General features: G+C 40.9%; 1 protein-coding gene across 2 annotated transcripts; it reads right to left on the bottom strand.

Moving 5' to 3' along the window:
• Nucleotides 1-20,546: 20,546 nt before the first annotated feature.
• Nucleotides 20,547-96,222, bottom strand: NEDD9 (neural precursor cell expressed, developmentally down-regulated 9). 2 transcript variants are annotated; one of them, XM_060774811.2, is made up of 8 exons: nucleotides 96,026-96,222; nucleotides 61,163-61,360; nucleotides 59,169-59,615; nucleotides 33,269-33,370; nucleotides 28,706-28,807; nucleotides 25,178-26,404; nucleotides 23,079-23,168; nucleotides 20,547-21,621 (listed from the first exon to the last, which is right to left on the bottom strand). In XM_060774811.2, the coding sequence occupies exons 2-8, from the start codon at nucleotides 61,181-61,183 to the stop codon at nucleotides 21,115-21,117; spliced, it is 2,496 nt and encodes an 831-aa protein (XP_060630794.2). In that variant the 5' UTR covers nucleotides 61,184-61,360; nucleotides 96,026-96,222; the 3' UTR covers nucleotides 20,547-21,114. The 2 variants fall into 2 exon arrangements, with proteins under 2 accessions (XP_060630794.2, XP_060630795.2); XM_060774812.2 differs by lacking the exon at nucleotides 61,163-61,360.
• Nucleotides 96,223-142,002: the final 45,780 nt, after the last annotated feature.

The following is a 142,002-nucleotide window of genomic DNA, read 5'->3' as shown; positions in this document are numbered from 1 at the left end:
TGTATTGTTTTGAAGTGTTTTTGCACTACAAATAAGATGTTTTTTTTCAAATTATAATCCGGCTCCCCAACAGTTTGAGGGACTGTGACCTGGCCCTCTGTTTAAAAAGTTTGTGGACCCCTGGTTTAGAGCATGTCATGAAAGTCTCCAGTCACAGAATCCTTTGTATTATGATATTAAAATTTCCTCTCTTCCTGGGTTGCATCTACATTGTAGAATTAAAACTGAAAGAATTGTTCTATGGAACTTAAGCTTAAGTGTTGATTCACCAAGTTCTTGATTTAGTAGGTCTGAGCAAGCCTAAATCCAAGTGATCCTCCCACTTTGGCTGTGACCAACTCCTCCTCTTACGTATGACTACATTTCTACATTTCTATTCAGTCCAATGAAATATAGCCTTTGCCTCTGGGAGATGTGCTGAATTAGTTTATGTTGCTTGCTTTTTGCCTGCTGATGTGCTGCACAACTTGAATTTATTTTGTGCTGAATGGAGATGTGTTGTGGAGAATGCTACCCTATTTACTTAGACAGCCCTGTGATAATATTGCCTTAGAAACAACTTGAATGTACACAACAACTATAATACCTTAATTAGTACAGTAAGACCCCTATTTCTGTGGGGGATACATTCCTAGCCAGACCGCAGTTATACGAAATCACCAATGTAACTCAGTGCTATTAAATTATCTGACTTCTGGTCAAAGCAGACTATAGAGCAGCACTGGAAGATCTAGAGCAATGGTTCCCAACCAGTGGTTCGCAAGAACAAAATTATGGTCTGGCCTCACCATTACTGCATCACTGCCTCAAAACCACGTAGCGACAAGAGCATCTAGTCTCGTGAAATCCTCTTATAGTGCTGAGGCAATGGGATGTCGGGAGGGGAGAGGCTGATCACCTACAAAAGATTACTAGTACCATATCAGCTGTAGATGATGAAATATGGTTTTCTGTAGCTGAGTAGATGGCAACCATTGGGTGGCATATATTCTCTATCAGAAAATAGAACTGATATGGTCTACCCAATTCAATTTTCTGAATCATCACTCCAAATAACCAAACTGAATCTAAAGTTGACCAAAAACTGATTGTTAGTACCCTTTTGGTACTAACTTTGGAGAGAGGTCCCTGGTCAAAAAAAGGTTGGGAACCACTGATCTAGAGATTATTAGAAAAGTACCCTCTTTTTAAATTTGCTAGATTCTCCAATGGGACTCTATGGTAACTTCTAAGGAAAATATACCATATAATTGTACTAGAAGACCTAACAAATTCCTAAAAAGTCAATTTTCCCTTTAGTGCAGATAAGTGAAAAGGCAGATATGGATTCTGCAGTTACGCAGGCCATATTGTATTTTGATTGTTCACTGTCATTATAACAACGATGTTGCAAGGAGAAAAAAGAGAAAGCATGGAGCCCTATAGTATGGGATGCATATCTCACATTTTTAATGAATTAAGAGCATATGTGAAACAAGATATACATGTACAAAATAACAGTATTGCTGACAATTAAAAACAATATGCTAATTAGACCTAGAGGAGGAGAATGTCTAGGTAATGTTCTGCATAAAATCACACCTGTCCATGTATAGTTCTTGGAAGAAAATGTGGATTTCAATGCTCCCCTGATATATGATTTCTGAGCCAAAGACAAAGATGGTCCACTAAGACGCCAAGACCATCATTTTTACAGCAGGACTTTAAAGAGATTTGGCACAAACCCAAGGTTAAATTGGGCCCAGGTATATCCCCATTATAACCAGTTGCCTGTCTTTTTGGGACAATTACAAAGAAAATTCAACTGGCAATTGATATGTATATATATATAAAGTAAAAATTTTTTAAGGGGGTGTATATAATCCTTCTTAACCAGCTCTGCTTTGTATTTGATGGTTCACCACAAGGTGGCATCTTTTAACCAGGTTTAGAGGGGGTTTTTTTATAGCAGCTCTACACATTTTTTGACTTTTTGCTGAGCCTATTTATTTAAACAGAATGATATGGATAATATGTGTACTATACTTCAGTTCTGCCCAGCAAACTAAGGTAGAGAACATTATGCAGAGACCCAAAGTTTGAACTTGCTTGTCTACTTGTTTAAGTACTTTTGAAAGTACTTCTGAAAGTACTTTTTAAAGTTATTTAAGTAACCACCCTGAGTCCCCATGGGGAGCTAGAGCGGGATATAAATAAAGTTGTTGTTGTTATTATTATTATTATTATTATTATTATTATTATTATTATTATTCTCTAGTCTATGAGAGCAAGTGGTGTGTGATAGGTTGGGTCTTGGGATAGGGCTCCGGGAAACTAAGATTTCAACCCTTGGGCCATGAAACCCACTGAGTGAGTCACATTCTCTCAGCTGTAGATGACAGCAGTGGTAACTCACCCCTTCCCCTTAACTTAGCATGGCATGAAAATCTTGTGATAGGGTCATCTTGTTACTGTGTTCCTTCAAGTTGTTTCTAACCTACGGTGACACCAAGGTGACTCTGCTTCAGGATTTTCTTGGCGATGTGTCCAGAAGACACGGCATATTATTTGAGAACACAGAAATGCTGGACCACTCGAACAACCACCATGTCAGACTACACAGAGAACCCATTGAAATCCACAAGCATGTGGACAATTTCAACAGAAAGGAGGACACCATGAAAATGAACAAAACCTGGCTACCAATATTTAAAAAACTCTAAAATCAGGACAGTAAATGAAGAGGAACACTCAAAAAACAAGGAGATTGCAGACAAGAATCAATCAGGGCCAGCTAACACCTCCCAACAAAGGACCCCCCCAGTCAGCAACCAGCCAGACTTTGAAGCTACAAGGCCATTCAATGCTAATCAAGGTGGCCAGTTGCAACATTCACACTTGCCTCAAGCAGACAAGAGTTCTTTCTCCCATCCTGGACATTCCACAGATATATAAGCCTCACTTGCCTAGTTTCCAACTGACCTCACAACCTCTTAGGATGCCTGCCATAGATATGGGCGAAACATCAGGAGAGAATGCTTCTGGAACATGGCCATACAGCCAAGAAAACTCACAGCAACCCATTCAGAAGAGGTTTGCCTTCCTCTGAGGCTGAAAGTGTGTGACTTGCTCAAGGTCAGCCTGACAGTTTGATGGCTGAGTGTGGATTCCAACTCTGACCTATTACTACCTTGTAGGTCATAGTTGCACCACATGGGCCCTGAGATTCATCCTAAGAAATGACTTGAAGACACACAACAATAACAAATCTGGTTTACATCACTTCCAAGGCCTTTAGTTATTTAGGACGATTCTTCTCAAATTTGTGGTCTATGCACCGGTGCCATTCCACACGCCATCAGGAGAGTTTCCAGGAAAAAAAGAAACAATTGTAGCCGAAAAGGACAAATATAGAAATGGTCCCTGGCACACTGGTAGGAAAAGTGCCAGTTCACTTAAGAAGCAATGATTTAGAGCACAATCTTCCTAAAAACTAGGTGCTGCAAGGAAAAAAGGGGGGCCAGGTACAAAATGGAGACTGGAAATGTGGTTTGAAGTCTCAGTCTCAAATACTTTTGCTTGTAGTCAGAATCAAAGAGCTATGCTTCTTTGCCATTTCCTAATATAATTTCCTAAATCCCATGTCCTTTCACCCATCCATTTTCTCCCAGCGAGGGTAATCCACAACTCTTAGTTGGTTCAGGCAAATGGCAAAGATCTGAATCCAATGGCTAACCCCAGCTAAAGTTAACCTTAATATAAATTTATGAATGCTAACATGTGCAGTTGACTTGATTGATCTACCCAAGTTGAGATTAGCAATTTGATTTATACAACCTACAGCCCTTCAAGATTTGTTTACCTATAGCTGCCACAGTTGTGTGGGAGTTGGAGTCATCTGGAGGGCCACAGCTTGCCTGCTTTGTGCTCTGATTTCACACCAGCCCCCATGACAACATCTGGTATTTTCATAGTCTGATATTTTCTCTGACTGAGAATTTTAAGTACTCCTCTCTGAACTGCGAGTCCCTGGATTCCATCTGGTGTTGCTATGGCAGTTGAAGTGGAGTCATAGTGCTTTAATTGGGTAGTGTGAAAGGACCCTTGGAACAAGATGACCCTTCTCTCTCATCTATGTAGAGGGGTTTATTATTACTTTAGTACTAGTGGAAGTAATAGTTCTGCTGTTGCTAAGCATAGCATGCATGCAGGGAGAGGAGGCCACATTGCAAATACAGATTTGACTACTCCTCCAGACCCCACCATCAGTGTCCTTCCTCTTCCTTCCTTCCTTCCTTCCTTCCCCTTCTTCTCCCCTTCTCCTTTTTCCTTCCCCTTCTTCTCCTCCTCCTTCCTCTTCTCCTTCCTCTTCCTCTTCTTCCTCCTCCTCCTCTTCTTCTTCTTGTTCTTCTTCTTCCTCCTCCTTCCTTATCTTCTTCTTCCTCCTCTTCCATATCTTCTTCTTCCTCCTCCTCTTCCTCCTCCTCTTCTTCTTCCTCCTTTTCCTCCTGTTCTTCCTCTTCTTCCTCTTCTTCCTCTTCCTAGGGCAGCTGCTTCCCTCAGTTTGACAGCAGGGCTGATTTTGTGACATAAGCACCAATACAAGGCAAAGGGTGGAATGACCCATGCCACAATAAGCAGAACTCTGCTCACAGAAGGTAAGAGCATGCTAGAAAAATCAATATGCACCTCATCCTCCTTATGCATGGTTTGAATATCCATGATTTCACTCCACACTCTGAAAAATATTCCCTCCGGCATTGTTTGTGGCCCTGGCCTATATAAGTTTGTGGCCCTGGCCTATATAAGTTTTCCTGTGCAATTCTATGTTTCTGGTCCAAATATACTGAAAACATACAATTCACTATTATTCACAGAATATGGTAAAATGGGGTCTTAGGGCCCTTTCACACAACTATATAACCCAGAATATCAAGGCAGAAAATCCCACAGTATCTGCTTTGAACTGGATTATCTGAGTCCACACTGCCATATAGCCCAGATCAAAACAGAAAATGTGGGATTTTATTCAGCTGTGTGGAAGGAGCCCCAGACTGTATCCCTCATGTCAGTGGTTCTCAACCTGTGGGTCCCCAAGTGCTTTTAGCCTACAACTCCCAGAAATCCCAGCCAGTTTACCAGCTGTTAGGATTTCTGGGAGTTGAAAACCAAAACATCTGGGGATGCACAGGTTGAGACCACTGCCCTATGGGTATGCTGTATACCAGTGGTTCTCAACCTGGGGTCCCCAGATGTTTTTGGCCTACAATTCCCAGAAATCTTAACAGCTGGTAAACTGGCTGGGATTTCTGGAAGTTGTAGGTCAAAAACATCTGGGGACCCAAGGTTGAGAAGCACTGCTGTATACAATTAATTTAGAATGGAATGAGTTGTGACATTAAGTCCTTTTCTTATATTCCAAATCATATGAAAATACAGCCAATCCTCCACACTTGCTGGGGTTAGGGGCATAGTACCCCCCCCCCCCAGTGAAAATCTTCAATATGGAAATTGCTTTTTTTTTAATCTGAGAAAACATCACTCTCAATTTTCTAGGTCTTCCAGCATGACTTTATGGTTGACATCCAGCAAAAATGACTTTGAGTCTCCCTATGGAGAGAAAAAGTGGAGTATAAATCTTCATCATAGAAATTCCTCAAGATGTGTTCTCCCTAGAAATTGCTTGATCCTCCAGCATGACTGGAGTAAATTGACCACAGAAGCATACTGGAGATGCTAGATCCTAGCCAATGGCAACAACAATCATCAATGGTCATCAACAATGGGATGCTACTGGAGGGGTCTAGGAGTAACATTTCAATCTAATCAGCAAATAATCAAAACCACAAAAGTCAAAACCTAAATGTGGAAGGAGTCTATATCATGCCTTTCAGTATTTGACATTTGTGTGGCCAAATAATAGCAGTTATTTATGATGAACAAGTGAGCTAAGAGAGGCTGAAGTGAAAAACTGCAAATAGAAATGGCTATTTTGTACCTGAAAGAACATCTTTCTAGGAATCTCTTGACCTCAACATGACTCTATGTTCAGCTTCTAGTGGAGTCACACTGGAAGACATAGAGATTCCTAGAGGGAAATCCATGAAGAATCGGAATTCAAATCTGCAAATGTGGAAAGACGATTGTAGTTGCAATGACGATACAAGATTCCAGCCCTTTTGTCTAATACCTTTAAAACAATATTTTAGAACAGGTGTGGAGACCTTGAACTTTGAAAGTGCCATCCTAGCCAATGGCAACAACAATAATCAATGGTCATCAACAATGGGAGGGCCTTGGAAGATTTCCACTTACTTTGATATGACTTTCTATTGACAAACAATGGAGGTAGGGTTCCTCTCACGACTAGCAACCCACATATGGTCCATCAGAGTACCCGGATTAGTCACTGTTCAAACAAAATCTTTCAAAGGCTTCTAAAGAGTCACTGTGGTGAAGTGGGGAAAATTGTTTTTTTTTTAATGGTGATCTAAAGAAATACTATTTTTAGTATGATCTGAGAAGTAAGTCATCCCACAGCTCTGGATCATGTGAAGTGGTTTACATTGTAATAAAAGAAGCATGTGTTTGGAAATGACTTCAATGGAGAAACTTCTAGAGGGGAACATTTAAATCCACAAAACATGGGCAGCCCAGCTGTTTTTCTTGGGCTTGTCCACCAGTATTGTCCCGTAATGATCTTATTATCATGGACAAAGGGAGCTAGCTATGCTCACACAAAACCACAGATAACTTAGGGAACATATCACACCACATTGTAACAGTGCAGTGTGATATGTCCTGTGGAATTCTGCGGATTTGTAGTTTAATGAGGCCCAAGAGCTCTATAGCTGAAAACTGAAAAACGCCCTTCCCAAAACTGCAAATCTCAGGATTCCTTAGGGTTTTGCCATGGTAATTAAAGTGGGATAATAGCCCTATAGCAGTGTAAAGTGATGGTGCTCTTAAATGTATTTATATGAGATTGAATGTTAAAACAGTGGATGTGGCTCTTAATGAGACATGCCGCATTATCACAGGATGTCTATGCCCCACATCACTCGAGAAATTATATTGTTTAGCTGGTATTGCACCACCAGACATCTGTCGAGAAGTAGCAACCAATAATGAAAGGACCAAAGCAGTGACATATCTGGCCCATCCCTGTTCAGATATTAGCCAGCAAGCCAATACCTTAAATGAAGAAATAGATTTCTAAGATCTACAGAGATACTTGCAGTTTTTAAACTTTGTTTGTGTTTTTAAATACATTACAACTGTACCCTCAATTTGCTTCTGACATAATAAATAAATAAGAGATTCAACTACTTTTGCATTTAGGACTGAGTCAGTAGCAACAAAAATAATATGTGGACAAAGGAGAAAGTGGGGAGAAGAGGGACAAGTTGGGACATTTTAAAAGCTTCTAAAAAGTGGAATGATATGAGATTAATTAGGACTACCCATGTCAAACAGGGCTGTTAGAGTGTATGTAAGCTGTTAGGTTTTCTCTCTGGTTCCCCAATGGGCATTTGCTGGGCTAGCAAGGAAAGCCTTGTACTTGAATATTTGCAGGGCTTCTCCTTAATAATAAAAAATCTAGCAAGTTCTACCATTTATAGAGCAGATTGGAAAAGGAAAAAAACCCATCATGCTCTCTTTTTATAAACCTCCACACATTTGGTATAAAAATTGCTTCTTATGACCAGTCTCTTCCAAGTGCAACTGGCTAAAATTGCCAAGAATTTGTCAGAAAGTCTGCAATGTCTTTACAGTTTTGGGCATCTTTTTTATCCCCTGGTTTGCTAGTGTTATTATTGTCTGCCTTCAAGTTATTTCCAACTGATGTTGCCTCTAAAACACACTGCTTGGTATCTGCTGAAGTTTAATTCCAGTTCTTCCCATGGATACCAAAATCTATGGATGCTCGAGTCCCATAATATAGGATGGTATAGTAAAATGGTTTGGCTTTTGTATTATTTTTTTTTTGTGGGGAGATTCTTAAGTTGTGTATGCAGAACCCATGGACACAGGTGACTGATTTGTTTGTTTCCGTGTGTTTTGTGCGTGTCAGCCTGTGCTTAGCAAGCCTGAAAGAAACCACACTGGAATGTAACTAGATCTTTTTGTCTTAATGAGAATGGTATGACCAACTAACAGCCCTGCATAGTGTTTTGAAAATGTGATGACTCCTCCTGCTCCCCCTCCCCACAATTGTATCTAGCATTGAATACCACAGCAAATTTAAAAAAGCAAACCACTTCAGTGGACCTATTATTGACCTAACGGGATCTTCTGCTTAAGGATACTCTGAATCAATCCGTCTGCCTAGCTCATCACTCAGTTGCTGGCAGCTGCAAAGCATAAGCCAATGTAAAGGTTGCCATTTTTCCTTTGGGCCAGGGCTTTGATGTCTCTTTAAAAAATTAGAAGCAGAACAGCATTCAGTAAATTATTCTCCACTTACAGACACACACACACACACACACACCACTGGTGCAATCCAGGGCAAGGAAAACCCCTGACCATCTCATCTCAGAAACTTGAAAAGCAAATGTTTTGCCCACCTGTTAGTGTTCAAATAATCCACTTTCTAGAAAGCCCGGAAATAATTTGTTTACTGTATGTATTTTTGCAGTACAAAGAAAGTACAGGCAGTCTCCATATTATGAACACTCAACTTACAAACAGCTCATAATTAAGAATGGGGGGAGACGACAGGAAAGGACAGAAATCTATCCCTCGGAAGGGAAATTCACTCCTGAAAGAGTTATTATGTGGAAAATGTGCCTCAACTGAAGCTTTATCACCAATCCTTGTTTCTACAACAAGCCAAATTTTTCAAAATCCAATCACAGAAAGTGAGATGAAATCTTCTGGACAGAGGCACAGGCAGCAAAACAAACCCTTCCCTATGCTATCCAAAGCTTATATACATATGTTTGGCTGGAGTTACACTTAATAATGTACCTGTTTGAACTTACATACACATTCAACTTAAGAACAAACCTCCAGAACCTATCTTGTTTGTAACTTGCTGCATATGGCAGCCACCTTGCGCTGTGCAGTCCACTGCTGAAATCATTTAGGAGATGACTTGGTGGCAGCTTCTCCTGCACAGCTTTCTAAGATCTGTTGATATTTCCCTAATGCTCTTCATGTTGTTAGCACTCTAGGACATAAATCCTATTGTTAGTTCCAACTAGAGTAAACCGATTGATTCAAAGGGATATCCCAATGGGATGTTAACTCACCATTCAATAACTGACACATTGTAGAGTTTACTCTGCTATGGATTAGCTAATAGCTTTCAGACCTAGATATATATACCCTCCAAATGATCCGGTTTTATAGGGATGGTTCCAGTTAATTCTCTGCAATCCTGCATTTTGAACAGCTTTTAAAATGTTCCAGGTTCTATCGCCTCCCACCTTCCACTTTCAATTTTAATTTATTTCAGTTGCTATAAAATGAGTTTAAAATGCAAAAGTAGTCTGCACTCAACAGGTGGGATAGGATGTGGAGGAGTCTTGTCCTTCTCTCTAAACTTGGGACCTCTTCACATGGCAATCATGGCAATCACCAGTAAAAGGGAAGGTGGGGATGGGTGCTTTGGCACTCTTTCCCTTCCTCCATCAGATGGCAGAAAGGGAGGACATGAGCATTTCCCCGCTGCCCTTTCTGCCATCACAAAGCAAAAAGAGGAGGAAAGTGAGGGTAGCTTAATCGGCGCTACCCAAACTACACTTTCCTCCCCATAGTGAAGGAGAAAGCACATTTGGGAAGAACATTAGCAGGGCCTGCCATGTGTCGTGTGCAGAGGCGGCCCTAGGTAATTTTCAACGGTAAGCAAACAGTATTTTGGCACACCCCCCCCTCCCCCCAACCAATCACTGATATATATTTTCTGTTCGTCATGGGAGTTCTGTGTGCCATATTTGGTTCAATTCCATCATTGGTGGAGTTCAGAATGCTCTTTGATTGTAGGTGAACTATACATCCCAGTAACTACAACTCGCATATGTCAAGGTCTATTTTTCCCCAAGAGCGCCTCAAGAGTGCCCCTGGGCAAAATCAACTATACTGCAAATGCTTACTTTGCGTAATGGGTTGAACCGCCCCTGGTCGTGTGATGGCACATGGCAGGCCCTGTCATTGGCACACATAAAAACAGCAAATCGGGGCAAAAATACCTCATGTGAAGAGGTGGTTGGGCAAAGACAAACTGATGAAGTCTCTCTTAGTATGTCAATTCTTTCTATTAATAACTTTGGCCATCTTGACCACACTCTGATGTTGGTTGGCTGAACATCTCCTAGTTTTCAGCCGTGAGAAGCTGAAGAATTTGAATGTGTATCTCAGAACAGACTGGGCAAAGGGATACTGATGAATATCATGAACACAGAAATTGTATTGGAGACTCTTTCAGCTCTCCCATGCCAGTTTTGAAGAACATTTTATGCATATCCAGGCAGTAAGAAATATCAACGCCTTGGTGGTTAGAACAGAGTCTGGTCAACATAGTGCAGTAAAATGTCTATGAAAGATGATCAGCTCCACATCCTTGTTCTTGTGTTTAAGGGTCTTCAAGTCAACTATGTATTATTGCAGATCTATAATTTGGTTTTCTTAGCAAAATGTATTCAGATGATGTTTGCCATTGCCTTTTTTATAAGGCTGAAAGTGTATGACTTGCCCAAGATCAGCAGTGGGTTCACTTAACTGAATGGAGATTCAGATCTTGGCACCACAGAATTTAACACTTAAACCACTTTACCATGCTGCATTTCTACCACATCCTCAAGCAGGATGTAAATATGCACTCATGGCAGGGTTTAATATTAATAGATTGGCTGGAGCTTTTCCTTTTTCTTTTGGCTTATAGAATCAAATATAAAAATGAGGATCCTTTTAAAATTTGTGTGCAACCTCCACTTTTGGAGGGGTTCCGCACTCCTAGCTTCAGTTAATGTGGAGGGTCTACTGCATACATAAAGTTATGTAATATAGGTAGAGGACACTGATCAAATAACTAAAAAGCTGGTCATGTCCTGGAATTGTTACTTTGCAGATCTAGCTTGTGGCCTTGTTCTCTATGGGTGCTGCCAAAAAGATGGGTCTGTGCCAGTGGTTAACATTAGAAGGAGAGGTAGGCTGAAGTGTACTGATTAGTTTCTCTGAAGTGTATTGATTAGTTAGACCCACTGAAGCTAGTGCTGAGTGGTGAGTCAACATGTAGGTAAACTGTATGGATTCCATATCTCCACTCCAATATACTGGGACTAATCCAATAGTTCCGAGGTCCATAATCCATAGGTATGAGCAGCAACACTGCAGAAAAATAGGACAAGAACTATATGTGGCCACTAGCCAACCTATTTTGTTTTCATAAAAGTTGTCTTGTTTCCTTAAAAAGCAAGTGCAAAACAAAACACAGTGGGTTATTTTTTAATTCCCATTTGAAGGCACATTATTTACAGCTATTGATGGCCAGTTCAATTCTGCCTAAAAGATAAAAGCCTTCATGTAGACTGCACTTAGGAATTTTATCGTCTTTCAAAAAGAAACAAAGTCTTGCAGGATGAAAAGGCACTGAAAATCCATCTCTCCCTTTCATGTCCCGAAACACTCATCCTCCCGGGTTTTTCCATTTCCAGATAGCTGGAGGCAGAGATTTCAGCTTTCCCTCAGAAAAGAGCCCAGAATAGATTACCCTGAACCCGCAACATGCAACAACACCATTCCTGAATTCTGACCCTTCTTCAAAGAGCGCAGAATGCAAGTTGTTTTTTCCAGACTTTCTCAAGGCTTGCTCTGTCAATGATTGATTTATGTTTGCGATGCTTTGCTTAGTAAAGGTTAAACAGAAAGTGTTGATATGAGTATTCTCTTTTAACTGGACTCAACACTTGATATTTTACGTTTTCAGGCAAAAGAATTTCCTGAAGTAGTAAAAAAGCATGAAACAAATGTACATGCTTTGAAAAATATGTGAAGCTCATGGCTTAAATCAGTGGTTCTCAACCTGTGGGTCCCCAGGTGTTTTGGCCTACAACTGTCAGAAATCCCAGCCAGTTTACCAGCTGTTAGGATTTCTGGGAGTTGAAGGCCAAAACATCTGGGGACCCACAGATTGAGAACCATTGGCTTAAATGCTTATGAATTTGATTTTTGGGACTCTTTACACCAGAGAATAGTATGTGTGGCCTTCCAGATATTGGGGACTCAGTTCTCATAATCCCCATGTGGCCAAGGGTCAGGCATGATGGGGGTGATAGCTCAACATATCTTTTCCATTCTGACTTTTGCACATTCCCAATGCTGACTGTCCTACAGGAAAAATGTAAAGCATATCCCTATGCAGACTGAGGAGTCAGGCTAACTTAATGTCTTGTAGACTTTGGATCTCATCCTCACAGAAAAATGCACACAATTTGTGCTTCTTTATGCTCAAGGGTGCATCGATATTGTAGAATTAATATACTTTGGCATCACTTTAACTGCCAGTGCTCAGTGCTGTGGAGTCCGGGGAGGTGTAGTTTGGTGAGACACTTGGACTCTGGGTCAGAAAGGTCTAAAAATCTTGTAAAACTACTAATTCCATAATTGTGTCTCGTTTAACCATGGCAGTTAAAGGGGTGTCAAATTGCATTAATTCTACCATGTAGACGAGTTGTTCCCAAGCTGTGGTCTGTGGAACACCAGTGATCCACAAGAACTAAAATATGGTCTACGACCTCATCGTTACTACACCGTTGCAATGAGAGTGACTAATCTCTTGAAATCCCCTTATAGTGCCGAGGCTTATTAAATATGGTTTTCTGTGGGCGAGCAGATGATGACTACTGGATGGCATATGATCTGTATCAGAAACTAGAGCTGTTGTGGTCTATCCAATGCAATTTTCTAAATCCGCACCACAAATAACCAAACTAAATCTAAAGTTGACCAAAAAGTGATTTGTAACCCTTTTTGTACTAATGTTGGAGAGTGGTCCCTGTTCAAGTGGTCCCTGGTCAAAAAAAGGTTGTGAACCACTGGTGTAGACAGTGACACATCCTAAATCAGGGCAAGGCTGGATTGATCACTGGATGCATAAATGTATCTTGGATGCATAAATGTTCAAAGGTATGTTTGTTGCATTCATTGTAAATTGCTGCCAGGTTGACAAATTGTTTAAAAATGTAAACAATGACAAGACATCTGCTTCTAAATGTAGCAAATTTAGTAAATTGATAAATGTAGCAAATTACAGAGTGCAAATTTCCAACTGTCCCAGTTTTACAGGGACACTCACGCGTAATTTTCTGTTGTTCCACATTTTTAGATTTCTTTTAAAATGCCTGTTCCTCTCACCTCTTTCCACTTTCACCCTTTGTCCCCAACTTGCTTCAGTTGCTGTAAACAAAGTGCAAAATGTAAAAAAATAGTTTGCACTAATTAACTCAGTCGGGGAGGAAGTTCAGTTAATGTCATGCTGCACATCCAGCCCTCATGTGAGCTGTGGATTCACATGGTGAATAAAAATATAGATATGCAGAGTTACATTTTTCTTCCAATAGGAAAAAAAAAGAATCACATAGGATTTCTAGAGGTTCAGTCCTTTTCATCCTGCAAGACATTGAACATTTCTAGGGGTTCTTCAATTGCAGGCACCCAAGGGAGCTAGAATCTAATGAAACTGAAATGGAAATGCACCCAAACACTTAAACCTTCTTGATATCAGTAGAACTCTGGCGTCTTCCAGAGCTAAATAAAATCCCATATTATCTGCTTTGAACTGGAAAATATATGGCAGTGTGGACTCAAATAACCCAGTTCAAAGCCGATATTGTGGGATTTTTTTGCCTTGATATTCTGGGTTATATGACTGTGTGAAAGGGGACTTCACTTTGTAATTACATTACAATCCCTCTTTCTGAAGGACAAAGACATTACAGTTCCATTTTGTGCATCTGACAAAATATGTCCTTTCTACGTATTTTCTAATTCCTCCATGCAATTCTATGGTTTGCTTCTGCTGGAAGTTGGTCACATGATGATTCTGGAAGCTCTAGCAATGCCTAAAGATGTGTCTTCTCTAAACGTTTCCTTGGTTCTCCAGCATGACTCTATGGTATGCTTTGACCAAAAGTCATTGATTCAACAGGGTTCATTGTTACCCCCAGTTTTGTGCATTCATGTGAAATACCCCCCCCCCACCCCAGGCATCCCCTGGCCAACGTCCTTGCAGATGGCCAATTCTCTCACATCAGAAGCAACTTGCAGTCTCTCAGTTGTACTTGTTGGGTCAGATCCTTCATTTACATAAGACATCAATGTTCAAGGTTTTTACATAAAACATCAGTGATACCAGGAGCCCCCGGTGGCGCAGTGGGTTAAACCCCTGGTACAGTATGACTGAAGACCGGCAGGTCGCAGGTTCGAATCCGAGGAGAGAGTGGATGAGCTCCCTCTATCAGCTCCAGCTCCCCATTGTGGGTACATGAGAGAAGCTTCCCACAAGGATGGTAAAACATCAAAAAACATCCAGGCATCCCCTGGGCAACGTCCTTGCAGATGGCCAATTCTCTCACATCACAAGCAACTTGCAGTCTCTCAAGTCGCTCCTGACACACACAAAAAAAAAACCAACAACCAAAAAACAATGATACTGAAGATCAAATTAGTCCTCTCCCTCTGGGCCTTTAGAAAGAGTGAAAATGTGGCTTTGGGATCAAACCTTTGGAAAAGTGCCATAGAAGGATATGGAATATGTGCAATGACTATTGGCATGGCCCCAGATTATGATTGTGGATGGTGAATTTTTAATAATGGATGTAATGTTTTAAACAGTTTTAATGTGAATTTAATTTTAATCTTAATTTAAATGTGTTTTAAATATAGTAAAGGTAAGGTTTTCCCCTGACATTAAATCCAGTCGTGTCTGACTCTGGAGGTTGGTGCTCATCTCCGTTTCTAAGCCGAAGAGTTGGCGTTGTCCATAGACACCTCCAAGGTCATGTGGCCAGCATGACTGCATGGAGCGCCATTACCTTCCTGCTGGAGCGGTATCTATTGATCTACTCACATTTGCATGTTATCGAACTGCTAGGTTGGCAGAAGCTTGGGGTTGAAAAGGCAAGGTATAAATATGGTAAATAAATAAATAAATAAATAAATAAATAAAATGTTACGAACAAAGGACAAACATTTGTAAAATACACCTTCAGCCTTCTTTTTTTCTGAGGGAAGCGTAGCTTCTTTTTTGCAAAATGTTTTTTTACTGGTAATAGGAGATGAGCCTGTCTCCCTTTTTATTGAGCTTATGCCAGATACAACTGTAGGGCTTGGAGCAATTCTTGGGGGACTGAGGCTCCCTCAACTTCAGTGCAAAGTTGTCACCCTGCTAGAGCCTCATCTTTAACAAGTGAACAGAGATCACATTACTCTTACGTTCCAACACTTTTTGCTTTTTAAGCTGTTTCCAAAAGATGCAATCTGTTTTAGTAATGCCTTATATAAAAGTTTGTAATCTGATACTGAAGACCTTTAGCCTCTTAGGCATGGAAGGTAGCAATCCTAAACACATATACCTGGGAACAAATTTCTAGTAAAATCAGTGGGACTTTCTTCTGTAGAGGATTGTTGGGTAAGCTCTGAAATGTTTAGCACTAGTAAGCATGAAAGAGACACTGCAAACGATGAAATTAAGCATGCTGTGCTGTGCAGAACAAGAAGGCATTATTTGAGTCAATATCATAGGGTTGGAGCCGTTAACCTTTAGTTAGCAGCAAGGTGCTGCTTAAGCAGACATGGCAAGAGTACCTCAGACGCATAAAAGATCTTTGTCCAAATGATCACAAAGCACAGAAGACAGAAAACCACTGAGTCTTCCATCTTGTAATGACTGAACACTGCAGGCATACCTATTGTTTAATCCACAAAACAACTGACTCTGCAGTTACTGTGGTCATATAAAAGCAGGAGAAGAATCAAAAGTCTGAAACTCCATTGATGCTTTTAGTCCCACCTTTCCCTTCTGATAGAAACCCAATGGGAGACTTAGTATATCTAAATGTTCTGTGTGTAATGAGTACCTTAAAAACAAAAGAACCAATGAACAAAATCACACCAAATTTGGCAGCAAAACGTCTCACAACACAAGGAGTGACCATCACTCAAAAAATTATGATTTTGTCATTTGGGAGTGGTAGTTGCTGGGATTTATAGTTCACCTACAATCAAAGAGCATTCTGAACTCCATCAACGATGGAATTGGACCAAACTTGGCGCACAGAACTCCCATGACCAACAGAAAATACTGGAAGGGTTTGGTGGGCATTGACCTTGGGTTTGGGAGTTGTAGTTCACCTACATCCAGAGAGCACTGTGGACTCAAACAATGATGGATCTGGACCAAATTTGGCACGGATATTCCATATGTCCAAATATGAATACAGATGGAGTTTGGGGGAAATGGACCCTGACTTTTGGGGGTTGTAGTTACTGGGATTTATAGTTCACCTACAATCAAAGACCATTGTGAACCACACCAACGAGAAAACAGAGAACTCCCATGATCAACAGAAATGCTGCCTTAAGGCCATCCAGTCCCTTCTCCAGGGCAAGAAAACGTAATCAAAGCCCTCCTGACAAAGAGCCATCCAGCCATAGATATAGATAGATATATATTATTCACATACAGAGAGAGATATAGTATCATAGATTTGAAAGAGACTCCTAAAGAAGGACAATTATATGTTGCATGTTCCAGAAACCACATCAACAATGACAAAGAAACAAGAAGAAACACTGCTTACCCACAACCATAAATAAATTACATATATTAGAAACCAACACTTTCTCATTACTTTATTTTCCAGATAACCAGACAGGGCCACAGCAATGCGTGGCAGCAGACATCTAGTAGCATTATAGATGCCTCAGATAAAGTGCAAATATTTAAAAAGACACGCTGAATTTGCATCTCAGGCAGCGGTTATAGCTACCTTGTCCAAAATAGAAACAATGGCCTGAATCCAATTGCCAGGCCATTGCTAGAAGTAGAGGAGCGTACCCGTGACCACTTCATGGATAATAATGAGATACGGTTGATGTTACCAAGCAACATCAAAGAGATGTGTCAAAATTTAAAATAAGAAAGAATTCACTAGCTAGGAATTCATTCCTTGCTTCATTCTTACGCAAGGAGGAAAACTAGAGATGTAGCAAATGCCATGATCCTCCTCCCCCAATCTTTGGGCTGTCCTTTCAGCATTATGCCAGGAGGAAGGTGAGACACGCAGTGATTGCGAGTGCTCCAGAGGCCTCTCAGTTGCTGCATGCCTTCCTTCTGCCCTTTCTGCATAAGGATGTGGTGGGCCACCGCATCCTTATGCTGAGAGGACAGGGAAAATGAAGAGGGCCTGAGGTAAGAGCCCAGGGGGCTGCATCCGGACCTTGGGCGTTAGTTTGCCCATGCCTGGTCTAGATTCAGGGAAGTCATGCTACCCCTTGATTCCGCCTTGGTCAGACCACATCTGGAATATTGTGTCCAATTCTGGGCATGCAATTGAAGGGAGACCTTGGAAAGCTGGAATGTGTCCAGAGGAGGGCGACTAAAATGATCAAGGGTATGGCGAACAAACTCTATGAGGAGTGACTTAAGAGCTGGCCATTTTTAGCCTGCAGAAGAGAAAGCTGAGAGGAGACATGATGGCCATGTATAAACATGGGGGAGGGGGGAATCATAGGGAGGAGGGAGCAAGCTTGTTTTCCGCTGCCCTAGAGACTAGGATGCAGAACAATGGCTTCAAACTGCAAGAAAGCAGATTTCATTAGGAAGAACTTCCTAACTGTAAGAGCTGTTCAGCAGTGGAACTCTCTGCCCCGGAGTGTGGTGGAGGCTCCTTCTTCAGGGGCTTTTAAACAGAGGCTAGATGGCAATCTGTTGGGTGCTCTGAATGCAATTTTCCTGCTTCTTGGCAAGGGTTAGACTGGATGGTCCACCAGGTCTCTCCCAACTCTATCATTCTATATAGTACTAGCTGTGCCCTGCCACGCGTTGCTGTGGCCTATAGTAAAACTTATCAAAGTTGAGGTAGATATCTGGACTATTATGAAAGAGTGGTCCCTACCTATTCCTTCCCCCTTTTCCTCCCCCTTTCTCTCCTTTCTTCCTTCTCTACCTCTTTCTTTCTTTCCTTCTTTCACTACTTGGTTTCATCCTTCTCTCTTTCCTTCATTCCCTCCCCCTTTCTTCCTTTGCCTTTCTTCCCTCCCTGTTTGCTTCCTTCTTTCACTTTTTATTTCCTTTTATTTCACCACCATCATAACAATAACAATAATGCAATGCATTGCCTCTGGGACTTGACACCTCTCCCATTCCCCCTAAAAGGGTCTCATAGGAACAATAGCATAATAACAATAATAGAAATAACAACCTTTACCCGCCACGTGTTGCTGTGGCCAATCTTCCCTCTTTCTCTCCTTCTTTCCCTCCCTCCCTCCCTCCTTCCTTCCTTCCTTCCTTCCTTCCTTCCTTCCTTCCTTCCTTCCTTCCTTCCTTCCTTCCTTCCTTCCTTCCTTCCTTCCCACCTTTCCTTCTCCTCTTCTTTCTCTATCTCTTTCCTTCCTTCCCTCTTTTTCTTTCTCTTCTGCTGTCTCTCTTTTCTTTCCTTCCATCTTTCCTTTTCTTCTTCCTCTAACTTTCCTTCCTTCCCCCTTTTTCTTTATCTCCCTTTCTCTTTCTTCCTTCTTTCCTTCCTTCCTGTCTTTCCTAGATTTTGACAGGGCGGGAAGGGGCGGGGTGGGGTTTGGAGGTGGCCTGAAGTAAAAGGAGGTAAGATTGGGGCAGGGGAGTGATGGAGCGTGGGGTTGCGTGTGTGTGTGCGGCAGCGGGGGGAGTGATGGAGCCTGGGGTTGCGTGTGTGTGTGCGGCGGCGGGGGGAGTGGGGTTGCGTGTGTGTGCGGCGGTGGGGGGAGTGATGGAGCGTGGGGTTGCGTGTGTGTGTGCGGCGGCGGGGGGAGTGATGGAGCGTGGGGTTGCGTGTGTGCGTGCGGCAGGGGGTGTGTGTGTGCGGGAAGCGGCGCGGCGGGGCTTGGAGTGGGCATGGTTTCCGCAGTGGGAACGTTGGCCGGAAGGCCATGTGCGCACGCGATGGAACTTGCGGCTGGGCGCCAATGCGCATGCTCAGTTGTTTTGCCGTTTTGTGAGTGTGTTGTGTTGTTTTTCATTTTGAGTAGATATGTTTGTACCTTGTGGGTTGTGTTATGGGCATGGGAATTTTGGTTAAGTTTCGTTGGGGTTTTTTTGAGTTTTGTTCTTTTGCCGTTTTGTGAGTGTGTTGCTGTGTTGTTTTTCATTTTGAGTAGATATGTTTGTACCTTGTGGGTTGTGTTATGGGCACGGGGATTTTGGTTAAGTTTCGTTGGGGGATTTTTGAGTTTTGTTGTTTTGCCGTTTTGTGAGTGTGTTGCTGTGTTGTTTTTCATTTTGAGTAGGTATGTTTGTACCTTGTGGGTTATGTTATGGGCACGGGGATTTTAGTTAAGTTTCGTTGGGGGATTTTTGAGTTTTGTTGTTTTGCCGTTTTGTGAGTGTGTTGTTGTGTTGTTTTTCATTTTGAGTAGGTATGTTTGTACCTTGTGGGTTGTGTTATGGGCACGGGGATTTTGGTTAAGTTTCGTTGGGGGATTTTTGAGTTTTGTTGTTTTGCCGTTTTGTGAGTGTGTTGTTGTGTTGTTTTTCATTTTGAGTAGATATGTTTGTACCTTGTGGGTTGTGTTATGGGCACGGGGATTTTAGTTAAGTTTCGTTGGGGGATTTTTGAGTTTTGTTGTTTTGCCGTTTTGTGAGTGTGTTGTTGTGTTGTTTTTCATTTTGAGTAGATATGTTTGTACCTTGTGGGTTGTGTTATGGGCACAGGGATTTTGGTTAAGTTTCGTTGGGGGATTTTTGAGTTTTGTTGTTTTGCCGTTTTGTGAGTGTGTTGTTGTGTTGTTTTTCATTTTGAGTAGATATGTTTGTACCTTGTGGGTTGTGTTATGGGCATGGGAATTTTGGTTAAGTTTCGTTGGGGGGTTTTTGAGTTTTGTTTCCTCATTGGATGCCCCTAACAAATTTATATATATAGATGAGCTCCGTATCCACATCCCAGAGGATACATTCCTGTATTTCATGTAGATATTCCAAACAGTAGGTAATATTGAATCCTGTTGAATGAACAACTTCTGGTGAAAGCATAGCACAGAGTTATTCTGGAGGACCTAGGAATGCATAGAGGAGACATACCATGTCAGCTATGAGCAAATGAAACCATGGATACTGGTCCCACAGATATGGGGGTCATACTATACATATCTCCCATATAGATTGTGAAACGGAATTGGGACAAGGTGACATGTTCATCAGTACAATTCAGCTGTCATTCCAGTGATTAATTCTTGTCCCAAAAAGGCAGTTTATACAATCCAAAATTGCAGAACACAAAGCAGAATGAAAAACTGCTGTTTTGTGTGGCTCATTTTGAAGTGAATTCTGTAGAAATAAATGTGCTTTGATTCAAAAAAAGATGAGCAGTACATTAGCATAAGTCAGTACAGTTTTATTTAATAGCAACCTATGCCAAGTAGGATTTGTTTTGGGAAGGCAACTGGGACTAAAATAATATTTAAAAACTGCCACAGCTTTTACAACATTGTTTGGATAATTAAACTAAAATAATATATATATTGTATATATATATATATGTACATACTATAAACCCCTCCCCCGATGCAATAGTAGTATTCGGTTAATGGATTTTCTGAAAACTCCAGGCCACATTTACACCACAAAACTGATGGGATATTTTCGTTAAGGTGCTTACTAAAGGAACTTTATGGAATGTCACAAAATATACATATGTGCAGAATATCATTTCATATTTATATATGCATATTTTAACTTGATAAAGACATGACAGAGATTGCTAGAAAATTTTATAATTTCTAATCCATAAAATGAATTTAAAATATTTGATATAAAACATCTAGGAAAAAAAATGATCAAGTTTAATTTTTTAAAAACACAATATAGAAAACATTTCCAGTTCTTTTCTTAAGCATTAGTTTTTTTTTTCCTTAGGGTTGGAGTCCATTTTGCACACCTCACTAAGAGGCCATGTGTGCCAAGGAACATTTAAACAACTGTGCATAGTGGGAAAGTTCAGTCACGCGGTCTACCATGTCTTGTAGGGACGATGTGCTTGGATAATTCAAGGCTGCCACCTTGGTGGACATGACAATGCTTTTAAGCAGTTCACAAAGCTGGTTGCTGGAGTTCATGATGCTATTGCGTATTTCCTGAGCTGTTAACTGCCGGCTCAGAGTGTCCCCAATGAATACCAGTTTATGGGCACTCAAGATGACAAACTTGCTATGGGCAACAAAGATCCTTGGTGGCTGAGCGGCACTAATGCAGCTGAAGAAGGCATCAATGGCGTTTAAGAGGGAAATGAAATGAGTCTCACATTGGTCCGAATAAAATAACAGTAACTGCCTTTCTTGGGAGGCTACCAGGCTGTTCACAGGGTGAAGGCTTTGAGGTGGCTTCCACTTTGAGATGTCGTTTTCCACAGGTTTTGTGATTTCTTGTTCCAGCCACTGGAACTGATTCAACTGAAAGGCAAGCAAGAGAATCAATGCCAGTGCAATACTAGCAATATTTGACACAGCAGCATTCCCTTGAATCTCAAACTCAGGCATTATGAATGCTCACAGGACTAGGGTCCCTGACAGATTAAAACATGTCTGAATGAACCTTGTGGTGTTCAGAAACACAATGTATTTAACAACTAGCTGAGATCCTTCATCACGTGACATAGCTCTGAGAGAAAGAGGGCTGAGTTCATTATCGCCCACTCTGTCATTCTCCAGCAACTCAGAAATGACCATTTAGGAGTATGCAACTTAAAAGGTAAGTTTTGGTATCTTGCTATTACATCTTTTGGACACTACAATTGCACAACTATGAAATGCAATAGTTGCAAATCAGACTTAAAAGGTTTAGGTTTCCCCTTGAGATTAAGTCTCGTGTCTGACTGGGGGAGAGGTGCTTGTCTCAGTTTCTAAGCTGAAGAGCCCCTGTTGTCCGTAGAAGCTGCCACGGTCATGTGGCAGGTATGACTGCATGGTGCACCATTACCTTCCCTCCAAAGAGGTACCTATTGATCTACTCACATTTGCATGTTTTCAAACTGGTAGGTTGACAGAAATTGGAGCTTACAGTGGGAGCTCACCCTGCTCCCCGGATTTGAACCGCCGAGCTTTTCATCGGCAAGTTCAACAGCTCAGCGGTTTAACCTGCTGCACCAGCAGGGGCTCCAAATCAGACTTATGACATCACAATTGCGAATACAGTGTGAGCTGTTTGTTTGTTTGTTTAAAAAAAGATTGTCTCTTTTGGATTGTAAGCCTGTGAGCAGGGATTATTATCTCTACATCCACATATACATCTTGCTTAATACATTTTGACTGCAATTCCTGAACAAGAGGTTCCTGTTCAGGGATGAGCTACTCTGTCGCATTTCATGACAGCTCTCACTTGCTCCAACTACAGTTTACACACCTGTCATGCTTTGCAAAACCATGTAACCATTTGACATTCCAGCTTATAACTTCCTCTGGGCAAAAAGTGATACACATGAAAGTTGCAACTATATCTGAGGGAATAAAAAAGTATGCCCCAAAAATTTGTGCTGCCAGGAAAACTTTAAAAGTTGTTGTTATTGGTATGTTTATTTATAACCCACTTTTTTCCACAAAGGAGACTCAAAGCGGGCCAAAATGACCAATAGATGCTTCTAATTTTATTTCAGGCCAGGTTTGGGGCACTTCTGGATGTTGATGTACAGCAACTCTCGGCATTTCTCAGGTTTCGGTGAGTTGCCGTCCAGAATACCTAAAGTCTGACATAGTCTAGGCCAGTGAATCTATTCATTATTTCAACAGTATTTTGCTGTGGTCCTTTTTTTTTTTATCAAAAGAGACAGTCCTGTGAATATTCTGCACAGCTTTAATTTTGCCTCTCCCTTTCCTTTCCAGTCCTTTTTGGTGCTGCCTCTTTGATCTCTTACCTGATGATGCTCCAGTTGCATCTTGTTCTGTTTGATGATATTTTCCTTTTCTAGCAGCTCTTTCTGTTGCCTTTCAAATTCTTCCTTCCCCTGGATAGATATCATTTTAGAAAAAGAAGCTACGTCATATGAGTAAGATAACGACCAATCTATTAGCTTCGTTCTTTATTGCACAGCTAGATAATTTGTGTTCTCAAACTACTTTTTAAATGAACATGGAGAAGAAAATATACGAGAACAGTAAGAACTCATGGTTAGTACTGAACCTAATAAACAAAACTGTACAGAACAAAAAATGCTTGTCAGTAACAAGGAAAGCAGGGAACTCTGTGTTTAGGTTTCTTGCCTTATGCTATTATTGCTGTTGTTGTGGTATAATTGCTAGAAGACTGCATCCAGTTTGGGTAATGCCCCCCAAACCCAAACCACATGATTTGGGGAAGCGGGTTGGGAAATTTGCATCAGAAGATACGCAGGGTACTGAAATGGCCAGGGAGTTGAAATAGGATATGGGCATGTTCTTGCGCAGTCTACCATGGGCTGAGACACGATGGCTTGACCCTATTTCCACATTCCACTGCTTTTTCATTTGTTATCAGATATACTAAGTCTGCACCGCTAGTGGTTATGGTATGTTGAGAGCTGTGAAATAGTTTTTCTACGCTTTTGCCAAGCAGTGACAAGACAGTTCCACTCAAGCAATCCTGCTTGCTGGGGAAGCTATTATGCTTCCAGATGTTGTTGGACTGCAATCCTCAGCAGCCCTAGTCAGCATAGCCAATTGTGAGGAATGATGGAAACTAAATATTAACTTTAATATAAACTTTAATATAAATATAAATTAAATATAATCTAAAAATTAACTTCACTGCAGGGATATTAGATTGTCCCCCTCCCTTTATTCCAAGTGTTGAAGATACTCAAATTTCTAAAGATCGGTAGGGATTGAAAAAGAAATAACATTTTTGGCAATATGTTCATTTTAATAACTGATATCCTGCCTAATAGGGATAATTTCAGGTATTTCCAATTATCTAGATCTTGCTTTATTTCTTTCAATTTCTGTTCATAATTTTCTGTTCATAATTGTGAATTTTTAGCTGTCAATGTGAGTCCCAAATATTGTATTTTCTCCACCACTTGTATTTCCGCTATTCTATTGAGTTCATCTTTTCCCTTTTGTGTCATATTTTAGTTAATATCATTGTCTTTGTTTATTTATTTTCAAACCAGCCACTTTACCATAGCCCTTGATTTTGCTCAGCCAATTAGAAATAATAATACAAATTAGATCATCTTATTTTGTAATTTTCCTTATTAATTTTTATTTCTATTTTATTTCTATTTTATTTCTATTAAGTTCTGGTAATGTCATACTGTTTAGCAAGATTTCTAAAGCCATAATAAACAGCAGTGGTGATAATGGGCATCCTTGTCTTGTCCCTTTACAAATTTTGAAAGTTTTAGATTCTTGTGAATTTATAGTTACTGGATACACTTTTAACAAGATGACACCGATGATTAGATGTTTTAATTGTTTTATATTTGTTTTTATATTGTTATGTTGATGGTTTTAATTGCACGTTTATGGATGTGTGCCATCGAATTGTGCCAACCTGTAACCCACCTTGAGTCACCATAAGGCTGAGAAAGGCAGGCTATAAATATCGTAAATAAATAAATAAATAGTTCTAGAATATCTGGTGGGCCATAAGTTGCTTATTTCATAAGAGAGAGGTGAACCCCAACAACTTGACTCGCATGAAGACATACTAGTTACTTATTTGGAGCTGCTGTCCAAATAAGTAACTTTTCTAAGGTATGGGATTTACTAAAGCTAAAGCTGAATGAAAAAGAATAAGAGTTAGTAGATAGGAAGAGAAGAACCCTGCTTATAAGCATCTAAGACAGTGGTTCCCAACCTTTTGTCTTCCAGGTGTTTTGGGACTTCAACTCCCAGAAATCCCAGCCGGTTTACCAGCTGTTAGGAATTGTGGGAGCTGAAGTCCAAAACAGCTACAGGACCAAAGGTTGGGAACCACTGATCTAAGAGAAATAAAAAGAAAGGAGTAGGCTTGATGTAGCCAGATAGAACTCACCTGCAAGTGCACATAATCATAATCGTCCATCCAGCTCTTTTCTGAACCATCGCTGCTGTTGCATTGGTAATGTTGGCCTTTAGAAAGAAGTGGAGGCAAAGAAGTGCAGTTGTCCTGGCTCTTGTTTCCAGAATGAGACATCAGGGCTTGAGGATTGTCATATACATAATCCACAGCTGGCCCCATGCTTTCGGAAGCATTCTTTGTGTAGGAGCTGCTAGGCCCTTCCTTGAAGAGCACCTCAGCATTGATACCGATGCTGGTGGTCACTTGTTTAGCATCATCCGGTATTGTCCGTGCCACCATCACAAATCGATCCAGATCATCACATTTGTTCTGGGGCTTGTTGCGGGCCAGGACGTTCAAGGACCAGCTGCAGTTATTGAGGTCTTGGCTAGTCTGGTTCAAAATCTGATAGGAATCTTCCAGTCTCTGCAGTTCCCTCCTCAGCTTACTGTGGAGGCTGAGTTCTGAAAGGAAGGAAGCATTGGCTGTTGCCCCTTTTGCAAAATGAAGATAATCAACTAGTGATTGCTCCACCTTGTCAATAGCAGTGTGGATCTTGTTGATGTGCTTTTCCATGTACTCGTAAGACCGCCATTCAGGAGTGACAAGGGCCATTAAACTGGAGACAGTGGTCTCCACTGTGTTCTGGTGCCAGTAAAGTCTTTCTATGGCTGTGTCAGGATCCAGTGCTAATCGTTTGTCTTGAGAAGGAGTGGATGAAAATGATGATTCCTTTGAGGTGGTGGAAGATGTGGACATATTGCTCCTTGTGCTCCCCGTACTAGAAAAAGACAACCTGTTCATCCCATCAGTCACATCCTGCATTTTTTTAGTGTCCTGGCTGACCTGTGGAGGTACATCATATACACCTTCTTTTGATTCAGGATTTAGACTGTCTCCAAATTCCAAGGGCTGCACAGGGAACGGGACTCCTCTGGGAGTGTCATAGACATCACTCTGGGGAGCAATCAGCTGTCCCACAAACTGAGTTTGGTGGCTCACAGGGACATCATAGACATCTTGGGGATGTGGTGATAGGCTGGAAGAGATGGGTGGATTGCAACAACATTTTTGCCCGGGTTCTTTTGTAGCTGCTTTGGGTGTGGGGGGAGGGACATCGTACACACCCTCCGGTCTTTTTTCATGCTTTATGCAAGCTCCTGAATCTGGTGAGCATTCTCTGGAATCATCTTTACATGCCGAAGGGGGAATGGCATAGGTCTGGAACATAAAATGCAATGCTGTGAGTGATATGAGCAAAGCTGCCATCATAAGGAGAAACAGGTGTCATTCAAAGTCATTTCTCAAGGATGACATTTGCCAAAGAAGACAAAAGAGATGGGTTGGATCAAGACAACAGCCAAGAAAGCATACTATTTGCACAGACACCAACCAGATGTGTATGGGAAGTTCATCACTAGGGCATGACTGCAAAAATACCTGCCAGCGCCTGTATATCAGTCAATGTATATAGGCAAGCTTATCTCTGATGTATGAGAGAATGTATTTCCATCATGCCTAGTTGTCACTTATGATGATAGATATTCCCTCCATATACAGAACATATTTACAGTAAAAACAAATGGACATTTTGTTACTGTGACATGATCTCTGGCCAAGTATTGCCCTGTTGCACACTCCCTCTAGGACAACCTATCTATAAAAATCACACAAGCTGGGATATCATTATGAGGCAGTATCCCAGTAGCAGGAAGACCAACACTGACATGGGATGGAAGATCATAGTCCACCTGATCTTGACAATTCCCCTGTAACAAGTTATGTCTTGTATGCTGACTATATAAAAGCGAAGTTTGTTGAGGTGCAGTACTATCAAGGTCAGGTACACCATACTACGCACCATTTTTATCCGATAGAGCATTGTTTCTCAACCTGGGGGTCAGGACCTCTAAGGGGTCATGAGGGGATGTCAGAGGGATCACTAAAGGTCATCAGAAAACACAGTATTTTCTGTTGGTCATGAAGGTTCAGGGTGGAAACTTTGGCCCAATTCTATCATTGGTGGGGTTCAGAATGCTCTTTGATTGTAGGTGAACTATAAATCTCCGCAACTATAACTCCAAATGTCAAAGTCTATTTCCCCCCAAACTCCACCAGTGTTCACATTTGGACATATTGAGTATTTGTGCCAAGGATTGGTGAGAAAACTTCAGTGGAGACACCTTTCCCCCATGATAACTCTTTCAGGAGTGAATTTCCCTTCCAAGGAATAGATTTCTCTCGCTTCCTGTTGTCACCCACGTTCTTAACTGTGAGTCATTTGTAAGTCGGATGTTTGTAACTCAGGGACTGCTTGTATTCATTTTATGTACATGCGGCTTGCTCACTGTCATTATGTTTGGTTTACTGTTTTTTTATGTTTTGTGTATATTGTTTATATGCTTATATGTTTTATACTTTATTGCTATGTAGTTTATTTTATTGCAACTTGTATCTTATTTTATTGTAACCTGTTGTTTGGGTTTGGCCTCATGTAAGCCGCCCCGAATCCCCACTGGGGGAGATGGTGGCGGGGTATAAATAAAGATTATTACTATTATTATTATTACAATATAATGGTATACAATATAGTAATATTTAATACTGATACTGTACTATGCTCTTTTTTTGTCGTGTCAGGAGCGACTTGAGAAACTGCATGTCTCTTCTAGCGTGAGAGAATTGGCCGTCTGCAAGGATGTTGCCTGGATGATTTGATGTGGGAGGCTTCTCTCATGTCCCCGCATGAGGAGCTGGAGCTGATAGAGGGAGCTCATCCGCCCCTCCCCAGATTCGAACCTGTGACCTGTCGGTCTTCAGTCCTGCCGGCACTGAAGTCCTGCCGGTTTAACCCACTGCGCCACTGGGGGGGGGGGCTCCATACTATGCTAATAATATAGTATATTGTATGTATATATCTTGTAAGCTGCTCTGAGTCCCCTTCAGGGTGAGAAGGGCTGCATGTCGTAAGTAAATAAATAATAAATAAATAATAATTCACAGGGTCCAACCAGATTTGTTGAAATATGGCTCGAAACAGCATCTGTCATACAATTCACAGCATAAGAAGCAGGCTGTAGTTAACAAAAATCAATGGCTTATTGTACCATGTAAATATACCAACTGACTCTAATGATCTTTTTGATTTATGCTCATGTGGTCAAAGCTTCAACTATAATTACTTCTTGATAGAGGGCCAAAGTTGACAAACTCTTCTCAGATGAGGCAGAAAGATACCATCAGCTAACTGCATATGTGTTGCTTTTAACTCTAATTACAAGACTATACTTTACATAAGACTAGTAATTATGCTCCAAAGTTTATCTCTGTTACTGTTTTTTTTAATAAAATAAAATAAATGAACTAAAAGCTTGAGGGTGATGTTTAAAGGGCTGGAGTTCAAAGCACTCCCTGCTCTTTCTCCCGCCTCCTTTCTGAGCAAAATTTCCTTTTTGTTTCAACATGCCTTCACCCTGGTATGAAATTACATGTTGGCTCTAAAAGGCAGAGTACTAGGCTTACCCCTTTCAGAGGTGGAACATCGTAGACCCCTTGAGATTTCACATCACTCGTTTGAGCTGCTTGCCCGGCACCTTTAAAGGACACAGGGGGGACATCATAGATCTAAAAGTGAAGCAAAAGAGAAGCATCATGAAAATGGGCTCTTCAAATTCATCCATCCCACCTCCTTTCTCTCAGCAACTGGCATGTATTCTCTCAGTTATTTCTGTAACAAACAGGATGAGGTTTGGGTTTTGCTTTGTGCTGCTTAGCTTTTTAAACTACACACACATATTAAAGACATTTTCCACAGAAAAATGGTAGGACCAGATTATTAATTCCTCTCTTTTTGGACTTTGCTGAAAGACATAGTGCTTTGCCAAATGACCAGAAGCAGAGCTAAGAAAAGTTACTATTCCCAAAATCCCCTAGACATCATGGCCAACAGTTAACGGGCCTGTCCAGACAGTATCTTTATCCAAGGAGTTTCTGCAGCAAACAGGAGGGTGGCCAGATGCTGTTCCCTCTAAACGTGGAAGCAATAACTACAAAAGGCAAAAAACGTGAGATTTCCAAGGGCAGGAATATCGTGTTTTGAGCTGAATATCCACATGTTTGAATGTCTGTATGTCCCTGCAATTGGAAATCACAGGTTTTTTTAAATCTAGGTTTGTTCCTGGATTTTCGATGTTTGTTCCTGATTGGCTGGTTTCTCAAAAGAAGGTGACACTTGAGTAGAACACGAAAAAATTCTTTGTGTGCCAGAAACTTTATGAAACGTGTTGAGGGCACATGTTCTCTGGCCAGGACACAGTTGTGGCCCCCTAGTCAATGTTGTACATTTTTTCACAAGAAGAGCAATCAGAATCAGCCATGTATAACCCAGGAAGAGCACCATGTTTTTTGATGCCACAAGTACACAACCAAATCTGCCTGGAAAGATGGCCAGGCAGCCAGGAAAACTCTGTTCCTGGCTTGAAAGTGTTTGTTCCTGCTTGATTGTGTAGTGCTGACTTGGACAGAAGTGTTCCTACCCCATAAACTTCAGAGCCGAGGGGTCACCACTGAGAAAGCCCTGGCCAGGACAAAGTTCAGAACTTATGCAGTGATTCACTACAGTGATTCTTCGCATATCCTCATATCCGCATCTTGAAGTTAAAAAAAAAATGCCAAAGTTTCCAGCAGAAGTCCCATGGTGGCCATCTTGGGAGCTTCTAAATTTCGCAACAAAGCATCAAGTCTGGACAATGAAAGCAAAAATCCCGGAACCAACCAATAGGTCTGTATGCGGACCTCTTCTAAAGTGCCGGGATTGTTTGCCCCTGTGTAAAACCCGTGATTTAATGTTGTCTAGAAGTGCCCAAAGAAACAACAATATCTGTGAACTAGTCCAAATGTAAGCACTGATCTGGAGCACATTAACTATGTCCCAATGCAATAAACGCCACTGGGCTTGTCAGGGAGGATAAAAATAGAACGGGATATATTTTACTCCATCCGTGCCTTGGCCTGGGAGAGTTCACAAAATTAAATCTAAACAATGAGACCTCTGACACGGAGCTCCATCCTTTGTAGGCTTTGACGTTTGTAATTTATTTTCACAGAGCAGAGTGGACTCCCCTCCTCTCTCCCTCTCCAGTGAAGTATGAGCACAGCTGCTGATGGTAATTGATGCCTAATCCCTAACCATTTTCATGAGGTGTGAATTAACTCCCCCACCCCACGGTCGCATCCTCACTCTGTTCCACTGAGATCAGCATTTATGTGCTCCGTTTCCCCTGCCTGGCATCTTAAGAGTTCTACTAGCACTTTGCTTTGAGTCCCAGCAGTTGGAGAAAGAAGCTGATTTCAAGATAACCTCCTTTGGAGGCATAATGGATGTGGCTGAACCAAGGGGAAAGGAGAAGCAGAAGAATTAGAGAAGGAATTGGACCCTTCTGATGTTTTGGTCATCTGTTTCTATTAAATGGTGCTGGTAATGAGCAATTGTAAGGGATTGTGGGGATTATCATAGAAAACAACTGGAATGCCAAAAAGTTCTTTTTCTTAGGGGTGGATCTACATTGTCCAAATAGTGTAGTCTGACAACACTTTAACTGCAGGACTCAATACTATGGAATCCAGGGATTTGTTATGTGGTGAGTCACCAGCAGTCTTTGGCAGAGAAGAATAGAGGACACATAAAATGACAGTCCCCATGATTCCATACCATTGAGTCACAGAAGTAAAAGTAGTGCTAAATTGCATTAAATGTACGGTGTAGGTGTATCCTTAGGCCCCTTTCATACAGCTGAATAACATTCCACATTTTCTGCTTTGAACTAGAATAAATGGCGGTGTGGACTCAGATAACCCAGTTCAAAGCAGATATTGTGGGATTTTCTGCCTTGATATTCTGGGTTATATGACTGTGTGGAGGGGCCCTTAGGATAGTGTTTTCCAAACTTTGGGGCTCCAGATATTTTGAACTTCTGCTCCCAGAATTCCTAACTATTGGACAAGCTGGCCAGGGTTTCTGAAAGTTGAACTCCAAAAGACCTGGAGGACCATAGTTTGGGAACCACTGTCTTAAGATATTTCATGAGTTAGCAAACACTCACACATGTAACCTGCAAAGCCATTGTTTCTTTCGGTTCCAATTCCTATGGAATATGGTGATATGACCTAAACAAAGGAGGAGCCGTGGTATTCACAGATGTCTACAAGAAATAGCATGGATATATAAAGAACATTGGAAGGAATTGCTAGATGTATTGTGTAACTGGATTGCTGCGAAGGAGTCAATTTAGTCCAGGGGGAAATCTAACATATATGTTCAGTGCTACAACTGATATGTTTATCCCTGTGTACACATTCTTCTTAGAACTCTTTCAAGGACAGGGATGGGAATTGCGAGACCCTCCAGATGCTGTTGAATTGCAATTTACAGAAACCCTATCCAGAATACTGATGATGAGGGATGCTGAGAGATACAGTTCAAGGATATCAGGAGCACGATACCCTTTCCTCCCCAGTGGACACAGGAATGAACATTTTGTTTTTGGTAAAGTTGTCTTTGTCCTGCTCCAATTGATGGAAAAATGCTACATCAGCCCTACATGGCAAATGTTACCTAAGGGACATTTTCCTCAGCCGCCCCCAGACTGTGGAATGACCTGCTGGAACTGATTCAAGAGCTGGATATGCTGTCTGAGTTTAAAACAGCACTAAGGACAAGTATCGTCTGGCAGGCCTGTCCAGATGATTTTTAAATTATGTTTTGATTTTAATATGCACTGGTTTTATATGTTCTTTTAACCGTGTAATGGGTGTAATTTGTTGTTCCCAGCCTCAGTCCACAGGAATAAGTGGCTAAACAACAACAATATACACACAAATACTAGACCCTGGAAAAGTCATTTTTTGGACTATAACTACAAAAATTCTCCCAGCCAGCAAGGACATTGAAGGGAGCTTCCCCAAGTTCTGACAAGTATACTCTTTTTCCATAAAGAAGGATAATGGCTATCTGGATGTTGGATTACAACTCCTATCATCCAGATAAGTGAAGCACTAGGAGGACAAAAGTTTCAATTGCATGAACATTACCCTAAAGAAAGGCTATTCCCAGGATCACTTTGCTTGTTATGTGAGAAAACAGCGTTCCTGAGTAATAGAGTTGCTGGGCATAAAAATATTTAGACTAGGGGCAGATATAAGTATAAAGCCCTAAACGGTTCTGGCCCATGACTGCTAGGAATGAGAGACAGGGCCTTCTCAGTGGGGGCCCCTTGGCTCTGAAACTCCCTCCCCAGTGAAATTAGATCAGCGCCCTCCCTCTTAGCCTTCAGGAAAAAATATAAAGAAATGGCTATGGGACCAAGCCTTTGGGCAGTAAAGTAACGCAGGAATGAATAGGACATAAGTGCAATTGATAATAGGAACAGCTTCAGATTATGATTCTGGATTTTGTGTTTTTAATGCTATATTAAGATGTTTTTAATTCTATATATTAATTTTCAATGTCTGTTTATGTTCCATGTTTAATATGATTTAAAGGTTTAATTTATAGTTACATGTTATCATTTTAGTTATTATTCTTTGATTTGTATATATGTTGGCATTGAATTTTGCAATTGCTTGTTATACACTGCTTTGAGTCCCCCTCCCCCCAAGGGGTGGGAAAAGTGGTATATAAATCCAGTAAATTAATAAATATCATGTAACCTACCAATTATATTGGGATACTATTCCCAGCATAGTTCACATCTATCTTGGCTGCGAGGAGTTGCATCTGCAAGCCTGCATGATTCGCATTCCCAGTTTGGAGGCTTGAGGTATTCTGTGTGATTGATTGAAAGGATTGTGTCCCTTAGAAAGAAGATGTGAGTTTTCTATTCTGGGGCACCTAAATACCCAAAGTGTTTGTAAAACCATCCCTCTCTTATTATCTCCAAACTGTGAGTGATTGCCATGTCAAAGAATATTAATATATTTCTGAGTTGGAATGAAACAACTTGATCTCCTGCTTAGGAAATAGACAAAATGCCAGAACCTCGGCTGCAGATTAATTTCAGTCCCGCTGACATTTTTATAGGTACCTACCCCTTGGAGAGGACGAGCTGGTGGGATATCATAGGTATCCTTCTGGTATTTGGTAGGGAACTCATAAACATAACCTTGTCCTGACCTGACTGGAGTTATTACCTAAGGGTTGAAAGAGAAAGACATAAGTATTCAATCACTTACACAGTTGTAGCCTGGACATATAAAGAGTCCTTTTGCACACATTTATTTTCCTGACTGATGTACTACAGTATGGCAGTTTTACAAATAAAATACCCAAAGCAACCATCATTTTTATAGTAAAAATATATCCAACTTAATTGATAATCAAGTACATTGCCATCCATTTAAACCTTTTTTTCCCCCAATTCAACTTCTCTACCACAACTTACCTCCACTGTTTAATTTATATGCCTGGGCAGTGATTGTTGGTGGGCCAGATGTAAATGATCTTACCTCCTAAACTTCATGCATCCATGGATTTTTCCCCCTGACTTATAGATGTCTTAGACTAGAGATTGGGAACTAAACACAACACTAATGTTTGGCCAGGATTGTTTCTGATGGCTGCATAACTATTAGCAACTTCGTGCATTAGTTTCCAGGAGAATTGCAGCAAAAACAATGACCTTAAAGACTTAACACATTTTAATTGGCATGGGTTTCGCTACAGATAAAGTGGGCTGAAGCCTGCAAAGGCTTGTGCTGAATTAAATATTCTACACCCCCCCCCCAAGCACCCCCCCCATTGACTTTTCTTTTTCATTGGCATATTAATGATTTGAAGAATAGATTTGATCACATACATTCTTGTTTTTTGTAACATACTGCCCCCAAGGCCAATCTTGCTTAACAAAACAAATGCTTTCAGACTGGAATTAACATCTGCATGGCAAGCTTTCAGTTCAGTTATAAAACCGTCTCTAAACGGAGTTTATAGCAGAAACTGATATTCCCCAAACAATAAATGTTACTCAGTTTCACAATTTTTGAAGTGTAGGCATAGCACGCACAGATGCCTAAGAGGTGTAGTTTAGCAAAGAGGTGGCTTTATAGGAATATTGCTTTATTTTGTAGGTAAGGGCCAGCAAAAAATCTGGGCTTCAATAGGTGGCCACCATTCTGAGGAGTTATGGGGAATTTAGTTACAAAGAGTGCTGTCTTATGGTGGTTCTATTAGGGATAATGAAAGATCAGGCGATTGGGAGGATCCTGTTCTTCCATTTAAACCAACATCCTTCAAGTCTCCCGAAGGTGCATCCAGACAGCCACTTTATTGTGGAAACTCCTGTCCAGATGACGTCCTGGACAAACCCAAATTAATCCGCCACAAACCAGCACAAGTTGGCACACAGACCCTCCATGACCCACTTTATGTCCTGTTGCAGTTTGGAGGAGGATGGACCATGGATGATGGGACTTGCAGTACTCATTTCCTGAGACCACTGCAACCCACACCAATGACTGATCAAGAGCAAACTTGGCACACAGAGCCCCCATAACCCACTCTACGTCTGGGTGGGGTTTGTGGGCCAATGGACCTGGGATGATGGAACTTGCAGTAGTTTCACTCACTTCCTAAGACCATTGCGACCCACACCTATGACTGATCAAGACTTAACTTGGCACCCAGCCCCCATGACCCATTCTACATTTTGGTGTGGTTTGGTGGAGGAAGGACCATGGATCTATGCTTTACCTCTTCACCTGTACCCACTGAACCCAGCCAACATTGGATCTAGACTAAACTTGGAGCACAGACAAACAATGCCTTTGTCAAATAACCTGGGCAGCACTGAGTCCCCAAGCGCGTGTATACACACACACACACACACCTTACTAAGGATTCTGTATGATCTGTTAGAGGAGGAGTTCCATGGAGGATGACACTATGAGTTACTGTACCGGGTGCCCTCAATGCTAGTGATGTCAAAGTGCCACAGTTTGTGCTTGACCAGAAGTTGACTTGAGAATCATACTGGAGGACCAACAAATGCCTAGAAGAGTGTTTTCTTTAGGAACCTCTCGATCCTCCAGTGCTACTCCAAAGTCAAATTTGACCAGAGATTGGTTGGAGGACCTAGAGAGATCATATTACTTGAATCCATTTAAACCAGGAAATGCAAAATCCACCAATATGAAGGGCCAACTGTATTCCCTAGATCTTTTTGTCATATCTTTCAAATGGGAAATATCAGGAAGTGAGCTGGGATCTTTTTACGTGCCAATATGTGTTCTAACCTCACCTAGCTCCATCCAAACAGATTCATCAAATATACCTATAGCCAACCACTCAGGGCCTTTCCATACAGCCATATAACCCAGAATATTAAAGCAGAAAACCCCACAATATCTGCTTTGAACTGTGTTATCTGAGTTCACACTGCCATATATCCCAGTTCAAAACAGATAATGTGGGATTTTATTCAGCTCTATGGAAGGGGCCCTAGATAAAAATTGCAGAATGGATTCTATATTCTGTCTTTGGGTAATAGGTAGTAGAGATAAGAGGCATTTCATATCTTTATGGCCCTATGTATATTGGCCAATGAGAACTGCTTATAGCAATACCAAAGTTGTCCCTCACACATAAAACCGAATGCTACATCTCTTTCTCTTCTCCCTGAAGTACAGAAATGATTTTTGGAGCTGTGTTTTTCCAAAACCCCACAAATCAACTTCAGATCTTTCAGTGACAAGTTTATTATTGGTCTGACCTACTAATTCCGAATACTAAGCATACTTGCAGAAATGCTTTGGAACATAAATGACTTCTTGAAAGAAAAAAGTAAGCACATTTTATTTCTTCTCCCCTGGGGACTTATGGTTTGCAGCGATTCTGCTTTACGTAAATAACAAGTCCCTAAGGTGTTACAAACCATCCTCCAGGAGAACAGATAGGGCAAATTAGAAACAAAAGCCTCTTCCCAAGGCAGCCTTAAATGTTAATCCCTGCTTTAATGTATGGCGTCAGGCTGCATATACGAAGTATGTAGAAAAATGCTCAATCATGGCAATGTTGAAATATACTGTCCCTGAACTTAGCCAAAGGCACAAGTAACCAGATACATACATAAAAAATCCCGTTTAGGATTCCTTGCCCTCCTACTACTCCATGATTATTTTTATAGGGATGGATGCATATGCCATTTTTTTTTTGCTTACTATTGCAACTCAGTTTTTTTAAAAAAAATCTGAAGTTTTTTGTAACATACTTGTGAAGAATTTCTGAAATTTGGAAATAAACTAAACAACATTCTCAGTCATTAATTGCAATCAAACACATAAGGAGGAGGGAGCAAGCTTGTTTTCTGCTGCCCTGGAGATTAGGACATGGAACAATGGTTTCAAACTACAGAAAAGGAGATTCCACCTGAACATGAGGAAGAACTTCCTAACTGTGAGAGCTGTTCAGCAGTGGAACTCTCTGCCCCGGAGTGTCATGAAGGCTCCTTCTTTGGAGGTTTTTAAGCAGAGGCTGGATGGCCATTTGTCGGGGGTGTTTTGAATGCGATTTCCCTGCTTCTTGGTAGTTGGACTGGATGGCCCATGAGGTCTCTTCCAACTCTTATGATTCTATGGCATAGGTATTGCACCACCTGACATCCGCCGGGAAGTAGCAGCCAATAGTGAAAGGACCAAGGCAGAGACATCTCCAGCTCATCCCCTGTTTGGGTATCAGCCAGCACGCCAACGACTTAAATCTAGACATAGTTTTCTAAGATCTACAGAGACACTCGCTGGAACACCTCAGCAAGCGAGAGTCCAAAAGTGGCAGGCTCAAACCCAGCACCTCAACCAATGGCTGATACCAAATGAGAGACTCCCTCCTGGGCACACAGAAGACTGGGCGACTTGGAAGGCATTGAACAGACTGCGCTCTGGCACCACGAGATGCAGAGCCAACCTTCAGAAATGGGGCTACAAAGTAGAATCCTCGACATGCGAGTGTGGAGAAGAGCAAACCACTGACCACCTGCTGCAATGCAGTCCGAGCCCTGCCACATGCACAATGGAGGACCTTCTTGCAGCAACACCGGAAGCACTCCAAGTGGCCAGATACTGGTCAAAGGACATTTAATCAGCTACCAAACTCACAAGTTGTGTATTTTTCTGTTTGTTTGCTTTGTTCTGTTAGAAATGTAATATAATGGACTGGTTGCTCTGACACGACAAATAAATAATAAAATGGCATAGGTACAACTATTTGCCAAATGGATTTGACAATGTTGCACTTGTCTGAAATGTAGCCCTTCATTTTGAAGAGCCTACCACAATGAAGAGGCAATGAACCTATTTCAGCACCACAAACTCAATAAACAGTGATTCAAACATTTTAAAAATTGTCACTTGGATGAATGAATAATTTTCTTTTCTTCCATTTTAAGAAGAAAGTTGCAAAGGAATGTGCATATTTTGAGAAAAAATACCCCAAATCAAAATAAATGAAATCCTTTGCTCTTTTTGTACTGCAAAGCAGTAGAGGACAATGCACATCACAGTTTACATTGGCCGATGTTTTTCATTCTTTCCCAAGTCAGAACTAGGCAAGGGCATAGTTTATTTTATGTATATCACAACTTCCTCCTTACATAGAAGTCAAGGCAGCATTTATTTATTCGATAAAGTGACTTCTCTGGACTATAGTTCAGCATCCCCCAGCAAGTATGACAATTATATCTCTCAATGATGGCCTAGATTATTTTTATGGCCATTTCTGAAGCTGTTCACATGGATCAGAGTTTATTTACATTTTGCTCAAAGATAACTGCATAAGCATGCTACTGTCGTACTTATTCGCTGCCAAGACAAGACTTTCCTACTTTATTTATGGAATTTTACCATAGATCTAGACATGGTTGTGATTTATTTCTAACTCTCTTGGCTTCTCCCATTCCCTCCCTTCATATTTTTCTTATCACAAAAAATAAATAAATAGTTGAGCCCAGAACACACAAAAAAGTTGTGCAATACATCAATCCAGAAACACCCTGTGCTTTTAGTTTTGTAGTTTTCCTTTGTTGCTGCTGTTGTTGATAATGATGTCAGTGGCAATTTTTTAAAAAACAAATCATGTGGTTCAGGCCCGTACCCAGGATTTTGATTCGGGGGGGGGGGGGGGGGGCTTGGCTGAGTCTGAGTGAAAGAGGGTCTGCCCTAGCAAACCTTTTCTATTGTTACTCCAATACCCCCATGCATATGGGATATGTTGTGTATGGTGATCAGATCATGATATGAATAAACATAATAGTTTAAATAATGCACCAGTAAGGCCTTCTCGTGGACCAACATGAAAATTTCTACATGCCTGATGTGGTTGAAGAAAAGAAATACTCAGTTGCAGCAAACCATATGAGAATCCTGGTTACTCAATACTGTAAATTAATTTTTTAAAATATTTACATAAAACTGTAATTTAAGATAAGAGTGTCCAACTCTGATTAAACCATGATTCTAACCTTCTTCAATGTAAATGTGCTTACATATCTTTCCAATAATAATAAAGAGAGTAGAATAACAAATGTAATAAAAATAGAGTAAAATAATGGAAATGTAATAACAGTAATGAAAAAGTAAAATAATAAATGTAATAATAATAATAAATAGAGTAAAATAATGTAAATGTAATAATAATAATAATAATAATAATAATAATAATAGAGTTAAAATAATAAATAACCTTGTCTCAAGTATAAGCTGGGGGGGGGGCTTTTTCAACCTAAAAAGCGCTGGAAAGCATGGCTTATAGTCGAGTATATACGGTACTTTAGTTGACATTGATACTATCTTTAAATATCTTTTGATGCAAAGGAAAGTGCAACAAGACTATATGAATCAAATTACCAGTCAGCCTTCCTATAGTTGCTGGTAATCTGTATTTCTGCTCTTTCTAGATCCATAGAGCAGGTTTTTTTTTTTCTGTCTGCTGTATATTTTGGCTCTAGCTCCTTATTTTAGGGACCCAGAGCAGGAGAAACATTCTAACCAGCGGGCGAGATTGCAATTTCAAGTAAACTAACAAGGGAGGAAGTCTTATGTAACTCAGTAGGAGTTTCTCAGTTGATATGCCTATTACTGAATGGTAAGATACTGTAAAGCTGGAATCAGAGAGTTTCTTCATGGCAGAACTTAGAAAAGCTTTTTTGGGAGGGATTACAACTTCCAGAATCACACAGCCAGCCTGGTTACAGGAGGATATCTTTTGAAAGCTCACATATAACAAATGCATTTTCATAGTCACTTCAGCAATCAACCCTATGCATTCCTTATAGATGAACCCTTCCAGTAAAGTATGACAGAGCCATACTTTACTGGAAGGGAATGGACTGCTGGCTCATGACATTCTATTCCATTTTATCCTCCTATTTGTTAAATATTTATATATTGTCCACAATTGATTCCAGAGCAGGTCACACTATATAAAATCCAATCTGATAAGTATCAAGGATCCCTCAGTGATGTAATGGGTTAAACTCTTGTATTGGCAGGACTGCTGATCAAAAAGTTGGCGATTCAAATCTAGGGAGCAGTGTGAGCTGCCGTTTGTCAGCTCCAGCTTCCCATGCAGGGGCATGAGAGAAGCCACCCTCAGGATGGTAAAACATCCAGCCGTCCCCTGGGCAATGTCCTTGCATACAGCCAATTCTCTCACACCAGAAACAACTTGAAGTTTCTCAAGTTGCTCCTGACAAGGAAAGAAGACAAGCAGAAAAACAATGCAAAGTAACAGCTAAAAACAGGCACAGTTCAGGGGAGGTGGAATGACTTAAATGATTTTAAAGACTTGCAGGAAGAAACTGTGTGGGTTGGGCAACCATGCCAATGTTGTCCCTCCCTGCTGGGTTTTGGCGAACATAACAATGTGGAAAAGATCCACATTCTTCAGTCAACCCCTAGTTCCTTCCTACCAGATCCTGCCAGGACATTGTGGGTTCCAGCCACGTGAAAGCAGTTCTGGTAACATATGAATTGGTCAGGAATCTGAGCTGAACTTTCAGAAATACTCTGGATTTGCTTGGGATTAGTTGGACTCCAGACAGGACTTTTGCATATTCCTTTGGCCTGGGGTTCAGTAATGTTGCCCTCTCTAGGAGAATGAGATATGCATTAAATGGTGCAAAATCCAATAGGCATATTTTATAGTTTGCCATTTTATATTAATGAGATCCCAAAGGAAGAAAACAATAGACAGGGAAAGAAAATATATATATATTTCTCTCCCCATCCCCTATTTTGTCTCCTCTTCTTCTGACCTTCTGGTATGCAGCAATTTGTTTCCTGAGAAATGTCAACGAACTGTAGGCTGTCATTTCCCCCTCTCTCTTTCTTGTAGAAGGATGCCTGTGGTCATCTGGCTCTTGAAAATTTGACATTGCAAACCAGAATTTTTTACTTGTTTACGAATTAACAGAACCAGATGGTTTACCCACAATCTCTCTCTTTCTCATTCCCTCTAACAGTTGGCCAAAGAGGTAACAAGACTTGGCTCTGGTGGTAAAAGAAAGGAGCATATGTCAAGCCTGTAATATAAAGCAATGCATAATAATAATTTTTTTAAAGAACAAAGCCGAAAGCCTGTCAAAGCTCTCCGTTCTCCAACGGTGGTGACTTGGGCCTTTTCTATGCCAACTTTGTGTTCTTTTAGCAAGAAAAATGCTGAGCCTGCATGTTCTCTGTCAACCATCCAGCTCTGGGGCTCATTAAATCCCTTTTCCTTACACAAAAGTGTATGTGTTGGGGGGTGGGAGCGGGAGGGAAAATCCTTCCTATTAATTACCTAACATAGAAAACAGAGCATTGAAGAATGTATTAAGAATGACCTTGCTAGGAGAATGCTTCAAATGGTCCAGCATTATTTCAGCAATGAATAACAACATGAGTGACTATATTTGCTCTTATATAAGTTTAGAAATCTTAACAAAGAAGTCAGCCCCAAAAACCTGGACCAACTTATCCAAAGATCAATGTAAGTACGGTATTTTAACTCTTATCAAAGAAGGAACTTAGCCAATACATGGAAAACATGAGAAAAGCACCGACCTCCTCTGTTCTTTCTGCTCTGGCACTGCTTCTGGGTTGTTTGAATATCTGGGTAGGAAAATGTCAGTGGCAACTCTCTAGTGCTTCTACTCAAAAGTGTAATGACAGAGCAGATGGGGGTCAGTGCTTTTTGGGGGTTCTCCCAGAATGAACTAAGTTCTCCACTACCCAATGGTTCTCAACCTGTGGGTCACCAGATGTTTTGGCCTTCAACTCCCAGAAATCCTAACAGCTGGTAAACTGGCTGGGATTTCTGGGAGTTGTAAGCTAAAACACCTGGGGACGCACACGTTGAGAACCACTGGGTTAAACACTTGTGCCAGCAGGACTGCTGATTGAAAGGTCAGCAATTCAAATCCACAGAGCTCCCGTCTGTCAGCTCCAGTTTCACATGCAGGGGCATGAGAGAAGCCTCCCACAAGATGGTAAAACATCTGGGTATCCCCTGGGCAGCGTCCTTGCAGATGGCCAATTCTCTCACACCAGAAGCGACTTGTAGTTTCTCAAGTCACTCCTGACGTGCAAAAAACCCTCCTAAGTTAGTTTTAGTGCCTCCAGGAAACACAAATGTATTGATTGTTCAGCTGCAGTCTCTATAGCCCTTGAACACGGCATAGGAGGAGTCCCATGTTTTTCCGTAAAATGCCTTGAATAGGTCCCAGTATAACAGGGAGTGACAGCCAATCTTACTGAACAACTAACCTCTCCCCCTTTTCAAACACTCTATAAAACTCTCATATGGTACATTCTCAGGCACACATTTAAGGATTTTTTAAAAAGCAATGAACATGAGGAAAATCGTATTTCGATTTAGAATGCTCCCTCTTATTGTGCCAGTCACAGAATTGACGACTCAGTACTCTGGCTTGTTTAATGCATTTTAAGCTGAAAAGTAGGAATTTGTTTCAAATGAATGTGGTAACACTCAAGGAGACAATGTTCCAATTCATATAGAGAACCAGAAATAAGGTCAAGTGAAATCACGTGCTCAGATAAGCCGAAGCAATTGAAACGTGTGAAAGATAACTTTCCACATTTAACTACAGTTTGTCCCTTGAGTTGGTGTTAAAGAGCAATTGCCTTAACCAGACCCAACCAGTCTGTGGAGCTGTGAAACAGCATCTGATGCAAACAAAGGTTGATTCACTACTATCTGTGAATAAACAATACCTCTCTGTTCATCTTCTTGTCTTCTTGGATCAGTGAAGTAGTAACATACCTGCACTTACATTTTACATTAATACAAACTACTCTTCTTATTTTCCCTCTTGGTATGTGAAGAAAAACAATTTTTAAGTGCCAAAACCACAGAACCAAACATTTCAAATCAGAATGAAATACAAGCTTGGTCAACAAAGGGATTTCAGTCCCAGCTTTAGCTGCTTAGGTAAAAGCAAAGATTTCCCCTCGACATCAAGTCTAGTTGTCTCCGACTCTGGGGGGTGGTGCTCATCTCCATTTTTAAGCCGAAGAGCCAGCATTGTCTGTAGACACCTCCAAGGTCATGTGGACTGCATGGAACACCGTTACCTTCCCACACGAGTGGTACCTATTGATCTACTCACATTTGCATGTTTTCAAACTGCTAGGTTGGCAGAAGCTGGGGCTAACAGAGGTCGCTCATCTGTCTCCCTGGATTCGAACTGCCAACCTTTTGGTCAGCAAGTTCAGCAGCTCAGTGGTTTAACCCACTGTGCCAAATAAAATCGGAATCAAGTAATAAAGGAACCAGAAGAACCTGTGACACTAATATGGGGGGTGGGTGGGTATACAGGTGCTTAGGTGTAGAATACACACTTTGAATATGTATGGTCTCAGATTCAAGACTCCTACAAATTTCTAGTTCATATTAGAAACAATCTTGGAACCTAATACTCAAGTAGTATTTCTGCTCATCATCAATATGGGAATGATTCTGGAAGTTATAGTCCCAAAAAATATTTTCCCCAAATAATATCACTCTACTTCAGGAATAAACAAAATACAGTATGTCAAACTGCATTTACCAGCATGCCTTCCCATTAACTATTCTGGTCAAGGCTGCCTGAACGGTATTCCAATAACATTTGGAGGGATGCATAACCACTGTCTTCGGGTCTTTCTTTCTTTAACTTCTACAAACCTTGAGGCTCCTACACTTATTCATAGATTTAATTAATATGATCTCTCTAGGAATTTCTAGGTCTTGCAATGTGACTCTATTGTCAACTTCTAGAAGAAGTTGACCATGAAGCCACAACTGGAGAACCTAATTTGTTGTTGTTGTTGTTGTTGTTGTTGTTGTTGTTGTTAGATACACAACAAGATTAGTACACAGCAAACCAGATCACTATGCTGGCTTTTGTATTTGATCAAACATCGGACACTTTCCCAAGTGTCTAGGACTGTGTGATGTATTGGCAAATAATGTGTGCAGATCCTAGTACGAGTGGCCTTTTGAAACTGACAGATGGTAATTTTGTCAGCACAGATTGCTTTTAAGTGCAGGCCAAGGTCTTTAGGCACTGCACCCAGTGTGCCATTCACCTTTACTGGATTGTGCCAGAGCCTTTGCAATTCAATCTTTAAATCCTTGTATTGTTATCATTATCATTATTATTGTTATTATTATAGATTCCTAGAGAGGTATTCTCATAGGTAAAAATAGTATTTATATTCACTGTTTTCCTAATTTAGTGATGGCTCCACATCCCAAATCTTGGTGAATGTAATCAATAAATTGATCAGCAATCAGTTTTAGACTTTAAAAAAAATCCTAGCAGTAGCAGCCTAGACTTGAAAACAGCCTTCATCAAAAGCTGAAAACTATTCTGAAAACAGTTGGATTGGCTGTCAACAGCTGGTCAAATTTACCTCAAGACATGCCTGGACAACATTTCCCTCACATGATTTCAACTACTGTTTAGTTGCAATGTTCATAAGTAACCCTGCAACAAGGAGAGCTGAATCCACCCTTAGTTTTGACCACCTTTTAGTATATTTTGTGATATATGACACTGTTGTGAGCTGATAGATGGGACCCCAAATGGCTTACTTATCTTAAAATCATTGAGTTAATCACAGAGGCCAAAGATAATGTCTGAAAACTGCATTTTGCAACACAGTTTGTGTAGGTGGCATGAGGAGTTTCCCAGAAAAGTCAACTCACACAACAACCCACGAGGGGGATTTTATTACCTCCTTCCATGAAAGTGACTCAGTGAGAGAGAACACACATTTTCAACCTATTTATAGGGCATAACATAGAAGTGAATAAAAAGCTACTTGAGTTCTGATAAGGTAGTAGTTTATTAGGGAAGGTGTTACTGCTACTACATGATTATTTATGGCAAGTCAATAAATCTTAAAGGAGTGCTACCCAAAGTGGACTGATGTCCATGTATGAGCTTCTGGCCTTTGAACAATTTTCAAGTAACAGACAAATACAGCACATGTTTCTATTATACTTGGATACAAATTGCCAGTCTTCCACATCAGATACTGCGAGAAGATTGCCTTAAACCGGTAGTTCCCAATATTTGAGCCTCCAAGCGTTTTGGACTTCAGCTCCTACAGTTCCTAACAGCTGGTAAACTGGTTGGGATTTCTGGGAGCTGAAGTCCAAAACACTTGGAGGCCCACTGCCTTAAAGAATATACATCTTTGATTGTAGTTGGAAGAGTTCAGCACATTAGATGATGCCAATAAAGTTCATACTAAACTCAGGTGCGGATTTATTGCCTTGGTGAAAGGGGAATCAACAACTACAACTACAGCGATGAAGAGCAGTCCATAAATTAAGCACTTACAACTGCTCAGGGGACTATATAAAGAATTGCAGCATATGATTCTAGTTTTGTTAACTTGATTTATCTCCCAGTGAACTTATCATCTTCTCAACCGAGCTTCATAAACACAATCCAACAATCTAATCAAAATCCACGCAACTCTTTCAAGCCTTTGAAACAGATTTATGCACCATGAAGATCAAAAGCAATTAATGTTCAGTTGGCAGCTTGGGAGTCAAAATGAATGTGCCCACTTACTCCTACAGAAACGTCTAAAACCTCTCAACTAAATCTGAATAATCTGTGTAAAGCTCATCAGTCACCCAGTTTCTTACTACTGCAATATTCATGGCTGAAGGACTCTTCAGCTAGTGGTTTTCTGAGAAAGCCCAAACACAGATTAATAATCACAGATCGTTAACTGTGGAATCATAGAGTTGGAAGAGACCTCGTGGGCCATCCTGTCCAACCTCCTGCCAAGAAGCAGGAAAATTGCATTCAAAGCAACCCCGACAGATGACCATCCAGCTTCTGCTTAAAAGCCTCCGAAGAAGGAGCCTCCACTACACTCCGGGGCAGAGAGTTCCACTGCCGAACAGCTCTCACAGTTGGGAAGTTCTTCCTAATGTTCAGGTGGAGTCTCTTTTCCTGTAAGTTTTAAGCTATTGTTCCACACTCTAGTCTCCAGGGCAGCAGAAAACAAGTTTTCTCCCTCCTCCTTATGTCTTCCCCTCACATATTTATACATGGCCATCAGCTTAACCTCCAAGCTTTCTCTTCTGCATTAGGTTTGTGCCTACAGCAAATCTTATACGCGTACATTGAATCAGGCAGTTAAAATCCTATATGGCTAGAATCATCAGATGAGAACTTGATGAATGAAAGAGTCACTTCAAATGCCAACAGACTGGATTTTCATTTTGCTTCTAGCAAGATGCTTTTCAATGCAAACAGATCACATCCAAGTCTCAGCCATCAAGTGGTAATGGAAGTTGTGAGTTTGCGTGGAACGGTTCTCAGTGTCAAGTAACCTTATGGTAAGGACTGGTTTTGTGGGGAACACAGCCTGCTACTGGTAACTGAGCATTTTACCATTCAATCCACTCATCCCAAGTCCTTGAGGAAAACTGACTTGAATATAAAAAAGGTGAAAGACCAACAATGGCAACATACTCTGCTGCACAGGATTGTCATGAAATAGGAAAACTTGTTTGATCGCCTTGGAAAAGTGGAAGGATATAAATATAATAAATAATATTTTAAGATAGAGATGGGCAAAATGTAGACACATGTGGCCCTTAGGGACCACAAAATGCAGAGTCTAGAGCCCCGAATTTCTCCCCTCCCATATCTCAATTCTTTAAAATAAAATTTTACACCAATATTTTTGGCAACTTTTCCACCTGAAAATTGGCCCAAACCATATCAGATCTTCAAGCAATTAGGCATTTTACTTTCCTCTCCCCAGCCTCCCAACAAAACACCTCACAATTGAAAACGGGCTCAAATGGTTGCTGGAAGTGAAGTTACAGACCCTTCCTTCACAGGTGTCCTCTCTTTCTGTAAGTCCGTGGACCACCAGTGTCTCTAAGAACTAAAATATGGTCCATGGTCTCACCATTACTACAGTGTTGCAATGAGAGCGACTGGTCTCGTGAAACCCTCTTGATATGATTTAATGATTGTTTTAATATATATGTTTATTTTATTATATGTATATGTTTACATGGCATTGAATCACTGCCTATGTATGTAAGCTGCCTTGAGTCCCTTGCGGGGTTGAGAAAGGCAGGATATAAATAGGGCAAATAAATAAACAGTTCTGAAGCTTATTAAATATGGTTTTCTCTGGGTGAGCAGATGGCAACTACTGGATGGCATATGTTCTGTATCAGAAACTAGAGTTGATGTGGTCTATTCAATACAATTTTCTGAATCAGCACCCCAAACAACTAAGCCGAATTTAAAGTTGACAAAAACTGATTTGTAACCTTTTTGGTACTAATGTTGGAGAGTGGTCTCTGGTCAAACAAAGGTTGGGAACTACAGCTTTAAATTAAAGGATAGTTCATTGTATCTTAGTACTGACAGTCAAGAGAGATGTATTGTCGAAGGCTTTCATGGCCGGAATCACTCAGTTCTTGTGGGTTTTTTCGGGCTATATGGCCATGTTCTAGAGGCATTTCTCCTGACGTTTCACCTGCATCTATGGCAGGCTTCCTCAGAGGTCTGCTGGAGCTGGGAAAAAAGGGGGTTTATATATCTGTGGAATGACCAGGGTGAGACAAAAGGCTTTTGTAAGTTGGGCTGGGTGTGAATCTTTTCAACTGACCACCTTGATTAGCATACAATGGGCTGACTGTGCCTGGAGCAAACTCTTCTTGAAAGGTGATTAGATGTCCCTGCCTGTTTTTCTCTCTGCTGTTTTAATTTTAGAATTTTTTAAAACTGGTAGCCAGATTTTGTTCATTTTCATGGAAAAAGAAAAGGAAGGAAGACTGCCTTTTCTAGATGTCCTGGTCATCCGCAAACCAGATCAACAATTGGGTCACACCGTTTACAGAAAACCCACACACACAGATAGATATCTACATAAAAACTCCAACCATCACCCAAGTCAAAAAAGAAGCACCATTAAAGCCTTGGCAGACCGTGCAAAAAGAATCTGTGAACCCCACCTCCTCCAAGATGAACTGAACCACCTCAACTGGGCTCTACAGGCCAATGGATATTCCACCTCAGACATCAGAAGAGCTGCAAGACCAAGAACAAGCCACAAGAGTAAAGATGAAGATCCACCCAGAGGAAAAGTGTTCCTGCCATACATCAAGGGAACCACTGACCGCATAGGAAAGCTGATGAGAAAACACAACATACAAACAATCTACAAACCCACCAAGAAAATCCAACAAATGCTACGTTCAGCAAAGGACAAGAGGGATCCTCTCACCTCTGCCGGAGTCTACCGTATACCATGCAGCTGTGGACAAGTCTACATAGGGACCACCAAACGCAGCGCCCAAACAAGAATCCAGGAACATGAAAGGCACTGCAGACTACTCCAACCAGAGAAATCAGCCATAGCAGAGCACCTGATGAACCAACCTGGACACAGCATTTTATTTGAGAACACAAAAATGCTGGACCACTCTCACAACCACCATGTCAGACTACACAGAGAAGCCACTGAAATCCACAAACATGTGGACAATTTCAACAGAAAGGAAGAAACCATGAAAATGAACAAAATCTGGCTACCAGTTTTAAAAAATTCTAAAATTAAAACAGCAGAGAGAAAAACAGGCAGGGACATCTAATCACCTTTCAAGAAGAGTTTGCTCCAGGCACAGTCAGCCCATTGTATGCTAATCAAGGTGGTCAGTTGAAAAGATTCACACCCAGCCCAACTTACAAAAGCCTTTTGTCTCACCCTGGTCATTCCACAGATATATAAACCCCCTTTTTTCCCAGCTCCAGCAGACCTCTGAGGAAGCCTACCATAGATGCAGGCGAAACGTCAGGAGAAATGCCTCTAGAACATGGCCATATAGCCCGAAAAAACCCCACAAGAACTGAGTCAAGAGAGATATTCATGAAAATTGGGTTACATTTTTATTATGGGAAGAGTATAGCAATAATATGCATTTTTAGTAGTAGTTTTGAGTTATATTATTTCTTTATACCTATTATAATGAAGTCTGGGCTCTGTTCCACAAAAGTCAAGAAAATATCTACAGTAGGTTCTCAGTATTAATAGGGGATTGGTTCCAGGACTCCACCCCATGGATACCAAAAAGAATTAATATTAAAAATGATGTATGTAGGACAGCAACAGAGAGAATGGCAGACCACAGTTGCCAGGCACACAGCATTCTTTGTGTTTCCTGGTGGTATTGGAAAGCATTGCAAGGGCTCTCCAGAAGGACTACAAAGCTTTACGAAGTTTGTAGAGTAAGTCCATATTAAAAATGGAGGAGGTTGCAGCAGAGATGGTGACAAGCCTGGCCAGTTGCCTGCTTCTACTTGTGGAAAAATAAACCCTGCCATATCAAAGGTTGGAACAGTTAGCTGGCATGCTCTTCACCACAGATTTGCTTGAACCCACAGCAAATTGAATCTGTGGATTGTGAACCCATAGACAAGGCAGGAACACCATACATCTTAATGAAGGAATTATTTGATGCATTAACAACACTATTGGGGAAGGGAGTGGGGTGAGGAATTATTTTCTACAGAGCATTTCCCATATTGAGCTAAAGTGAACCAGCTTTCAAGAGAAGCTTGAACAATTTCAGACTGAATCAAGCAGCCTCCTTCCTAGAGCCTTGCTTTGTGACAACTGTACAATTGGAACCATAACTGTACAGTTGTTTAGGTTTGCTTTTCTAAAACAAACCATGGATTGAAAAACAACTAGGGCATCATAAAACATCAAGGGTAAAATGAGGGCTTTTCAAAAAGAAGGCAGAGGAGGAGAAGGAGGGGAAGAAAGTGTCCTGCAAATGGAAAACATTTTTCACAACCAAACTTCAAAATATTGCAGATGTTTTTCTCCTTTGATGATACAATGTCTTGTGCCTAAAGAATGAAGACACCCAAGTAACTTTCACCATAACTAAAGCTTCTGGCTTTTTAAAAAAGCTGGTGAACAAAGAGCAGCAAAACAGTAATGGACAAGGGAGAGTATTTCTGGAACAGATCCTCTTGGTCATTGTTTTTCCTCTCAATTTGCACTGTAATTGTAGCTTAATTGGAAGGAAAGACATGGGAACATGGGTGACATGGTGAATAGATTCATGAATAGACTCATGAGCTTTTGCCAGCCCTGCCTGGGAGGGCTGTAAGTCCTTTATTTCTTTATTCTAAGCATTTTAAGGTGATGGATGCTGTGCAGTTATTGCAACGATGAAATATTTCCTCTGTAAGTTTTACAAAAACTGTGCCTATATGATCTTTTAAATACATATTACATTACAGTTTTCCACTTGCTTTATGGTGCTACAGAAAGCCAATAGAGTGCCATGGTTTGAGCAATGGATGATGACTCTTGGAGACCAGGGCTCAAATCTCTGCTCAACCGTGGTCACTTCCTGAGTGACACAAAGTGGGTCACACTCTCTCAGCCTCATAGGAAGGTAAAGACAAACTCACTCTGAATAAATCTTGCCAAGAAAATCCCATGATAGGGTTGCAATAAGTCACAAGTGACCTGGCAGCATGCAACAACAGTGAGGCTTTCAATACTTGGAAAACCAGATTGGGGGAGGGGGGGGGATAAACAAATTCTAATAAAAGAAAGCTCTCATTGCTCTGGATATTGTCCCTCCAGGCATCAAATAACAAACAGCGCTATGTTCTTGCTCAGTGGCACCACAAACAGCAAATCCCTATATAGAGCATCCCATGCACTATGGTCAGTGGACGAGTCTCTCTGCTCTCAGTCCCACCCCCCGTCTCAAGCACGGCTGGTGGGAAAGAGAGAGGGGGCCTTCTTCATGATCGCTCCCTGTCTCTGGAACTCCCTCCCTAAAGAAATAAAAACAATCCCTACCCCCCTCTCCTTTACAAAACTTTTGAAGATGCTCTTATGTACTTTATCATATTGAGAGAAGGAAGACTAAGATACTATTCCATCAGAACACTGGCAAACCCATTTACACTATATGATAGCTATGATACATTTTAATAAACACCTGTGTTAGCCATTCATATGCAACTCATGTCTTAACTGTTCATAATGATATATGTTCAATGTTTACACGTCCTGGTTTATTGTCCAATTAGTTTATCCCCCGTTCCAACGTTTTCCCCCTCCATTATAAGTTTATTGTGTATTATTTTGTATTATTCCTGATGTTGTTTGTTACTTTGTAAGGCATTGAATGTTTCCTGTTTTTGTGCTGTAAACTGCCCTGGGAGACAGGTGCAGGTGTCTTTTTGCTAAAACTCCAATCATTTGACTCCAGTGGATGGCCACTGGGAGATTCTGGGAGTTAAACTTTTTCCGGGGGTCTGGCAAGAACTACGTAACACAATAGGACTCTGTTAAGAAAGAGCCATTGCACAAACCAACTCATGGACTCGATTCTTGCATCACGAGCCACTCTTGATGCAAAACTTCATTTCTAGTGAGCGTTTCAGAAAGCTAGGATCATTCAAGCATTCCGTAATGTATTTCAGCCAACCTGAGATCCTTTTCTTTTCAAAAGTACCAGAAGAGAAGCTGACACAGCATAGCATTTTCTGGTTGTGACATCATTTAATCACCTGCCTTGAGATGTTTTTCTGACCTGTCTTGCCATGTCTGCCAGCAGTAACTGCTGAGCTCGCATGGTTTTACGATACTTGGTGCTTATTCAATGGAAATGGCGAGGCAGCAAAACACCACAGTCTTTGACAGAGCATTATGCGAATATGTGCGCACACCTTTTCAAAAGTGTCCTTGAACCACTGGACTCTATGGATATCAGCTGTTCTGCAGCATAACACATATGCTAAATGTTGCTTAATCTGGAATGAGGATTAGAGAAGTGGTTTATGGATTAGTTCTGAATAAATGGAATTAAATTTCTGAAACCTTCACTGCTCAAGGGTGTTTTTTTTTTTTGCCAGGGGGGTGGGGGGGGGGAGGACTCCCACCACAATTCAGGAGATGATACTGACAAGTGGAAATTTTATCAAAGAAGTGGAATGAATGAAGAGTGGAGAAAGGAAATTGAGTGTTTAAGAGCTCTTGAGATGAGTTGGTACGACCTTGAAAAACATCTGCTTCTCAAAATGAATCAGAGTGATAAAAATATAAGACAAGATATCATTTGCTATTTAATGAACTTTGAAAATGGATTCTCAGGCCGGTTCCACACAGTCCTTTAATCCATGGCCAATGCTTTAAACTGGATTATAGGAGTCCGCACTGCCAGATAATCTGGGATAAACAAAAAGCCTAGAATCAGATCCTAGGATATAGGACCTGTCTGGAAGCATTACCTTCCAAAAATACCTTTTCCAAGTGTTAATCCTTGTTACTTTCTCTCTTCAAAATATTATCTCCCACTGCTTGTTAAAATGTAGGTATCATTACAGTGGGTACAAGGTTGTACAGTTCTCCCCCTCCCCTTACATTCATTTATACACCTTAAAGATCTGCTCCAGAGAGATGCAAGATCCCATAAAGCAGGTTTTTAAGCAACCCAGGACTTCCACACAGCCCTATATCCAAAAATATCAAGGCAGAAAATCCCACAATATCTGCTTTGAATTGGGTTATCTGAGTCCACATTTTCTGCCTTTATATTCTGGGATATAAGGCTGTGTGGAAGGGCGCCCAGAAGGCTGCAGCATAGATGGGAGAGAAAAAGTGCTCCATTGTCCAAACAGCTGCTAGTTTTTACATCGGATTTCAGCCAATTATATCCTGGGCAAGCCTTTGATATTGTCTCATGGAATGGGGGAGAATATTGTTTTGTACAACAATTCCCTCAATTAGCTCGGACATCCCACTCCTCATGTTTGGTAAAAGGTAAAGGTTTCCCCCTGACATTAAGTCCAGTCATGTTCGACTCTGGGATGGGGTGCTCATCTCCTTTTCTAAGCCAAAGAGCCGGCGTTGTACGTAGACACCTCCAAGGTCATGTGGCCGGCATGACTGCATGGAGCGATGTTACCTTCCCACAGGAGCAGTACCTATTGATCTACTCACATTTGCATGTTTTCGAACTGCTAGGTTGGCAGAAGCTGGGGCTGACAACGGAAGCTCACATCGCTCCCTGGATTCGAGCCTGCGACCTTTTGGTCAACAAGCTCAGCAGCTCAGCGCTTTAACCTACTGCACCACCGGGGGCTCCTCTCCTCATGTTAGCTGGGATATTATGGGAATTTTAATTCAAAACTTTTTTTTAACTCTGGCCAACTTTAGGTAAGTACTTTTTTCCCCTGGTTACAAAATATAATCCATTCTACTGCTAAATATGAGTCTCTTGAAGAAGGAGAAACTATACTATTTTCAACCAATCAATATAACACATGAAAAAAACAAATGTCCAGTTGTGCTACAAGATGATTGTATGGAGCAGTCTGGCTGGAAAGAAGAAGTCGGCCCTCTACAGCCTGGTAGATATTTTGACCCCCTGCTATTAATAAGGCTCTATACTTGATGGAATATTTTTAACTCCTGAGGCTTGCCAAGACACACAGAATACTTGCAAGCGTAGCCTGTATTAGACGAAGCAGGCACAGCAGTTCACTTAATCTGTTGGGGACAGGTGTTGCCAGCTGAAGGAGAGATATTCATCTTTTCAGACGTCAAGGCAAGAAACCTTGAGCTCAACTGTTCCCAGTGCCAAGCGCCCTTAAATACTTAAAGATTGTTTTACTGATCTCCTGAGGATGAGGGATTTAGGATGAGAGACAGTCTTGTTTAGATGAGAAGAGAAGCCAAAGCAGATTTAAAAATCTCTTTTTAATTAGGGTTTGTTTTGGTTTTTAAAAATGAAACTATCCAGGATCTCCAAGTTGAAAATGAGGGTAAGTTCCCAGAGGGAAAAACCTAGTCAAATAGTACTCTAATAATAACTGTAACGATATCAGGAAGGGGAGGAGAAAGGAGAAGAGTTTACTTTTCCTTCCTCTCGGTATTGCAGTCCGTTTGCTGCTCCTACCCTGATTTGAGCAACATGACAAGATTATCAAAGGTAGAGTTGGAGGAAATGCTCCAATTCATCTATAAATCACTTTATTTATATCCATGTTCTCCCCAAAGTGGAACTCAAGGTAGCTTACAGAATAAAATGAAACTCAAATTTAAACACAGTCAGCCCTCCGTGTCCACTGATTCACAGGGATGAGGAAGCAAGTTTGTTTTCTGCTTCCTTGGAGACTAGGGACACGAAACAATGGCTTCAAACTACAAGAGAGGAGATTCCATCTGAACATGAGGAAGAACTTCCTGACTGTGAGAGCTGTTCAGCAGTGGAACTCTCTGCCCCAGAGTGTGGTGGAGGCTCCTTCTTTGGAGGCTTTTAAACAGAGGCAGGATGGCCATCTGTCAGGGGTGCTTTGGATGCAATATTCCTGCTTCTTGACAGGGGGTTGGACTGGATAGCCCATGAGATCTCTTCCAACTCTATGATTCTATGATTCAACCATTCATGGCTTGAATAGATAGATGATAGATGGATAGATAAATAGATAGATACAGAGATACAAGTACACATACAATTCTAAAAGCAAATCTATATAAGGGGTACAATTTTGCTACACCATTGGACATAATGGGATTTAAACAGCCACGGATTTTGATATCAATGGAAGATCCTGGAATCCAAACTCAGCAGATACCAAGGCCCTACTAGAGCTAAAAGCAGAAATTTAAGATTAAATGATCTATATAGAATTAAAACCATATAGATCAGTAAGTTAAAGATGTAAACGGTAAAGATGTAAACGATCAGTAAGTTAAAGATGTAAACGGTAGATCAGTAAGTTAAAGATTAAAACAGTACGGCACTAAATTAGAAAACCCAACATATAAAACAATAGATTTCCAAATGGCTCCTGGAATAAAAAGTCTCCATTTGATAGCAAAAATATAGCCAAGCCTTTACTTGTTAATGGAAAGACAGTCACTTTAGGTACCAGTTTCTGAGACACAAGCGCATACATACTTCTTGTACAGCGATAACACCAAGAGAGAAATGCTCCTGCCGAAGAGATGTGGATGGCTGCCTCTTATTGCACATTCTCCACAGTCTAGGAGTTATTTAGCATTTACTCTTGAATTTAGTAAATTCAATTAAAGCTGGACTGACTTAACTGTCTCTAGGATTATAGCCTCGGTCCACCCAGCTAAAGATGGAAAAATATTGGAAAATATTTTCCCCAAATGGAATAACTGCCCTGAGTCCCCCTGGGAAGATAGGGTGGGTTACATATAAAGTTTATTATTAATAATATGTTTTTCAAGTTTTGGGAAACTAGTGAGAAGAATCTTGGACTGATGAGTATCTTTGGAGACTGGGAGTTCTTCTGGGCCATATTTGCATGTGGTTAATTTGTACCGAAGCAATTTTTTCTTTGCAGAATATACTTTTATGCAGACATTTTATTTTCTCTGCAGAAAATGTTGGGGATTTACTCTGCACTAAAATGGGCTGTTCTTGATTAGCATAGAAAGCAACATTTTTCTGTGCAGAAAAGTCTTTTTTTCTGTGCAAAACAACCACACAAGTATTTTGTACAGAATAAGTCCTACCGCATGAATAGCATTTGAAAACTATGCTGTTTCCAAAGACTTGCTTGCAACAGGAAGAAAATCACTAAAATTACTAATTGATTCCTTTGAGGAGAAAATTATTGAAGAATTACATTCTTGATGAAAGCTGGGAAACTGGGAGAAACGGGCACATGACCAGAGGCCGCCTACCTCTCTTCGGCCTGAAAAGATCTGAGCTTAAACTAAGCAAGAGTATACCTTGGCACTACCAACCCTAATCTGTGGGTACAGAAAGTGTTTACCCCAGTAGTGTTACCTGCTCACCTCCATAATAGTGTTTTCAATTGTTCCAACATATCCACCTTAACCCAGACAGGTAAACATTCTTCATTTCAGCACCTCTTTCATTGTCCAGGCAGCCTCTGCCACGCACCCATCCTCCACTCCTCCTATGCAATTTGTCATATAACACCCCTTTCATCAGCCCCCAACTGAATGGTGAATATTAACCCAAGGCTACTAGTGGGTCAGCAGGGCCAGCATTACACAGAATGAGGAAGAATCCTTATATTTGAGATGGCATAAAAGGGGAGCAGATTATTAACTATCTATGCTTGTAGGGTTGTTTTTAATTTACCTTATGTGCCTGGCTTTTGGTAAATCAAAACTTACTTGGGAGACACTTCCCTGCCCACCCTCATGTGCTGAAGTACTCATGCAGGAGTCTAAGGCTTTTAGTAAAAAATTAACAGAAAAAGCCTGGGACATCTTTTCTACATGTAAAGTAAATACTGTGCCCTAACTCTTATCAAAAGAAAGAGGACGAGGAGAGGCAAAGAAAAAAGAGCCATCCCTTACAATGAACAGAATGGTGAAAGCTGAGAGCTCAGTACATCCCAGAAGAACCTGAAAGAAGCACTGAGCCACTCTACATTCTCCATCATGGTACTGTTCCAAATATTTTTTAGCACCTGAGGGGGAGAAATGGTGGTGGTGGCCAGGGTCAGTTGCCCTCTGGTGCTTTCTAGTCTCTGCAGAATGAGCCTCAACATATCAATGGGTCCTATCAAAATCCATAATGTTGGACCCCAAACCTGCCCTCGACTTATACATGTGGTTGACTTGTGCATGAGTACACCTGGTAAAATTGCCTAATTATGTGAGCTGTAAACTTAGTGGCAACACGGAGTTAAAATGCTCACCTGGAATTCATTTCAGGGGCCTATAAAGCAGCAAGACAATCCACCTGGCTAGTGCACAATATTTGGTATGGAGTATTACAGACTATGCAGGTCTGAATTCCCAAGTTTTTAAAACATTGTAGGCAGTGTTTCACTCGCTTGTGTGATCTTACCAATGTGACCTTTCTTCCACAGTGAAAGATTCCAAAATGTAAGAAACAGAATTTTCCAGAGCAAGCCTGTAAAGTATCACTAATCTGCCTCCTGTGGCATATAAGAAGTTGCTTCCTAACAACTGACTACAGAAACTATATAAGCATGTGGACTATCACACATAACTGTGGGCAGGGGCACCAAGAATACTTTTTCAAGGCAGAATGTGAGCAAATGGATTTATTATCCCTTCTCTGCCTGTAGAAAATCTGCTCATTAGCACTGGAAATGAGAAAAACAAAACAAACAGTCAGGATACCAGGAAATAATTCTTAAAAGATCTTGAATGGAAAATAATGGTTCTCAGAAAACTGGAGTGTCTAGTCTGAGATACCTTGAAGCAAATGCCATGAATCAAGGACAAATTGGAAGGATTTGCAGTCGTGGTTTAAAAAGGAAAGAGTCAGAATGAATTCCTGCCAACATCAACGGCAATGAAAGATTAGACCATGGCACCTTCCAGACATGCACTTCCTGGTGGAGTATCCCTGTCTGCAATACGTCACTGAGACACATTTATAAGGGCTAAGTAACCAGCTCTAAATATTCCAGAGGATTTATTGATAGCCCTACCTTCCAGCTGCTCCATATCTGATGAAATTGCAAAGGATTTTAAAACACAACAACAGCAGGGTACTTCCACTGACATTCAAGAGGCCTTGGCTCAAGCGATGGGCACATATTAGTGGAGGTGAATGGCAAAAGTATCGCTCTATTTGCTCTAGGTTTTATATTTCACTCAGCCTTTTAAATCAAGTTTATCTAAGACTTCCTGTCCTTCCCAATAGGTCACTACTGGCAGATCTTGTTTTTTAAAATGTGTGTGTGTGTGTGTGTGCAATATATGCAAATCTTCAAAACAAAAGTGCCTTTACTGCTGGTTTGATTGGCAGTTTATTTGTTTTTTAAGAATAATAAATAAACAAATAGTATTACAGACCTCTCAGGCATCTACCGAAACCTCAGTATCAGATTTTCTGTTCTCAAGAATCTAAGCCAGTGGTGGACAGATGGCAGCTTAAAATCTACTAATTTGCTATAGAACAGCAAGAATTTCTGAGTCCCAGTTATTTATTGATGTCATCTTAAAAATAATCCTCGTCAACTTCCCCAAATGGCCCTAAATTATGTATTACATTGACAGCCAATATGGCATTGTAGTTTCAGCATTGGATTACAACTCTGGAGACCAGGGCTCGATTCTCTGTTGGGTCATGGAACCCCACTGAGTGATCTTGGGTGAGTCACACACTCTTAACCCCAGGTCCCCATGCATTGACATGAGAGAAGCTTCCCACAAGGCTGGTAAAACATCAAACATCTGGTTGTCCCCTGGGCAACGTCTTTGCAGACGCCCAATTCTCTCACACCAGAAATAATGTGCAGTTTCTCAAGTTGTTCCTGATTGGGGGGGGGACGACGACGGGAAATCCCATGGCAGGTTTCCTTAGGGTTGCAAGCACACAAGAACAAATGAAGAACTTTTAGGATAATCAGGAGGGGATTTTTGTGAAGAAATATTCCAAGATCTAGTTATAAGAACTGGCAAGACTATTCATTCTGACCTAGGATGTTAATACTATATGGAAAATTCACATGGTTTCATATCAGTGAGGTCATGAATCCATTCTGAGTTTTAGTCTGAACTTTAAGGAATCCATCTTAGCTGTTGAATCCTATCTTCAAACTAGAATCAGCACTCCAGATAGCAACTTTAAATTTCAAAGTAAAACCCATAATGGACTATTTGCTAGCTACCACAGATGGGAACCCAAAGCTTTACATATTTCTTCCTCTTCTGATTAATCATCTAAAATTTCAATCAAAACATTCAACAATTTAAAGATTTCAGCACCAAAAACACAGTACTTTTTTGGATTCTCGCTGGATTCTTTATTCACATAACAGTATATGTATTCCTTCCTGTAGCATGCCTGGGATTATTCAAGACCATGTGAAGAGCTCAAGTTAATGAGATGCTAGCCCACCTACTGCCTGAATAAACAGGAGGTAGAAGATGCAATACCTGATCATGCAATACCTGATCACCTCTCTGGGATTGCTGTTGTTGTGTGTCTCCAACATTTCTGATAAAACTAAGGTGCACTTATCACAGTTCAGAGTGGAGTCCTCCTTGCTTCCTTCTGAGGCTGAGAGAATGTGAGTTTCCCAAGCTCACCCAGTAGGTTTCCATGGCCTGGGGAGGGGGGGGGGTTCAAACCCTGGGCTACCAGTGTCGTAGTTTAACCTTCAGACCTCTTATCTACATTGGATCCTCAAATCCAGTTGACTCTGACATGACTCAAATTTCAGCCTTTTCTGGAGTCAGACATGCTACTAGGTTACTAAGATTCTGAGTAGGATGTTCAGAAAATACTAATGATCAGCTAACAGTGCTTGAAAGGACAAATATTACACAGACACATCTATCCCATTGGTAGTAGGAAAGAAATGGGTGATCTGAGACTTTAACATTCTTATAGATAGCTAAATTTGGAAACTAAACCCTCAAGACAATTTGTACACACCTTGTTGCTTGTTGGAGAGCCTTCTACTGCACCAAAACCCCTCTGCCCAGATGGAGGCACTTGGTAAACGTCATGCCCCTGAAGACCATGGCCCGTGGGGACCTGGTAGATTCCCTGATTCGTGCAGGAAGGAGGCACTTGATAGACGGGATCCCGAGGTGAAGAATGCGCACTTGGCACTTGGTAAACCTTTTGCTGGTTAAAGGGCTGGTGAACGGATCCTGAATTTGACAAGTCTTGGCTGGGTGGGCTCTCTGGCACAGGGCCTATCAGAAGCTTGACACGGTTTCCCGGAACAATACCTTGCCGTCCATGTAAAGAACATAGCCACCATCCTTCCAGTCCTTCAGTGTTCTGTTCAATCACTGTCAAAATATCACCTTTGCGGAAGGCAAGCTCTTCTGCACATTCTGGGACATTATCATACAGGGCTCTTGCCATAAGATTCTGTAGGAAAAACAAAAGATACAGAAGAACTTAGAAAAGCATTTTCAAGTAAGAGCTATGCATCCAAATGGACTATGACCCCTGGTTTTTGCATACCCAATGGAAACATGTAATTTAACTAGCGAACCCCATGTGTCCCACCCTATTTCAATGCCTTTTTGCCAATTACTGCAAACCAAGGATAAAAATAGTGACCCGATATATATTTTCTGCAATTCCAGATCACTTGAGGTTTCAAACCCATTTTGATTATAGTTCTAGGAATTTTTTTCTTTTTAGTTCACATATATTCTGGTTTTAAGCAATATAATAAATATTGCTAGGATATTGAGGGATGTAAACACATTTGCGGCTCTGTACTGACTTCCTACTTTTTCAAAAATCTCTAAACAATTTGAATATTAGGATTGTATCCTGTAGTGGAGAAGCTTCTACTCATGAAACTTTCAAGTAATCATTCCTTTTATTTATCCCGGAACCTAGACATAAAAACTTCAATCTTGGAAGCATCTGAATTCTTTAAAGAAGAAGAATATGTGTGAATGGGGAAGTTACTACAGAGATGAAGCATCAGTCTAACAGCAGTAGTCTTATTCATATCCATCTGTCTGAAGAAAACAGTTTTTAAAATTGTACCCTCTCCACAACCTCAATCTTTTATATTGCATATCATCGTCATCCCCCACCTCCACCTGCACTACTATTACTGTTATCATCTACAAAGCTAAAGATAGCGGTAGAATATAGCAAAAACCATACAAATTCTCTGAAACCAGTACCTAAAGCAATTCCTTCATGTTGCTGAATAGGAGTCATTTATAATGTCAGAAACATAATCTATTTTGTTGTATCCAGGGGAAGAAGCCCAGGAGTCAAGATTCAAGGATTATCATCATGAAACACAGTACAAATATTTCTAGTCAACACAATAAGATAGAAGAAACCATAGTTTGCATTTCACTGCATGCGTTAAGAGCTCAAAATCTGAACTCATTAAGTTATTCTCTCAGTTTGACCCATAGTTTAAAAATCTTTTCAGAAAGAGACTTCAACACACTGTTTTCTAGAAAGCAATAGTACTTTTAATTAACATTTGAAAAGGATAATGGATTGAAAATGTCCTGTTTCTCATATGGCAAATTTATATAAATACTGTAAATATTTGTGTAATACTGTGAGATGGAGCTGCCCTACAAATCCCAGTAGCTGTAGCCAGCATTGCCAATGCTGAGGAATATTGGGAGTTGCAGTCCTATAACATTCAGAGAATCACATGACTTCTGCCCTGGCTTAACCAATGCAAAAATGTAAGTGCTGGGTGGAGGGAAATTGTGAAAGAATGAATACAGTATGGAAAAAGTTATGAATTTTCAAGTAAAGAGGACACAATAGTTTGAAACATGACACAAACAAAGGATGGGAATGCAGATGAAAAGGTTTGCTGATATGCAGTAATAGTTTTTATCACTTCTACTTTCAGGCGCAAGAACAAATAGTTTCTTTTGCAATTCATTGTTCATTGACATATAAAAAAGAAAGTGTCTAACCCTTCTGGATGTAGAAAACATGTTTTAAATATGTGAGCAGTCGTCTGTTAAGGATTTTAGTGGAGTTTTCAATGATCACACAGTTGGTTTTTCATCGCTCTCATTCGCATGCGCTTTCTCCCCCAGTTGCTGTCCACTTGCCAATGTCCTCCACCACACATCTTGGCCCCCACTTTTGAAAAGCATCCATCCAAATAACTGCAAAGACACAATTCAAATACTGCTATCAGAATCAGAATATGATGGGTTATGTCTACATCTAGAATCAAATATAGCAGGAGAAGTCAACTGCCGTATGTTTCAAGTCAACAACAAAAGAAAATGCATCATTTAATTCAAATGTACTATTCAGACTGCTTCCTAAAAAGTGATCGTTTTCACATCACAAACCATGAAGTGCCTTCTGGATTCATATTCAAAGCTGCCTCTGCTGACAACCATTATCCATTAACCAACCAGAACATGAACTTATGGTTTGCTGTTTGGTTATGATGACTGCCCTATTCAAACCAAAGCATGTCTACTGTATTTGGCTATGTGAGAGAAGAACATTACTATATTCTCATTTTAAGCATATAATAATGGTGTATTCAAATGGATAAACCTTGTGGAGACAAAAGGTGACATACAATCGAATCAGTGAACTGCATGATTGCAAATTATTGCAAAATAAAAATAGAAATGATGAATTCATATGTGTATATGTGTGTATGTAATAGTTTTTAAAATTGTACCCTCTCCACAACCTCAATCTTTTATATTGCATATCATCGCCAACCCCCACCTCCACTCAACTCAAAAACCATTGGATTAATTGACATCAAATTTGGACACAATACATCTATCAGGCCAACAAATGACCATCACTCATAAAAACACTGAAAAACACAGCAGAAAAGACATTAAAAATTAAAATTAAAAATAAAAATACATTACAACACATGCTCAAAACTACATATATATATATATATATATATATATATATATACACACACACACACACACACACACACACACACACACACATATAAACATACTGGGCCACAGCAACGTGTGGCAGGGGACAGCTAGTATATATATATATATAGAGAGAGAGAGAGAGAGAGAGAGAGAGCAAACATTTTTTCCAGCCTTGATATGTCTTTATAAGGAATTTTCATCTCCTTAATTAAGGTATTTTCCAGTGCTAGGATACTGAGTGATGCAAATACATTTGCAACTTTGTGTTGTATTTCTCCTTTTTCTAAAAAATTCCAATTCTGTACATTCAAACCCATGCAAATGTCAGATTGTACGTAGTGGAGAAGATTCCACTCATAAACTCTTTGAGTGGGAGAATTGCCACCCAGTAAAAATGCCCTGTCCCATATGACCAGAGTCATATACACATCAGGCTCTAAGTCCATCATAGAAGGGTGGGGAATGTTTGAGTTTCCAGATGTTTTGGACCAGACCTACACCTCTCACATCCTTTGCCATTAGTCATGCTGGTGGGGCTAATGGGAATTGCAGGCCAAGCCATATGGCAGGCCAAAGATTCCCCTCCCTTGCTTTATATAGCACCCTGGTCCTCCACCTTGTTATATAACATAAACCTAACTCACACCTATCTAAAAATATGCTTTCTCTGTTTACAGACAAAACATGTTTTCCCTGTCTCTCTCACATTCACTCTCACTTTTCTTTTCTGCACACAAGTCTGTCTGGCAGGAACAGTCTGCCAGCTAGACATTCAGAGGAAAGCAGACACAAACTGCATAGGCTGTCATTCTTGGAAACCTTCACAAAGGCCGGGAACACTTCATTTTCTTGGCTGGATGAGTTATATCAAAGCACACTGGCAGATTTTAGCCTATCTACTCCTGCACTCCAGAAAAAAGCAGACAGCTGGAGATGAATGGCAAGCTACAAAACTGAATGTATCAGAAGCACTAAAAACTGCACCAACATGGCAGATACAAAAGATCTCATGCTAACCAAGTCAAAGACTAGCAACTTCTGTGAACACTTTCAACAAGACACAAGTTATCTCAAATTGTTATTACAATAGCCTGACATCCTGTAATCATTTATTTAGGTATAAGCCCCATTAAACTAAGGGCCCTTCCAGACATGCCCTATATACCAGAATATCAAGGCAGAAAATCCCACAATATCTGCTTTGAACTGGGTTATCTAAGTCCACACTGCCATATATTCCAGTTCAAATCAGAAAATGTGGGATTTTATTCAGCTGTGTGGAAGGGACCTAAGGGCCCTTCCAGTCAGGCCCTATATTCCAGGATCTAATCTCAGGTTTCCTGTTTATCCCAGATTAGCTGGCAGTGCGGACCCACATAATCCAGGTCAAAGCAGAAAACCTGGGACCAGGTCCTGGGACATAGGGCCTGTCTGGAAGGACCCTAAGGGTGTATCTACACTGTAGAATTAATGTTGTTTGATACCACTTTTAACTATCATGGCTCAATGCTATGGAATCATGGGAGTTGTTTAGTCTTCTCTGATGGCACCTTAATAAAGGACAAACACCTCCCAACAAAGCATCCCCCCAGGTAGGAAGCTGCCAGGCTTCGAAGCTGCAAGGCCATTAAATGCTAACCAAGGTGGCCAATTGCAACATTCACACTTGCCCCAAACAGCCAATAGCTCTTTCTTCCACCCTGGACATTCCACAAATATATAAACCCTGCTTGCCAAGTTTCCAACAGATCTCACAACCTCTAAAAATGGCTGTCATAGATGTGGCTGAAATGTCAGGAGAGAATGCTTCTGGAACATGGCCATACAGCTTGGAAAACTCACAACAACCCACCAAAAATCCCATTTACTTTATTTGTAAAGTAAACATTATGTATAATATATATTCTGAAGTTATGTATAGTATCAAAGAATTGGAAGGATTTCCAAAGGGTATCTAGTCTAACCACTTGCCATTGTAAGAATACACAGCTAACATATCCCTAAGAACCTGACTATTCAACGTCTCTTTAGGGACTTCCAGTAAGGAAAGTCCCTCATCTGTGTATCTCCATGCTGAATAATTCTAACCATTAGATTATTCAGGGAAAATTGTTGGGGAAATTACACTACACCGATAAAGCAAGAGAGAAAAATAAGCTTTGGAGATGGTGCTCAAATGAGAGAATGCATTTTAAGTAAATAATTAAACTAATTAGAAAAGTTTTGACAGATTATTCCTCTTTTGACTGATTAAGGAGCTGTATTTAAATGCATTTGCATGCTACAAAGCATCAACACAGGTGTCTTTCTCGGTACTTCAAACGTCATTTCACTGGAAATCTGTTAAATCAACATCTTCTTTCTTTGCAGAACTCTGTTCATTGCTCTTGGGACAGATCTGGATAAGACACACCTGTTTCTGTAGTTTCTGTTTCTAGGAAGCCAGTCAGTACCGACTACAACTACCTTTGACTTCTCCCAGCTCAATTTGTCAGGCCTCCCTTTTTACGGCTGGATGGGCAGAAGGAAGGCATTTAGTTTGAGCAGTCAAGCAGAGACAGTCTGATTTCCAGTATTTAATTAGAACAAATACATTCGGTCCAGCAGGAAAGAAATTAAAATGACAAAACGTCAGTAATCACTTTGGGTGCCAGCCACAAGAAATGTGAATACTAATGCAAGGGAATTACCTCTCTGCTCAAAAATCAGGTGGACTGCACAAGGCCTTAGCTAGAAGTCCAAAACAGGTTCAACTCACTGGTCTGATATCATATGGAGAGCAAATTTAGAAATATCGGTCATATGAATGTTTTAAAAGGTCCAGATAAATCCCCCCAAATACAGTTGGCCCTCTTTATCCATGGATTATGCTTCCATGGATTCAACTATCCATGGCACCAAAATATCACCCCATCCTAATCCAAAAATCAAATCTTTATTTTGCCATTTTATAAGTCACAACATTTCACAATGCCATTGTATATAATAGGATTTGCTCATCCTCAGATGTTGATAGCCACAAAGGGTCCTGGAACCAAACTTGGTGGATATTGAGGATCTTTTCTATACACTTAAAGGTAAAGGTTTCCCCTTGACATTAAGTCTAGTCGAGTCCAACTTAGGGAAGCTGGTGCTCATCTCCATTTCTAAGCCGAAGAGCTGGCATTGTCCATAGACGCCTCCATGTGGCCTGCATGACTGCATGGAGTGCCATTACCTTCCCACCAAAGTGGTATCTATTGATCTACACCCATTTGCATGTTTTCAAACTGCTAGGTTGGCAGAAGCTGGGGCTAACAACGGGAGCTCACCCCATCCCATGGATTCAAACCAAGTTCAGCATCTTAGCAGTTTAACCCGCTGCACCACTGCAGCTCCTTTCTAAACACTTACAAACAACAACAAATAATTTATTTTAATAAATCAATATATTAATAAATTATGTTATGTTTTAAATAAATGTTAAATAGTTCCTTTTTATTTGTTTCCTTGATTGTGACTTGCCGATATACTGTACATGCCGATTTTTCAACATTGCGTCATTTTCTGTTATCCAAGATGTACAATCTTTCAACTTTTAGACAAACCTTAAGAGCTAAAATTAAGGGGTAAAAAATAATTCCTGAAATGGTACAATGTGAGCAAAAATCCAGTGATAAAGAAAGAATACTCTTGAATTATTTGTTGTTTTCACACACAAATGTTCTGGATAGATACAAACTAACAGCTTTAAAACAGCAAAAGATGAAAAAGGCCAGTCGGATTCAGGGTGGGAGCGCTGGGAGTATCCATCCTGCCTAATAAAAGTAAACAGGGAGGGAATGACGTAGATGGCAAGGCAGTGGAAAGTGCGTGGCAGCCTTGAAACAAACACACAGCGAGGTGATAATACATGGCGAGATTATGTACAATGCCTTCTTTAAAGGCTAACAGCCTCTGGAACAAAATACCAGAGAACAGCCTCTGTTCAGATTGCAATAATTAATACAGAAAACAGTTTAACAATCTATTCTTCACCAGACTCGCTTGCTACAGATGGAGGAGGAGGAACTGTCTGCAAGCACGTAGCCTTGTCTATCCTGAGCCATGTTCCAGAATGATTAACCTTTTTTTCTCCCTCCTTCTCACTTCTGCCACCTACGCAGAGTTTGTTATTATAGTTTCCTTGGTAGTTATCACCTTTGCTGAGCAAATGAGAAATGCCTCCCCTTTTCCATTACGAGCTGTTGGAAACTATCAAAAGGTCCCTCCCTTCTTCTTCTATAGACAGCAAGGGGGAAAGGGAGAGGTTAGGAAGTGGGTGGGGTGGGAAGGATCTAAAGGCAAAAAAGAATGATGTAAGGCAGGCATGGACAAACTTCGGCTCTCCAGGTGTTTTGGACTACAACTCCCACAATTCCTAACAGCCTACTGGCTGTTAGGAATTGTGGGAGTTGTAGTCCAAAACACCTGGAGAGCCAAAGTTTGCCCATGCCTGGTATAAGGGGTTTTGAACAAGGGAATACAATTTGCCAGGACTTAAAAAACCTCAAACATACATAAAATACTATTTCACACTATTTATTTTTGTCTATCAAGATAAGTGACTGTGAATTATTATTATTATTATTGGTGGTACTACAAATTGTTTGACTTTAGTCAGTTCCTAGAACTATCTTTATTTATTATCCATTTCACTCTTCTCCTGTTGTGAGAAAGTTGAAAATAGCTGTCATTCTTTCTTTTATCCTTACAGCAACCCAGTGCGGCATGTCAGGTTGAGAGGCCATGACTGCCATAGGTATAGACAGGGCTATGGCGCGGCTAGGCCAGGCTGTGGCACAGCTAGTTAGTAACCATCAGGGTCTCTCCTGATGATCTCAAGGCTTATGAGGGTTGGTAGTGTGAGATGTGGTCCCTCAAGTAGGCTGGACCCAAAATGTTTAGGGCTTTATAGGCTAAAGCCAGCACCTTGAATTCAATATGTTCCCCTTCAGTGTACCCCTAAAGGACTAAGCAGAGCTCGGAAATGATACTTTTATACTACAATTTACAAAATCCCCAACAGCACTGTCAGTAGTTTAAAATCATACTTCACCATGAGCAATCGCCCATGATAACGCTGCGGGCCAGTTGCCAGTTCAGATGTCAGTTCTCACACAGAGCAGAATACGAAAAAGTGCTGTGTCCTAGAATTAATAATAAGAAACATCACAAACAGGGTCAGGAAACGAACAGAGTGAAGTTAGTTTCATGTTGTCCTTGCAGACAATGAAGTATCTCTAGTCTGGAAGCTGGCAGATAGTTTTGTGACAGATTTCACTTCAAACCCCTCTTTGATTTCCCTCATTTCTCACCCGTGGGATAAAGTGCCTATTGTACTATGCCCATAAGGAGGAAAACTACTGGAGCATTGAGTATTGCACATCCATCTGGACAAAACAGGAGCTTCTGTGAGAACTAGGACTCTGCATTCAGATAACAACTTTTATGGCTTTACAATCTCCATCTAATTTACTATCTTTGGAAGCTGCTTTGGATGCATCCCACTCTGAGAGAAAGGGCAGATATAACATAAATAACATTAAACAATAAAATATGCTCTGTTTCTGGGGATGTAGATGACCATCATGTTCTAGTTATAGGCAAACCGCTTCTTGTCCCTATAGAATGTATAGATATCACTTAGGCCAGTGGTTCTCAACCTGTGGGTCCCCAGATGTTTTGGTCTTCAACTCCTAGAAATCATAATAACTGGTAAACTCGCTGAGATTTTTGGGAGTTGTAGAACAAAACATCTGAGGACCCACAGGTTGACAACCTAAGGCTAATGGCTGAATTTGACAACAATTAAACAAGACAGCTTTGAACTGCCTTGTTTGCCATTGACTTCATGTAAGCCACTTTGGGAGACTTTTCAAGTAAAGATCAATGCCAGTAATGCTTTAAATAAACAAAACAAAACAAATGAATATAATATTAGAAAGATCTGGAACTACTTTCAGAGAAAAATCACTCCTTTTCACATCTGACATGGTTTGCGTTTATTTGTAGCCAAGAACAATTTGCAAGAAACAAATAATTCAATAAGTGACCAGGTACATTATTTGTACCCTAAAGGCACCATGTTTTTGTTGTTGTTGTTGTTTATTCTTTCAGTCGCTTCTGACTCTTCGTGATCTCATGGACCAGCACACGCCAGAGTTCCGTATTGGCCGTCACCACCCCCAGTTCCTTCAGAGTCAATCCATTCACTTCAAGGATACCATCCATCCATCTTGCCCTTGGTCAGCCCCTCTTCCTTTTTCCTTCCATTTTCTTCCATTTCCTTCCATTTTCTCTAAGCTTTCCTGTCTCCTTATGATGTGGCCAAAGTACTTCATCTTTGCCTCTACTATTCTCCCCGCCAATGAGCAGTTGGGCTTTATTTCCTGAAGTATGGACTGGTTGGAAACTCTGGCGGTCAAAGGCACTCTCAGATCTTTCCTCCAACACCACAGTTCAAAAGCATCTATCTTCCTTCGCTCAGCCCTCCCTATGGTCCAGCTCTCACATCCGTAGGTGGCTATGGGGAATACCATTGCTTTAACTATGCGGATCTTCGTTGCCAGTGTGATGTCTCTACTCTTCACTATTTTATCAAGATTGGACATTGTTCTCCTCCCAAGAAATAAACGTCTTCTGATTTCTTGGATGCAATCTGCATCTGCACTAATCTTTGCACCTAGAAATATAAAGTCGGTCACTGCCTCTACGTTTTCTCCCTCTATTTGCCAGTTATAAATCAGTCTGGTTGTCACAACCTTGGGGTTTTTTATGTTTAGCTGCAACCCAGCTTTTGTGCTTTCTTCTTTCACCTTGATTAGAAGGTTCCTCAGCTCCTCCTCGCTTTCAGCCATCAAAGTGGTGTCATCTGCATATCTAAGGTTGTTAATGTTTCTTCCAGCAATTTTCACCCCAGCCTTGCATTTGTCAAGCCCTGCACATCGCATGATGTGTTCTGCATACAAGTTGAATAGGTTGGGTGAGAGTAGACAATACCAATCTTGAACCAGTCTGCTGTTCCATGGTCAGTTCTTACTGTTGCTACTTGGTCATTAAAGGCACCATATCCTATTTGATTAAGGAAATGAAGTAAGATCAGCCCTGGTTAGTTTCCAGATGAGAGACCACCAAGGAAAATCAAGCGCTGTAGGCTATATTTCAGAGAAGAACTAGCAAGACCACCTCTAACTATTCCTTTCCCAAGGCACCCCTATGAAATTCATGGGATCACACATACTTGCAAGCAATTTCCAGACACAGACAGACATATACTTGCAGTAATAGATCCAACAAGTATTTTGTGATTGTAGGATTTCTTCACAGAGCACACTAGCCAAAGACAATGGCAGCTGTGCATTTGATTTGGCAAAAAAGGTATCTCACCCACTGCCAACTGTCTCACTCCACCTCCTCTCTATATGATGTGTTTTTAATGCAAATAAAGAGTGAAGGTTTCCAAGAGCTTGGCAGGAACCATGAGAAGGCGCTGAGTCCTGAATACTCTGCCATTTCATTCTTGTGCATCCCCAGGAATGGGAATGCCAAGATGTCTGGAATCAACAGAGTGTGGAAAGATTTTGGCGCATACCAAAGAAAAGCCAGGATTTCAATTCATAGCTCCATTGCACTATTTCAGACATCCTTGTCTCCACTTTGTATTGGAAAATACTGACGAATGTCAATATTGTGTGGTCAACAACGACTTAAAATATACTGTTATCTGTGAGGGTGTTTTTAATGGTAATTAAGGGCCTCACTTCAGGGGAAAGAATTAATGCCTTGCATTTTCTCTCCCGGCATAATGACCTAAATTCACTTCCAAAACATACCAAGTGGTGCCAGTCATATTTTCAAGGTGTTCCAGGCATACATCCAACAAAATAATTAGGTTTCAGAGGTTTCATTCTAATGGAGTTGAGGAATGATTTAGACTTTAGGACTAATCCTGTAAAAGCATGTTGCTCAGTGTCTTCTAAGACCAAAATGAGCAGACTTTAAACTTGAAGGATCCATTTTTATTTTTATAATTGACATCCAAGAACCCACCGATTCAGAAGGAAAACACATATACATAGAATTCCATATTTCTGAGTTAAGATATTTGTTTTTAGCACAAGGACAGAATAGACTTTATAGTCCTTTTACACCCTAGTTATCCCAGGCTAATGGACTATGGGAAAGCCATGTAGTATTTGTCCCAATTTAATTTTATTTCATCCTGTTTACTTTATCTTCTTGATTCTCATCTTTGAAGGCAAACCTTTTCCAAGACGCTGTGCAGAAGAGTGAAAAGGTGGCACCTGAACCTGGCACATCACAGATTCCTTTCTGCTTATGGAAGCAGCACTCAATCATGGCTCAGAGTGACGCATGAATACAGTTACTGCAGTTCTAGCATTAGGGGGCCATTTCAGAGGCACATCTTTTCAGAAACAGCTTAGTCAACACAAATAGATTCTGAAGAAGCATACCACATGTAGGAGTTGGTCCTTTTTGTCTGTGAGAGCATTCCAGGTTTTATGGCAATCCACGTTTGCAAGCAGACCATATAAATGTTCATGACTTTGCATGGTTGTCAGGAAGCCTCATTAATGAATAGCAGATTTAAACTGGTGCTTGTCTGGGTAAAAGCTGGATTTTGGCCTGTTTGTTTGCTTACATGATTGTTATTCATCTAAAATGCCTGTGAACAAGCATTTCAAAACTCAAAACAGATTTTAAGGCAGTGATTTTACTGTTGTTTTGAATCTTTCTTTCTCACACTGCAGTCTCATACCTAAGCGGTACATTATGCCCTTGTCCTCATCATACATTGCACTAACCACTCCCATGTCTGAAAGTATACATACTAAGAGATCCCAGATGTCCTCAAGAATATGTCCATATGGTGTAGTGTGAGGAAAACAAAGCCATAGGAGAATTAAAATGGTGGCTTTATCTGTGATATCATCTGATGCTTGCTGGGTCAGTGTGTCATAAGGCTGATGAGCAAAAGACACGGCAATGTCAGGGCGATGTGCAGTATTTTGGATGTTGTCAGTCTGTAGCTCATATAAACTCAAATGAGCATGAACAATGAAGGATAAGAGTTGTAGTTTTAGAGGACCATGGTTGCCCAATTCTGCCCTACAAGGAGAACACAATTCAAATATACATAATAAAGTTTTAGGTGTAGATATAAAAGAGTCTAGAAAACAAAGTACACCAGCTGGGAAATTCTGGGGTTTTTGTTATTGATATGTGCCTTTAACATGTTTCTGACTTACGGTGATCCTAAGGCAGTGATTCCCAACCTGTGGCCCATGTACCACCGGTCCCCAAGAACTAAAATATGGTTGGTGGCCTCACCGTTACTACACCATTACAACGAGAGCGCCTGGTCTCACGAAACTCTTTTATAATGCCAAAGCAAGGGAGATGCCAGGAGGGGAGAGGGTGACTACCCACAAAAGGCACAACAACAAGCCTCCTGCCTGGGTTGTTGTAGGTTTTTCCGGGCTATATGGCCATGTTCTGGAGGCAATTTTTCTCCTGACGTTTCGCCTGCATCTATGGCAAGCATCCTCAGAGGTAGTGAGGTCTGTTGGAAGTAGGAAAAATGGGTTTATATATCTGTGGAATGACCACAGATATATAAATGGTTTTCTGTGGGTGAGCAAATGGGGACTACTGATGACATATGTTCTGTATCAGCAACTAGAACTGATGTGGTCTATCCAATGTAATTTTCTGAATCAGCATCCCAAATAATCAAACTGAATCTAAAGTTGACCAAAAATTGATTCGTAACCCTTTCGGTACTAATGTTGGAGAGAGGTCTCTGGTCAAGTGGTTCCTGGTCAAAGTGGTCCCTGGTCAAGTGGTCGCCGATCAAGTGGTCCATGGTCAAAAAAAGGGTTGGGAACTATTGCCCTAAGGCTTACCTCAGACCAGTCTGCTATCCAAATGGGTTAGTAAACTCTGGAATATTACCCAACTTTGCCCAAAATGGGGCAAAGCTTATTTAACCCTAGAAACCCCATAATACTCATCAGAAGCAATTGTACCTCATGGGGATAACCAAAAGTCAATTTAGGCTGAGTCTGGTTTTCTTGCCCATGTAGACTCAGCCTTCTACTATGGACTTAAGGAACTTGGAATCCACACTATATAGCAGGCATGGGACAAACTACTGGCTGTTAGGAATTGTGGGAGTTGAAGTCCAAAACACCTGGAGGGTAGAAGTTTGACCATGCCTGCTATAGACCTTTTTTATGCATTTGGAATAAGCCCAGAAAGATTAAGATCCTGCAAGATCTGAGAGACATAAAAATGAGTACAACTCTTAGAAGAAGACAGTGTAGCATGCAAGGAGGGATCACACTTCCAGAACTCCATGGGTATTTCCAGTGGAACATTACCAGTGCTGCAATGATGTATTCTTACATATTTTTGTAAAGAGGCAAACCCCACCCTCTCCCTCCCAGATCACACTAGTCAAAGCTTTGGGCAGTCCACAGATGCAAAAAAAAAAAAGTCCATATATCTCTAACCCTCTTCAAAAGATACTTTCCCCAATTTTATTTAAAATAAAAAGTTGTGGGGTCTTTCTTTTATTATACCAGCAATAATGTGCCTTCCATACCATGATCAAAAGAAAGAACAAAACCAAAAGTCAGGCAGTTGAAGGTGTGGCACTAAGGAAAGCAAGTATGATCTCACTTATGATTTTCAAATACTGCCACACCAAAAAAACAGAATTGTTTGGTGGAAAAAACCACACAATTCCCCTAGGCCATCAACCAAGTTCCTGGTGAAAGGCGACTGGCAGTTGAGTGCTATGGAGAAAAAACTAACAAAACAATATGTGGAAGAAAGAAAGAAAGAAAGAAAGAAAGAAAGAAAGAAAGCAATACAACATTACAGCTGCAACTCTCATAAAATGTGAAGGAATCCACTTAAAACAAGACTGAAGTCATGACATTCACATAATATTGGCACATTTGAGAAAAAGGGATGCAAACCCTTCCTGGTTTTATTCTCAAAGATGTTGGGTGAAATTGCATTTAATTATACTTGAGGTGAAATTATACTGTTGGGTGAAATTGCATTTTCAATTATACTTGAGGTCTTTTAGACCTAAAAAATCATGTGAAAAAAAATGCCAAAAGCAACAAATTTGCATAAAACACTGGCCCGAGTTGTGTTGGTTTGCCACAACTACAACAGCTTGCTGAACCAATTACAGAATGCTGAATCGACACATTCTATGATTCAATTGATCTACTCTAGTTGGAATAAAGACAAGATATTGCTTATTTTGTGCTTTTTCATATTATTTCTGCAAAAAAAAAATCCCCTGGATATAAAATAAAATGGCAGCAGTTGACCATTATTTTAGTAGGTGCTAAATTTCAATAATGCTACTGCTAGTAAAGGATAAGAAAATATATAGTTTTACAAACCTCTATTGAATGATGTCTTTCAAGACTGATTAATTGAATTCGTTCTCAAAGTCATTCCACAGATATATAAACCTCACTTGCCTAGTTTCCAACAAACCTCACAACCTCTGAGGTCATGTGGCCGGCATGACTGCATGGAGCACCCTTACCTTCCCACCGGAGTGGTACCTTTTGATCTACTCACATTTGCATGTTTTCAAACTGCTACGGTTGGCAGAAGTTGGAGCTAACAGCGGGAGCTCACACTGCTCCCCAGATTCGAGCCTGCAAACTTTTGGTCAGCAAGTTCAGTAGCTCAGCGCTTTAACCCACTGCGCCAATGGGAGCTCCATGTGGGTTATATTTGTATTTAAATGTGGATTTTGCATTTTATTTTATTTGTGTTTTAAGTTGGATTGCAAACCATCTCAAAAACCTTATCCTGGAAAGTCAGCACATCAATGTTTTCAATAAATAATATGCTAATATTTCCTGCGGGGTGGAAGAATCATGGCTGACTATGCTTATGACCTACATCTTCACACAGTGTGTTCCTTTGAAGGCTAGAACTGTTTGTGTGAAGAAAGGACATACTGTGTGACCGGTCACTATAATAAATGTCACCTTGTATCCAAAAATGGAAATATCATTTATCTGAGATATAAAGGATTGTCTGAAATATGTCCCAGTGCGGAAGAGAACGGAGGCAACATTTGGGTCTGAACTTTCCATAAGTAAGCATTTTGTCCAACAGAATGCTACAAAACGCTCTTATCTCATTGACATTCAGGCAGAAAGATCAGTTCCGTTAGATGTCTAAAATGTCACAATTTAATAAGAACAGTCTAAATATCAGTTATCACCATGCAATTTTATAATTAAAAATAACATTTAGGAGTTACATTTATCATAATCTCTTTTTTCAGCGGTTTCTAGGAGCATAAATGATTCTCTTCCATTCTGTACCCAGTGAATTTTGAGTCTGAATATTTGGAATTTTTCTGCATAAAGAGTTTACTTGAACCTATGGATTAAGCATTATTTCCATCAATTCTCCATGGCCTTTCACCCTCCCCCTCTTTTTTTTTTTACATGAGCTAGATTTCCATTCTTTGAGAAGGAAGGTTTTATTCCCACGATGTTAAAGCATTCCTCAAAGGCTATTGTCCCTCTCTCTCTGAGTCACCGGGTTTCCTCCACTGAAATTTCAACTTCCCAGTCAATGGGGCACATCTTAAGAAAGGCTTCTGAATACGCTGCCTACATTCATGTAGGCTAAATCCATTCTTAGTTCTTCCCTTCTTCAGAGAATACTAATCCAGACTGGTTGTATCAATGAATGAATGAAGGGGTGTAAAACACAAACTTCAAACAGCATGACTTGGCCTCCCTTCCTCTAAAAAAAAAGTTAGACTGTTTTTATCATCCTACACAGTGCTTCCCAACTGAAATTTTAACAGTCTTAGTTCTTTCATTTGTCGGTGCTATTCAGATACAAAACGGGGCTGGAGAATTACATTACACAAGCATTTTCAGGGCTGTTCAAACTTGGAAGAACTGAAGGAAAACCATCATTTTAAAAGAACAGGTTGAGCTTGGCAGATTCCTCTAAAATACAAATTGTCACAAGAAAATGGACTTTGGAACTTAGCCTGTGTGTGTGTTCAAGTTGCTTGTCAACTTATTACAACCTCATGATACTATTAGGGGCAAGGTGATTTTTCCAGTTCCTCCTTTTCATAGGATCATAGAGTTGGAAGCGACCTCATGGGCCATGTAACCCAAGAAGCAAGAAAAATGCATTCAAAGCACCCCCAACAGATGGCCATCCAGCCTCTGTTTAAAAGCCTCAGAAGAAGGAGCCTCCACAACACTCCGGGGCAGAGTTCCACCACTGAGCAGCTCTCACTGTTAGAAAGTTCTTCCTAATGTTCAGATGGAATCTCCTTTCCTGTAGTTTGAAGCCATTGTTCTGTGTCTTATTTCTCTAGGCTTGCTCCCTCTCCCCTATGACTTTCCCTCACATGGCTATCATGTCTTCTCTCAGCCTTCTCTTCTGCAGGCTAAACATGCCCAGTTCTTGAAGCTGCTCCTCATAGGACTTCTTCTCCAGACCCTTCATAATTTTAGTCACCCTCCTCTGAACACAATCTAGCTTGTCAACATTTCCCTTCAATTGCGGTGCCCAGAATTGGACATAGTATTTCAGGTGTGGTCTGACCAAGGCAGAATAGACTTGGATCTAGACCAGTGATTCTTAACCTGTGGACCATGAGGACAAAAATCTGGCCCATGAGCCTCCTTCCTCTTTATCTTTGTATTTATCTATTTTAATTTATTTTATTTCTGCTCCTTTCGCGCCGCCTGCCACTCCTTCCCTGTCACTGACCATGGCATATGTTCTGTATCAGAAACTAGAACCGTGCAATTTTCTGAATCAGCACCCCAAACTGAATCTAAAGTTGACCATAAACTGATTCTTAACCTTTTTGGAACTAATGTTAGAAAGTGGTCTCTGGCCAAAGTGGTGCCTGGTCAAGTAATCTCTGGTCAAGTGGTCCCTGGTCAAAAAAAAGTTTGGAAGCCACTGATCTAGACAGTATGCTCCTCCTATTTATGTAGGCCAAAATCCCATTGGCTTTTTAAGCTGCAGCATCACATTGTTGATTCATGTTTAACATGTCCATGGAGACTCTAAGATCTTTTTCACATGTGCTGCTGTCGAGCCAGGCATCCCCCACTCTGTATCTTTGCAAATACAGCTTATTTTGTTGGTAGTTTCCCATCCAACTACTAACTTGGGCTGACCCTGCTTTGATTTAAACCCTCAGAACTTGGTCTAGTTTGCATAAATCTAACTTTTATGACCAGCAACAAATGATGTCCTGAAGAAGCACCATGTTCTCACTCATGGTGGATAGATCACATCCTTTGCAGTATATCTCCCTGGCAGACATAATATACAAAATGTGTACCAATTTACAATCACTTCATACATTTTATTTTATGCTAACTGGCCATACTGGCTGGGGAACTTGGGGACTACTTGCCTAAAGGTAACCTTTCCAAGCTTAGGTGCAGAAACCTATTCAAATAAATATAGCCAAATAGCAAACTTCCTCTAGAAAAAGCTGTTCCCAACAGCTATATAAGTTAAGAAACTAATGAACATTTTGAATACATACATACATGCATGCATACACATCCCATTGAACTGCTTGCTATTTGCTTTTATCCAGTAACTTTCCAGTCATGCAATTCAATGACTGTCTGTCTCAGAATCATTCTCACTGAATTCAATGGAACTTACTGCGTACAGACTTGTGACCTAAATGTAAACATAATTCAAGGTCACATCTCATTACCAGGGCAGCAGAAACCCAATGCACACACAGTCCCTTCTGTAACTTTATCTTCCTAAAACCACAGCTCCCATATTTAGCCAAGCTCTCTTCATGTTCTCCAGGGCATCCAGATCAGTAAGGATGTGCTTTAATTCTAATTTAAAATGCTCTTCAAACTCTCTTCACTTTGCATTTGTCCTCTTCACTCATGCTAAAATTGACTCCATATGATGTATGGGACATTGATCTTGCACCCACTTCATCAGGATGCAAGATTGTAACAGGAGAAGAACTGCGTGCCATACTTATGCTAACACCACATGACAGAGGACAAAATGTGTCCAAGTGCTTCATTGATTCGTTTTCCTTTCTATGCATGACACACAGCTTTTAAAATATCAAATGTCTATAGGACTATAAAAATTGCTAGTTACCATATCTTAGATCACAGAGCTGAAAGGGTCTAAAGGACCATCTAGTCCAGTGGTTCTCAACCTTCCTAATGCCGCGATCCTTTAATATAGTTCCTCATGTTGTGGTGACCCCTAACCATAAAATTATTTTTGTTGCTACTTCATAACTGGAATTTTGCTACTGTTATGAACTGTAATGAGTTTAAACCGGCGTGATTTTAATCAAACTTTTCTTAATGTAATGTATTTTATTGAACTGCTTTTAAATGTGTTTTATGATTGTGGTTAGTACTCAAATGAGTGCTTGTTGTGAAGCCTAGCCCCCCCCCCCCAGCCCCAAGGTGAGAAGGACGGGGTACAAATGTACAAAATAAATAAATAAATAAATAAATAAATAAATAAATAATGTAAATATCTGATATGCAGGAGGTATTTTCATTCACTGGACCAAATTTTGCACAAATACACAATGTGCTCCAGTTTGAATACTGGTGGGGTTGGGGAGGGGGGATTGATTTTGTCATTTGGGACTTGTAGTTGCTGGAATTTATAGTTCACCTACAATTAAAGAGCATTCTGAACTTCACCAATGATGGAAATGAACCAAACTTGGCACACAGAACTCCCACGACCAACAGAAAATACTGGAAGGGTTTGGTGGGCATTGACTTTGCGTTTTGGAGTTGTAGTTCACCTACATCCAGAGAGCACTGTAGACTCAAACAATGATGGATCTGGACCAAACTTGGCACAAATACTCAATATGCCCAAATGGGAGCACTGGTGGAGTTTGATGAAAATAGACATTGAAATTTTGGGAGTTATAGTTGCTGGGATTTATAGTTCACCTACAATCAAAGAACATCCTGAACCCCACCAACAACTGAATTGGGCTGAACTTCCTACACAGAAGTCGCATGACCAACAGAACTATGTTTTTTGATGGTCTTTGGCACCCCTCACAACCCCTTCCCCAGGATCCCAACCCCCCAGGTTGAGAAACAGTGATCTAGTCCAACCAAACCCCCTCCCATGCAGGAATACATAACTAAAGCACTTCTGAAATTGTCATATGAGAATAAGGTACACAAATGGGCAAATACATTTTGTTCGTGTCTTCATCCTTGATCCTAGTACTTCATCCTAGATCTAGTACTAGCTGTTGAGAAACTCTTAGGTGTCACCTAAAAGCATCAAGTAAGGAATGTTTGGTCCTCCAGATGTTCAGGACTTCAGCTCCCAGAAATCCCAGCCAGCATGGTCAATAGTAGAAGACTGCAGGAACTGTAGTCCAAAACCTGCAGAGGACATCTGAATGTTCCCCATACAAATCTATTCTGTGCCCACCTCCTCCTCCACTCTGAGACTGTCTACTAATTGCCTGACAAGGAGTTCTGGAGGACTTGCAAGTATACACACTTATTTTAAGACCTTTCAGCTGGTCTAATAAATGTATTATCCCATTATGGATTTCAGAACATTGTGGTTATAATGCCATTGGTGATTAAGATTTCACTGATCTCATTGGCCACACTTTGTACCTTGACAGTCAGTGTATAATGTCAGGAATGTTAGGAATAAACACTACCTCCAGAGTTTTGGTCAGCAAAGTACATGCCATTCTTTCCCCTCTACATAGTTAAACGCTTCAAGTCATTCATTGCCTTGGTTACCGACAGCTTTTCGCAAGCACTTATGGTTAGAAAATACAGTAATTCTTCCCAGTGACACGATTTTGTTTGCCTTGGCAAGCCAACTTCATATTTAAAGACCGTGGCACCGTCCAAAAGGCAGGCATTACAAACCAATTTGCTTAGGTCCCTTCCTTTCCTACAAATTAACTAAAAATAGATAATCAATACCTCATACTGTTTTTCTGTGGGAGTAAGTAACACAACATGTCTTGTACATCATGAACAACCCACTCCCTCCTTAGTGAGTTTGGTTTCTGGCCTTAATTCACTAGCAAACCTTTATGGACAGAGAACAGCTAGTCTGCTTTATTCTATTTTAAGGTAAATGTCATTTTGACAGACAGTAATTGTGAAGTTATATGAAAACATCAGGACTCCTACGACTTGGAAAAGTGCCATTTGGGGAATTACAACTCACAAATTGCTCCAGCCATCACAATCATTCTGGGATCTATAATCCTCAAAATAATTTTCCCAGGCTCAGGTGGTTCCATTTGCACATTCAAGCCCCTTCCACACAGCAGTATAAAATCCACATTGAACTGGATTATACAGCAGTGTGGACTCAGATAACCCAGTTCAAAGCAGATATTGAGGATTACCTGCCTTGATATTCTGGATTATATGGCTGTGTGGAAGGGCCCTCATACTGCAATTCTTTGGCCCCTGCAAAAATATCCCAGGGGCACAATTTGTGAGATTTTTTTTTGTCGTGTCAGGAGTGACTCCTGGTGTGAGATCTCTTCCTAAGACAGCAGTGAAGAGGAAGGTAGTTCTTTTACAAAGTCAGAACTCTGATACGTTGAAAAAGCTGAGTATGTCAATGGTGGGCTTCACATGGTAGAGGAAGAGGCTGTGGACCTTGGCCCAGCATATGGAAGAACAGTACTTAGAATTGCAGAATTGGAAGAGACACCAAGAACTATCTAGTCCAACCATTTGACAGTGCAAGAATCTACAGCTAAAGGAAATACTTCTTCACTTAATGCATACCAAAACTGTGAAAAAAATACCATAAAAAGATCAAAGGTTGCAACCTTGGACATCTTCCAAAGGGATTGGACTAATTCGCGGAGGATGGCTACTAATCATTTATGAGACTCTTAGGGCTTTACAATCTGAAGGGGCCCTTCTCTTTTTCCCACCAATGTTCTCTGTCTTGTTTGGTGGAAACAAAGAAGAGGGTCTTCTTGGTGGCTATTCCCAGACTTCGAAACTTTCTCCTCATATGCTACTTAGAAGATTCCTGTGGACCACTGGTTCGTAAACTGAATGCAGTATAGTGGGCACTTGGTATATAACGGGACCTGTTGATGAATACCAAAATCTGTGGCTATTCAAGTCCCATGACATATAATAGCATAGTAAAATACCATCCCTTTATATACAATGGCAAACAACTCAAACAAGTGCTGGAAAGAACCCGAAAAGCTGTGAAATGGAGGGAGGGAGGATATGCTTACAGATTAGAATACTGCTTGGTGTACAGCATAATCAAAGTTTGTTTTTTGGATGTCCCCCCCCCCCCCCCCCCAAATATTTGCAAGCTGTGATTGAATCTCTGGATGCTGAATCTGTGGATACCTGGATTCTTATAACATGACCAGCCTGCCATTTCCAACCAACACAAGGCCTAGGAAGGGGGTGAAGAATAAAAACGCCACTCATTCCTCACCTCTATCACGCTTGGCTCAAAGTAGCAGGGCTTCAGATATGTCACAGCTTTTCAAAAATGGAAGCAGAACCATTCTATTGATCTTCCATTCTCGTACCTGTGCAAGGAGGGGTCCGGGTGCGATCCCCCCCCCCCCCGGTTCTCCTTGCACATCATTGCTATGTGCCAGGAGAGGTCTGGCAGCAGTTTAATGGTGGCCTGGAAAGTAACTTTATTTTTAAAACCCTTTTGGGGGGTTTGGGGGAGGAGGTTAGAACCCTCTCAGGTATTCTGGGCTGATCCAACCCAGAAAACTTGAAAAGACTGTGTGGACTGCCCCCATTGAAGTACCAGAACTTCCGAGAGGGTGGTCCAGACAGTGATCATTGTTGGCTAGACCCGGGTCTTTCAAGAAGACCCAGATCTAATCCACTATCAAATTACTTCAAGACAAAATAGGATTTTCCTGCTTTGTCCCAAATTGATTTGTTTTTAGGTGGGGCGCCTTTTGGACGCCCCACGTAAAAATGCAGGAGCTCACACATTTTAGGCATTGTCTGGATGCGCCCTCAAAAGAAAGATGGCAGCTGCAAACAACAGGTCTTTTAGCTGAATTGGCGAAAATATGTTTTCGACATTGACATTGTCAGATTCATTCCCTGGCACTGCCACTTAAAAGGATACCAAGGTGCCACATTAGAAAGATTTCAGTAAGATCTTCAGTGGTCTCTGCCACTCACAACAGGGTAGTACCAGGCTAAAGGAACAAACCCACAGACTTTGCCTAAGGCAGCTTCACAGATTGTGAAGCTGCCTTAGCACTTTCTTATCTATAGGCAAATATTAGTCTTACCAAGTATGAACACACAGTTAAAGTCAGCGTGAAGTACTTAATTGCAAACTGAAGCAAAAAAAAGTCCTGAGATGAAGACCCACTATATGGTTCTGATATCATACCAAGTCTCTTTCCAGTTCATGTTGCTATATAAGCATATGTCAACATATTTTAAAATATATATCTTGGAATACTTTGCTGAAAGTTACAGAATAAAAACGTTATCTGTATGGTCAAAGGCTTTCATGGCCGGAATCACTGGGTTGTTGAAGGTTTTTCAGGCTATATGGCCATGTTCTAGAAACATTCTCTCCTGACATTTCGCCTGTATCTATGGCGGGCATCCTCAGAGGTTGTTAAGGTCTGTTGGAAACTAGGGTTTCTATATCTGTGGAACAGACAAGAGTTCTTTCTCCCACTCTGGACATTCCACAGATATATAAACACATTTTTTCTAGTTTCCAACAGACCTCACAACCTCTGAGGATGCCTACAATAGATGCAGGTGAAATGTCAGGAGAGAATGCTTCTAGAACATGGCCATATAGCCCGAAAAACCTACAACAAGCCAAAAAAGTTCTCAATTTCTTAGGTTATCATCTAACATTGTTTTAGATATGCCACTTGTATGGAACAGCAAACAAAGCTAAGCCAATTCTCCTCTACCTTTGAAGCAGAGAAACAAGGTTTTGAGCCAGCTATACCTTTCAGCTCTGTTCATGAGAAACTATATCTGTCAAAACGAATCCTCCTTTACATAATCATTAAAAGACACGGGGCCTGTTCAAGTTTGCTTGGGAGTCATCCTAACAAAAGAGTAGAGAACCTTTGGGGGTTTATGGTGCTTTGGGCTAGAACTTGGCTCTGCTTAGGTTTCAAGACCAGACAGGACCTGGTGCCTCCAAGGAATTTAGGCTTTTCTCAGATTTTGTTTTAATCTATAAAACACCTGTCAAATTTAAGCTAATTTCTCTCCCCCCCCCCTCCTTTTCCTGGAAGAGGCATAAAAGAAAAAGAAATATTTACATATCTTATAAATGAAAGGCTAATATATTATTGTTTTTTTTAATTTGGCAATTATTAGTTGCTCTTAGTGATCTGATTTCAATAATCAGACTTCATGTCTACAACAAGGTTAATTGAAATCTGTTATAAAAAGGTGAATCATGCTTTTTGCATTTCTATGCCCTGAAGCATCCCTAAGTGCAGGTATATATGGTTGCTTATACTCCAAACTGAGCAAACGTGTATCGAACTTTCAAAGCAAAAGGGATGTTGGTTTTTTTGAGCTTATAAAATTTACTTTTAAGACTACAGCAACTCATAGACCTGCCCCCACCAACCTATTCTGGCCAGTGGATATGCCAACTGAGATCTTCTGGGCTCAAAAAAAGTACAATTTACAAGCTCTGGTTTGTTTTTGTTTTTTTTAATGACATCCTTCTAGAAGAAATAAGATCTCCCTGGGAAACTGGTCTTATGGTCACTTTATTTAAACTAGCTCTGGTTAGAACTGTGGAAGGCACACCCAAAACTAGAGCCCAAAGTTTATCTTCTCAAGTTTGCCATTTCCCTGAATTTACTGATTCAAGTTATTCCAGTATACTGTCATTTTCTCTGACCAGTTACCTTCAGTTCCTCTCCAGTCTGGTGACTGCTGGTGCTCTTAGGATTCAGAGCTTAGAACTAGGACCTTGATAGGAAACTCTCCCAATCATTCATCATTGACTAGCCTGACAAGGGTTAAGTGAACTAACCAAACTGCAGTACAACATCATTTGGGGGGCCACACATTCCCCACAACACTGGCTTACAGCCACTCCCTAAGCTACAATTTTCCGCCTTGAGACTGCTCCCACAAGTCACTCCCATAAGAAAAAATTATAGAGTAGGGGACAGATTTATGTAACCATGTCCCACACATCAGATTATTTTGGCATATAGAGAACACAAAGAAAAACTTGGAAAAACATATCAGTATAAATCTTTCCTTATGTTTCTGACTCCAGACTGAAAAAGCTTATGCCACTATAAATCTGTTTGATGAGTCAATGGGCTAACAGACAAACATCAATGGACTATATCTCCCAGAATCCAACAATTCAACAAAAAACAGGAATGCTAGCTAGAAGTGTCTGGCACTGGAGTATGGTAGAGGCTCCTTCCTTGGAGGCTTTTAAACAGAGCCTGGGTGGCCATCTGTCAGGGGTACTTTGATTGTGTTTTTCCTGCATGACAGGGGATTGGTCTAAATGGCCCATGCGGTCTCTTTCAACTCTATTATTCTATGGTAGCCAACACAACAAATTCACAATTTCCACACTTTCTGAGCGAACCATCTTTGGGACCTCCAATTACAGTGGAGTCTTGCTTATCCAACATAAATGGGCCAGCAGAACATTAGAAAAAAGCAATGCAATGCAATACACAGTAACGTTATGTAGTAGTTACTGTATTTATGAATTTAGCACCAAAAATCGCAATGTATTGAAACTGTGTCGATCCGGGCAGGAGGCAGACTGCATTGGATAATACAGAACGTTGGATGAGCGAAGGTTGGATAAGCGAGACTCCACTGTAATGTTATGCCTTATGATCATTCCATACCCTGCCAGCCATTGTGGTCACTCAACCCCTTTCTGCTCAATTGTTTTCTTTACTTCCCTTTCTCTCTTTTTAACTCTCTTGCACTTTTTCTCTCTGTGTAATTGCGTGGGCTTTCTCATGCACAGCCCAAAAATAGGGTGCATTTTGGAAAAGAGAACACAACACTTCCTGATGGCCTTTTTATATGCACCTATCAGTGAGTCTAACCAGAGGTTGAAAAATCCAAGCAGTCTACAAAATAATGGCTTCTTTTCCTCTTTTACAAACTGTAAAATGACTGGATATTTGACCTAGAGAGACCAAGATTTGATAAAGGCCATTCTACTGAGCTTCATACTTGAGCCAGTTTGCATTATTAAATCCAAACCAAAACCATAGTTAAACCACCATAACTTTGGGTGATTGTGTTGTGCAAACAAAACAAAACGAGAGAATGTAAAATATGGGATGCATTTCAAGTTGATGGGTTGCCTTGTTTCTGATAAAGGCAGCAGAAGTGTTTCCAACTGGATCAAAAATTGTTATCGGCCCAAACAACTAACTTTCTAACAGAGTCCCTAAAATCAATAGAATTACTCCAGAGCCAATGAGTTGAGGACTTCAGCTTAAGAATGTTAGCCTTAGGTAAATAGATTAAATAAATATTTCAGACGTCTGAAGAAATGTAAACACACTACTCTGGCAGAGAGGTTTTATGGTTCCTTCATTGTTTCTTTCCCTTTGCCTAGCCTCTTCCATCTACAATTACATCATGGCTTTCTGAACTGAAGGTTCTAATTTTAACAAAATACAGAGAAAGTGCATTAAGCAACACAGAAGATTTTTGCTGACTGAAATAATTCATTTAGTATTTTGAGAAGAGAGACTACACGAAACAAGATCCTTTCTTCTAGCTGTGTGGGAGGACAGCCAGAAATGTCCAGGTGCAACCAAGGCAAAGGACCTCAGACACAACTAAGGGCCCTTCCACACAGCCCTATATCCCAGAATATTAAGGCAGAAAATCCCACAACATCTGCTTTGAACTGGGTTATCTGAGTCCACACTGCCATATATTCCAGTTCAAAACAGACAATGTGGGATTTTATTCAGCTGCGTGGAAGGGGCCTCAAACAAATGGCAAAATATCAATGGTTTCTGACAGTGAAAGAGATAAGAGTGGCTCATACATCAGCTCAAAAACAGGCATGATTTCCAAGGATGTGTTCTGAATTGCAATCCTTGAACTATTCCAATCAATACACATTCTTAAAAAGTCCCTCACTTATTGCCAGAATGTTTACAGCCAATGTTAATAATGTAATTGTCATTTTCTGCATTCAATGTCATTCTGCTGCCAACCCCAACTCTGTGTGTATCTGAAGCTCTAAGATAAAACTCCATCAAGCGGTGCGTATGTGTGTGTATGTGATGGTATTGCTACCCCAATAAGAATTCTCTCCCCCCAAAATGTTCTTTCAGTCCTCAGATTTCTAGCATTGCAGTAACTTAAAACTTCTGTTGAACATTTAGCAATAGAATTGAGACAGCCAAAGAAAAGGGGCAGGCAAAGTTACCAAGGGAATGCAAACACAGCAAATATAAGAATTCTAGGTATTAATAATGTTCAGCATCTCACTCTTCTTGTGATACAATGGCTATGGAAGAAGAGCACATTAATCGATGTGAGGGCCAAGACAATAGGAAAGAAGAAAAGGAGGGAGTCTATTGTAGACCAGTGATGTGTAATATAGGGTGTGGGGGGCTTTTTAGTTATTATTCAGGGATTAATTTGATTACTTTTAGGAAATGGGGAAAGTGAAACAATGGGGTTTTGTTGCATATTGTGCCTGTAACAGTAGCAAACTATGTTGGAGGCTTGAACTTATTTATTTAATTATTTCATGTCAAAAGCATTTAATAAATAAGTATAATACTGATACAATAGAGGGAGCACAATTATTATTTATTTATTTCAAACATGTATGTCCTGTCCTTTGCAACCCCCGAATGGGGACTCAAGGAGGCTTACAACTGGCAATCATTAGATGCCAACAAACACACAATTGTAGTACAGACAATTAACATTAAGTAAACCAACAATATTATAAAAATACATTAAAACATTGACCATTAAGTATTAAAACACAACTGAGCCTAAATCCCCAAATTCAAATTGTAATCCAGAGTTCCAGTCTAAGGCCTATTCATTGACCGTTCTCATAAGTCATTGCAGTTGCACAAGTGACTAAATAATTTTAGACCAAAAACAAACAACAGCAACTATATTGTCTGTAGCTTGAAATAGTTCTTCCTCTGTGCATGAGACAGGACATTATGGACAAGCACACAGATGCGGAGTTGTTTGTTCTGTTCCACTGTTGCACATGGTGGAGGATTCTTCTAGGTAGTGCCATTTAGCTAGGTTGTCTTTTGATCTGCCCACTCCACTTCTGAGTCTGTTCAGAAACCTCCAAGTTGTAGGTTTTTCGGGCTGTTGTAGGTTTTTCGTTGCCCATTCTTGGTTTGCCCCTAGAACAGACCATCATGGGGGGTCAACCATTTGAGATTTCCTGGTTTAGCTGCCCAGAGGGATACTCTTGCTGTTGCCGGAGGAACATTAAGAGGAGTGGTGGTCCTCATGAAGCTTCTCCTTGATTTGAGTCTACTGGGAGGAGGCTGATAGCCATGCAATGGATGGCTTTCACAGTATTCAACCTTATTTCTCTCCCAGTTAGCATCAACTTCCCGTTACACATCAGGGGGATCCATTCCAGCTAGCTTATAGAGTTTAGCAACAGGTGTAGGTCTGAAACATCCTCTGACTATTCTGCATGTTTTGTTCAGTGCTATATTCACCTGCTTCATGTGGACAGACTTGTGACAAACAGGGCAGGCATACTCAGTACTTGGGTAAGATAAGGCGAGGGTTGATGTTCTTATTAATTTTGCATCTGCACCCCATGTGCTGCCAGTAAGCTTCCACAGGATGTTATTGCGTGCAACTACTTTGTGCTTTGTGTTCATACAGTGTTTCCTAAATGTTAGTGTTCAATCTAAGGTGACACCGAGATATTTAGGATGGAAAGAATGGGAACTTAAATGAACTGTGTTGATTTTAGCAAGGTTTGTGTCTATTGTGGATGTACAACATCAACACATAAGCCACAAGAGCAAAAAGTCTGAAATTTAGTTGAATGTGTGACTATTATAAGTCTAGTAATAACATTTTGTGATCAGATTAGTAAATACATTTTGGGTTGTTGGAATAAGAGTCAGCAGAAAAGGAAAGGGTGTGTTTTCCACCTCCTGATGAAGGTCAATGTGAAACTGAAAGAGCTTTTAAAATCCTTTCCTTGACTTGTTTTCTCAACAGAAACCCCCCCATATGAGATATAGCACAGCCCATTTCTTCAGAAAGGTAAAAAATATATGCTGAAATTGGTCAGTCTTAAAGAGACTACAATACTCTTTTTTTCCTTCCCTCTTCATATGTTGATGTTTGTTATGCCTTCTCACACTGTGAATAATATTTGGTCACAAAGCATCTTTTTATTATATGTTTTGTATGTTGCTGTAGCCACAATTTGTGATTACAACATCTGGAAATGGGAAGGCAAACAGAAAACCTATAGATCATTATAATGATAATTCATGCTTCAAGGCTGATTCCTTCTTAATTATAATATCAGACACAAAACTTGCCAGAATTTTCAAACGCCTGCAGGCTAGGGGAATTTGGATCCAACAATAAGTAATTATGAGCTATAACAAAGAGCACAGACATGTGGCAGAAGAATATGATTAACATCTAGAAATATTCATGGGCAGGCAACTACTGGCTTTCCAGCAGTTTCTGAACTGGAACTCCCATAATGCATGAAGCTGATAGAAGCAAGTGTAACAACATATGGAGGGTCAAAAATTGTTCACCCTGAGTTGGAATACATGCAACCTGTGTATTCTTGAGCCTGGAGCTTTTTCTGGAGACATCAAGCCATCACCCAAACACGAATGTAGGGGACACATTTTCAGACTGTGAGTGAATATGTAATCCCATGGATCCCATGAAGGACTTCTGGCCCAAGAATACCATAGAAAAGGCCTTGAGATGACATATTTTGTCAAGCATGGGTAAATGAAACCACAGATACTGGTCTTTCAGATATGGGGGTCATACCGTAATATTTACATTGGCTCTTTTGCTTGAAATGTAGCCAAGATACGTTCAGATTTTAGGGGAGGTGGGTTCAAATAACATGGACTCAGATAATTTTGTTCCTACTTCACCGCTATCAGCTACTTGCTCATCTGTTGTCTGGAATCAACCCCAGATCAGTAGGGCTTGATCTATGTTTTGTTCCTGAGTTTTGGAGACCTGAGTGCCTAGATCATTGGTTCTCAACCTGTGAGTCCCCAGGTGTTTTGGCCTACAACTCCCAGAAATCCCAGCCAGTTTACCAGCTGATAGGATTTCTGGGAGTTGAAAGCCAAAACATCTGGGAACCCACAGGTTGAGAACCACTGGCCTAGATCATTATGTTACCCTGTGTTTGCGTGATGGCTTGATGTCTCCAAAAAAAAGCTCCAGGCTCAAGAGAGAGGGTAAAGGCTAGTCTTTGAATGAAAGGGCTCTTTCCCCACAGTTGTGTAAAATCCACATTTAACTGGATTATATGGATTATATGGCAATGTGGACTCAGAACTAGGGTTCAAAGCAGATATTGTGGATTATCTGCCTTGATTACTGTGTTATATGACTGTGTGGAAAGGCCCAATGAATCAATGAAATACCCACTTAGCAGAGCAAAATGAGTCAATGAGATCAGCAAGTGTCTTGATGGACTCTTGAGGCAAAGCTAGTGCAATTAGGACAATGTTCTGGAAGGATTCACTGGATGAATTGTATGTGTTGGGGGGATGGAAGGAAAAGGAACCTTTATTGACCAGGATGGCTGGAGGATTCTGGGAGGTGTAATCCACAGAAGTAACTTCTCCCATCTTTGTAATAGATATTGTAGAAGTCTCACATGGCTTAGTTCCATGTTGGGAAAACCTTTGTGTTGTTTTAAGAGACAAACAAGAGCTCTCCTTGGGAGCAGGTGCACAAGTAAAGATTGTGCTGGCTTGTTTGTTTTTGGCTACCAGGCTGCAAAGAGAAGAATGCAAGAATAACTGGGGAGAAGGAAAGACAATTTTTTCTTCCTTTTTCTAGAAAAGATCTGGGTTATCTGAACATGCTCTACAAAAGGGGTTGCACAATTTGCTGCACCCCAAACTGGCATTGTCTTTCTATTTCAGTGGTTTTGGACTTCAGCATCTAGAAACCCTGCCTATTGGACATGCTGGCTGGGACTTCTAGCAATGAAGCCTAAAAACATCTGCCATGCTAAAGGCTGAAACCACAATCTTGATAACCCTGAAGACTATTTTTTTTCTTAAATGCTTAATGTTTTATTGTGATACAACACAAAATGAAAATTATCCATAAAACCATTGGAAATAGCAAACTTCTCAAGCTTCCACTAGTTATTTGTTATGCATATAACTGCTTACTGTATTGCATATGTGTGTGCTGGTATGAAATTTGACCTTAACTCTTTATTGTGGGAAGGGGCTGCAGATTATGTGATCAGAACTGGGCTTGTTCAGGACTCAGACTCCATTTTAGAAAAGTTTTTGCTTCAGACTCCAGTAGGAACTATTTGTTTTGGATTTCAGTAGAAACAGTATGTTATACAGAAGCCATTAGACTCCACTGGACTTTTATTAGACTAAGCAGAGACTCTATTAGACTCTCAGAAGAGAAATGCTTTAGATTAGGGACTGTTGATTATGTGAAAGATGCCCTGTGTTACCAACACAGAGAAATTACTTCAAATCTATTTGTAATTGGATTGATATGCTGAATACATGAAGTTTGTGAGAAAACCAACTATGTTACTTTTAATGAAGTCTGCTTATTTTGTCACTTGAGAGCATTATTTAAAGGCAAATATATTTAAAGGATGAGTAGATGGTTTTTGGGCAACTAAAAGGAACACTTCTGAAACTCTGCTGAATACGTATGTGTGTGTGTGTGTGTGTTATGCATTAACATATCTTTGTCCCTAACAGTTCAAAGATATACCTAGGTATATTAGTTTAACAGCTGAGAAACCTAGTTGCCTTCCATGAATGCTATTGAATGCCATTTTCCCAAAAGGTTATGCCTCTTAACAGGTCATGTTTTTTACCAAGAGGTTATGGCATCATTTTTCAAAGGTTGTGACTTCTAACAGGGTCATGCCTTTCCAAAGATCATAAAATCTCCAAAAAGGTCATGGAGATTTCCATTTCCCTAAATGAAAATTATCCATAAAACTAGACTACCAGTTGTTGCTTTGCGCATTGAAGCCATTTCTGATTTATGGTGACCCTAGCGCAGAATTTACTTGACTTTGCCTTATTCTGAGGGTGAAAGAGTGTGACTTGTCTAAGATTACTCAATAGGTTTCCATGGCTGAGCAGGGATTCAAACCTGATCTTCAGAATTGTAGTCCAACACTCAAACTCCACTGGCTCTTATCAGTTGTCCCTAAAGGAATACAGCATACACTATTTGTATTTTTTCCAATTTGTTACTCATTTTTCCTCCAAAGAGTTGAGTACAGAGTCCACAATGACCAACCTTTCTTTGTGTGTGTATGTATGTGCCTTCAATGTCTCTGCTGACTTATGTTGTTCATTCGTTCAGTCGTCTCTGACTCTTCGTGACCTCATGGACCAGCCCACGCCAGAGCTCCCTGTCGGCCGTCACCACCCCCAGTTCCTTCAAGGTCAGTCCAGTCACTTCAAGGATGCCATCCATCCATCTTGCCCTTGCCTGTTGACTTATAGCACCTCATAAATATCTTAGGATTTTCTTAAATAAGGAATACTCCAATGAAGTTTTGCCAGTTTCTTCCTCTGAAATACAGCCCAAAGCACCTGCTATTCATAGGTGGTCTCTCATCAAAGTTCTAAAGGGGGTTGATGCTGCTTGCTTCCAAGATCAGGTGGTTTCCTTTCTTATCCTCACCCAAACAGTGGAAAGAAATTAGATAAAACAGGAAGATTAAGTGACTAACCTCCCAGTCATCCATTAAGTCATAAGGCGGAAGGGGGGGGGGGAGGACTTTGAACCCAACTCTCCTCAAGGCCTGTTTCTACTCACGTTAGCACTGCTGCCCTTTAAAACTATTATCTGTAAAAAAAAAAAAAAAAGAACCAACCCAGTTTATAAGTACAAAAAGGTGTGTGAGGGATACTCTGTGTAGATATATATGCAAAATGGAGTGGAGGGGGATCCTAGATGCACTCAAGTGAACAGTTCACACTCCTAACATCTCACAGAACTGATCCTGAATTTGTCAATTATCCCTTCTGAAGAACGGGACTTTAGAGTGACACCAAAAGCAATATTTGGTGCTTATTTATTTACCATATTCTCAGCCCGGAGGCAACTCAAGGCGGTTAATAGTTGGCAACAATTTGATGCCTCAACAATTATAAAACAATCATAAAATACTGTTAAAAACATTTAGCATAAAATATAAAAAACCATACAAAGTCATAAAACATTGTCATGAGCGTCTCCTTGTCAAAGTCATTATTCAATTGCATTGTCAAGTCGTTCAATGACTTCATATAATTATGCTGCATTAGCGAAGGCCTGCTCAAAAAGCCAGGTTTTAATCTTTCTTTGGAAAGTCAGAAGGGAGGGGGCCAATCTTATATCCCTAGGGAGGGTGTTCCACAGTCGAGGGGCCACCACTGAGGAGGCCCTGTCTCTCGACCCTGACAAACACATCTGTGAAGAAGGCAGGACCGAGAGCAGGGCCTCCCCTGAACGTCTTAATGTTCCTATGCTGGACATATTATACATAAAGGATTCGACTTGGAGGAAGTCGTGTGACACTTGAGGAAAGAACATCAACAATTTTAAGATACGCAGATGACTTCATAATACTAGAACAGAATAGAAAAGACTTGGATAATGAAGAACACAAAAATAATGGTCAGAGATATAATGTACATAACTTTAAAGTGGGCAATGACAACATTGAGATAGTTCAATATCTTCCATAGCTCGGCTCAGTCATAAATTAGAATAGATACTGCAGTCAAGAAATCAGAAGACAGCTTTGAAGGAACTAAAGAAAGCTCTGAAGCTTCAAGATATATCACTTAGTGCTAAAGTTAGAATGGTCCATTGCATTTCCTTTCTCTATATATGGCTATGGAAGCTGGGAAGTGAAGAAAGCTGGTAGGAAGAACATTAATGCATCTGAGATGTGCTGGAGAAGATCAATAAACAGCAGATTAAGCTTGAACTCTCCTTAGAAGCCAAGATGAGTAAACTTAGACTATCTATTTCTAACATACCATAAGAAGAGAACAGTTAGGTTGCTGTGAGTATTCTGGACTATATGGCCATGTTCCAGAAGCATTCTCTCCTGATGTTTCACCCACATCTTTAGCAAGCATCCTCAGAGGTTGTGAGGTTTGTTGAAAACAAGGCAAGTGGGGTTTATATATCTGTGGAATGTCCAGGGTGGGAGAAAGAACTCTTGTCTGCTTGAGGTAGGTGTGAATATTGTGACTGGCTACCTTGATTTGCTTTTAATGGCCTTGTAGCTTCAAAGCCTGGCTGGTTTCTGCCTGAGGGATCCTTTAACAGGTGTTAGCTGGCCCTGATTGATTTTTGTCTGGAATTCTCCTGTTTTTTTAGTGTTGCTCTTTATTTATTGTCCTGATTTTAGAGTTTTTTTATACTGGTAGCCAGATTTTGTTCATTTTCATGGTTTCCTCCTTTCTCTTGAAATTGTCCAGATGCTTATGGATTTCAGTGGCTTCTCTGTGTAGTCTGACACAGAGTCTGACAACTGACCTCACAACTTTTGAGGATGGGCAAAACATCAGGAGAGAACGCTTCATACAGCCTGGAAAACTCACAGCAACCCTGTGATTCCCTTGACAACACATTCAAGACAATAGTGCTTGGTAAGACAGAAGGCAGAGCCAACAGACTCATGGTTGGCTGTTGTTTCTCAATCTGAGTTTTCAATCAGCTTCAGTTTAATCATTTTGACTTCTAGGGAGAGTTGAGACTTCATTTGCTGTAGGGTCCATGTTCAGCAAATCTCCGAGTTACAAACGTCCAACGTACATTCTACTCATAGTTAAAAATGGGCGTAGGAAAACAGGACGTCAGAGAAAACTGCCCCTAAAATGGGAAATTTGCTCCTGAAAGAGTTATCATGCGGGAAAAGATGTCTTCACTGAAGCTTTCTCACCAGTCCTTGTTTCCACAACAAGCTATTTTTTCAAAATCAAAGTATCCCAGGGTTGGAAAATGAGGCGAAATCTTCTGAACAGGGGCACAGGCAGCAAAACAAACCCCACAGGGGTATTAACCCTTACCGATGCGATCCAAAGCTTTGGAAAAAAAATAGTTTTGGCTGGAGTTACACTTTAAACATGTCCTTGTTTCAACTTACATACAAATCCAACTGAAGAACAAGCCTACAGAGCCAATCTTGTTCGAAACTTGGGGACTGCCTGTGTTGATCTTTGGAGTAGTTCTCAATCCGAGAAGCCACAACCCTGGGTCTGCAAGACCTTGAGGACAGGCTGACTTGGAGGTCTTTCAACTTTAACTCAAAGGCAGCAGAGAACAAGAAGAAAAATTCACAAAACATTCTTGCAATGTCTGAATCTCACCTTCCCTAAGCCATGTATTTAAGGATGTTTGAGTCAGTCTTCCGAGAAAAGATCTCAACTTGTATTGTCAATGGCTTTCATTGCCGGAATCACTAGGGTGTTGTGTGTTTTCCGGGCTGTAAGGCCATGTTCCAGAAGCATTCTCTCCTGACATTTCACCTGCATCTATGGTAGACATCCTCGGAGGTTGTGAGGTCTGTTGGAAACTACTTTACTTAGGCGATCCCTCATAGGATGATGGTGTTCTGTCGGTGGGTCCGTAGGTGACTGTGGGGCCCTGTTCTTGATCTGCATCTTCTCCCGCAGTGAGGGCATTGGTTTCCAGGTGGAAGGCAGTCCTGGTCAGGGTTGGCTTGACATGCCTTCCTCTTGGCACGTTTCTCTCTTTTGCCCTCCATTCGTGCCTCTTCAAACTCCACAGCACTGCTGGTCACAGCTGACCTCCAGCTGGAGCACTCAAGGGCCAGGGCTGGTGGAAACTAGGCAAGTTGGGTTTATGTATCTGTGGAATGACCAGGGTGGCCAATTGCTACATTCGCACTTGCCTCAATCAGACAAGAGTTCTTTCTCCCACCCTGGACATTCCACAGGTATATAAACCCAACTTGCCTAAGTTTCCAACAGACCTTACAACTTTTGAGGATGCCTGCCATATATGTGGGCAAAAAGTCGGGGGAGAATGCTTCTGGAACATGGCCAGACAACCCCGAAAATCACAGGTCCAGGGTGGGTGAAAGAACCAGGCAGCAACCTGCCAGGCTTTGAAGGTGCAAGGCCATTAAATGTAAATCAAGCTGGCCAATTACAACATTCACGCTTGCCTCAATCAAAAAAAAGTTCTTTCTCCCACCCTAGACATTCCACAGGTATATAAACCCAACTTGCCTAAGTTTCCAACAGACCTCAAAACCTCTGAGAATGCCTGCCATAGATGTGGGCAAAAAGTCAGGGAAGAATGCTTCTGGAACATGGCCAGACAGCTTGGTAAACTCACAGGTCCAGGGTGGAAGACAGAACCAGGCAGCAACCAGCCAGGCTTTGAAGCTGCAAGGCCATTATATGTGAATCAAGCTAGCTAATTGCAACATTCACACTTGCCTCAAGCAAACAAGAGTTCTTTCTCCCAACCTGGACATTCCACAGACATATAAACCCCACTTGCCTGGTTTCCAACAGACCTCACAACCTCTGAAGACGCCTGCCACAGATGTGGGTGAAACGTCAGGAGAGAATGCTTCTGGAGCATGGCCAGACTGCCCGGAATCATAGAATCATAGAATCAGAGTTGGAAGAGACCTCATGGGCCATCCAGTCCAACCCCCTGCCAAGAAGCAGGAACATTGCACTCAAATCACCCCTGACAGATGGCCATCCAGCCCCTGTTTAAAGAAAATACACAACAACCCAGATCTCAGCTTGCCCTCCCTCCCAACATACACACACACAAGGGGAAGAATTTCTGATAAAAGCTTTGAACAAAAAAAAATGTTGTTTGCTCAGAAATAAGGACTTGAGCAAAGCATTCCTAGACTGTCAAGTCCCCTTGAGCCCCACAGGGCTTCTTTCCTCGCAGGTAAGGAGTGGAGAAAGTGCCTGAGCTCCGATCACATCAGCTTGGGTCTTGAGAGCGACCTTAAATCCGGAGTAACCGAACGGAAGCGACTGGAGGAAGCGCGCCTGCTGTGCTGCAAAGGTCGCCCGCGCTAGAAACTTCACGCTCACTCCTCATCACACTAGACAAAAAAATCCACTTAAAATCCGGTTTCTACCTCCTGCAGAATACTGAGGTTTGTAGTTTAGTGAGGCTGTTAAAATCTCCTCCCTAAACTAGAAAGCCTAGAATGCTGTAGGAGGCAGAAAACGGATTTTAAGTGGATTTTTTCTCCAGTGTGATGAAGCAACATGTCGAATGAAGAAGGTTATTGATGGAAGCTGACTCTGGAGACAGCCCTTTCCCTTCCCTGTGAGGGCATCTGTAGAATCAAAACAGCTTGACACCACTTTCCCTGCCATGGCTCAAAGCTTTGGAATCAATCCTTTGGAGGGAGACCAGGCTCAACCTATCATCTCTCTCCTTCCTTCGCCTTTCCTTTTCCATTGAAGGAAGCCGGGCAATCCTTCCAAGCCCCAGCGCGCTTTTTTCCAACTTAGACAAAAAGCCAAAACTTTCCTTCCCGTTTTCTTACCTTGTACTTCATCCTCGCAAGCTTAATGAGGGGCGTCTTTGGGGGGAAATCCGGCCGCTTTACAGCGAGATCCCCTCGCCCACCATAGCCTTTGCCCGCTTAGAAGCGAAGCGCGTCCCCGTGTGTGGAGTGAGGCGCGTTCCCGCCGGAGGTCGAGCACCCTTCGGAGTCTCCGCCGCTCTCCGCGCATTGTTTGCCTGGCGGAGGGGGCAAAGCGATGGCTCATTTGCATACCTCTCCGCCATTGGCCAGCGCGCCAGACGTTCCTGAGCTGGGGGCGAATGCCTCCTGGTGACCCCGCCTCCCCTTTAGAACGGGTCATTCATTAGCGCTCTGCGTTGGCACGAAAGGGAGGGGGAGGGGGAGCAGGAGCAGGGGGAGGAGCCCAGGAAAGTTTTCCAAACCCAGAGCCCTTCCACACAGCCATATAACCCTGCATGGTTCACGATTGAACTATATCGGTGTTTCTCACCCTTAATACAGTTCCTCATGTTGTGGTGATCCCCAACTCTAAAATTATTTTGGTTGCTGTTTCACAACTGTAATTTTGCTACTGTTATGAATTATAATGTGAATATCCCATATGCAAGACGTATTTTCATTCACTGGACCAAGTTGGACACAAATACTCGACACGCCCAAATTTGAATACTGGTGGGGTTGGGGAGAGGGATTGATTTTGTCATTTGGGAGTTGTAATTGCTGGGATTTCTAGTTCACCTACAATCAAAGAGCATTCTGAACTTCACCAGCAATGGAATTGAACCAAACTTGGCACGCAGAACTCCCCTGACCAAGAGAAAATACTGGATGGGTTTGTTGGGCATTGACCTTGAGTTTTAGAGTTGTAGTTCACCTGCATCCAGAGACTCAAACAATGATAGATCTGGACCAAATTTGGCACCAAACCTCAATATACCCAAATGTGAACACTGGTGGAGTTTGGGGAAAACAGACCTTGTCACTTGGAAGTTGGAGTTGCTGGGATTTCTAGTTCACCTACAATCAAAGAGCATTCTCAACTTCACCAACGATGGAATTGAACCAAACTTGGCGCACAGAACTCCCCTGACCAACAGAAAATACTGGATGGGTTTGGTGGGCACTGACCTTGAGTTTTGGAGTTGTAGTTCACCTACAACCAGAGAGCACTGTGGACGCAAACAATGATGGAGCTGGACCAAATTTGGCATGAATACTCAATATGCCCAAATATGAACACTGATGGAGTTTGGGGGAAACAGACCTTGTCACTTGGGAGTTGTAGTTGCTGGGATGTATAGCTCACCTACAATCTAAGAGCATTCTGAACTCCACCAACGATGGAATTGAACCAAATGTGGCACACCGAACTCAACGGAAAATACTGGAAGGGTTTGATAGGCATTGACCTTGAGTTCTGGAGTTGTAGTTCAAAAAGATCCAAAAGAGGGAGAGAATAACAGGAAAATGGGGAAATGGTTTAACTCTTCAACCCTCCTCCCAATAAAATGGACAATCCTTTGTCTAGTGCCTCCTTTTGGCCTCCACTCAGAAAATGGAGCAGTCCTGTAATATAATAATATATAATCTAGGTGCAAAGATTACTACAGATGCAGACTGCAATCAGGAAATCAGGAGGTGCTTACTTCTTGGGAGAAGAGCAATGACCAATCTCGATAAAACATAGAAGAGTAGAGACATCACACTGGCAACGAAGATCCGCATAGTTAAAGCAATGGTATTCCCCATAGTCACGTATGGATGTGAGAGCTGGACCATAAGGAAGGCTGAGCGAAGAAAGATAGATGCTTTTGAACTGTGGTGCTGGAGGAAGGTTCTGAGAGTGCCTTGGACTGCCAGAAGATCCAATCAGTCCATACTTCAGGAAATAAAGCCTGACTGCTCATAGGAGGGAAGGATAGTAGAGGCCAAGATGAAGTACTTTGGCCACATTATGAGAAGAAAGGAAAACTTAGATAAGACCATGATGCTGGGGAAAATGGAAGGAAAAAGGAAGAGGGGCCGACCAAGGGCAAGATGGATGGATGGCATCCTTGAAGTGACTGGCTTGACTCTGAAGGAGCTAGGGGAGGTGACGGCCGACAGGGAGCTCTTGCGTGGACTGGTCCATGAGATCACAAAGAGTCAGAAATGACTGAATGAATGAACAACCGCAATGCTGTTTGGGTTTTTCCTATGTACAATAAGTAAATAAAATTCATGATAAGTAATTTACTTGTTGAAAGCTTTCAGGGCAGAAATCAGATGTTGTGCACCTTTGAAGATGCCAGCCACAGATACAGGCAAAACGTCAGGATTGAATGCTGCTGGGACATGGCCATACAACCAAAAAAACTCAGCAACCGACTTTTGCATCTTAAATTTTCCTGGTTAATAGTATAGTCTCTGCACAACACACCTTAATTATTTCCTTCTGTCCTTTCCTCCCTAACACTCATAATATAACATTAAAAGTCAAATGTTTCTTTTGGCATGGGGACAAGTTCTTTATTTACGAGTTGATTAGATGCTGGAGGGCAAGGTGGTTTCAAACAATATAGATGCCCCCTCCCCCTTGTTGGCAATTTTTAAAATGATGTGCCAGTTTAAGACAAGGTGCTTCAGTTCACTCAAAGGCAAGCAGAGATGAATCAAATACGACCTGCTATGTCCATACTTTATAAGTGGGCCTCTTTATTAGGTTGAAATGATTCCTGGCCAGACATTCACTATCTCAGCTGGGAGAAACTCCAACCAGACAAAATGATTTGGACTGAAAAAAATCTCCAGTCTGAGTCTCAAAGCATTCCGCTGCTGAGAGCTCAACGTTTTGTTTCTTTTATTCTGACCAAGTTGGACCTGCCCCAGTGTTTCTAAGTCACAGATGGACTCGGATGGCTTCCAACGGCCTAAAAACGAACAGTAGGCTGTATTCTGTTACCAGATTACTGTACAAGGATTCTGTTGCAGAGCAGATAGGCTTGGTGGAGGGAACCTGGCTTTTTTATTATTATATAATTTATTTGTAAAGATCATTTTTTGAAACTAATAAAAGTCAGCTTACAAAATACAAAAGAACAGCAACATACCCATTCAAATTATGCTTATTTTATTGTTTATCTGTTTATTTACCGTATTTATATACCACTTTTCTCAACCGGGGGGGATGGGGACGGGGGACTCAAAGCGGTTTACAAAAAATAAGGGCAAAATTCAATACCTTACATACATAAACCAAATCATAAATCACTAAATCATAAATTATAGCAGTTTTTACTTACTTACTTTCTTACTTACTTAGGTGATCCCTCGTAGTCCAAGGATGATGGTCCTCCAAGGTCAGTGTTCTGGCAGTGGGTCCGTAGGTGGTTGTGGAGCCACCTACATCTTCTCCCACAGTGTGACGGCACAAGTGGCGCCACCTGTGTGTAGAACTTTAATTTGCAAAGGTTTAAACTGTGTAACATGCCCCAACTTATCTGTTTTCTCTGTAAATGTATAGTGGGATTGATTGGTTATTTATAGCTGTCAATCAATGTTGTTTGCACCAGATGAATTGCTCCTCCTGCTCAATTGTTTTGACCCCACCTCTTCCTAGAGAGCAGGGCAGTGTTTCTTTCTTCATTCTACCATCAGACATCTCAGCAGATGGACATGAGAAAGACTTGGCTCTAAAGCCTTTAATTAAGTTACCTCTAATCACCAATTCTAAGGTTTTTACCCTTGGGACTCATACTTCATGCCCAGATCTCCCTGGACAGCGTTGAGGAGACCCAAGTGCCTTCAAACCGATCCTGTGGCACCAGAGGAAGGCTTCGTGTCTTCAAATATAGGCCATTTGGATTTGGAGCTGTGAATGTTCAGGCATTTGCAGCCATTGAGAAAGAGGGAACAGGAAAAGCTTCTCAGCTGCGAAGTCTCCTTGGACCCAAGACAACCAGAGACTGCAATGTATATTTCTTTTATCCCTTTGAAACTTCCAGCTTATTGCCTTAAAGGGATAACTCTTTGTGAACAATAAAACCTATTTTGAGTTAGATCCAGTGTTTTGGTCCTTGGGAGTTCCAGTTTCCTAAAGGAGGGCAAGAAGCAATCCCCTGGGGAGAGATATCACGTCCATGTATCTTTCACTAAGATCTATAGACCCCAGGCGTAACAGCATACACAGTGAGGACATTGGTTTCCAGGTGGAAGGCGGTCCCGGTCAGATTGGCTTGACACGCCTTCCTCTTGGCACATTTCTCTTTCGCCCTCCATTCGTGCCCCTTCAAATTCTACAGTATTCAAAATATACAAAATTCAATACCTTACATACATAAACCAAATCAAAAATCACTAAATCATAAATTATAGCAATTTTTAAAAATGCATTATAAGGAAAAGGAGTAAATCAGAGTGTGGGTTCGCTGCCCACCTGAAGTCATGAGTGTTGGGGTCTTCTTGGGAATTTCATATCTGGAACCTCTTCTCTCATTGAGTTTACAAAGATCACAGTTTGTGGGCAAATTAATAAGAGAGAAAGTAACCTTTTGGGTCTCTTGGTCTTCATCCATGTCTGCCCCAAGATTGGAAGTACAATTCGATTCCAATATCTATGGTGGATACACTCCCAGATTTCACATGGACACACAAAATCATGGATAATAGTGAACTTTATTGAAACATAAGACTTCTGGCCCAAGAATACCATAGAATCACATTGTAGGACCCAGAAAATGCCTGGAGAAGACATACAATATTTTGTCAAAAATTGATAAGTGGAATCCTATACTGGTGTTGCAGATATGGGGGTCATATTGTAATACGTTGTGAGCAAAATAGTCAGTTACATTCAAAGGAGTCAATCTGCTAAGAGTAAGAAGTGGAAATTTCCACTTCATGTCACCCTACTGGAAGGCTGGCAGCTGTCCCTTATTATAGGGATTGTCCCTTTCTTTGGAGTTTGGGAAGCTTGTAGGCAGAGGCGGCCCTAGGTAATTTTCAACGGTAAGCAAACAGTATTTTGGTGCCCCCCTCCAACCAATCATTGATATATATATATTTTCTGTTTGTCGTGGGAGTTCTGTGTGCCATATTTGGTTCAATTCCATCATTGGTGGAGTTCAGAATGCTCTTTGATTGTAGGTGAACTATACATCCCAGTAACTACACTTGCCGCACTTGCTCCCTTGCCTGGCCCGCTTTGGGTCCGGAGGCGTGCCTGAAGACCCCGGCGTGTGCACCACAAGTCACCTCTTCTCCTGACTTTCTCCTCAGCCATTGGGACCAAGAGAGAGAGAGAGAGAGAGAGAGAGGTGGAGATGCCCACCTTTCCTGAAGGTAGGCGCAAAAACAAAGGAGGGAGCGGAGGTGGGAGATACCTCCAGCCGGAGGGGCTCTCTCTCTCTCTCTTGGTCCCAGTGGCTGAAGAGAAAGTCAGGAGAAGAGGTGACTTTTGGTGCACATGCTGGGGTCTTCAGACACGCCTCCGGACCCGAAGTGGGGCAGGTGTGGCGGCTCTGCCCCTTGGCCCACCCGCGGATTGGGGAGAGGAGAGGAGGCGGGTGGAGCACCGGGGGATCGGGAAAGGGAGCTGGTCATGGGGAAGGGATCTAACACAGAGAACGATTGAGCGCCAGCTCTGCTCACGCACCCAGTGGCCGGGTGGAGCAGGAACGAGAGGGGCTAGGCGAGACTCAAGGGCCCGGCCCCTTTGGGAAGAGGATCGCCCCGCAGCGAGGCAAGAAAGCCGAGGCTCCCCCCGGACTGCTAGGGCTGTTGTGAGCTGAGGGGGTGCTCCTCAAGTGGCAGTCGAGGGGCATTTACAGAGGCGCCCCTGGCAAAAAAAAGTGTTCTGCGACCGCTTACTTCGCGTAATGGACGAGCCGCCCCTGCTTGTAGGACTGAAATGTATCCTTTTAAATAAAGGAAACCCCTTCAGTGAGACTTAGGCTGGATCAAAAAGGCCCTATATCCCAGGATCGGATCCCAGATTATTTGCTTTGAGCTGGATTATGTTAGTCTACACTGCCAGATAATCTGTGATAAGCAGATAATCTGGGATCCAATTGTGGGTTATAGAGAAGCACAGATCTGAAAAAACCTGAGAAAAAATCTGAGAAAACCTTTCCTTTTTAATAAACAAGATACCAGAGACTGCATGGAGCTGAGCAACATCAGAGTGTGGTGAATATGGCAAAAAATGCTAATAAAGAAGACTATTTATGCCAAGAGAGGCTGCAGCAGTTTGCTCTTCCCTTAGCTTACTGCAAACTGAAAGATTAAACCCACACCATTTCTTGTTGAACTCATTTTATAGCAATTACTTACTTAGGCAATCCCTCATTGTCTAAGTATGATGGCCGTCCAAGCATAGGGTCTTGGTGGTGCGTTCGTAGGTGATTGTGGAGCCCTATTCTTGAACCACATGCTCTTTCACAGTGGGGACATTGGTTTCCAGGTGGAAGGCGGTCCCAGTCAGGGTTGGCTTCACTCACCGTCCCCTTGGCACATTTCTCCCTTTCACCCTCCATCCGTATCTCTTAGAATTCTGCAGCACTGCTGGTCATAGCTGATCTCCAGTTAGAGCACTCAAGAGCCGGGGCTTCCCAGTTCTTGGTGTCTATGCCACAGTTTTTAAGGTTGGCTTTAAGCCTATCTTGAAATCTCTTTTCCTGTCCACCAACATTTCCTTTTTCATTCTTGAGTTGAAAGTATAGTAACTTTGGGAGACTGTGATCGAACATTCGGACTTTATTTCTGGCATTGCAGAAGGATTGGCTGTTGCCAAAGAGCACTGGTTTTGTCGAAGCAAAGGAGAATAAGAGAAATGTGTAGAAGGGAGAAGCTGGGACACTTTAAAAGCAACTGAAAAATGGAGATGATAGACAATTCATTGGAACTACCCCTGCTAAATTGCGACAGGCGGGAGAGTGGTAATCAAGCCTTTGCTGAGGATTGCAAATTTCAGCCAGAATCATATGGAATAATAACAACAACAATTTTATTTTTATACCCTGCCAGCATCTCCCTGAAGGGACTCGGGGCGGCTCACAAGGGGACAAGTCCGAAAATACAAAGTAGAACATACACAATAAAATAAAATGAAAACAGATTTAAAACAACAACAACATCAGAAAAAAACAGTTACAGACACAAGTGCACAATTTTAAAAACAGTATAATGGCTGAAAGATTAGGTACTGAGTGCGGAAGGATCGGGCAATGTACAAACGTTACTAGATAGGGCCCAGGGAAAGTGCAAAATACGATCACAGATGGGAGGGTAACATCCTTAGGTATTTATTTACGGTAACAGGATTACAAGGGGAGGGCCAACGATGCAAAGGACTATGGCTATGGAAGGAGGCATTCTTTGAGATACCTGTCTTTTTTGGCATATAAGGGTCATTAGAGCTCCTGCCATCACTATAACCCTTATTATCCCTGTATCCATGGCAGATACTGATGCAAAAAAGTTTTATTTCAAAATGAACATAACAAGTTGGGCAGAAGTCACTCTTAATGGTGCAGTGTTTTAGTTACTTTTTCATTTTATTTTTTAAAGGGCAATTTAAAGGTGTCCTATTTCTAGAGCTTCTTACTTGATTTCAACCAGTCTTTAGTAAAGAAAAATATATACCACCTCTGAACAAAAAAAAAAAAAAAAAAAGCCATGCTCGAAACTTGGGAGTCCACAGCACTTAGAGGTCAATATGTCAAGCCCCCCCCCCCCCCATATTAAAGGATCAATCTGTTTGCAGGTTTTCTTTAAAATTTATTTTCCTCTGTAATGAAAAGCTTTGGTTTAATATGATCATTTTTACACACTCTGTAATGTGTCTATGTTTCTTGAGACTATTAAAAAGTCAGAAATTGGATACCATTTGAAAGGGACATTAGAGAAATGCACTCCAATCCTTACACATTAAATGACAAAGTAAAACAAGCTCCCTTAACTGCATATTTGTGGCTAATATGACTACTTACTTTTTTGAAAGTATATGTTAATGCTTTTACAGCATGATATTAAGTTTCAAGTCTCTTTCGGGAAACTTAGCCTTTCTGATTTAACTGTTCAATAAAAGTGTACTGAAAATGCAGTATGAATTAGAGGTGTATAGTCACACCTGAGGGTCCTTTTGCAGATCTGTGAAGTGAAAATCTCTGATAAATAGTATTTGAAATTTCCGAGGCCTTTAATTTAATGTAATTATTTGCTCTGTGGTCCTAGCATTCTGCTAGTAAAATACTTGCAGCAGGGGTGGAACTCCAGATGTTTTTGTACTGCAACTCCCAATAAGTGTAGCTGCAGTACAGCAATATTTGGAGGCCTGTATTTCCCCAACCCATGATGAAGGGTTCCAGGATTCCATCAGCGCCACCTATGAAAAATCCTGCAAATCTCTTGGGAAGGCAGGCGGACAAATGTCAGTGTGCTGGAAGAAGCAAAGACCATCAGTATTTAAGCGATGCTCCTCCGCCATCAACTCTGCTGGACTGGCCACGTTGTCCAAATGCCCGATCACCATCTCCCAAAGCAGCTGATCTACTCCGAACTCAAGAATGGGAAATGGAATGTTGGTGGACAGGAAAAGAGATTTAAAGAGATTTAAAGATGAGCTTAAAGCAGACACCAAGAACTGGGAAGCCCTGGCCTTTGAGCGCTCTAACTGGAGGTCAGCTGTGACCAGCAGCGCTGCGGAATTCGAAGAGGCACGAATGGAGGGTGAAAGAGAGGAACATGCCATGAGGAAGGTGCATCAAGCCAACCCTGACCAGGACCACCTTCCACCTGGAAACTGATGCCCTCACTGCGGGAAAATATGCCGATCAAGAATAGGGCTCCACAGCCACCTACAGACCCACTGCCAAGACACCACATCTGGAAGACAATCATCCTTGAGCTATGAGGGATGTAAGTAAGTAAGATGAAGGGTGCATTTACACTAGAATTAATGCAGTTTCTGTTGGAAATAGCAACCTTCCAAGCCTCCACTAACTGTTTGTAAATGTGTATAATTATTTACCTATATTGTACTGTATGTACATTTTGGTTTGCCAGTTTGACTGTATCTCTTTGGTGTGGGAGGGACTTCAGACACAGGACTTCATTTTGTATTCAGTTTGCATCACACCTCAGTGGAGGTGGATGCATGTTGCTGTTTGGACTCTAATACTGTATGCTTTTAGACCTCAATGGAGGTAGATTGCAGTTTGTCTCCTTTCAGACTTCAGTGAGTACAGCTATTCGTAAAGACTATGGACAATTGATTAAGTATCATACCTTGTGTACTCAACACAGAGAAGAAATTACATCTTACCTAACCAAACTCTAATAGGAAATGTGCTGTATGGTGAATATATACAAGAAGTTTGTTAGTAAACCTGAGATGTTATTTTTAAATAAGACTACTTTGTTTTTGTCTCTCGAGTGCATATTTTAACTTTTTTTTTTTGTCGTGTCGGGAGCAACTGCTCCTGTTGTGAGAGAATTGGCCGTCTGCAAGGACGTTGCCCAGGGGACGCCTGGATGATTTTTGATGTTTTATCATCCTTGTGGGAGGCTTCTCTCATGTCCCTGCATGAAGAGCTGGAGCTAATAGAGGGAGCTCATCCGCCTCTCCCCGGATTCGAACCTGTGACCTGTCGGTCTTCAGTCCTGCCGGCACAGTGCTTTAACCCACTGCGCCACTGGGGGCTCCATATTTGAACTAAGAGATTTTGAGGGAGAGTAGATGGGCAATTGCAAATTCTACTTCAAAGAAACAACATTCTCTGCTAACCAAATTTTTTTTGTAGTGACGTGTCTTTATCCTTGGCAGTTTAAGGAAATGGTTCTTCAGTTTAACAGCTGAGTTACCTGTGTGCCATTACATGAATGCTTATGAATATCATTTGTTCAAAGGGTTGTCTTCTAAAAAAGATCATGCTTTTCATGACTAGTGGTTTTCAAAAGGTGGTCTCTATGTTTGTGGAGATTCACATTTGCCAAACATGTGACATCATTTTTACCTTTATGGTGCACTTATTTCCAATAGGTTATGGAATTCCCAATAGTTTCAAACCATGTTAACTGCCTCAGTTCAATGCTATGGAATATTGAGCTATATATTTTGGTGAGGTAACATTCTATGGCCGAGAAGGCTAACCATCTTGTAAAACTACCATGACTCCATAGCATTGAGCCACGGCACTTATATTGGTATCAAACTGCACCAATACTGCAATGTAGATGCACCATTGTTAGGATCAAAACATCCCAAAGCAATCTACAAAAGAAAAATCAAACTACAAAGCAAAATTTGAAATACAACTTAAATAATAATGATTGAAGCCCAGTTTGCAACACTTTCCAGTGAGTTTTTAAGGTTCATTTAAAAGCCACTGACAATGTAGCCATACACTTTTGCTTTGTGTATCCAGTTTGTTGACTAGGAGATTCCTCTGCCATTCCTCTTCCAAAAGAGTCCAAAGATAACAAATGAGCCAGTTCACATCTACTTAACATGATACTCATGCATTTAGCATGCCTTTGTTAGTCATTTGGCTGACTGTGTGTGTAAAACTGTGGGAGAACTTTGATGGGGTGTTGATTTAGTGCATTTGGTTTCGGACTGGGTCAATGAAAATTTAACTGTCTTCGCCTTCTGGTGGCTTTTGTCTTGTATTTGGCACTGTTTGTGTCACTGCAATTCTAAAAACCCTTGTAGAACTATCATGTAGGTCTATTTGACACAAACCCCTATTGAATTTGAACCAAGTAACTCAGTATAAGATTGTGATGCCAACGGTTTTCTTATTGTTCCATGGGTATATGTCATGCACCGAGTTTATGGACTCTGTGCATAATATATATTTAAGGTGAATCAATTACACCAATTTTCATGCATCTTTTAGATTTAACTGAGGGTTTTCTTCTTCTTAAAAATATTTGGCACTCACTGTGAAAAAAATGTTTCCTGGTTCATCTAACTTCCCTTTATTTACTCTCATTCTCTAGTACTCTCACTAATGGCATGAATGGAAAATGAGTCATATTTGCAGAAGAGGAAGAATAGAACAGGCATTTAGTTTGGCAGTCTAGGCAGATGAAATTGGATCTGCCCCTTTGTTTATTTCCATATCTGGTACTCAGAGAAACATACAGCCTCTAAACAGGGCGGTCTGAGACCATTAAAACTGACTGAATATGTGTTGGGCTAATCCTAAGCCTTTTCCAGATGCTGTTGACTAAAATCACCATCCTATCAATATATCAGCAAGTGTGGATGGTAGGATTTGAAATCCAGAAAACTCTGGAGATTTAACCCAAGCAAAGGCTAGTGTACACTATCAGTAAATAAAGTGTGTGTGTGTGTGCGCACGCGCCTAAGAAAGAATTTTCTTAGGCAAGAAATACAAAGATGACTTTGACCATTAATGTAACTATTCAAACTTTAAAATGGAATTAGACATATCCATACAAGGCAAGGTTATGGCTAATGTTCCTGATGTCTACATTTTGCTTCCAGTGTCACAGGAACCAGACTAGGTGTCAATACCCATTGCTGCCGACTATGAGTCCCCAAATATTTGTACATCCAACCGACAATGTTTTGCTGTAGGAAAAAAAAAATCCCATCTCAAGGAGTCTGTTTCGAACTAGCTGGTCACTGTGTCACTGTCTCCCTGAACTGACGCCATTTCCACAATAAACCTTGGTCTTACCAGAACTAAACTTCAGTTTATCATCCCTCCTCCAGCCCACATGGCATATGGATGTGTTACTTGACTGCAAACATCATCCTAGCAGATAACTCAATGGATGTAGATAATGCGGTTTGTACTTGAACAAAGTCTGAGAGTTCAAAGTGAGTAAAGGCTGGTTTTACTAATAGTAACTGTTGAAAATAGCAACCTTCTACAAGCCTCCTATACTAGATATTTGTTATGTATATAAATCAGATTGCTTACTATATTGTATATGTGTGCATTGGTCTACAGTTTTCCTTAACTCTATGTTGTGGGAGGGACTTCAGACCAGATGATCAGATCTGGGACTGCTCAAAGCTCAGACTCTATTTTTAGGCTTCAGACTCCATTAGAGCACAGACTCCATGAAAGATGCTTTAGGCTTTGGACTGTTAAGATTATAAATAAGATGCCCTGTGTTAGCTGAACTGAAAAACTACTTCAAACCTATCTGTAACTGGATTGATAAGCAATGCACCTGTATGCTGAACACATGAAATTTGTGAGTAAATCAGATATCTCAATTTTAACGAAGACTACTTATTTTTGGGCAAGATGGATGGATGGTATCCTTGAAATGACTGGATTGACCTTGAAGGAGCTGGGGGTGGTGACGACCGACAGGGAGCTCTGGCATGGACTGGTCCATGAAGTCATGAAGAGTCGGAAACGACTGAACGAATGAACAACAACACTTATTTTTGTCTCTTGATAGCATGATTTAAAAGTAATATATTTTACGAGAGAGTAGATTTTTTGGGGCAATGAAAATAACACTTTTGAAACTCTGTTGTTCTGTGCATTGGCATAATCTTTGTTCCTGACAGTTCAAAGAGATAACCGGGTGTATCAGTCTAATAGCTGAGAAACCTAATTTGCCTTGCCTGAATATAGTGGATGTTGTTTATTCGTTCAGTCATTTCTGACGCTTTGTGACCTCATGGACCCACCTAAACCAGAGCTCCCTGTTGGCCGTCACCACCCCCAGCTCCTTTAAGGTCAATCCAGTCACTTCAAGAATGCCATCCATCCATCTTGCCCTTGGTCGGCCCCTCTTCCTTTTTCCTTCCTTTCCCCCCAGCATCATTGTCTCCTCTAAGCTTTCTTTCTTCTTATTATGTATCCAAAGTACTTCATCTTTGCCTCTACTTTCCTCCCCTCCAATGAGCAGTCGGACTTTATTTCCTGAAGTATGGACTGGTTGGATCTTCTGGCGGTCCAAGGCACTCTCAGATCTTTCCTCCAGCACCACAGTTCAAAAACATCTCTTCCTTTGCTCAGCCTTCCCTATGGTCCAGCTCTCACATCCATAGGTGACTATGGGGAATACCATTACTTTAACTTTGCGGCTGTTTGTTGCCAGTGTGATGTCTCTACTCTTCACTGTTTTATCGAGATTGGTCATTGCTCTCCTCCCAAGAAGTAAGCGTCTCCTGATTTCCTAGCTGCAGTAATCTTTGCACCTAGAAATACAAAGTCTGTCACTGGAATATAGTTGATATATACCACTAAAGAGAAGATTCGGTCAAATGAGTTTTTAGTTCTTCTCAGCAATATCACACCTTACAAAAAGTTATGATTATTCCAAATAGTGTGAATGCCAATTACCAATATCTCCAAAAGCTTTGGAGATTCTGGTTTTTCAAAAGGTTACAACCCCTAAAAAGGAATGCCTTTCCAAAAGTAACTAAGGCACACCACTTTACACCAAAACTTGGGACTTGTCAATTTGGAATTATATTTCACATAACATACAAGTTGGCCTTCTTTTCCACTCCTGACAGCCCTGTGTGTTGAGCTTGAAAATGTAACTATGCAGAGTTGCCTTAAGCCGGAAATGGCTTGAAGGTCTACTACCCCAAGTATGCTACTGCAAAATCTTGGTTTTGTTTGTGATTTTTCATTATTATTTCATTGGGTACTGTATGAATGCAATAAATATTGCCTACTCCACCATGAGTCTTTATATTCCCCACATTATTTGCATATGTGAGCTCTAATAAAGCTTGTTCATTCAGTTCAGAAAGTTGGGGGCCAGGGGCAGGGAGATCCTTTTATGGACATGAGAGAGATGTTGAGAGTTGGTAGTCTAAAAGGGAATTTTATAACTTCTTGTTTGAGTTAAAAAATTATATAGCCTCAGTATAGGATGAATCTGTACTAACAAAGTTACATTAAACTTGCTCTGCTAGTGGAATTACATTATACTAGATACCAAAACAACTTGGACTTGGAGGCTTACAGCAGCAAAAAATATGGAGCCATTGACGTGCATACTGCAATGATAACTAACACACCAATGCTTCTTATCTCAAGAAAACCTGTGAAAAACAATGTTCACAATGCTGCTTTTCTAACAGACTAACTTCAGTTGGAACATAATTCACAACTTTGAATTTGGCACTTCTTTTGGCCTGCACTGCTCACTGTCTTATATAATACTCATATGAAAATGCCCGACATAATAAGGCAGTGTCCTTGCACTGAGATGTGCCTGAACACAAGGGAAGAACTCGTCCCAAAGATCTGACAAATATCATATGGTACTTACTCACTAATGCCCCAGATATTATACTGCTGATGGCACACTATAGGCATCATAGCCCTGATGTCATCTTGATGATAATTCCTGACATTAATATGGCATGAAATTGTATGTGAAATTAGGAACCATTGAGTCCAGCTCCCTGCTGGAAAGCAGACAGAACCATCCGTCCTCCAGATGTTCACAAATCAACCTAGGCAATTCTAACTGCCCAGTGGAACAAAGAAAGCATGGGCAGCCCTGAGAAATATGCTATTCAGAGCCTGCCAACAATACGCTGAGCATCCGAACACTTTCAACAATAAATGGGGAGAGAGCACATTTGAGAAGGACAGAAATAGGATGAGAACAGGGTCCTTTGTTGTTCTGTTGATTTAAGGACTATGAATCTCTTCCCGCAGACTTTCTCTGGGTTGTTACACATGTGACCTGTATATATATCCTTAATGTGAGACCCAGGCCCCATCTATATTGCCATATAGTGCAATTCCATTATGCATCTTACTTTCATTGAACTGTATTATATGAGTCTATGCTGCCATATCATTCAGTTTAATGTAGTTAAATTGCATTACGAAACTGCATTATGTGACAGTGTAGATGGCCCCCCAGAAATCAGCTCTGGTTCTAGATGCTGGTTGGTTCACTCAGTGTTGTTGTTCAACCCAGACCATATACTGCCATATAATCCAGATTATCAGAGCAGACAATCCACATTGTATGTTTTGAACTGGATTATATGAGTATACCCAGCCATATAATACAATTCAAAACAGATAATTTGGATTTTTTATGGAAGTTGAAAAGACTCCACTTTTGTGGGTATCAAAGGAAGAATCTGCGCTATGAAGGGAAAAGAGCAGAAGGAAAGGAATGTAAAGTGGCCTGTTCTAGTTTGCAGCTTTAAGTGACACTGTAAAAAGATTCTTTCATTTCTGAAACAAAGCCGACAAGCAGCCTCCCTCTGCACTGAATGTTCATTTCTTGTCTTGCTCCAGCCATTTCCCCCCAAACCAAATTGGCAGTGTCCACATTAATGCACAGACACACTGCAGTATGTTAAGTGAAATACCAAAACTCCTACTTCTGCTAAATGCGAAAAACTCCCACCAAAACAATTGTTGAAATTCAAAGAGTTGAGCCATCTTTCAGTGCTAATGCAATGCTTGCATTTGCACACATTTGTGGCCTTGCCTCACACCTATGCTTCACCCGAAAAATGCAATAATCTCGTCCCCTCTTTAATATCAGTCCTGTACCTCTCAAGATAACTTCTTGATTTCCTCCCTGCCACACCCAGATAACTGGGGACTCTGACATTTTTAAGGACAGACAATAGTGTTACTGTGTAACATGAAGTCCATAGTGAACAATACAGAGAACAACTCAATAGTGTATTCAGGTTTTATTTGACTGCTTTTCTGTTCTACAATTGCATTTCCACAATTTCAGATGCTGTGAATGCACCCACTACAGTGGAATAATTTATAATTAGAAATAAATTAGGAGTGAATTTATGTACTGAATTATGCTGGTTAGTTGCTGTGTAAAATACAGATATATTGGACAACACCCCCCCCCCCCCCAAATATAAATCAGTATTTGCTTCAAAATGTCAAATAACATTTGAAAAAAGCTGAAACTGGCTCATTAAAGATACAAGACAATCAAGCACGGGTGTATCTACATTGTAGAAATAATGCTGTTTGACACCACTTTAATTGCCATTGCTCACTTCTATTGAATCTTGAGAGCTGTAGGTTTGGGAGACACCAAACCATTTTAGTGGAGAAGGCTAAAGGCCTTGCAAAACTACGACACCCAGCATATCAACAATGGCATCTTATTGATTAGTCCTAACTAACATAGATCTATTTAATCTGTTTTTAAACATTGAGTCAACACATAGGCAGGCATTATGGCAATGTGATCCTCTGAGAGTTCTGAAGGACTTCTTCCATCCAAAAAAAACACTGGAGGTCCTTGATGAGTCTATCATTGTCAAGTATCTTACTACAGGGACATAGCACAATTTTATTGGTCACCCAAGTTCTCCATTGGCTGGGGGGGGGGGGGGGGGATGATAAAGGTGGGTTTTGAGCAAATGGAGTTGTTCCACCAAAAAATTGCATAGCTCAGAATGACCCTGCTCCAAACAACAGCCTTCTCCAACTTGCTGCTATCCTGATGTGTCAGATTACAACTCCACAAATCTACTGAACAGCATGGCCACTGGGATTATAGCTCTGGCCTGCTTGTAACACCATGTCATCTGTACATGGATGATGTTCAGCTCCATCACTCCTTCCCACCTGATACTAAGGAGGCTGCGCAGGTCCTGAACCGGTGCTTGGCTGCTGTGTCGGGCTGGATGAGTGTGAACAAATTGAAACTGAATCCAGACAAGACAGGGGTACTCTTGGTCATTCGAAAGGCTGAACAGGGCATAGAGTTATAGCCTGTGTTGGATGGGGTTACACTCCCCCTGAAGATGCAGGTTTGCAGCTTAGAAGTGACCATGGATTCATCGCTGAGCCTGGAACCCCAGATCTTGGCGTTGGCCGGGAGAGCTTTTGCACCAGCTGCACCCGTACCTAGGGAGGTCTGACTTGGCCATGGTGTTAAAGCTCTTGCTACATCTACTACAATGCACTCTACATGGGGCTGCTTCTGAAGACTGCCTGGAAGCTTCAATTAGTCCAATGGTCAGCAGCCAGGTTGCTCACCGGAGTGGCGTACAGGGAGCATACAACTCCTCTGTTACAACAGCTCCACTAGTTGCCGATCAGCTTCTGAGCACAATTCAAAGTGCTAGTTTGTTCATTCGTTCAGTCGTCTCCGACTCGGAGCAAAGTGCTAGTTTTAACCTTTAAAGCCCTAAACAGTTCTGGCCCAGACTACCTGTCCGAATGTATCTCCTGCTATGAACCATCACGAAATTTAAGATCATCTGGAGAGGCCCTGCTCTCAATCCCACCGCCATCGCAAACGCGACTGGTGGGGACGAGGGACAGGGCCTTCTCTGCAGTGGCCCCCCGTCTGTGGAATTCCCTCCCCAGGGACATCAGATTGGCCAGCTCCCTCCTATCTTTCAGAAGGAAACTTAAATCCTGACTATGGGACCAAGTGTTCGATCAGTAATAATAGCAAATGAAAGAAGACTTAAGACAGTGAATTGACCCAGACTGGACTCTGGATTCTGGATTCTGATTTTAATAGGTGTGTTTTAATTAATGGTTTAATTACTGTTTTTAATATTTTTAATGTATTGCTGATTGTTTTTATGATGCCGGCATTCAATGATGCTTTCGTGAGGCCACCCTGAATCCCCCCTCGGGGATGAGAAGGGCGGGGTAAAAATATAAGAAATAAATAAATAATAAAAATGTTGAGGAAGTCTGCCCTTAGAAGTCACCATTGCCCACTTGAACAGGGAATTGTCAGAGGCAAGACAGGGTGTATCTTTACTAAGATCAGCTTTATGAAAACTGTAACATTTCCTCTAAAAGTCAGAGCAATCTCGATTATCTCTCTCAATCTGGTTGACAGATACTGGCTGTGTTGGAGAGGAAATGGGGGTTAGTCTATTTCTTACAAGAACCAATCAAGTTTCAGTTCTGACTTGGTTGTATCCATGAAACTGGAAGGAGAAAACAGCATCATTTCAAACAAAGCAGAGTCCAGACTTCAAATATATAGCTCAGTAGCTAAGATCAGCCTCTCACTACTGAAAATGACAGGACAGTAATAAACATTCAACTTGTCCTTCAATTATTCTGATTGAGCGGGGACAGTTCCGATTAATGCTCCATCATCCCACTTTTTGAGCGACGTTTAAAATGTCCCAGTTTCTTCCTACACTTCCTACCTTCTCCTTTGTCCTCAGCTTATTTCAATAAATGCAAACTGAGTTCAAAATGCAAGCAAAATGCAAGCATCAACTTAATGGAGGAGGAGAAGCAAACTGCAACAGGTTCTCCTAGCTCGACTGTTCAATAACATTTGCCATCTTGAGCACACTGATGTTTCTTGACCACTATGTCCCGGTTGTGAACAAGTCTACATAGGGACCACAAGGGCCGTAGCCAGAAAAATTTTTCGGGGGGGGGGGGGTTGAAATTTTCGCAGGGAGGGATTGAAACCTGCCTCCTAGCTCACGCTGAAGCAAAGAGCGTAGCAGGGGGCAGAGCAGCCTTCAGTAGCCTGCAGCTCCGCCCCTGTCAACCACCTCCACCAAGTCTGGCCTCCTTAATGAGAGCATTCAACACACACACAACCAACTTGGTTGCTTCACTACATCAGCTATTGCTGCAAGTAATGACAGTGTGAATAAATTATCAATATTTGCTTGAGATAGTGCTTACAGTTCTGGAGGGACACTTAATTTATTGCATCTCATAGACTTAGCATGGGGATTTGGTTAACCAGTCAAAATTCATGAGTAAAAAGGGTTTTTTAAAAAAATCTGAAACATTTCCGGGGGGGGGGGGGTTGAACCCCTAACCCCCCCCCCCCTCGCTACAGGCCTGGGGACCACCAAACACAGCATAGCCCAGACACGAATCAAGGAACATGAAAGGCACTGAAGACTACTTCAGCCAGAGAAGTCAGCCATAGCAAAGCACCTGATGAACCAACTTGGACACGGCATATTATTTGAGAACACAGAAATGCTGGACCACTCTAACAACTACCATGTCAGGTTATACAGAGAAGCCATTGAAATCCACAAGCATGTGGATAATTTCAACAGAAAGGAAGAAACCATGAAAATGTACAAAATGTGGCTACCAGTATTTTAAAAAACTCTAAAATCGTAACAGTAAATAAAGAACAACTTTCAAAAACAGGGAAACTCCAGACAAGAAATAACCAGGGACAGCTAAACACCTCTCAACAAAAGATTCCCCCAGGCAATGAGAAGTAACACCTTGAAAACTGCTAGGCCATTAAATTCTAATCAAGGTGGCCAATTGAAAGATTTACACCTAGCTCCAACAGACAGGAGTTCTTTCTCCCACTCTAGACCTTCCACAGATATATAAACCCAATTTTCCAGTTTCTAACAAACCTCACAACCTCTGAGAATGCTTGCCACAGATGCAGGTGAAACGTCAGGAGAGAATGCTTCTGGGAAATGGTCATACAACCGAAAAAACTTACAGCAACCCTATGTCCTGGTTTCCATTTGAAAAATGTTGGCGGGTATAATTCAAACAGAAGAAAGGATGGCTAGTGCATTCCTTATTTAGTTAGAAAATAATGTAATTTTGTATGTTTAAACAATGTGAGAAGAGTATGTTTTTCCTACTACACCTAACAATATTTTATGAGAATTATTTAAGTCTATCTATGTTTACAAATCTCCACCAGTATCAAATTGCACCCAGACAGTTACCACAATATTTTTGTAAAAGTTATATCTGATTAATTCTAAGCACACATACTTATCCAAGTACACACATACACACTCACAAATTATAAAAATGTATCTCTGCAAAAAAGTTATGTAAGTTTCTATTTTAAACTCATCTGGTCCTAATTTTCTAAATTTACTGCCTCAGAGCTATTGCCAAAGTGCTACATTGGATTTATGGAAATACTTTAGCACATTTTTCCATCATGGTATTGTAGAAATGCATTTTCAGCTCTTTTGTTGTTGTTAGGATAAGCAAAAAAAATTAAGAGTACTTCATTATGAAATACCATATGACATGCAGTTAACGAGAAATCTAGTAAACAATGCAATGTATTTTAAGAGCATTCCACAGTTTACTAACTTTTTTCTGTTGTATTGAACAAATCCATCCATCTGGTAAAGGAATACTGAAAAATGTATCATTGGTGCCAAATCATTTTTTTTTCAGACACAGGCTACATTTTTGGAGGCAAATGTTTAAGTGGCAGCTTTGCTATGATGCGTGCTAACATTAGAAAAGAAGATACACAAATATTCTCAAAAACATAGAGATCATGCGGAAGAAGACACTGAGACTATATCCTATCCAGACACAAAAGTATTGGAATCCTATACTTTTGCATTCATTTTGTAATGGAGCTGGAAGAAAAGATCTGAAGCCCAGAGTCTTACTTTCCAACCCAGAAAGCATTTCAGGACTGGCAGTATGCAGTTCTTGTGTTGTTGGAATTTCTTTCCCACTTTCGGTGAATGGAGCTGGGCAAAAAGAGATTAAGTTTCCTAAACTGAATAAGCAAAAATTATAGCATTCTCCTAAAGGTGATGGCTGGCATTCTGTATTGCAGTGACAGATTTGTAACCTAGAGCTACAGATTGGCAACTGCTCTATTCTGATGAAGCAGACTCAGGACCTCATCACGTTGATGTGGGGCAGCAGAGGGATTCACCATGCAGTGTGGCAAATCTGTGGGGCAGCAGGGGGAAGCCTCCTAGCATGCAGCCAGAGTGCTACCTCTACAGATCCGTGCTGAAAGTAATCTTACATCATGAGATGGTGTCCAACAGGCTCTGTTGAGGAAGCGTGCTGGCAGTGTGCTAGGAGGCTCATTTTCCCCCATGTGATGAGGTCATCAATCTATGAAAACTTATGCTACAAACATATTTCTCTCAGTCTCAAAGGTGCTACTATATTGCTTTGCATATTAATGCAGACAAACATGGCTGTGTCTTTGAATTCTATTCCATATTCAGTAACACTGTTGTAAATTTTAGTTACATAGGTAAAGGTAAAGGTTTTCCCCTGACATTCAGTCCAGTCGTGTCAGACTCTGGAGGTTGGTGCTCATCTCCATTTCTAAGGCAAAGAGCCAGCATTGTCCATAGACACCTCCAAGATCATGTGGCCAGCATTACTGCATGGAGCATCATTACCTTTGCATCAGAGTGGTACCTATTGATCTACTCAGATTTGCATGTTTTCGAACTGCTAGGTTAGCAGAAGCAGGAGTTAACAGTGGAAGCTCACCCTGCCCCCCAGATTTGAACTGGCAAACTTTCAATCAAGTTCAGCAGCTCAGCGGTTTAACCCACTGCGCCACCAGGTGTAGTAATAATATTTCAACTTCTATTATATTTTCAAGCTACTAAAAGGTCATTAACATTTTCAACATAATGTTTAATGATTAAGGGGATCCTGTCGCCTTCAGGCAAGCTGACATTTAACATTTTCAACATATTGTATAATGATTAAGGGGATCCATTTGCCTTTAGGCAAGCTGACACTTAGCCAGTCTGCCATTGCAAAGATCAAACTAAAACAAACAAGCAAACAAACAAAGAAAGAAACCAACAAAACAATGCCCCCATGCTTGCTGGGCATGAATGCCAAGGTGAACTTGTTTGGTCCCCTTTTCACTGTGAAATTTGCGCACCTCCCATTCATAAATATACCAAATGCTAGTTCTGAAGTGGATGCCTCCATTTCAGAAACCCTGCTGGTTTCACTTATTCAAATGCATGGTTATTGGCACACTGGGTGCTGTGCCAAAAGATCTCAACCAGCATTTGGGAACAATAAACATTGACAAAATCACAATCTGTCAAATGCAAAAGGCCACCTTACTTGGATCTGCATGCATCATTCAAAAATACATCACACAGTCCTAGACGCTTGGGGAGTGTTCAACTTGTGATTTTGTGATACAAAATCCAGCATATAGATCTTGTTTGCTGTGACATTCTGTGCTTTTGTGTCAATAATAATAATCTTTATTTGTACCCCGCCACCATCTCCCCAAAGGGGACTCGGAGAGGCTAACATGAGGCCAAGCCCAAAGGTACAATACAGCAAAATAAAATACAAAATGCAGACAACAAAAATACATCAGAATAAAATACATACAGTAACAAAATAAAATAAATAAAGCAATTTGACATAATATAAAATCGAACACAATGGGCAGTCCAAATGGACAAGGTAAAATGATGAAACCCTGGATAAGGTAGGAAGAGAAAAAGCATAATTGAGAGGAGCCCAAAAAGGATGAACAGTGGGTTTAGGCTTTTAGTTTAGGACGGGGGGAAATGCATCATACATACACTGAAAATTTAAAACAAAATTACAATACCATGCTTGCCAGATCTAGGTGACCAATTCCCAACCTTGCCTTCCCTTAAGAATCAAAAGAAGTGCTTTCACTTCAAAAATGGAGAGAAGTGGTGTGTTCAAACAGGATTCTGCTCCAAGTAAGGATGAATTATTTTGCAGGTGTGGATTCAGCCCTGAGAACAGATTTCAGGGGCCTGCAAAGGTCAAGTAGAGATGAAAGTTCTACTTTATGGGCTGAAATCCTCCACTGTGGCAATGAATTATCCCCTGTCTCTGAGAGCTCACAAGGGAGAAGTGTATGCAAATGATACCCTTTCCCCTCATCGCTTTTATCCCCAGCATTGAGAGGCAGACTTTTTTAAGCTAGGAGAAACCATTCATAACTAATAGTCTCTCGTAAATGTAGCCTCTATCATTTTGTCGAATCCCTTTTAAGGTCTGTTTGATTTAGCGGTCATTGGAGTACTGTATTCCACAAGCTAATTACATGCTATCTCATAAAGAAGCATTTTTTTGTGTGAAAGAGAAAGTTGAGGCATGCATACACAAAGAGACTAAGAGGCAGAATTTGCCTCTTAAGGCCATTCAAAATATTACAAGCCTCTGTTATGTCTTTCTCCCTTAGCCTAAACAAAACTGCATAAAATTAGATTTTTGTGGGTGGCGTAGGATTATTATGCACAGTATAAAGAACTTGACTGAGTGAACAGCTTGTGATTGAAAACAACCAGTTACAAAGTATCTGTCATCTTAAGAAAGAAAAAAGGAAGGACGGAAGGACGGAAGGAAGGATATCCGTTATGAACTATGTCAATGTCAAAGTCACAGTCACCATTCTGGATAAAATCAGAGTAAAAATGCTTTCTTTCCTCTATTTTCATGTCCATCTTGAAAGGCAGATAAAGAAATTTGTGGAAAACTACAGGTTCTTAAGATTTCTTTCAACAACAAAATGCAGAATTATACCATCAAGGGTCAAAAACAACTTGAGGGCACGCTGCATTCCTATTTTACTCTTCCTTTGGGGGAACTTCCACACAGCCCTATATCCCAGAATATCAAGACAGAAAATGCCGCATTACCTGAGCGTGGACTCAGATAACCCAGTTCAAAGCAGATATTGTGGGATTTTATGCCTTGATATTCTGGGATATAGGACTGCGTGGAAGGCCTTATGTTAGTCTCTTTGAAAGACATACTTCCATTTGCTGTAGGTGCAGAATATATTTTAAGGATCTGGGAGTTAAAATTGACTCATTCCTCCTCTCATAGTTTTGTTCTTTTGACTGGCAGCTTTCAGTTCTGGCTGAAACATCGGTCTTGTCTTTCTTCTTTGCTTTGCATTCATATGTTTAATGACATCCACTCATCCTTCAGAAAGACCCATTGATGCTTTATTGGTTGTTTCTGGTCCATTGTTTGATACTGAACCATACCAGTAATCTCATTCTATGGGGTTGGGAACTGCTAGTACAAAATAACACCATGTAACACAAGTTTTGCAGCCCCCGGTGGCGCAGTGGGTTAAAGCACTGAGCTGCTGAACTTGTTGACCTAAAAGGTTGAAGGTTCAAATCCAAGGAATGGCATGAGCATCCACTGTTAGCCCCAGCTTCTGCCAACCTAGCAGTTCAAAAACATGCAAATGTGAGTAGATCAATAGGTACTGCTCCGGTGGGAAGGAAATGGCGCCCCTTGCAGTCATGCCAACCACATGACCTAGGAGGTGTCTACAGACAGCACCAGCTCTTCAGCTTAGAAATGGAGATGAGCACCACACCCCAGAGTTGGACACGACTGGACTTAATGTCAGGGGAAAACCTTTACCTTTTTAACACAAGTTTTGTTCCTGGGTTATATATGTCATCTTGTAATAATAATAATAATAATAATAATAATAATAATAATAATAATAATAACAACAACAACACTTTATTTGTACCCCGCTACCATCTCCCCAAGGGACTCAGTGCAGCTTACATGAGGCTGAGCCCAAACACACAATACAAGCAATGATCACAATACAAGCAATTAAAATAAAACATAAACATATAACATTATCAATACGAAAACATACAATTAAAACTATGGGAAGGCGAAATGTAAAATTAAAATTGGAAATAGTGCTGAACATGGACGAACAGGTGATAGTGGCATTTGTGGAGAGACATATGGGTAGACCTAAAAAATGTAATTGGTTCTATCATAAAAACATGGGAGAAGTTTATCAAACTGCAAAAACTTTGTTTTTGCAGGACATACTTTGGCACATTTTTCTATAGTTTTCAATGAATATCGCAAAAAGTCTCAGCCAATTCAACATACTTTGAGGCAACCATAAAAATGATGTTTCTGGAATATAGCTACTACTATCATCATCATCATCATCATCATCATCTTTAATTACTTATTAATCGCCCTCTATCCGAGATGCTCTAGGCGATTTACATAGCAAAATTGTACAGAATAAAATACATACAAACAGATATTAATAAATTAACATAGGTCAAATGCTCTAGTAAAAAGCCAGGTCTTAAGTGCTAGAGTTAAAGGCCCTAAGTCACGCATGGCTCTCATATATAGAGAGGCAAAGAACTCCATAAGGCAGGGGAGAAACAGAGAAAGCCCTGCACCTTGTATTTTCCAAATGCACTTCTCTAGGACCCGGTATACAGATTAAATCATGTTGTAAATACTGCACAATTAAACAGTTAATACTGCACAATTAAATCAAAGTAAATATTATTATTATTATTATTATTATTATTATTACTTTATTTGTACCCTGCTAGCATCTCCCAAGGGACTCGATGCGGCTTACAACAGGCCGAAGCCACAGAACAACAATACAGCAAAACAATACAAAAGCAAATTAAAACAGTTAAGCAAGTAAACAAAACAGTAACAATACATCAGACAATTATTAAAACTGGGCCGGCCAGAGTAGTGGGTACAGGATTAAAAGTGCTGATATTGCGGGAGGAATATAGGGTTATAACATAAGTGCAGTGTGCAGTGTGCAGTGATCGTGGTTCTACTAAAGTGCATCTGGGACTTGGTGTTGAGGTTCCTAATCTGAAAAGGCACATCAGATACTGTGCAATTAAACAGGAGACAATACTTTCAAACTAGGAACAGAATTTTTTTTTATCATGGTATCATAGAATCAAAGAGTTGGAAGAGACCTCATGGGCCATCCAGTCCAACCCCCTGCCAAGAAGCAGGAATATTGCATTCAAATCACCCCTGACAAATGGCCATCCAGCCTCTGCTTAAAAGCTTCCAAAGAAGGAGCCTCCACCACACTCCGGGGCAGAGAGTTCCACTGCTGAATGGCTCTCACAGTCAGGAAGTTCTTCCTAATGTTCAGATGGAATCTCCTCTCTTGTAGTTTGAAGCCATTGTTCCGCGTCCTAGTCTCCAAGGAAGCAGAAAACAAGCTTGCTCCCTCCTCCCTGTGGCTTCCTCTCACATATTTATACATGGCTATCATATCTCCTCTCAGCCTTCTCTTCTTCAGGCTAAACATGCCCAGTTCCCTAAGCCGCTCCTCATAGAGCTTGTTCTCCAGACCCTTGATCATTTTAGTTGCCCTCCTCTGGACACATTCCAGCCTGTCAATATCTCTCTTGAATTGTGGTGCCCAGAATTGGACACAATATTCCAGATGTGGTCTAACCAAAGCAGAATAGAGGGGTAGCATTACTTCCTTAGATCTAGACACTATGCTCCTATTGATGCAGGCCAAAATTCACCAAAGGCTATTTTAAACAATAAGAGTATCCAAAGAGATTAACCTTGCATTTCATTCCTGGTGCAACAGTACAATAACAGGCACCTAAGAAGAACAAGATTCTTTTTCCACTTGTTTTATTCAGCCTTTTCCTAGCTGTTTTGTATTTGCTCATTTTATGTCTCTCTTGTTAAAATAAAATATGGTACTAATGACAGTTAATGTTGGATCCATTAAACTATGTTAGGTCTGTTGAACTAACTTCTATTTGGCAAAGGGTTTGGCTTTAGGATACCTTGTGAATACCAAAATTTGTGGATGTTCAAGTACCATTATCTAGAATGGTTCCCAACCTGTGGTCCATGGTAATGAGGGTGTTGGGAGAGGAGAGGCTGACTACCCATGAAAGATTACTACTACCATATCAGCTCTAGATTATTAAATATGGTTTTCTGTGAGCGAGCAAATGGCAACTACTGGATGGCATATGTTCTGTATCAGAAACTAGAGCTTATGTGGTCTATTCAATGCAATTTTCTGAATCAGTACCACAAATAACCAAACCGAATCTGAAGTTGACCAAAAACTAATTCGTAACCTTTTTGGTACTAATGTTGGAGAGTGGTCCCTGGTAAAAAAAAAAGGTTTACAATGATGTAGTAAAAGGTTGTCCCATATATAAAATGGCAAACAAGAGAGCCTGAGAATTTGTGAAATGGCTACAGCAAGGTAAGTCTACACACATCAGTGTAATGCTTAACATGCAACAAAATCAAAGTTTGCTTTTGGGATTTCTTTCTCCAAAATATTTTCAAGCTGTAGTTGGTTGAAGCTATGGATGCAGTATTCGTGGATATGGAGGGCCAACTATATATTGTTTGATCAGATATTTTAAAATGTATGTGGTTCTGGATATTCTCATGCCAATATTATCCTCATACCAGTACTAAGAGGTAAGGTAAGCTGAGAGATGATGTGAGTTTTGTAGATATGGTAAGAGGACATCTGAACAGATGGACTGAAAATTAAGGGCACAAGTTTAAAAAAAATGTATGATAACTCTGATCATTGGATGACAACAACTCTCATCAGTCCAAGTAAGCATTTCTCCATTGAAAGGAATGGCAGTCCAGTGAATTCACAAGAATTGCACCTTCCATCTCATTGTTAAGAGGTGAAGTAGTCATGATCCCAATGCAGTCTCACTCTCTGGTATCTTCAGGGCATCAACATCTTCCCATCCAAAAACCATTATTGCCCCTTTCTTGCAGGTTATATTCACCCTCCATCGTTTTTGGAAAAAAACTTCCACAAAGACATTTTTTTCTGTTTTCTCCTCCACAAAGGGGAAACAAATGAGGCAAAAAGCGATTTAGAGCAGAGTGGAGTTAACTTGATGTGTCTGCAGACCTTTTCTCAGAATTTCTGAAAAATGCATTTATTTTATGAAACAGACACAAAGTTCAAAGATAACAATGGAGAAAGCAGATCTCAATTTTTTTAAGCTGCTGATGACTTTTGTACCTCACTCTTTCAAAAATACACAAAGAGATACAGCAGTGCACGACAGGATAATAAACATTTTTTTTTCTCTGCATCCACAGCCAACTTTGTCCTGGGAAAGGAAGTGAATAAAGCTATGAAAGCATGGGTTTTCTAGAGCTCAAATAAGGTCACACCCTTCTGACTCCTTGCTGAGACATCACAGGGTGGTTTGGATGTTCCGATTTCAAACAGTATAAAATCAATCTGGGCTTCTTCTTTTTTTTGACTGAAAGAGAAATGGGAAATAACATTCAAAACCTAAATGTAATGATATCTCCTTATACATTATATAAAACTGAAATGTTAGTTTCTCTTTTTGTAGGACTGTATTTTCAACTTCTTTGAGGAAATCTTTGTGGGCTTCATGAGAAAATGTACTGACTTTACAAGGCTTCTGAGTCAGTACATTTTCTCACTAAGTCCACACTTTATCATGCTGAACAAGACTTTTGGGGGGTTCCAACTCAACTCTCTAGGGGTTCCCCAGCTCTCCCTTCCTCATCACACCATGGCTTGGTGGTTTCTCAGTCTCTATATGAATTTATTTCCCATTATAAAAGGTGAAAATGAATTCCCAGAAGCTTAATTTGTAGCAGCAAGAAACCGAAGCTGGTTGTTTTGGTATCACCAGTTGGCACCTAGCTTCTGCCTTCCTTCTCTCTCTCTCTGTATGTGTGTATATGAATCCATTCTGTGTTTAAAGTATCCTTCACACTACCCTATTATAGAACTCTGGTCCCATTGTCACTGTCAAAGGACAAAGAATTCTGGAGTCTGTAGTTTAGGGATAAGCCTTTAACAGCCTCACTAAACTACAAACCCCATAATTTTTGCAGGAGGCAACAACCAGATTTAAAGTGAATTCATTCTCTAGTGCAGTGGTTCTCAACCTGTGGGTCCCCAGGTGTTTTGGCCTACAACTCCCAGAAATTCTGGCCAGTTTACCAGCTGTTAGGATTGCTGGGAGTTGAAGGTCAAAACATTTGTGGACCCACAGGTTGAGAACCACTCTCCAGTGTAATGAAGTATATAGTTTCATTCTATGGAATCCTGGAAATTGGATTAATGGTACTGTAATGCTGTAGTGTGAAAAAAATTCATTCCAGCTTTAAAGGAACTATCAGGCTTGCTGGAGGTATGTTGAACATATGTTCTAACACCTTGGACAGGTCCTTTAAAGTCTGGGCTAAAACCCAGATTCATTGGATTCATGAATCTGAAGTGAATGCTTCCGATCCCCTGAAGTGAATGCTTCCGATCCCCACTAGTAACACACTTTTGCCTTTAACCATGCTCAGCACTGGACACCACCACCACCACCCCCTCCCCAAAAAAAGTGGATGCTGACTTTATGCCTTGGGGTGGAAAGGATTTCCTATCCTGACTCCAGAGCCCTTTAACATCCTTTGGAATCCTGGGGTTTCTGATTTTGGGAGAGACATTTAAGATTGTCAGCCAGAGACCCCCTTGGACTTCACTAAACTGCAAACCCCAGAATTCCACAGGATGTTGTTAAAGTGGAATGCAACATTCTAAACAGCACAGTGTAATAAAGATGAGATGGTTTTGCCAGTTCCTTCCTCAGTTGCAGTTGGCACTTAATGCATAATTCTTGTTGAAACCACAGGAGACTAGAGGTCTCTGGTTTTGCCAGAAGTGATCCTGAACTGGCAACCTCATATACGAACTGCCACCTTTCTTTGTGTCTTATTAAAGGAGGTGTGGTGGTAAGATAATACCTGCAAGCTTATATAGGTCAGTCTGCTTGCTGTTGTGTATTTGACCTATGGACTGATACAGTTCAATAAATAGCTCATCTGTGGATTTGGGATTCATTATAAGAACTACATGCTATTTTAACTGATAGTTCATCATGCCATTTTTATGAATAAGTTAGTTTTTTTTCACTTTTTATTGAAATATTGTGCTTTCAAAAATAAATATTTATTTTCTGGGGCATTTGATAAACTAATTAAATGGGAACATGGCATGTACATTCTGTAAATATTTTTGTTGTCTTTTCTGATTTATGGTGACGCTAGGATGAATCCATCACACAGTTTGCTGGGACTGAAGTATGTGACTGGCCCAAGGTCACTCAGTGGGTTTCCATGGCTGAGAAGGTATTTAGACCCTCTTCTCTAGAGCTACTACACCACATTGGCTCTTACTCTATAAATATATACATACACAAAATGCTTAGATGGGGAGGAAGGCAAGCGAAAGAAATGAGAGGTTTTTTAATCAGGAAGTTTGTGTTCATTGGTGAGAAGTGTATGAGTCTAGGAGGCCCCTCCCCAATATTTTGTATATTTAAATGCATTATAATTATACAGGAAAGACAATGAGGTTGTGGTTTGTTTAGTTTATGTTTTAAAGAACTGTACTTTTTACACCTTTTATACACATACCATAGCATTCTTTAAAGTGATGTGGGAATGGACGTAGCTCTATTCATATAGTACCGTCCGTCTCTCATGGCACATGAAAAGTCTTGTAAGAATGAAATATGTGACCACAAATCATAAGACTCCACTCCCTTTCTGTCTAGAATTATTTCGAGCTTTCTTATCATTCCAGGAAGCTGTGTGACGTAGCAGCCACTTTGTCTCCGGGGGGAAAAACCGCTAGCACAGTATTTCCACGCTGAATGGGTGGATCAAATTGCTATAAATAGGAAAAGAAAGTAACTTCCCTTATTTCTCATGTCATTTTGTTTTATCATCAAGTATTTGGGGGAAAGAGAGTCAGCATATCATAGTGGTTTGGCTATTTGATTGTGAATGTGGAGATCAGTGTTCAAATACCCACTTGGCTATGAAACCCACTAGGTGACCTTGGACACATCACACTCTCCCAACCTCAAAAGCAGTGCCGGATTTACTATTGTGCTTAGGTATGCTTAAGCGCAGGGCCCCATTGGCCAGGGGGCCCATCTTCCTGCCAATTTTTTTAATGATCAATTTTGCATATGTGGTGCAATTCTGAATCTGAAGGCATTCTGTTTTGCAGCAAATCCAGACATAATGATAGATCTGATAGTCTATGAGAGTGTGTCACAAAGCATACTCCTTCGAGGCCCAAGTAAGAGGCCTCATGGCTTAACTATCACAGGGCCTCGTTTGTCCTAAATCGGGCACTGCTGAAAAGGTGGCAATGGCAAGACTTCTCTGAAGACATCTTGTCCAGAAAACCTATGATAAGCTTGCCTTAGGGTCACTATTAATCAGAAAGGGCCTGAAGACACACAGCAACTGCAATTATGACCTTATCACTAGGGAATAAAATCAGTGGCATGTACCAGATTAGCCCAGGTCACCCATGCTGCCACCACAACAACACTGGAGGAATCCCGTGTTGCCATTGGAATCCATGAGGGAAAGCCATGCAGTCCACACTTTTACCCATGGAATTGCCCTTTACTTGAGCCAGGCAGTATGGCGTGTTGAGATTCAGATTTTCCATGCCTCCCAGCAATGTAAAATGATGTCCATGAATTCCAGCAGCCAGGTGACAGGGTCATAAGTGGAAAACACTGATGAATGGAAAATTTTCATATGAATAACATTTAACTAGGTTAGACTCTTTAAAGCTCTTTAAAGGGGCTTAGCACAGGAGGCTGAACCACTGTGCTGCAGACAAATACTGCTGATCAAAAGGTCAGCTGTTCGAGCCCAGGTCGGGGCAAGCACCCACCGTTAGCCCCAGATCATCTGCCCACCTAGCAGGTCAAAAGCAGAAATGCGAGTAGATAACATAAGTACTGCTTTTAGCGGGGAGGTAATAAAGGCATCCTTAAAGGACATTGATCAAAGGAAAGTTCCTCAGCATGGAAGATGGAGTGACACCCCCCCCCCCCCCCGGCGGTCAGTGTCGAGCACAGCCTCCAAGATGCTGAAAATAAGATGGGGAAAACTGCCTTTACCTCTGTTTGTGTTGTCTGTCCTTGTGAACTGTATAATTGGCATTGAATGTTTGTCGTATGTGTGATCTCTAAGCCGCTCTGAGTCCCCTTTGGGGTGAGAAGGGCGGGTATAAATACTGTAAATAAATAAAAAAATAAAAAGCTAGGTTGAACTCTTGACTTAAAACTACTTGAATTTTATCCTTCCCAAAATCTTTTATTCTGATAAATATTCTTAAAGAACTAATACCCATTGCAATTTAATCTTTAATGTATGATGAGATAACCCACGGTTGGCCCACCATATACATTGATTCTGTGCCCTCGATTCAACTATCCATGGTTTGAAAATATTCAATAAAAGATCCAAGAAGCAAGCTTCAGTTTTGCCATTTTATATCAGTGGTATAATTTTAGTGTAGTGTTGTATATAATGGTAACCTTAAGCATCCATAGGTTTCGGTATCCACACAGTTCCCGGAACCAAGCTCCACCAGATACCAAGGGCCCACTGTAACTTTGTTTTTCAAACCATTTTCAATGATTACTGGACTTACTAGCTAGAATATTTTGAATATTGTAATCCAAAAGTAGCCTTTTCCAGACTCGGTTATTCAGTCATGATGGGGTTCCTCGCCTATAGGACAGAATAATGTAGACTAGGCAACTAATGTCATTATTTCTCATGTCAATCTTGATTCTCGAATGAGGATTTGTAGCTTTGGTGTGGGAAGGATTCTAGGGACCTTCAGGCCATAGTAGGCCACAACAACTGGACCTTTTCAAATTAATGAGGAGCAAACATTGGTTCTGTACTGCTCCAAGTAACAATGAACTGACCCAAATAAAGTCATTTGTAGAAGAATTTGGCAGAAACACAAATGGAGAAAGAGTTGAAGAGAGAGAAAAGAACATGCCATAATCAACATTTTGTCATACACACTCAAACATACACGTGACAAAGAAACATCTTGTGTCATAAGATAACATAGGTTTCTGGTGGTCTTGTTTGAAATGTGCTGTGTTTGAAACAACAGAAAGAAGATGAACCCTTAGGTCACAGAATAGCAAGCTGTCATTAGCAGCTTTTATGAGAAGCCATAATTATTATCCAACACTAAGTATGAGAGCATATTTTGTCTGCTTGAGGGATTTAGGCTGATTTTAACTTGGCCTTAATTAGAAAACATCACAATAATCTGTAGCCTGGGGCTTTTCCTCCCCACCCACCAATGGACACTTAACTTAGCACTCAAAACAAACTGGAAGGCCTGAACTAGAATCCCCATGTTCAAAGACAGAGGCTCAGTATACAAAAGCATCTTTTATATCTAGCCAAAATCTTGGGACGATATTTTGTGCCAAAATATGCCATTGTTTCTCTTTGTTTCAGTTTCAGAAAGACTATCTGAATCTGGAGGGGGAATCTTTGCCAAGTCACTACTCCCATCCTGTTTCACCAATGACCAGGCTTTCTAGGACTGGGGGAACTGGAAGCCAAATACATCTAATGAGCCACAAGATTGTCCAACACCAATGATGCCCCAATCCAATGTGATAGAACCACTGGGTGCACAGAACATATGCACACATGGCCAACTGTAGTTTAGAGCCCTCTGTGGATGCCACAATATAGGGCTATTCTTTTGTCTTTGATCACCCAGCTGCCCATAGCAAGAAACTGAATGCTACTTTAGATGGACCATTCCTTCAAAAAGCTCCCCAAAGTAGCAAATAAGACACAAAAGGGATGAAGGCAAAGAACAGAGGCTTTATACTCCTTTGGCCAAAAGAGGATGCCAGCAAAGTCTGTGTTCCAAAGACAGACATACTTCAGTTCAAACATACAGAAATATTAATAGAATCTTGACAGCAGTTTGAAACCAAGGATTTGAGGGGAAGTCACAGGGAGGAGGGAGCAAGCTTGTTTTCTGCTTCCCTGGAGACTAAGACATGGAACAATGGCTTCAAACTACAGGAAAGGAGAATCCATTTGAACATTAGGAAGAACTTCCTGACTGTGAGAGCCATTCAGCAGTGGAACTCTCTGCCCTGGAGTGTGGTGGAGGCTCCTTCTTTGGAGGCTTTTAAGCAGAGGCTCCCACCTTCTGTCATAGAGACAATGTTTTTACAACATTTTCCAAACCTTTTTTGCCTTAAAAATGTCCAGGAAGAATCAAAAACAGGTAAAAGTGTATCAATGGGGCAAAAAGTTTATTTTAAAGGGATTGTTATGGATGAAGATATGGCCTTCTGAGGTCTTCTAAGTGGCTAATGTGACCCTCTAACCCTTTCACAGTTGTCCTGCTGTACCAAGAACTTCTCTTGCTTCTTTCTACATAAGGAAAGCAATGATGGAGAGAGTACAGAAGCACTCCACTTTTCACACAAAGAATCCATGCATGTAAATAAAGGTAGCTAAAGCAATTATTCTCATCTTCTTGTTGCCTCCTGCTTCATGAACAGGTAGAGCAAACCAAGAGGTGCTATGAATGTGTTCCCAGTCACCCACTTAGAAAACCATTTTGAAGTTTCAAGCCCAACATGACTCAGTGCCAAATAGTGAAGTCATGCAATTGTATTGATTGTGTGTATGTCAACATACAGCTGTACATTAAGACCCCTATATCCATGGATTTGATAAATCTGGTTTCATTTACCCACAACCCAAAACATATTTTTCTCTGGGAGTGTTTGAGGCCTCGCTAGGTCTTCCAGTGCAACACTGATACACTTTTGACTCAGTTATAATCTAAATATTGGGCTTGTTATTATTCACAGTTTTAGGTATTCAATCCATGCATACGTGTGTGCATGTATTGGAATGTATCCCTCATGGGTATAGCCCCTGTGCTGTCTGTGACATGGAACATTTCTTGGTCTTTAACTTTTTGTAGATTATGTTGCATTTTGTTAAATATGTCATTAAAAAACACATATGTTCTCATCATCAGCAACAACTATGACCATAATTTGCACAATTTCTCATTTGTTAACCAGGGATCATAATAATGTTAATACTGTACTATTCAGACATCCTACCATATGAAAAATTCAGCAGAAAACTTTTCCCTTCTTTGAACTTGGGTCTGTTTCTTGAATCAGAAAGCTGCCAGTTCCCAAAGCCTATTAGGTGACCTGATGTCAGAGAGTGGAAAATCCATGAAACACGCATACAGCAGAATGTATCAGAGTGCCAGATTTCATATTCCTTTGAAGAAGTACTGACAAGAAGATCCACTTCACAAAAAAGAGAGACCAGACAGAGAGGGGGAGAGAGATGAAGAAACCTATTTTAATTTATTTTAATATATATTTAAAACAAATTAAACTTTGTTTCTGGATTGTATGAATTCAGTCATGAGCTTTCCCAAGCCAACATGATATCTATGATAGCTAACTGAGGATTCTGAGAATTGTAGTTCAAAATTAATATTTGCAAGCTCTGATTGCATGCAACCATATGAATAGTTTCCTGCTGTTTGGTTCATCTTGTGCCATTCATCCTCCACAACCTTCATCCTTAGTATCTAATGTAAATGGTGACACCTTTGCTGAATTTGAATACTATGAGGGTTATCCAGAAAGTAAAAAAAATCTGGAAAGTAAGGTTACAAGGCACATAGCTCTCATCGGGAATTTTCTTGAGGGAAGTTGGTATCACTGCCATGTCGTGGGAAGGCAGCAAGAGTGAATGAACAGTGCCTGTTGTCAGTAGCTCATTGATTGGCATAGTGGTGAAGGTTAGAGATGAGCATCCTCATTCTGTTTCCCATCAAGTGCGAAGTTCGCATTGTAATACACTGCTAAAATGCTAAGGGCACAAATTCTGCTGCAATTCATCGCAAAAAATTTTCAGGTTATGGAGAGGACATAATGTCAAGACAGCTTTTGACAAAACGCGTAAGGAATATATTGTGAGACCATGAAGAAACTTCACAGAGCCATCTAAAACAAATGTCTTAGGATGCTGACAGCAGAAGTCTGTCTCCTTCATGACAATGCGTATCCGCACACTGCTCATGCAACACAAGAATTGTTGACTTCCTTTGGTTGGGGTGTTTTAAGCCATCCCTCTCACAGCCCGATCCCGTGTCCAGTGACCATCATCTGTTCACTAAATTGAAGGAAAACCTTGGTGGAAAACACTTTTTTATGACAACATGGTGAAAATCAAAGTGACGAACTAGCTGAAAAAGGTGGAGGGAAACTTCTATGACCCGGGCATCAAAACCCGTCCCACAGATGACAAAATGTATTGAACTTAATGGTGATTATGTGAAAAAAATTATGTAATACCTATGCTACAATCCATGTATGTTTTATTAAAATATATTCATTCTTTGTATATTTTTTTTAAAAAATCTTGTAACCTTACTTTCTGGATAACCATCATAGTTCCATTTACTGTGTGGCAATTGGACAAGAACATACATCGGAATGTACATGGTGATATGCAACTGAGCATGAAGTCTCTCCACCATCTGCTTCAATTAGCCAACTACACATGAGTGCAATGGGGGAAGAGGAGTCATAATGAATTAATAATTGCATATGTCGTTTATATTTTTACATGTAATGTAAGACTGAGGAAGAATTGCTGAATGGTGTGTGTTTGTGTGCATTTGATGTGGTGAGACAGAGCATTTTAAAAAAAAAACAAGTCCTTTCCCATTCCACCTTACCACTAAGCATCCAAGGACAAAATCCAGCATGCATATGTACTAGTTAGTCAATGTCCTTTCCAAGTTACAAGTATGTGATAAACAGGAAAGATACAAGCCTACATGTGTAGTTTTTACATACTGACACATAAACTGTTCACATGATCTCAGTCCACCCATGAAAACAGCTGTGGGAAATCATCTCTCCCTACAGACTTCCAGCTGCATCATCCTTTGCTGAGCTAATTGTTTGCGTCCTGCCATTAGGCACTTAATTCACTTTGGATCAGGACAGAATTCAACATGTGGTCAAAACATGTGTGCTGAAGCACCTTGAAGTCAATAAGGCCAATGATTCTTTCATATGGCCAGAACATTGTTATATATAAGCTTAGCAGGTCAGCCAACAGTTTAGGACAGCAGTGGGAATAACATGAACTATGGAAGTTTTTTGGCCTTTGATAGGTCCTTCCACACACCCCAATTCCTTACTTGATTCTTTTGAAATCAGACAGAAGTTCTCAATCTTTGGTCCTTCTGGTGTTTTGGACTTCAGCTCCCATAATTCCTAATAGCTGGTATGCTGGCTGGGATTTCTGGGAGTTGAAGTCCAAAACACCTAGAGGACCAAAGGTTGAGAACCACTATCTAAGGCATTCAATGTTGCACTGCAGTCATGTTTTTTGAGGAGGCGAGGCAGGAAGATCCTAAAAAGCAAACTATTTTGGTTCAAATATTGGCTGTACATGATTTTTAATTCTTGAAATGTTTATTTCAGTTCCCTGAAATGGTGGCGATGTGGTCTGCATAAGGTTAGGAGGAGCTGAATCCAACTCTCTAACCATACATGATTGGAGTATTTGGAAGAGCATCCCATCATATCTACATTCAAATCAGGTTAATTAATATAACAAACCAACAAAATATTGGATGGAGTCAGGTGGCAAAACCTTGTTGGGGTAAATGTAGCAAACATATAAACTGAGATCTTGTGTGTATAGCAGCAGCCCCAAAGCTTTAGCTCAAAAATGTTGTTGGAATATAACTCCCAGTATCCCTTTCTCTATCTATTATTATGGATACAGGTTTTTAGACCCATTTCAACCCATCTTCAGAGCTAAATAAAAAATGGAGACCACTATGATTGCCTTAATGGAACATCTTCACCTGTGTCAACCGTAGGAGTGTAACCCTGTCAGTGTCTTTGGACCTCTTAGTAGCATTGGATACTATTGTCCATGATATACTTATGAGATTTCTGAAAAGGTAGGAAATGGGGGCACTGTCCTTCAGTGGTTTTGGCCTATTACTCAGACAGATTTCACATGATGGTCCTTGAGGATACCTACTGCTCAAGAAAGGAACTGTTGTATGACATATCCCAATGTGTCACTCTATTCCCAGTGCTATTCATGAAACCACTGGGAAAGATAATCTGAGGGTATGAGACAGGGTATCATCAGTATGCTGTTAGTGTTTACACCCAAATATACTTCTCCATGTCATCAAATATAGCATCAGTTAAAGATGTGACACTTCTGAATTAATGCCTGTATAAGAAAAAACTAAAATTAAACCATTTCCAGACAAAATTGAGGTGCTTGCATTTAAGAGTCCTAATCTAGTGTTGGAGGTGTGTCAAACATTTCTGGATGGGTTACACTCCCCCTGAATAACTGTGCTTCTGAATCCATCACTCTAAATGGCAGTCTTGATAGATATAACAGCCAGAAGTGCTTACTATCAGCTTTAGCTGATGTACCAATTAGGTCCCTCCCTAGAACTGGAAGACCTAAAAATGTTAGTACATCTGCTGGTAACATCAAAGCTGGGCTTCTGCAATGTACTGTATATTGGGCTACCTCTGTATCAACTTCAGAACCTTCAATTAGCGCAAAACATGGCAACCACATTAGTTACCAGGGTATCACATTACACCTATATTAAAATCACTTCACCGCCTGCCAATTAGTTTCTGAGTAAGGTATTTGTTGTTACATTTGAAGCCCTATATCACATGTCATTTATGTGGTCCCCCAGGTGCTAGATTACAATTCTTGTATTTCTCATTCCTAGAGCTGATGGGAATTGTGAAAAGTAACATTTGGAAGGCTGCATTTTATTGTTGAGTTAGTATAGTGGGGTTTATATCTAAATATAGTACTTGTGGATATGATGTCTGACTTTAACCTTTCCCCAACCTCAGCACCACAAGAGATGTTGGGTTGCAATTGCCATTATCACCAGTCTGCATGTCAGACTGGATAATAAAGACTGATGGGAGTTGTTGTTCAATAACATCTGGGGACCCAAATTGTATTTAAAAAAGCATCAACCACTATGTAATAAAATGAAAGGTGACCCTCTATCCATAGTAAAGGAAATTGGACTGGATGACCTTAAGGCAACATTTCTCAACCTGGGAGTCAGGAGCCCTGGGAGGGAGTTGTGAGGGGGTGTCACAAGGGTCGCCAAAGACCGCAAGAAAACACAGTATTTTCTGTTGGTCATGGGGGTTCTGTGTGGGAAATTTTACACAATTCTATAGATGGGATTCAGAATGCTCTTTGATTGCAGGTGAATTAAAATCCCAGTAACTACAACTCCCAAATGACAAGGTCTATTTTCCCCCAAACTCCATCTGTGTTCATATTTGGGCATATGGAGCATTTGTGCCAAGTTTGGTTGAGGTCCTGCATTGTTTGAGTCCACAGTGCTCTCTGGGTGGAGGTGAACTAGAACGTGAAAACTCAAGGTCAATGCCCAAAGAACCCTTCTAGTGTTTTCTGTTGGTCATGGGAGCCCTGTGAGCCAAGTTTGATTCAATTCCTTCATTGGTGGAGTTCAGAACGCTCTAGGTGAACAGTAAATCTCAGCAATGACAATTTCCAAATGGCAAAATCAATTTTTGAGTCATGGTCACTCCTTGCATTAGTAGGTGTTTTGTGGCCAAATTTGGTGGCAATTTGTCCAGCGGATTTTGGGTTATGTCACTCAAAATGAACAGAGAATTTGGGTGTGTGTGTGTGTTTGTGTTGTTTATTCATTCAGTCGTTTCTGAATCTTCGTGACCTCATGGACCATCCCATGCCAGAGTTCCCTGTTGGCCGTCACCACCCCCAACTCCTTCAGAGTCAAACCAGTCACTTCAAGGATGCCATCCATCCATCTTGCCTTTGGTCGGCCCCTATTTCTTTTTCCTTTCATTTTCCCCAGCATCATTGTCTTCTCTCTGTCTCTCTCTCTCTCTCTCCCTCTCTCTCTCAATAATAATAATAATAATGATAATGATAATGATAATATTGAATTGCAAAGACTGGCATAAACCAGTACAGGTGGTCCCAGTGGTAATGGGGACACTGGGTGCCATGCCAAAAGATCTCAGCCAGCATTTGGAAACAATAAACATTGACAAAATCATGATTTATCAACTGCAAAAGGCATTCAAAAATACGTTCAAAAATACATCACACAGTCCTAGACGCTTGGGAAGTGTTTGACTTGTGATTTTGTGATACGGAAATCCAGCATATATCTCTCATTTGCTGCGACATACTGGGTTTTTTTGTGTCAGTAAAATAAAAGAATTTTCAACTTTAAGCACAGTATGAATATTAGAAACAATCTAACTAGTTCAATTTAAAAAACACAAAAAGCCCAATATCACATTGCGTGGATTCTGCATTTGGTTGTATTTTGCTGCATCTACCACAGCTGCCCCTGAATATCGTATTTAATTTGTTGTTTCTTGCCATCTATTTTTAGAGATAAGATCAGAGTCAGGGAAAAAATATTTTTCTCTTCTTTCATCCACTTTATCCATTTTTGTTTACATGATTTTGTGAGAACAAAATCTGATCATGAGCATCTTGATAATATCTCAACAATACTTCATAAACACTTAGCACAGCTACACCCTGTTTGTATGGTTCTTTCTCAGTTGCCATTGGAAGCCCAGGGAGCTCTTTCTTCTTTCTCCGGGACTGCCTAAATGCCAGGAAACAAGCCAATGGGTCATAAAACACAATGGCTATTATCAATTTGTGACCTTTCCCCATCAAACAATTGCTCCAAAGAAGAAAAGCAGGACTGATGCTTTCTAATGAGCTGGTTTGAGCAAACAATTCCTGAAGCCCAGGTGCTTGACCTAATGGGAGGCCAACTCACCAGGCAGCCCCCCTGCTGTTTGTTTGTTTCCTGGGGTGATTTGTACAGCTGCAGAGGGAAGAGGAGGTTATCCTGGAGCCACAGAAATTACTACGTGATCACAGAGAGATCATCAGCATCAGGCCCAGTTGCAAACATGTCCATGTGTATTGTTCTTCCTATCTCTCATGTTGTATTGTTCTTTCCATCTCTCATACCTTGCTTGACAGATACTGGGACTTTCAGCTGGCTTTTTAACAGGCAGAGCTTGGAATAATTGCTTTTTTGGACTACATTGTGGGCTTTTTTTTCAATTGGGTTTTGATTCCAGGATGAAAATCCCTAGTTTTATAATGTATAATGACATAAAATGGCAAACAATTCAAATAAGTGCTGGAGAAATCTTGAGGATGTATGGCAGGAGGCTACATCAGGCTATACCTACACATCAGTGTAGCACTTGGTATGCAGCCAAATCAATGTTTGTATCTGGAACTTTTCCCTAAGTATTTTGAAATTTTGAATCTGTGGAAACTGATTTTGTGGATATAGAGAGCTGACTGTAATTCCTAAAATCTACCAGCCCCCTTCTGCAGAAGCACTTCTCCCATCATCCTAAAGTATTGGCCATGCAGGCAGAGGCACCTTCTACACTGCCATATAAAATCCAGATTATCTGCTTTGATCTGGATTATATAGTAGTGTGGACTCATATAATCCATTTCAAAGCAGATAATCTGGATTTTATATGGTAGTGTAGATGGGGTCTTAAACAGCCTCTGAACGTCTTTACAAGTGCTTTAAGGTATCCAAGTGTACTGACAAGCACATGTATTACAATGTTAAAAATACCAGGGGATCCTTCAGTTTCAGGAAGTTCTGTCATATATTGCTGTTATTCTCAGTTTTAAACTATCCAAATGGCATTTCTGTTGTCCTGGACTATTTACTATTCCCAGCACCACTGGCAACATTTTGTTCCTCCATTTAGTAGGTTCCCCACCCCCTCCTCCCCAATTCTAAGACAAATCTCTTCTTCGTTTCTCCTTTCCCCTTGGAGTTGTAGTGCGTAAGTGATTCAGGCCCCTTTCACATAGCTGAATAAAATCACACATTTTCTGTTTTGAACTGGAATATATGGCAGTGTGGACTAAAATAACCCAGTTCAAAGCAAGTATTGTGGGATTTTCTGCCTTGATATTCTGGGTTATATTGCTATGTAGAAAAGCTTTCAGGTCCCATTCGGACACCCTCTTTATTGCGAAAACTCCCACATTAAAAAGATGATGTTCTGGCCAAACCGCAATTAATTTGCCACAAACCAGGAAAACCCTGGTTTGTGGTGAATTAATTAGATAGTGGATTTATTCTATCCCTTCTTAGAAGGTGCGGGATAAACCCACTACTTCCAGTGTCTGGAGTGCAGTCCAGACACCATTCCCACAGTTTTCCAGACTAAATTAGTCCACAAAACTGTGGGAATCTCACCCACTTTCCCCAAAGCCCCCAAACTTCTTTTAAAAGTAAGAAAAATTTATCCGGCCTCCATTACCGTCTTGCCGGAGCTTGGCCAGGAGGGAGGGGGAGTGGTCATTTCTATGTGCCAGGAGAGCTTCAGCAAGACTGTAATGGGGGATGGGCAAGTTTTCCTTACTTTTAAAAGGGGTTTTAGGGGTTTTGGGTTCGGGGTTACAGTGTCCCGGTTATGTACTAGGAAGTCCCAGTACGACATCTCGACACCCACCCCAAAAAGCATGCACTTTCTGGGGTGTGTGTGAATAGCCCCCCAGGAACATCTGCGTTTTTTTAAATGCGGATGCTGCTGGGATAAAGGGCTATCTGGAAGCACCCTCAGTGAATCAGTGAAATGGTACTTATGCATTACAGAAACTCTTTCAAAAGGAAAGAGGATATAATCGCTTCTAACAATACATTTGTCTGAACTAACCATGCTCCACTTATAAAAACTGGACATGTTACAAGCTGTAACATGTCCAGAGAAGGGTGATTGAAATGGTAAATGGTCTGGAAGCCAAGCCAAATGAGAAGAGACTTTAGGGAGCTGAGTATGTTTATCCCGGAGAAGAGAAGGCTACGTGGGGACATGATAGCCACGTTTAAATATTTGAAAGGATATCATATTGAAGCTGGAGCCAGCTTGTTTTCCACTGCTTCAGAGACTAAGAGATGGAGCAACATATACATATGAGAGGGAAAAAAGATTCCACCTGAATATTTGGAAGAACTTCCTGATGGTAAGAGCTGTTTTAGAGTGGCATACACTTCCCAGGATGTGGTGCACTGTCCTTCTCTGGAGCTTTTAGACAGTTTTAAACAGAGGCTGGATGGCCATTGGTGGGGAGTGCTTGGATTCTGTGATCCTGTATGAAAGAGCATTGGACAGAATGGTTCCTGAGCTCTTTCCCAATTATGTGATTCTATATTCTAGAAAAGACTACAAACAGACCTCTAAAAGGAATGGAATAAGTGGATGGAGAGGCAATGGTGAGTGACAAAACCTGGCAAAATATAATGAGTAATCTTGTGACAACTCATGATTCTTAGTTTGTAAGAACTATGGACCAACCTAAATTAAGGATACTGTCATCTCCTGTAGGATCGGTAGCAGAATGACTTTCATACGCACCTTCTACACTGCCATAAAAATCCACATTATCTGCTTTGAGTGGGTTGTTGTGAGTTTTCCGGGGTGTATGGTCACGTTCCAGAACCATTCCCTCCTGACGTTTCTCCCACATCTACGGCAGGCATCCTCAGAGGTTGTGTGGTTTGTTGGAAACTGAGCAAGTCGGGTTTATATATCTGTGGAATGTCCAGGGTGCTTTGAACTGGTTTATATGGCAGTGTAGACTCTTGTAATCCAGTTCAAAGCAGATAATATGGATTATAGGCTTTGATAATCTGGATTATGTGGCAGTATACAAGGGGTCTGAGGAGCAATGTTTAATTTCACTAAAGGAAATGAAGAAACCAATTTCTTCAATCCAGGGAGAGTGTCTGGAAGCAAAGTAGTGGGGCTAGGCAAAAGTCTCTTTTAACTACAACTGAAAATTGAAAAATTCTGGATTGTGAGGAAAAAAGATACCAAGGGATATTAAACCCCTAGTAAATTCTGAGTTCATTTGCTGCAATTCATCTTTTTATTTTCTATGAATGTTTGACAAGACTTGTATCTGACAAGGTTAACATATGCTGTTGTGCGAGGAGCCTAAAAAAAGAAAACAAAAGATGCTCCAGATGCCTTAATGAAACCCAGAGCACTGTATGCAGTCTTCAGCAAATGCCTGTCCTATTTTTCTCATTTCAAACATGAAGGTGAACTTTCAGTCTAGACAAACTGCCTGGAAAACCTTCTCTTCTGAACCTTAATCCCCTTGGGACACATCATCTTTAAACATGTTTCTTATTTTCCAGACAAGCCCAGGAGATCTGCATCTTTCCATAAAATTCCTGGCTGCATTAAAATTGCCTTTCGGACTTGATTTATTCATCAATAAAAGTTTTTCTTAATGTATTCTTTAATTTAAAAAAAACTCCCAGTAACACTAGAAACAGTGTAGCTTTCAAACATGTAAATGCCATCATTTAAGACAAGACATAGTTTTAAAAAATGCGACGATTATGTGTGACTTTTCAGGTTGGGTTTTCCATCTCCAAACATGTATGGAAAGCCCTCTTATTTCTCATTCTAATGAGAATAAGAAAAGAAACATCTCAGATCATTTTAGAGCTTAGAAAAGTTTTTTTTTATTTTAAAAATGGCACAGTCAGCATAGCCTGTTGCCGAAGAATCCTGGGAGCCCTAGCTCAAAATCCTGAACTTTTCCAAGCCGCAGGCATGTAGCCGGGGGGGGGGGGGGGGGGGGGGGCGGCTCGGGGGGCTTCAGCCCCCCCCCCCCCCGAAATTTTCATGGTGGTTCGCGAAAAGGCCTTAATGGTGCATTATTTAAACTGTTATGTTTATTCCTATCATGATCTGATCACCATACTCAATATATCCCATATGCATGGGGGTATTGGGGTAACGATACAAAAGGTTTGCTAGGCTAGCCCCTCTTTCACTCAGACTCAGCCCCCCCCGAAACTCAGCCCCCCCGAAACCCCCCCTGAAAAAAAATTCAGCCCCCCCCCCCGAAACGAAATCCTGGCTACGGGCCTGCCAAGCTGTGACCATAATATAACATCATAGAAGATGTTCTGTCTTTTGGGGTATGGGGACTGGCTTTTAATATATGGTTCTAAATATTAATCTTCCCTTGTTGATATATTTCTTCACTCCCTTAGGTGGATATTATTATTTGTGTTATTATTATATCATTAATAATAATTTATCATGTCAGAAGTGGATTGAGAATACAGTTATAAAGTATAAAAAAACACAAAGTTAAAGACTTTGCATTATGCTAAATATCCTTTGAACAGAAGCTGACCACTTGGAGTGCTTCTAGTGTCACTGTGATAAGGTCCTGCATCATGTATGTGGCTCGTACTGCATTGTAGTAGGTGGTCTGTAGTTTGCTCTTCTCCACACTCGCATGTCATGCCTCTGCATCTCATGGTGCCAGATATTTAATGCCTTCTATGTGCCCAGGAGGGAGTATGTCATCCATTATCAGCCACTTATTAAGATTCCATGTTTTAGCCTGCCACTTTTGGACTCTCACTTGCTGAGGTGTTCCTGTGAGTATCTCTGTAGATATTAGGAAGTTATTTCTTGATTGAAGACATTGGCGTGCTGGCTGATATCAGAACAGAGGATGAGCCGGAGATGACAATGCCTTGGTCATTTCATTACTGGCTGCTATTTCCTGACAGATGTCAGGTGGTGCAATACCAGCTAAAAAGTATAGTTTATCCAGTGGTGTAGGGTGTAGACATCCTGTGATAGTGCAGCATGTCTCATTAAGAGCCACATCCACTGTTTTAACGTGGTGAGATGTGTTCCACACTGGACATGCATATTAAGCAGCAGAGTAGCAAAGCACAAGGGCAGATGTCTTCACTGTGTCTGGTTGTGATCCCCAGGTTGTGTCAGTCAGCTTTCATAAGATAGTATTTCTGGCACCCACTTTTTGCTTGATATTCAAGTGGTGGTTTTTTAAAGTCAGGGCATGGCCCAGAATAACTCCCAAGTATTTGGGTGTGCTGCAATGCTCTGGTGGGATTCCTTTTTAGGTAATCTTCAGAGCACGAGATGCTTGTCTGTTCTTAAGATGAAAAGCACACATCTGCATTTGAGATAGATTAGGAATCAGTTGGACTCACCCTGTAATAGGCAGTAAGAGCACCTAAAGCTTTGGAGAGCTTCTGTTCTACCATTTCAAAGCTCCCTGCTTGAGCGGTGGTGGCACGATCATCAGCATAGATGAAACTCTATGTCCCTTCTGGCAGTGTCTGATCATTTGTGTAAATGTTAAACATTGATAGGGAAAGCACACTTCCCTGAAGCAGGCTGTCCTTCTGTTTTCAACATCTGCTTCTCTGATCCTGGAACTCAACAAAAAAAGCTCCTGTTTTGCAGCAGATTTCATATGAAGCAGGTGATATTACACATTTTTTTCAGGAGGAGGTGATGATTTCTAGTATCATAAGCTGCTGACAGATCTATAAAGACAGTTTCTGTAATCTGCTGTCTTTCAAAACCATTTTTATGTGCTGAGTCAGGTTCAACACTTGTGATGTGCAGCTTTTCCCTTTCC

The sequence above is a fragment of the Anolis sagrei genome, chromosome 4, assembly GCF_037176765.1.
Source record: "Anolis sagrei isolate rAnoSag1 chromosome 4, rAnoSag1.mat, whole genome shotgun sequence".
In the NCBI taxonomy this organism is placed as follows: Eukaryota; Metazoa; Chordata; class Lepidosauria; order Squamata; family Dactyloidae; genus Anolis; species Anolis sagrei.
The sequence above is the reverse complement of the archived record's forward strand: the minus strand, read 5'-3'. Positions and strand labels throughout refer to the sequence as shown.

What these genes read in the sequence shown, in the direction of transcription:
- NEDD9 (XM_060774811.2), bottom strand. Translation starts at nt 61,183, where the DNA reads ATGTTTTCTACATCCAGAAGG. An exon ending in TGTTTTCTACATCCAGAAGG is followed by an intron (nt 59,616 to 61,162) that starts GTTAGACACTTT and finishes TTTTTCCTACAG; the next exon opens with AATCTTATGGCAAGAGCCCT. An exon ending in GCTCTCCAACAAGCAACAAG is followed by an intron (nt 33,371 to 59,168) that starts GTGTGTACAAAT and finishes TTCAACCCTTAG; the next exon opens with GTAATAACTCCAGTCAGGTC.